We start from the raw sequence: 103,458 nt of genomic DNA, 5'->3' as shown, positions 1-103,458 counted from the left end.
CTGTGTCCTGTTTTTCTAGACTGTTTTTCTTAAGACCACATCAACTATAACGATTTATCTTGTGCCAGTATGTTCTCTAGCTGTACTCTATTTTTTTCTATGTATTATGCACCTCAGTAATTTTCCACTGCTACTGTTACAAAGCCATTGAACTTAACATTGCTTAAAACTAATTCTAAAGGTTTATAAATTCCATTTTGTGATTTTCTGTTCCCCTTGTTTCAATTCCCCCCTTTTTCTGTCCTTTTGCAAATTCTTTTGCAACATCTTATATATTACATTACCATCCAAAGTCCTTTGAAATAATTTCCCATTTCTACTCGGTGCCTGATTTCCTTTTCCAATCTTCATAATTTATCATAGATAGTTTACAACACCAGAGGGAACATTGTATCATACCACAAGTAAACAATATTAAAATAATTAACATCCATATTCTTGCAATCAGTTGCCTCAACCAGGAGAGATTAGGTAACCATGTAGTTTTTCCATATTTCTTCGAAACCACAGGAGGTGTCATCCATGGCCGTCCCATGAAATATCTTAGTTTGTTTCCAAATTTCCTCCAGATATGTTTCAATTCTGCCACTTTGGTCTATGTAGGAACAACAGCTTTCATTGATTATGGAACAAACTCCTCCTTCTGATGCCAATAACATGTCTGGAGCCATTCGGTTTTATACCACTTTAGATAGGCTCGTTATGTTTTGTTGTTCTGCCTGCATTATATCAATATCTTTACTTTCCATTTCCTCTATGGTTGCTGAGATATTTACAATTGCTTTCTCTAATTCACTTACTCCCAAAGATGGAATTAGCCCTCTCACAAAACTATGAAATGCAGTGTGCCATTCAATAATAGGGTTAAACCTTTGCTTAATCCGTTTAACAAAACTTCTAATCCAGGTTCCGGAAGGATAACCTGTTGATAATAGTAAAATTGGGTATTATAGCACCTAAGGTGCATGCCCCCTTCCAGTTGGGGGTAAAGTTTTATAAGCATTTTCTCCACATAAACAATACCATCCTTTCCCTTTAGGAACGGGCCACCACTGAACTACGATACCATCTATATTAATAGTGTAATTGCAATTTGAATGGTGACCTACATCTGTGGCATTTAAGCAAGTATAGTCTCCTACCCTGGTTCCTGGTGTAATACATCTTTGTGCACAGGTGTAATATTTATTGCCTGGATTAGGATTAACTATTCCAAATTTTAACCTTTCATTTGAATACAAATTGCTAGTGTTCACCCACAGATTTGTCCATGAAACAGGGTTAGGAATTGGAACTCCAATTAATGGCAGTTCCAGGCTTTCTCTTGATTTAGGCAACTGTGCACACACCCAACAGTCACTATGATTAAAACTTCAGTAACATTTTGCATTAATTTCAGGTATAAATTCTGGTCTCAAGCTTACGCACCAGTTATCACATGAGTCCAAATTATCACCGACGCAATTTCATACGTAAGAGTACTGAAGGTTCCATCTGCCACATCTCTGGTTCTGGTGCTTTCTTTATTCTTGAATAATGTATCCAAGCAGGTTGTTCCTTTATCTTCACTGCTGTAAAGGTGGTCAGTAATATCTGGTACAGTCCACTCAAGTTGTCCTGTAGAGGATCTCCTGAAAAATTCTTAACATAAGCCCAGTCTCTAGATCTGAAAGGGTGAATCAGATAATCCAAACATCTTGCTCTTGTCCCTGCTACTCTCTTATTTATCTCTTCCAATTCTTTTCCCAGATTGACCAAAAACTGTCAGAGATAGCCTTCCCCCACTTCCTGCAGACTTTCTCCTTTAACTTGGGACTGTTACGGTCTTTCATATAAAATTACAAACGGGCTAACCTCTTCTTTCCACCGAGGTTTAGTTCGAAATCTTAATAGAGCCAGTGGTAAACCTTGGTGCCAATATAATTTCATTTCCTGACATATTTTCCTAATTTGTTGTTTGATCAGATGGTTTATCTTTTCTACATGCCCACTGGCCTGAGGCCTGTATGGAGCATGTACTTGCCAATCAATTTCCAATTTTTTGCTAATTTCTCATAACAATTTTGCACTAAACTGCAAACCTCGGTTGGAAGAAATTGCTGCTGGTACTCCAAAGCAAGGTATTATCTCATTAAATAATGTTTTAATGAGTTGTCTTGCATTATTTATCCTACAAGGGAATGCTTCTGGCTAGCCAGAAAAAGTATCTGTTAACTCCAACAAATATTGATAACCCCCTTTTCTTGATAATTCAAAAAAATCTATTTGCCGCTGCTGTCCCAGGAAACTTCCTCTTACAATTGTCCCAATTTGATTTCTATTTTCAGTTTTATGCTTATTCTTAAGACATAGCTGACATTGTTTTGTCACTGATTGAACTGTGTTGTATAGATTTCTTCCTACAATTTGTTTGTCTAAATATTTATATAAAGAGTTGCTACCCCAATGAGTTTTATTATGTTCTCCCTGAACTAACTTCCAGAGTTGGTTATAGGAAATTACAATTCACCCATCAGGTATCTGAACCCAATCCTCTTTATTTTCCTGTCCTTTTAGATCCTCAATCAATTTTTATCCCCTTTTGAATACCTAGGTTTTAGATTTTTCAATTGTTAGTTTGCCATCACGGATTAAGGACATGATTTGTGATTGTTCAACTGCTTGTTTGGCTTCAGAATTGGCCAAATTATTTCCAATTTCCTGATCAGAGTCACCTTGTTGATGTCCTTTACAGTACATAACAGCTACTTCTTCAGGTAGCTGAACAGCCTCCAGTAATTGTAGAATTTCTGCAGCATGTTTGTTCAAAAGTCCTCATTCTTTTCAGATAGCACCATGTACATAATCAGTCCAAATATTTATCCTTTTGTCTTTAGCCAATTCCAGGGCTCTCATTAATGCTATTATTTCTGCCTTCTGGGCAGAAGTGTTCGAGGGTAAAGGTTTAGCCCCTGTTACCTGTGAAGTGGTGTTAATAGCATATCCTGCCTTTCGTTTACCATTCTTCATGAAGCTACTACCATCAGTAAACCAAGAATCAGCATCTTCCAGAGGTTTTTCTTTCAAGTCCGGTCGGCTCAAATATACAGTCTCTATGGTGGCCAAGCAGTCTTGTGTTAGTGGTTCTGTCGATTGTTCCTGCAAAAGGATGCTGGATTGACAACATTAGTGACCACACTTTCTATATCATCTTGTTCCACAAGGGTGGCCTGGTATTTAAAAAAACATGAAGGAGATAACCAGTGGGCTACTTTCTGTTCCAGGACTGCTGATACAACATGGGACATTAGCACAGTAATTTTTGTCCCAAGGTGAATTTGCGAGCTTCTTCAATATTCATGACAACTGCTGCCACAGCCCTTAGGCATCTGGGCCATCCTTTGCTTGCTTCATCCAGCTGTTTTGAAAAACGTCACTGCCCTTCTGTAGGGTCCTAGATTTCGAGCAAGGACCCCCAAAGCTATTCCCTGTTCTTCATAGGAATATAGCCAAAAGGATTTAGTTACATCCAGAAGTCACAGAGCTGCAGCTCTCATTAGCTCTGTTTTTAAATTTCTAAAATCCCCCTCTGCTGAATTAGTCCATTCTAAAGAGGGAGGATTTCCCTTCAACAGTTCATATAGTGGTCTTACCAGAACACCGTAATCATGGATCCAAAGTCTGCACCATCCAGTCATTCCCAGTAATGTCTGGAGCTCCTTGCCAGTTGATGGTTGTGGAGTCTGACAGATGGCTTCTTTTCTAGAAGCTTCAAGTTCTCTCTGTCCTCCTGTTATTTCATATCCTAGGTAGGAAACTAGGGTTTGGATTAGTTGGGCCTTTTGCCTGGATACCCAATAACCATTCAGTCCCAGAAAAGTTAATAATTCCACTGTCCACTGGATACATTCTTCCTTTATTTCTGTAGCAATTAATAGGTCATCCACATATTGTAACAGAGTCCCCATCTGAGCAGGTGGCTTCCATGATCCTAGTTCTCGTGCTGATTTCCAGAAATTGCTGGACTGTTTTAAATCCTTTAGGTAATACTGTCTAAGTTAACTGAGTTTCCCTTCCTGTGTCAGTATTTTCCCATTTAAAAGCAAATAAATTTTGGCTTTCTTTGGCCAATGGTAAGCAAAAGAAAGCATCCTTTAAATCCAAGATGGCAAAACATTTCTGATTATTATTCAATTTAGTCAATAATTCATACAAATTAGCTACTACTGGACAAACATCCTCTGCAGTTTTGTTGACTGCTTTGAGATCTTGAATCAATCTACAACTTTTATCATCCTATTTCTTTACTGTCCAGAATATTATATTCCAATTCACATTCAATTAATAATGTATATTTTAAAATTTATCAATGACTTTTTTTTTAATTCCCTTTGATCTTCTAATTTTCAGGGATATTTTTTTATTCTAATTGGGCAGGCCCCCCTTTTTATTTCCACTTTAACAGGCAAAGCGTTTTTCACCTTACCTGGAATTTCAGATGCCCATACTCCCAGACATACCTGATTAAGGATTTCTTCTATTTCAGAGAGGTTCTCGTGTTTGCTTTTCTGTTGAATTAAAGATAAACTCAAAACTGCAATTAACTGTTTGTTTTTAACTCTAAATTCCATTCTGCCTTCTTTAAATGTTGCTTCTCACCCTAAGAAATATTTTAGAGAATTTGGCATGCATAAAAATTTATGCATTCCTATTTTTTTCCCCAATTTGTACTTTAAGGGTTTCAGAAAGATGCCTCGGGTTGTTTGTGAGTTGGTTTTTTTTTTCTGTTTTTCTTGGTGGCCAGTAGCTCCCACATCTGTAACAAATTCCTTTCTCTCAGATTTAACACCAAATAAGTTGCTCCTCTATCCACTAGAATTCCACTTTACTTCCTTTAGTTTCTACTTTTAATTTAACGAGTGGATCTGCCAGGGTAGATTCCCCAGGTCCCTGTCAGTCTGGTTCCAATTCAGTCGCTGGAGCCACACTATGGCACTACCCCCCCCAAGGGCAGTCTCGCTTCCAGCGTCCGAACTCTCCCCCCGCAGTTTCAAAGCAACCACCGCAGCCGTGGCTATAGCACGACCCGGCTTTTTCTTTTCTACTCGTTCCTGATTCCTATACGCTCTCCATGCTTCCTCCTGTCCACATTTATTCAACAACCCCTCAGTCCCGTCCGTGCACATATCTGTTCCCACTTGTTTGCCTGCCCCAGCACCCAGCATCCCACGCTCAAACAGAGGAGCTGCGCAACCTCCCCTCCTTTCCCCCTTGGTTTTCCTTTTTTTTTTTCCTCACAGCTGCTCACCCTGCTCTGCAGGGGCTGCAGATGCCTCTGCAACAGCACTGCTGGTTTAACCCTTTCTGAACTGGGAATGTGCATCTGCCGCTTGGTGCCAGTGACAGTGATCTCTCGCTCCTTACGAATATCAGAGAGGAGAGATGCAGAGGGTGCTCCTCTCGGAGGTACCTGTGATAGATAATTTTACAGCCTATCTTCCTGATTACTGCTTTTTAACTTTAAACATCTTTCCCCAGTATCACAGGCTGAACAACATCTCTCCATCTTAACTTTCAGTTTTTCCCTGTCCTTTTCCAAAGCCAAAATTAAGGGATCTGGTGGAGCCATATTAATTTTGCATTGCATCTGTCACTCCACGTGGTCTCTTAAAGTGAAGAACATATCGGCATACATTACTTCATGCCATTTTCCTTGCAGCCTCAAAACAACATTAATTGTAACAATGTATTATAGTTCAGGTTCCATTTTTAGACCATTTTTCCTGATCTTCCAAAGTATACAAAGGCCACCATCAGTTACAAAATTTTTCAAAACAGCTGGACAACATTTTCTTATTTACTGAGCCCCCAGGAGACCCTCCCAGTTCTTTCCAGTGTGCCAAAATGCACCCTAAAGGACTCTTTTGCATGATCTCTTCACTCTGCTGATTTTCCATTATCAATCTCTCACTCACACGCACACGGGATCCCACAGACACACTCCACACAGTTACAACACTTGAAACAGACAGAGACTAAAATTCTATCAAACAAACCACAGTTAATAACACAGTTATAATATCCTGTCACCAATACCAAAATCACAAGACCAAAATCCTTAATGTCACAAGCCACAACAAGATCCAAAACCATTTCCACGAGACATCCCCTGCATCTTGCAGGACCCAAACCACAAGAAGCCCCCTGCTTCTTGAGGGTGTATACCAGTAAAATCCAAAACCTTTTCTACAAGACTCCCACTGCGTCTTGTACAACCCAAACCACAAGAAGCCCCCTGCTTCTTGTGGGTGTATACCATACGGACGCTAGCAGCCGGGTATACGCCTTTACCTACGAGATTTCTTATCTCGATTTATGGAAGGCTTCCAAACCTTGCGTACGCTTACCAAACCAACCCAATTACCAATGCAGTCTTTATGCAAGATGCCCCCTGCACCTTACAGACTATAGAAAAGAAAAGAATACCTTTTCTGAAGATGGTCCTTGTCTGCTCCCGCAGTGATCCGAATGAGTCGAGGGGTCCCTCCGGGAAAAACTCCCGAGGGCCCTAGGGAGCCCTGTCCTCAGCGGGTCCTGCAGCCGAGCAGAGAGGGTCCCATCTGGGGTGCCAAATTGATTCGGAGAAAACTCCAGGAACAAACTTGCCAACAAAGTTTTCAAGCTGACAAGCAGGTATTCTTTATTGCGGCGCCGGGAGACACGGGGGATAGCTCCTCCTAACGTGTGTGTCCCTATTACTACACAAGCCATCCTTATATAGTCCCTGGGCATACATACATATTCATGAGGCTACGTATGGATTACATCATTTTCCAGAAAGCTCCCCGCATGCGTACAGAACTGTGGTGGTGGTGTCTGAGGGTCGTTTACTTCTTCCAACAATCTTCATCACTTCTGGCAGCCTTTGAAGCACGCGCAGTAGATGCTCATACCAGTTTAATTGGTTCACTAGCACCAGAGACATAATAATCCCCCTATCCTCCTACTTATCAGTTAGTTTACCCACAGCCTATCCTGGACACCTGCTATTCCCAGATACTCCTTATCCCTGTGTCCTGTTTTTCTAGACTGTTTTTCTTAAGACCACATCAACTATAACGATTTATCTTGTGCCAGTATGTTCTCTAGCTGTACTCTATTTTTTTCTATGTATTATGCACCTCAGTAATTTTCCACTGCTACTGTTACAAAGCCATTGAACTTAACATTGCTTAAAACTAATTCTAAAGGTTTATAAATTCCATTTTGTGATTTTGTGTTCCCCTTGTTTCAAAACCCATCCTATAAATAGTTATTCTAATGGAAAAAAAAAGTTTCCCAGTATCCACTCTAGTCTAAAGACAAGTTCTCTCAGTGTCAGCTTACCACAAATAAATGATTGAGTTTAGCTCATAAATGCCATCTGAAAGCAAATTTAACATTGCTGACTCCAATTTCCATACTAAAATGGCAAGTTCCATGTTAAAGGCCACAGCCTGACACACAGGAAGAACCTTCTCCCAGTTTCACAACAAAGTTTCAGCACACAGGTACTTCAGTTAACTAGGCAAGGATCTAATTACACTCCTTAGAGAAAAGCTGATGCACAGAGATTTATGTGTTTCATTTTACAGTAACCAAAACTTAAAGCTACCCATACACCTCAGAAACCATCAGTGTTAAATTTTGCTCTCAAACATTTTTCTACCACAGCTTCCTTAACACAGATTTGATTAAGCATCACTGGGAAGTGTTCATGATCTCAGTTTCTGTGACTACTACTACTTGTAGCTTAGAGTTCTGTGCTCTGGTATAAACTGAGTACAGACTCTGGGACAGTGACTGCTCCAACACAAAGCTGGCATGAAAGAAGAGGATTAAGTTTTACAGTAGTGCTGTTGCCATAATGGTGTTGAGAGGTTAAGATTGGTGATAAGTGACAACAGCTTTTATTTAATCATCCACTTTAATGGGGTAAAAGAAGTCAAAAAAGTACTCATGTAAAAATTGAAGACTTTAAGAGCAGAGTAGAACATATTGCCAGGAGAGCACAGATAGAGCATGTTACATCCTAGAAGGCTCATGCATAGAAGCCCTGACCATTACACTGCCCTGACTGGCACCAGTACAGAACATTATTAAACAGGTACCACCCATTAGGTTCTGCTTTTTTCATTCAGCATTTGCACTTCTGTCTCTCCAGCTTCGCTAAATTCTTGTTCCAAGCACACAACCTGCTGTTTCCAGATGAAAACACACCAAACTCAAGCAAGTGTAAAACCCAGCAACAAATTTCCACAATAGCAACAAATACTCCTCTCCTGCAGCAGCCATCAAAATCCATACATCCTACACGTAGGCTTTCTAGAACATACTACACTTCATTGCATTGCCCTATGGGAGAAACTAGACAGCCACTATGCAGACAGCTAATTCACACGTCTATGAAAAGCCATCACCCAACAGTTCCCATGACATCTCACAGAAAAACTAACTCAGCTCTCTAGCTTCAAGGAAGACCTAGAAACATCAAGTGATTAAGAACTCTATAGATATTACATACCCAAAATTGAAAGGAATCAAGAATTTAAAGAGTTCATTCTGTAACCCATTAAAATTTCCCCTCTTTTCACCCTAAGGGAACCTCTCCATGCAGGGAGGAAAATGGCCAAACCCCAGAGATGAGCAAGTCTCTTCAAATGAGATCATGAACTTGTCAAGTGAGATGTGCAGCAGTTAAGTATAAAAATGAAACCCTGTTTATTTTCTATTAGTCTGTGAGTGATTTAAAGGTTTTCTCCTGATGAACAAAAGAGCAGCTCAGAAGCTGAATGCCAACAAAACTGCTCAGCTCCCTCCATGGGTTAGAAAAGGATCAAATACTGAATTAGGTACAAGTCTGACAAGTACTAAATCCAAGAAAACTGCTGTCTGCTTCTGACCATCTTGGCAGTGAAAAATAAAGCTTTTTGTTATTTTTAATTTCTAATGACATGCACAGTTAGAACCAGATGTAACAAGAGCAGCACTTGGGTATTATTCAAAAAGTACAATCGCAACTGGGAATTGTCAGAATTCAAGGAGCATCTGGACGCTGCTCTTAGTCATAAGGTTTAGTTTTAGGTAGAGTTTGACTCAGTGATCCTTATGGATGTCTTCCAACTTGAGATATTCTATGGTTCTAAAAGTTCCCAATTATTTATGGTTATATATATATATACATATATATATATTCTAATTTCAGGGTTTTTTAAAACTTGAGTTTTAAAGTCAGTGGCAAGGAATCATCTCATCTTGATGCCCAAGACAGATCAGTTGACCACCATTACCCTAGCACTGACTATGGTTTTGCAAATGGAGACTAGCATAGTTTACAAGTAGACGGCTCTATATACACGTATCCTGACACATTTGGTCAGGTGAATCAAAAGAAAACCCCACTGTAAACACCACTGAATGTGTAAGCAAATACTTGCCTACTACATAAAGTACCCTAAGGAGAAAGGGGAGATGCCACAGATTGCATTGGGGATGCTGGGAACACTTGTCTCACTGAGTCCTTGAGCTCTCCAGCTCACTTCCACTTGCTGTGTCATTAACCTGGGGTGAACACACATTGATAATGCAAGAAAATGAAAACAGTGGAGTCTTACACTTAAACTTACCCTTGCTTGCAGGTTTTCCAAGGCATGAAAACATCATGACGTATATTATTGGTAGTACACATTAAAGTAGCTGTAAGGGAGCTGGATGGCTGTTCTGTACAGATGTATGCCTGCAGAGCTGTGCAAGAAAGCATAAAAGTTAGACAATGATCAGTCTCTCAGGTAAGAAGATAAATAGTCTTTTTCCTTTCCTAATTGCACTTAGTTTCTGTATTTATTTATCCAGGAATGACTCTGGGAGCTGTTCAACCCCTGTGATAAACAAATGGGATTCTGGTTCCTCTTTTAGAAAGTAACTATGCATTTTGGAAAGCCATGAAACTGCATCTTAAAAGCAAACATGCATAAAGGAGCCAAGAGAGCTCTGTGGAAAGGGCATCCCTAAGAATACTAATGTGAAAGCTATGAAAAATAAAGGGTGACCAAACCATTTTGCATTTCTGCCTGCCCCTGCCTTATATTCGGGCTTGTTGGCCCCTTTGGGGGTTGCTAAGCTTCAAAGCCCAGGACAGGACCCCTCCTTTCAACTTACTATTGTAGGAAGAGAGTTCCTGTGTTTACTCCTTCACTGTCCGGGTATTGGGAACTGCAGAGCATCCGCAGGCAGGCACACACTCCCATGTCCTCCCAGTGATTTTCAGCCTTCTTGGGATCTTGATAATTTCCCTAAGATGGATGACATCTGCTCTTTTCAAAACCAGAATTACTTCATTTACTAAGATTTAGTAAGAAAGAGAAAGACAAATGACTAAAAAGAATTCAATAAGTGGTACTCACAAACCAGGAGCTCATCTTCAAGCAGTCTCCAAAGCCTGTACAATTACTAGTGACTCACTATTCATTAACCTAAACTCCATCCATTTCCACTGCTTCTCCCATCTTAGAGGCTAAGCTGGAAGACAAAACTACTGATACAGATACACATACACATGGGTATTATTCCTTATTAAATATTACAGTGGGTACATACACACATACTTACAAACAGATGACCATTAGCAGGCAGCAGAGCAGAGATGTGACTGATCCTGTGGCAGAGCAGCAAATGAAACCCCAGCAATCCCAGAGCAGTATTTGAAGGCTGCAATCACAGGCTAAGCTCTACCACCTGCACAGCACAGCTGTGTGGAATTGGAGGGACGAGCTTGGGTGTCTGTGGTCTCCAGTGGCTTCCACTGCTGAAGCCTTTCTATTGGTCTTGATCTTTCTAGAAAACAAGCACTTTTCAAACTCAGCCAAGATACCCAAGATGAAGCCAGGTCCTTGGCAGGTGTGAATTGTATCTATTGACTACTGTGTTCCCAATGAATTTCATAACCTCTGAAGACAAAACCTTCTGTTTCTTTGCAATACAAACTAAGTAGTTTCATGAAATTGATGTGTGTGCAGGCATGTGTGCATTGCAGGTAGTACCTGCTGTTCTTAGGAACTGTTTGAATTACTCTAATTCAGCTATTTCAGGCATCTGGATAGTGCCATATAAAGATTTCTGCAGGTGCAAGACATTGGATAGACAGACAGCCCTGTGCCTCAATAAAAGGGGAAAACATTAAGTAAAAATCACTGAATTTGTCAGTCCTCTCCCAAGTTACTTCCACGTCAGAGAAATGGCATTTCTAAGAGAGCTTAAAATAAGGGCTCTTCAGTGATGAATTATTAAAGTGCAGATTGTTAAGCTGGATTTCTAACAATTGTAATTTGAAGCCATGTGTCTGACATAGTTCATCCCATCATTAAGTTCTTTCTAAAAATTGTTAAGTTCTGCAGAAAAACCCCACAGATAAAGTGATGAAGATAATGGGATGGAAGGAATGTATAATGAAATCTGCCCTTCAAATGTACTCAGCCCTAGGGTTGACTAGGTTATATGTATGTAGTAGTCAAGCTAATCAAAACCTGCAGTCAAACCAGTAAGCCACGTGCACAGCACAGCATGTGGATCACTGGTGCAACCATCATTTAAGAAAGGAGACAACAGTCTTTGAAACAGCAAAGGACTTAGAAGCAGGTAAGAAGAAAAATAATGGGAATAAGGAAACCATATTAACTTGTTCAGCAAGCAGAATATAACTAGCAGCTAAGGTGGCATAAAGGATGCAGAGTTCTCAGTATTGCCAAGGGTAGGAAATATTGCCACCTAGTAAAATATTACTGCAGAGATACTACTAATGGATGTTATAAGGAACCAGGAGAGTGACGTCCTTTCTTGTGCCTAGGAGGGGACATTTGACAGCATTCATTAATGCTGAGGCACTACTGCAGTTATATTTCAGAATGAAAATTACCATTAGGACAAGGAATAGTGTGAGTCCAAATGTAGGAATTTATACAGACACACACAGAGGCATGCACACTCCCACACATACCAATATTTCTGTGCACTGGTGTTTAAATACATCCCTCTTCATTCCAGCTGTCAGTCTTGTGGGGATGTGAAGATTTATTCCTCAGGTAATCAAAGAATTCACATGTTCACTCTCACTCTTGAACATGCTATAGCAAAATCATATAGAGCTGCTATGGTCTTCAGAAGTATTTTACCTACATTAAAACATTCTTAAACATGTAAGTCAGAGGAGAGATATAATTCTGAAATCATACACTTTATACAAGTGGAATCCTAAAGCTGAAGACAATTTGTTGGCTGTAAATAATGTCCCTACTTTGTCTGTTGATACATATCACATATGAAAGCAGTCAGAAATGACAAATCAAACACAGAACAAAAGCTTATGGGATAAAACCTCTAAGAGGAAGAGAAGGTCAGTTCCACGCATTGCCTAGTGAAGCACTAAGTCCTTGAGAGATCAGTTTATCAGCTGATGGTGGGGGTAGATCTCCTGCAAAGCTTGTGACACAAGGCTGTCAACAGGTATAGGAACGAACCACAGAGATCTTACCTTATCAAATGTCTCACTTACTGAAAATGTAGAACATCAGAAAGGCTCCTGACCCTCTGGAAAACAGGATCTTTGAATGCCTGAAAACTTACTCTTTACAGAAGGGAGCTAGTTGCACAAGAAATGGAACCAAGTAAATGTACTATCATGTATGTAAAATGGGACACATTGGAGTCAAATGCTTTGAATATGAGAGTGTTGGAAACCTATCAACAGTAGACTTCTAAAGGATTAGTTCAGTGAGAGTTATAAAATCCAGAGGACAATTTGGACTTGGAAATCAAACCAAAATTTAGCAATTCAGATGCCAGATGAATGGCATTTCTAATGTTTATTGCAAATGGGAGAATGAGAAAGTCTTCCCTTTGTGCAGGCTGGGCACAGTGGTTAGGAGCCTATAAATCCACTAAGCCTGCTTCATGAAATGAAGCTCCAAGCAGCAGGTCTGAGCACAAACATCACTTTATCCATGTAAGGGTATCTGTAAAATAACCCTGACTTATTGTCCAAGTTTGATTCTGATTTAAACATCAAGTCCTCTATTTGCATCTGCTGATTCACATGGTTTAGAGAAACCCAGGCACAGTGAATGGTGTCACAGACTGCTTGCCATTCCCTGTTTAACCATGCAAGCATTCCTACCCACATAAAGGCATTAGTGCTTTTCCATGGCACCTAGCACACAGGAAGGTGGGAAACTGAGCATTTTTCAATGCATTAGTTAAGCCTGTCACCTGCCAAGGGTTCAAAGAAGTCAGATGGGCTCACCATTTGACAGTTACATTATTCATTGGCTGTACTGCACAATCCATTGCCTCATGGCTCCCAACTCGGTGGTGTTTAGTTACAGTGCACAGTGTTTGCTATTGATAACTGCCAGGTTAATTGCTCAGGAGAGTCACAAGTTCTACTTGCCAGCACTAACACTGGAAAATGACTGACAAAGCTTAGCACGTGGGCTTGGCTTAGTTTGCAGGTGCAGCCCTGGTGCTTTCTGTGTACTGAGCATAAATGAGCACCGATGCTACAGAAGCCAGGTTGGTGTGAAATACCTGCCAGAAAAAGCAAGGCCTTTTAAGCCAACCTCAAAGGCTGCAGAGAGCTCTGCTGACCCTGACAGGGAACCTTGTACTTCATGGCTTTCAGAAATCAGTGTCATTTGGGCATTGTAGACAAAGTCCTGAATTTCACCATTTTCTCAGACCAGTGTTAAGCACATTTACTGCCCCTGAAATTATGGCTCTTATTACAAAGGGTATCATGGGTTTCCTGTGGAGAAACCACAGCTTTTCCTTTTGACTGCTGCAAAACCTTATTATGGAGAGCTCTGAAGAGAAAACTTCTTATCTTGGTAATTCTGCACTGTTGACATTTCCATTGAAAGCTAACTCTGCACGTTTGTGCAGCTTGAGGTGAGGTTTTTGTGCTCGGTGCTGTGAGATAGCTGAGCAGGCTCTGCATAGCCAGCAGAGAGAAAACTGAACAGATGCCACCTCATCCTAAACCGGCAGGAGTGTGGCCTTTCCATTGACTTCAGTGGATCTCATTTTCTGTTCAGACACATGCTATATCCTGGGAGAGATGTAATCTGCAGTGATAATGCTTTCAGTAGCCACAAGAAGAATGGATGTCCTATTGAAGTTGCTATAATCCATTTACCTGGTTGCAGGAGTATTGTAATTCTGGAACAGATTTAAGCTTCTTCGTAGAAAACTGTAAAGAAAACTCTCATCCTAATTCTGTAATGTTCTTAGAGCTGATATCCAACTGCAGCCCAGACACACAGAATCATTATCCAGAATGCTAATCTTTCATCATGACAGCTATCATGCTGCTTTCCATTGAGGAAGTGTTAGAGGCTTTTATCAATATAAATCAGGAGGTGCCTAAATACCAATCTCTCTGATAATACAGATCCCTGTGATCTTGAGCTTGCCTCGGTTTGTGCATCACCCACCACCTACATTAGTGTTTCTGCAGGTATCGGTTCTGAATAGTAATGTAGATTGGAAAGTTGATTTACATTTTAACACTTTTCAAAGATGTTCACTTCTGCTCTGGAAGCAGAAGAATATTATCTCTACCGACTTAAGGCATTGGATTGTGAACAGCAATTAACCCGTCAGGTAAGCGTTGCTAATCTGACATAACAACCTGGCTATACATGTTACATCCTGAGAGTACAGGGACTGCATGGTAGTCCCTAATGAGCTAGTTCACTTTACTTAGGAAAGAACATGTAACTACCCCTCTGGCTTTATTTCAGTATTAACTGTGAATGACCAAAGAGGGTATCTTGCAAAGCACAAGCTTATTTTGTGACCCAAGAAGTAAATAAACACCATAAATACAGCTATTATTACACATCTGATATATAAAGAACTGGAAACTAGTCACTTGGCAGCTGTGAATTCTTACCCAATTGGCAATGCAAACACCTTAAGGTTGTTCGCTTTAGATTAGCTGTTATACACAGTCATGGTGCCACCTACAGACCACATACAGATACTGAACAGCTTTCAGGTCCTGGAGGAACAGAGAAGTCTTTGCTGTTGTACTTCACGTTTCATACACTGCCCCTTGAGAACACTGCTTTCCCCTGAAACAATGACTTATTTGTGGTCATTATGATACAGTTTTGAACGTGGACCTATCATTTGCCTTTATGGGGGGTTTTAAAAGCAGATTTTTCCTTTTTTCCCCCTGAAACCTGAATATGAGAAAGCAAAGTAGGCTGGGGACTGGTGCAAGCAGGCTTAAACAAAACCAACCTGCCAATCAAACCCTACCCCTGAAGGACTTGCAACCTGAACTGCAGCTGTGGTGTTATTTGTTAAATGTTGTTAAAACGGAATGGTTGGAGAGGGTTTGGGAACACAAGCAATGTATCAGGGGAGTATTTTTCAGGTAGCTTTCATACCTGCTTAGAAAGGTCCTTCTTTAAAATACAAGCATCAGTCAGTTGAGACATGAGTCCATAATTGCCAGATTGTTTTGTTTGAATGCCCAGATCTATCTACTCAACACTGATTTGTGAAGAGGCTCCTAGAAACCCTTACAGCAAGGAGTGTGTTAAGTGCTGTCTGCATCATGACCAAAAGTGATGCTGCTCCTCATGAGCATTGAAGCCTGGAGAGGGTTGGCGTGAGAGGGCAATGACATCACTTGTGAAAGGACCTTGTCCCTCTATCCATGTTCTTAGTATCTCTGCCCATCTGTATGTATATGCTCCCACTTTACCTTTGCAAGTGGACCCCAAGATGCAAACTGGGAACAGACAGGAAATGGGTGGCCCAGATGGCACCGTTGGTCTCAGTGGGTCCTAACTGTCTCCAGCAAACTTTTTTCCCTTCCCCATTCCCTGCTCAGTGGCTTGGGCTCTTGGACAACAGCAACAGGCAATGCTCTGCTGCCTGGGGAACAGGAGGCCAAAGTGGTCCAGATCTGGTTGTGGGTCACTGGGCAGCAGTGATGATTCATGATTGATTGATAGGCTCTGATTTAAATATACCTAATAATAAAGCGAGGCACTGCGAGCCATGTGGGGCAAAAATCCTCCTCCCCCTCACTGCATCTCATCAGCCTCCGATTGTTTGCTCAGCTACGTTTGAGGGCACACTTAGGCTGGCACTTCATTACTTGTCTGAAGGACCCGAGTCTTTAATTAAAAGCCTGATAGTAAAAGCACAAAGAGAAATCCTAAGTGGCCGAGGCACTCATGGATGCAAAACCTCAGCAAAACTGCTCCACCTTTCCTGGGTTTAATTTCTCCTTAGCTAATAATCAAAATGACTTATTTGTCACTGGCAAGTCTCACTCGAGCAAGTTTCAGCAATCCCTGTTTATGCAGATCGAGCTGGGGAAGGAGAAACCAAAGGCAAACATTCTCAGTGCCAACCATCCCTTTGGGAGGGAGATCTCCCTGTGTACCAGCCTGGGGAGAGGGTTTGTCTCCCATGATCTCATGGTTCACCACATGAGGAAGTGGCCTGGCCTGGCCCTGGTTTTGGTGTCTAAGTCTCCAGATAACTGTATAATTGAGTGGCAGCTGGAGTGAGCTTTTTAAAACTGGGTCCTTCAAATGTTAATGGAGAATACTCATATATACTGATGTGTAACACAACTATTCCCTTGGTTTGCATCTTACTGAAAAGGGTGGACCCTTACAATTGCCAGAAAAGTCTGGATTAGCAGCAGGACTGATTCATCATTTGGAGGATCAAGGGTGGTTGATTCATAACTCCAGCTTTAGCCAGGTATTTGGTGTCCTTTCCTTCCCCCCCACAGCTGTCTGCTTCCTGTTGATTGTAACAGGAATGAGGCATGTTCATCCCTCCAAAATGTCTGAGCAATCTCAGCTTCGATGTTTTCCTCCCATAAGCGAGCAGAGCACAGGTATGATGCAAAGGCTCCCAGTCAGCAGCTGCCCCACTGCTGCTTCCCCCCTCCCAGGGCACACAACCACAACCGCTACACATTCCTGATGTGCTTTTCTTCTGAAAGCACAGGGGTGGCTACAGCACCAGTGGCAAAAGTGAGTTAAAGATCAAACTGGCAGTGGGGGAAGATCCCCTGAGGGCAGCTGAGGATGATTCCCCACAGAAATAAGGAAAAGGGAAGGGGAAACTTCCCAGTGGGAGCTGAGCAATCGTGCCAGGTTTATGCCTTCAAAGGCCAGGACTGCAGAGCTGCAATGTGTGTGCATCCTCCCCTTGCAGTTGAAACAAGGGGAACACAAAATCACAAAATGGAATTTATAAACCTTTAGAATTAGTTTTAAGCAATGTTAAGTTCAATGGCTTTGTAACAGTAGCAGTGGAAAATTACTGAGGTGCATAATACATAGAAAAAATAGAGTACAGATAGAGAACATACTGGCACAAGATAAATCCTTAGAGTTGATGTGGTCTTAAGAAAAATAGTCTAGAAAAACAGGACACAGGGATAAGGAGTATCTGGGAATAGCAGGTGTCCAGGATAGGCTGCGGGTAAACTAACTGATAAGTAGGAGGATAGGGGGATTATTATATCTCTGGGGCTAGCGAACCAATTAAACTGGTACAAGCATCTACTGCGCGTGCTTCAAAGGCTGCCAGAAGTGATGAAGATTGTTGAAAAAAGTAAACGACCCTCAGAGACCATCACCACAATTCTGTACGCATGCGGGGAGCTTTCTGGATAGTGATGTAATCCATACGTAGCCTCATGAATATGTATGTATGCCCAGGGACTATATAAGGATGGCTTGTGTAGCAATAGAGAGACACACGTTAGGAGGAGTTATCCCCCGTCTCTCCCGGCGCCGCAATAAAAAATACCTGCTTGTCAGCTTGGAAACTGTGTTGGCAAGTTTGTTCCTGGAGTTGTCTCCCAATCAGCTGCTCCTTCCACACTCGACGGACTCCTCCTCGCGGTCAGGGCCAAGCAGTCCCCGCTGCTTCGCCGGCTGGACAGAGAGCCGCTGGCCCGGCGCCGCAGCACACACTGCCCATCACACTCCCCAACCTCCTCCCCACCCCCCCCTCCCCCCCCCCCCCCCCCCCCCCCCCCCCCCCCCCCCGCAAACACCTCGGCAATCGCCTTTTCTCACCGGAGCGGGGTCCCGAAGCTCCGCCGGCGCTGGAGGCCGCGCTCGCTGACGGCACCCTGGGCACACGCTGCTGGGCGTGCAAAGCAGCGGCTGGAGGGGGCACCCTGGTCCCCAAGGCCCTCGGGGACTCCCTCTCTCTCTCCCATTCAGGGACACCCCAAAGGTGTCGGTGACGCCCTTGTGTGACCCCAGCCCCGCTGACAGGGAGGTCCCTGTGCCCAGAGTGCCTTTCTCTTTCCTCCTCTTCAGCCTCCTGGGCTTTCCCCAACTCCGCTCCGCTCATCTTCAGCCTCCTGGGCTTCTCCTGCTCCGCTCCTCTTCAGCCTCCTGGGCTTCCCCCGCTCGCTCTTGCCTCGCAGCGTCACACGACGGACGCCTCCTCTGTCTGCTCCGCAGGCCGGTGCGAAGGCAGGAGGACGCAGTACGGGCAAGAGGCACCGGGAGATCCCCCCAGCACCACCGGACCCGCCGTCCTCCCGCACCTACTCCCGACCCCCTTCCCTCTGCCCTCCCCCCCGACCACCTCCCAGCCGGTAAAAGCTCACCCATCGGCTTCTCTCACGGGATGGGTGCTCCGGGGATCCCTGCAGGGACGAGGGCGAAGAGCTCTCTGCTGCTCCGGGACGCTCCAGGCGGACACTGGATCCTCCGTGCTCCTGCTGCACCCCCTTCGGCAATGCCTGACCGCTCCTCCCGGGAAGGCGCAGAGCTCGGCCCGGCCAGCGGCGCTCGCCGAGCCCCGACGGCGGTGACCGACCCCAGCCAGCCCGCCCCGCGGCGGACACGGACCCTTCCCTGACGGCACCGACCCCTTCCCCCTCACAGGCAATTACAGACCCTTCCCCGAAGGCACAGACTCCCCCCGCCCTGACGCAAGTACAGACCCTTCTCCACTAAGGCGACGGCACTGGCTCCCTCCCCGCCTGAGGCAAGTACAGACCCTTCCTCGACGGCACCGATTCCCTCCCGCCCTCCCCAAGCTATTACGGCCCCTTCCCCGAAAGCACAGATTCTCCCCCGCCCTGAGGCAATTACTGAGCCCCCCCAGCCCGAGTCCATTGCAGACCTTTCCCCACCAAGACGACGGCACCGGTTCGCTCCTGGCTTAAAGAAATTTTACAAACCCTTCCCCACCAAGAGGACGGCACCAGCTCCCATCCATGCTGTGGCAGTTACAGACCCTTCCCCACCAAAACGACGGCACCGAGCACCCCCTGGCGTGAGGCAATTACAGACCCTTCCCCACCAAGACGACGGCATCGACTCCCATCCATCCTGAGGCAATTATAAACCCTTCCCCATCAAAACGACAGCACCGACTCCCCCCGGCTTGAGGCAATTACAGACCTTTCCCCACCAAACCGACGGCATCGAAACCAAACCGACGGCACCGACACCAAACCGACGGCACCGGCTCCCATCCATCCTGAGGCAATTCCAGACCCTTCCCCACCAAGACAACGGCACCGATTCCCTCCCTTTCCCCTAGGCCCCGGCTCCCGCCCCGTCCCCCGCCGGGTCCCGCTCCCGTCTGCCTCAGCCGCCCCCCTCACACTCCTGAGGTAACCCCTCACGCACCTGCTCTTCCCGCCCAAACGCCCCTGAGGCGAGGGCACGTGCCCGGCGCGTGCAGGCCCCCCCCCTGCGGGGTCCTTGGCACCCCCTGAAGCCCCTCAAGCGCCTGTGAGCGATGGGCGCTGCAGAGCAGCGGGCGGCACAGGCACGGGAGAGCAGCGGAGAGCACAGGCACTGCTCGGGCACCCGCAGGCAGCACGCACCGCTCCGGCCAGTGGCAACACACGAGGGCTGCTTCATCTCTGCATGTCTGCCAGGCCCGGGCTGAGGGCTCAGCCCCTGGCACAGCACTGAAAGGTCAGCCTGGAGCAGCAGCTCCTCCGGCCTGGCTCTGACTGCTGGCACTGGCCATTAACGGCATGGATGGGACCGGGTCACACCACAACCGCATCCAACTGTTCCCCATCGGGAACCCGACATCATGAACACAGGAAGGTGGATAGAGAGAAAAACTCTGGAATAGTCTTAATTGTCCTCTAGGGAACTGATGGTGGAGGAACCAATTGTCCGATGTCCAGAGCATTCGCCAATCACTTCTTCCACAGATCAGCGTGGCCAGAAGGTCAAGATTCAATGAAGCAAAGACAACAACCAGTTCACTGCTTCCTAGTTCATCATGAGCTGTCCTTATAGCTTCTACACAGGAGCCCTTATCATGGGAGTCTGAAGGTTCTGTCTCTACACAGATTAAGTACTGACTTTTACTAAACTGAGATTCAAAAGCAGCAAACTCATTTAGCTCAGTTGTTTCAAAGCTCATTGCTTCCTGCAGGTTTAGGAACTCAGTTTAATGCTGGAAATAGTTTTGTGAAGCGAATGTCCTTGTTCTGTTCTGGGCTGGGGTGGAAGGCGGTGCTTCCTTGGGAGGGGAGCGGTATCCCCCAGAGAAAGGAGTGAATGAAAGACTCATTCATGTATAGGTGACAGAAATGCAGATACACTTGTCTGTTCTTTGCCTAGTGTGAAATACGAATTCACTTCTCTAAACAAGATAACAAGGTTTTATTAAGGGACAAAGTCAATAAAGCAAAAGCAAACAGCGCTGGGCGCGTGACCGTAGCCAGAGGCGCAAATGATCAGTATTTGTTACAGGTTTATATACTTTCACAATTCCATTAGTCACATACATATTCATAATCCCTGCATATAGGCAGGGGTCATTATAATTAAGTCCACTAATTTATTATCATAAGTCTCCTCCTCTTGGCGTCTGCACACTGCTCTTCAATAATTGTGGGCAGGGGTCTTGAGGATGAAGTAAGCAGTCTTCCTCTTGTGAATAGGGGCCTTCAAGATGAAGTAAGCAGTCTTCCTCGCAGTGTGCTTTTCACCTTTGTCCCAGTTGGACGCCCCAGTAATCACACAACTCGCTAAACCCAGCCACATCTGTAATGATTCTGATAACTAGCAAACATTTAAAACAGTGTGACCTTCCTGCACAATTCACAGCAGGATAGGAGTATCCTGCCGGCAGCACCGGCTGCACTTCGTGACAGAGACCCACAGAGCCCTGCCTGTCCGGGGGTTTGTGCTGCCTGGGAGGAGCAGAGCCTCCAGCCTGGGACAGGGACAACAGCACAGAACTTGTTCCCACTGAGGACAAGGAGGCAACAGAGCAGGCTTTGGGGTAAGGACATACAGGCTCTGTCCCTGGAGGTTTTCCAGGCAGCTTGGGCCAAGCCCAGAGCAGCTTCCATGCCTGCCCTCGCATCTGAACTGGATTTTGGGCAAGACATCTCCTGAGGTTCCTCCTTTCCAGAGTTATCCCATGACCTGAGCAAAATTCAGTACAGTCTGCAGCAGGAGGGAGCCTACGAGCAGACCCGTTGTCCTTCGGCAAACCAGGGACCAGGCAGGGTTGACCAGCATCTACTGAAATTGACCCAGCAGTACAGTTGAATGAACCTGAGCCTGTAAGCACTTACCTTCCCTGGAAGAATATAACAAGACAGGGAAGAGCTAGTCATCATCCCTTTTTATCCCTATTTTGTCTTACATAGTCAAAGGCTTCCATGTTTAAAAATGTTAATTTTCTTGCTTTAGAATGTAATAAAAAAATAAATAAATAAAAACTAAGCTTTTTTAAATGCTTGGTCTTTCAATCCTCCCCAACACACGGCTCTCTCTTTGCAGTTCTCTTTCCTACACCTGCAGCAAAGCCATCACTTTGCAGGACCTATAAACTTTGCATTGAGGGGCTGATTTACATCCATGTGATGCTGTGGTTTCAGCACAGCTGTAGGACTGCAGGGAAGGAGCATAAACCCTTAACATTGTGTGTTCCCAATGCACAAGTGCAAAACCAAAAAGGGAGGTTGCAAGAACTTCTTCCTAGCACTCTGGAAGGAAGTAAGACATGGTCACAAAATGACCCAACCCACAACTGGCAACAGAAAGCGTGAGAGTCCCCATGTTATATATGAAACCTGAAAGCCTTCTTGACCTCCTCCTTGGGAACACCTATTCCAAGCTCTTTCCAAAGGGATGAAATCCATGCTGCTGTGCATACAGACGGTGAGCGGGGCAGGTCATGCACAGTGAAATTAAGAGGGAAGCTGCTCAAACCTCCCAGACACTCAGTGACGCTATGGAGACATCACCCTTTTCTTGTCCATCTGCACAGAAAAGGTGTCTCCTGAGTGGTGATGTACAACTGTATTTGCTGGTAGCTGCCTGTTCAATGGGGAGAAGAGGGAAAACTGGGAAGAGGGAGTCAAGAGCAGGGAGGGAAGGAAGGAAGGCAAGAGGCAGCTGTAACTAGATGGAGCTTGAGGAGGGATGGGTAGATGTTTCAGGGAGTGGAGGGGGTTCCAGCAATCACTGACTTCTAGTTCTGGTGACAGCATGGAGATGACAGAAACAGCTAAGCAGAAAGAGGACCGTTCTTTCCTTAAAGAAAGGGCGGTCCTAAAAACCATCTGGGGCCTGTTAAGTCTGGATGGGAAGATGTGAATTGCCATGTGTTTCTCAGCCTAGCCTGAGGAGAGGCCCTACTGAAGTACTGATATCCCTGACACTGGACTGGTGGTGTCTGCTTAGCCCGCAGGGGTGCAGGGAAGGTCTTCTCATCAGCAATGGCCATCGTAGCCTCACCAATCTATCCTGCTTCCACCAGACTAGGCAGGGGGGCAGCATGATTAAGTGTCAAGGACTGTAGAGAGAAGTTTGTCTCCTTGAGCCAAGGAGATCTCTCTACCCAGAAGCTCAGGAGTTCAGTAGCTAGGTTTTTACTAGCTGCTTGATGGATGGTTTCTACTAAAGCCTGTGGTAGTGCAGTGCAGCTTAACAGTTCAGCAGACAGGGAGACATGCAGTATGTATTCATCTGGTGTGGCAAAAACTATGAAATGAAGTACCTTGCTGCTGACCTCTGCAGCATTTCTCTTTTCCTTCTTCTTTCTCCTATTGTTTGTCAAGGTGCCTGGTCAAATCTGGCTTCCAGCTATTTGGAAAACTTTTCCAGGGAGTGAATGCTTATACTTGCATCAACCAAAGGGAGCACCAGGGATCTTGATTTTCTGTGACCATTTTAGCCACTCTGGTCCTGGAAATTAAAGAGCTGGATAGAAGTGTTGCTAAGATTCATTTTTTATTACATTACATGCTTAATTCATCTTAAACAATTAGTGCAACATGATCTGAATCCTGCCTATTAAACCTTTCAAAACCATTGTATTATCCTTAATTACAATCCACTGGACAGAGGGCTGCTGAGGGCCAGCACACATGCAGGGACTCGGGGAAGGCCTAGCAGCAATAAAAAGGTGAAACAGCAGTGACAGGACATTCAGGCCATGGGAAGATGGGCCTGAACAGAACCCTTTCAAGTGTTGGCAGAGATGTATCACCATCACTTCCCTTGTGTAAGGAACAGCCAGTGCTGTCTTCACTCTCAAGAGTTCCCCTGGCTTTCCCCTCTGTCATTGCCCCCACCCACATTGCCCTTCCTGTACCACTTCCCAGTCTCAGATGGTGGAGAGTGAACGGAACACAGTACAGGATCTAGAGCACATCACTGACATCTTGACATATCAATCGTGAGAGCACAATAGGAACTTGGCATCTAGCATGTTGATCTGGAAACACCCCCTCTTTGATCCTAAGTAAGTATTTGGAAGGATGCCTATGGGAATCAGACCTGAAAGAATCCATTCTGGGTTTTAAATAAGGGACTAGAGTAGTTGAAGTGATGTGCCTGTCCAGACAGGATGCATTGAGTAAAATTTAGTTTTTGTTACACAGAGTGAGAACTAACCCAAGACACTGCACAGCATACTTTAGAGCATATTGAAAACTAGGGCAAAACAGTCAGGGTATGGGCTTGAGGTGAAGGTTTAGTTGAACTCTTCTGCTATGTAGGTGACTTGTATTCCTATGTCACATCTTGAAAAGTAATTGTACTCCAGCTACGTACTGTATTTAGGAGGATGTCATTGTAAATAGGCTGTCTTCGGAATTCCTCCGCCTCCATATGGAGATGTGCTCATGTTTCACATCTGACTCTTAAGCATTTGGTTTATTTTTGGTGGGAATAAGGATTCTAAATATGTCCTTGATAAAGTGACAGTAATGATTATTAGATTTACTTAGAAATCATTTTCCTAGATCAATGAGAAGAAAAGCAGAAGAGATCTAGTGTAAATGAACTTGGTGTTCAAAGTTGAGACCCAGCTTGACCACTGATGTAAAAGAAACAGCTTAAGAGTGAATTTTTACATTATTTTGTAACTTTGTGAGTAACAGCTGCAGGGAGTCTAAACGGGTATCTGAATGGAGGCATGTAATATTGCAGCCTGGTTACAAGCAGCTTGCAGCACTGTACAGCATATGTCTTGATGCAGTATTTAAAAGGAGTGAGATGCTGGGATGTGAGCACATAGAATTATGCAGCTGCAATCAGTAGCATCTAAAAAATGGAATGACTCATGTATTTGTAAATACTAATGATTCCTTCCTGCCTGCCAGTTAGCTCCCACAGTTTGTTGTGAATGTTAAACTATTTTCTGCAGTGGAGTTTCACATTTCATAAAACACAATCATGAGAGACTTGAAGAGATTCAAACAAGCCAGATTTGCTACAGACACAGACACCAAAATGGCATGCCACCAAGTAGAATAAAATGGTTAACAGCAGCAACACTTAGGGGGAAAAAAAAGGGCAACTGGAATGTGTGGATTGGAAAAGAAGTGAAATTGCTGCTTAACACCATTTGTTGGAGCCACACAAACACTGCCTGGTTTGCAGCAGAACTGATCAAGGTTAGAAGATTGCATTATGGAGCATTTTATAGAACTACAGTGAAGCATTTTTCTTCAATACACACACAAGTAGATTTGGGTTCTGAATGACATTTCCTCTAATGCATGCACACAGACGTTAGGTGGCATTAGATTTTGCATGGTGACTAATTGGAGATAATCCATGCACGCATTCGGTGCTACATATTAACAGTGGCTCAGCTGTCTGGTTGCTTGGGGTCACATTCTGATCAGTTCTGACAATTCATACAGGGTTATGCAAGTTTGAAAGTCTTACTCCTTCAAGTCATGAGAAGTGAGAATGAAAGAGGGTTCCTGTTTGGAAAGAACTATACAGGCAGCCGTCTTGGTTAACCCTGCAGTTAAAAAAGATAACTGAGGATAGCAAAACTTCCCCCTGTGTGATTAGCATGTATCTTCTTCATGCCTTCATGAACACTTCTAAACCTGGGGCTGCTTTTTTTCTGATTTTTAACTGAAAACAGAGTCAGAGTGCAGTGGAGGGACAGACTGTTACAGATTCATGTCTTTTGGAGAATTAGTGATGTTATTTTCCAAATGCAAGTTAGGATTTTCTGATTCCTGAGTTACTAAGCATAGAGACTGTCAGACAATACACACTTGTCTTCTTCAACCATGCTCTTTTGTTGCGTTGGTAGCACATGCAGCCACTTGAGTACAAACACCTGGTCCTCCCTTCCCACCAGTCTGTGCAATGGGATCTACTCCAGAATGCTTGGATTTTCATGGGTGTTCCCCCCGCAGAAGGGAACAGCTGATCAGCAAGCACTGAAGTAAGCCTGGCCAGGCTTGAAACGTGCATCCAACATCAGCTGCTGCCCATCTGCATTGTGGAAAAGCTGACACATATCCAAAGGCTCAGCTGGTTTTGCCTCCAATGCATGTGGAACAGGCAGGTTACTTTGTGGCAGAGTTCAAAATTCCTTCTTTTGTGGTGTTCCCAGGGAGCTTGCATGCTGAATTTGCAGTGTTGCATGCATGGCAAATCCATCATCTTTACTAGTATGTTTGGATATGCTTTCAGCAGGCAGTGACAGGAAAAGGCATAGCATGAAAGTGTTAGTGGTCATAGTCTTAGCACAAACTGGGGATGTGCAGAAAACAGTGTTTGACTCCACTGTAGAAACCATGGTTTCGGGGCAAAAGCAAGCAATGCAGTTCTTTAAATTAGTTCTGCTAATTTGCTAATTTTGACTAGGCCAAGAGCTTCTGTTCTGCCTGTTGTTGTAAGAGAGTCTTTACTGTGGAAGGCTAGGCCACAGAGTCCTGAGCCCAGCATGAGACCCCAGAAATTTTGAGATGCTGTGGGTCCAGTCCTGCAATGTCAGATGAAGTTCGGGTTCTAAACTGGAAAATGACTGCAATCTTGGAAACTACCTTCCACCTCCAGCCTCTGATGCTGTGAAGATGTGACCAGGTTTCTGGTCTGTTTGCAGTACTAGTTTGTAGGGCATTCAAAGAGACAGAACTGCTTAATAGTAATCTTCATTCTACACTTGTTTCTTTAAGGGTTTGCTTGCCACTATGAAAGGAGACTCTTTCCATACAGCCTTTTGTGGGCTGTCTACCAGGAGGGGATGGTTCAGTCCTGTGGTACAGCATCTCTGCATGCAGTAGTCCTAAAACACAGGAATTTGCTTTGACAGTTAAACACAACATATGGTTGTCTGGGTGGCTGGGGTGGTGGCTGTCTCCTGTTTATACTAAGACCAAACTATATCTCTAGACCAATATTAAACAGTTCATTTTTTTTCAAGTTGATAACAGGTTAGTGGTTCTCAGAATAAGCACTGCATGAAAAAGATATCAGAATAGTTCTGTTTCACCACACAGATTTTCCACAGCTTCATTTACCTTATGTCGTGTATCAGAAGTGTAAGAAATCTGGAAAACCCCAGACTGCTACTGTCAACTGTCAGCGATCGGGGCTTACCCTGCCTAACACTGAATGTATGTATAGTTTTGAGGTTTCTTGAAAAGCATGTCCATTTGAATCTAACAGACAAGTACTTCTTTTTTTGGACACCCGTTCTTTTAGTGGTGTAACTGAAGGCAATGCAATGACTGCAATGCTACTGTGGTTTATACATCATGAGTCACTGGTGGATGTTCTTGAATTCTGATGAAGGCCTGCCCAGAACCCCATGAAACCCATGGCACAGGGCAGTGTAGGTGGTACTCTTCGAACCCTAGAGCTGTAAATGGCCAGTACTATCTGTAGTCTTGTTCTCTCACATGTGGCACCAAGTGGCATGGTAGGTTGAGGGTCTATTTTTCATTATCTCTTACACAGACCAAGATTTTCACTGAATCTCCTTTCCTGGCTACTAGACCTGACAATTTTTCCAGCACAGTAGCCTGCCCTTAGCAATTCCTCTTTCATTGGTAGATAAATCTGTTCATCCTGACACATACTCTGTAATATAATTCTTCTGCCACTGCCAGCAGGCAGAGTACAAACAGAAAACAAAAAGCACCAAGTAGACAATCAAATCCTTAGGCACAAGAATGTGTTTTGTTTGGTCTTGCCCTGGTTTCTACAGGCCAAATAAATGTCATTCAAACTCTCTCTTTGCATAAAAGGTGTTAAATAAAAGATACAGTTCAGTTGCAGTCTTGGGAAACCCCCTTTGAGGATGTTTTTTTACTGCAGACTTTCCCTCAGAGTATGTGTTGCTGTCACTTGCTCTAAGCTGTTGGATAGTGGCAGCAAATGAAGCTTTAGGAAGAAAAGACAAAGCTAGTTAACTTGAAAGAAAAACATGCTTAATATGTTAAAAACCCCCTTGTACCAAGGCACTGTTTTGGAGAGCTGATGTATGCTTTTTATAAGCTCCATCTTGAGGCATATATGCGTGGATGTAGGAAAAGCATATTCTGGTCAGCATATGCAACCTGTACATCTTCCAGTTCATCATGGCCTCACATGCTGAACCAGGAGGCTGTGTGGGCACAGGTTGGTCTGAACAACCCTCTCAGCCAAAGGGAATGGCTGGGGACTGAGCTTTGTGGATAATTACATAGGTGGCTAATTAAATCATTCTCTCTGTCTTGCCTAGGACTCTTGAAAACAATGGAGCTGCTTGAGATTTCCTTCCTTGCAGGGCCCCTTTCTGTCTTTTACCTGACTGGAGTGTTCTGATCCCTAACAGATATTTTGTGTTCCTAAGTTTTGCTGAGACTGAGAGCATGTAACCTGTTTTATAGAAGCTACTGCTTCTATAAAACTCTTTATCACTTCTGTGACTGACAAGTATGGGATCACCTGCCCATGAGGTTTAAAAATCTCAAACTAAAAGTCAGAAATGAATTAAATATCTAACACTTTCTGTCCCTCCAAATGTTCCTGTCAGTGTTCCTTCAATTCTGGATCCCCATAGTTTATGATACAAGGTACCAGTTAGTCTGATTCTTGGCACACCCCATTAAAAGGCACAGCAGCTGCATCCCAGTAGGCATAGTCATTTTCCCTTCCCAGCTCTCAGCAGTGTCACATCCATTTGCTGTGCACAAATGCTGTTACCTGTGTGGCATGTTCCTTTGCTCTGCAACATGCTCGCCAGTCTATAGGTGCATGTGTAACCCTGTCATCCTCAGGGCTGGTTGCAATAGAAGTATAGCAGGCTGCTGCCTTAGGGAGCTGACAGACTGTGGCAAAATAGCCAAGCTTCTCCTATGGAAGCGGGGTGAGAGCGCTGGGCTTGTTCAGCCTGGAGAAGGCTCTGGGGAGACCTTAGAGCAGCTTCCAGTGCCTGAAGGGGCCGACAAGAAATTTGGACAAGGCCTGTAGTGACAGGACAAGGGGAATGGCTTTAAGATGACAAAGGGTACATTTAGTGTGAGAAAAAGCCTCTTCCCTGTGAGGGTGCTGAGGCGCTGGCACAGGGTGCCCAGAGCAGCTGTGGCTGCCCCATCCCTGGCAGTGTTCAAGGCCAGGTTGGACACAGGGGCTTGGAGCAACCTGCTCCAGTGGAAGGTGTCCCTGCCCATGGAAGGGGATTGGAGCTGGATGAGCTTTAAGATCTCTTCCAACACAAACCAGTCTGGGATTCTATATGGCAGAGACCTGGAAGGCAAGACTGGCTGCTGATGCCTGGTTTGGGGCAGACTGCAAAGGGAAAGCAGCTCTGGATCATTTCCCCTATTGCCTACGGCAGGGACCAGCCAGCCCCCAGCCATGAGACAGCAATATTTCATGTTGCTAATGATGATGACTATGAGCATTATTTCTTCATCATATGAGGAAAAAGTTCTTTATAATGAGGGTGGTGAAACCCTAGCACAGGCTGCCCAGAGGCCTGGATGTGGTTCTCAGGTAACCTGATCTAGTTGAAGATGTCCCTGCTTGGATAAACGATCTTTGAAGGTGCCTTCCAACCCAGACTGTTCTGTGACTGTGTGGTACATGCAGTACCTGTATAGCCATGTATCCTTCACTGCCACAGGTCTCCAGGGCACAACTGCAATGAAGAACTGAGCCCATTTCCCCCACTGCTTGAACAGGGGAAAAAGAGCTTTAGGAAGCTGGCTGCTCCGTTCTGATCATGAAGCCTGGCTCTGGCAGAGCTGAAATCCTCTCTGTTGATGCTCCTGCTAACACTGCCGCTGGTGACAGCTCCTCTCCGCTGCCGACGCCATTTTCTACCCTCCTGCCCGCTCCCCCCTTCCCTTTTCTTTCTGTCCGTTAAGTATTCCTGATGAAACTCCTCTTTGGACACCATTTATCCTTACAGAAGTGGGGATCCGTTTGGGTGACACGTTCGGTCTGCCCTCGCTGGGATAACGGACAACACCGCTGCCTGAGGGCCGGCGATGGCGGACTACATCTCCCAGCGTGCCGCGGGGCGCAGGCAGGCCGGGAAGGGGCAGGCCGGGCACCCGGAACCGGCTGAGCCCCCAGGCCGCTGTCTCCGGCTGTCCCCACCGGGAGCCGGTCGCCATGTCGACGGTCGCCGCCGCCAGCTGCGACGCCAAGGGCGCGGGGGAGCCCGGGGCGGAGAAGAAGCCGCTGAAGCCGTGTTGTGCCTGCCCCGAGACCAAGAAAGCGAGGGACGCCTGGTGAGGCTGCAGCCGCCGGGGTGGCCCCGATCCCCCCGGTTACTTCGGGGCCGCGGCCCATAGCCGGGCTGCTTGGAACGGGTGTTTTAGCTTCAACCGGTCCTCAGCCCGCTTCCGCCCGGTGTGCGCCCTCTGGCCCGGTGCATTCCCCTCCCTGCTGCCTTCCAGGGCTTCCTGCTGCCTTCCAGGGCTTCCTGCCCTTGACAGCGTTGCCGGGGTGATGCTGGGAGCTCTCCCCAGCACGGATGGAGGGTGCTGGAGCAGGCAGGTGGGATGGGAGAGGGAGGAGGAGAATATGCTTTAAAGGGATAAATTAGAAATTAAGAGATTAATATTTCATAGCCCTGGTTTAAAACAGGTTTCAGAGATTAGCTTTTAATGCTGCTTGCAAATCTTCCCTACTGTTAACTGACTAAAGCAACAAGTACCAGCAGGTAGTAGCTTTTTTATTGTTTATTTAATTATAAATGCTGTTTTCTTAACTAATACATTGTGGGGTTTAGGTCTCGGGGTGACAGTTCTCATAGAGGTGAAAACTTGACAATTAGGTATATGGCTGCATTTGTAATTTCTTTGGTTTTAACCTGACAGGCTTGTTCGGTAGGTGACGTGATGCTGGACACTGTATTTTGCTGTGTGTCTAGTTACGTGGTAGAGTGAAGGTGAGTCCAGGGCTCCCTCTGGAAACAGTGGTAGGATGCAAGTACTGGATCAGATGGTGCTGTCCAGGGCAGCCAGCAGACCTGGCCCTACTTGGTGTAATTAAGCTTAAAGCCTCTTCCCTGTGAGGGTGCTGAGGCGCTGGCACAGGGTGCCCAGAGAAGCTGTGGCTGCCCCATCCCTGGCAGTGCTCAAGGCCAGGCTGGACACAGGGGCTTGGAACAACCTGCTCTAGTGGAAGGTGTCCCTGCCCATGGTAGGGGCTTGGAACTGGATGAGCTTTAAGGTCCCTTCCAACACAAACCATTCTATGATCAAATGATTTAGAAAATAGGATATTTTAATTATTCACAGTTTGGCACTGTTTTTTTTGGTGGCAAGAATGACATAACATGGTATCTGAGGGTTGATCAGGCCCATTGTGCTTTGCAGAATGTTGGAATCTCCGCCTCTGAGGACAGGAAGCACTTTGGTTCATCAGAGTGAGTCTGAACCACTTTTGTGGTATACATGATACATAAGTGGTGCTAGGTTCTTACCATTATTTGAATATGTGTTAGACACTTGGATGGATGAATAACATCAAAAGTTACCATATATGGTGAATAGTTTTTTTAGCAGTGGCCAGGCAGGTTTTTTCCCTCAGGTTCCCTAAATAACACTGAAGCTGGACTAAAACATCGTTTACTGGTCGCTCTGTTCTGTACTGGTCTCTTACTGGAGAAATTTTTTGGCTTCTGTACCAAATGATTTGAACCTGGTTGCTGGTGAGATCGGCATACTTGAAGTGACGTGATAGCTTTGTGTTGTGTAACAAATCCCTGTCTAGACTGTCTCAGAATAGACACAAGCCAGTTAATAGGAAAGTCTGTTACACATTTCTTCACATTCTTAGGTATGCAGCTCCAGACCATGGCAACTTTCTGAGAGGTATGAAGTTTTTGGCTAGTGTAGTACTGCCCTGAACAGGATAGGCAAAAAGATCTCTGAAGCTGAGTAGAGATGATTGTCTCCAGCAGCTTGTCAGTTCTGTGGCTTTGACACATAGTAAGCAAACATTTTGATGTTGACCCTTGGAAATCACTTTGTTTTGCAGCATCATTGAGAAGGGTGAAGAAAACTGTGGGCACCTAATTGAAGCTCACAAAGAATGTATGAGAGCCCTGGGCTTCAAGATATGAGATGAGCAGGACTGTGAATGTGGTGAGTACAGCCTTCAGGACCTCTGCCTCTGGAGTGCCCTGGTGTCTCAGTTGGTGCCACTGGAAGGCCCTGAGTGTTGTTCATGATGGCAAAAGTGTCTTCCTTGTGAGAGGGAAGGCAAAGTACTCCTTATTGACACCGGAGTGCTCATGAGGGTGGTGAAGCCTCCTGGCAGCATACAGCCTTTGTGAGTAGCTCTTCAGCAGCAGAATATGCCTCTGTTGTCTTCCAGTAGATCCAAACTTCACCTTGGATTTCTAATGCTAGGGTTGGGGGATTGAGTTTTGTGGGTTTGTTGGTGGTTAGTTTGCTTGGGTTTTTTTCTCTTTGAACAGTCCCTCAATATCCATTGGAAATCCATGTTTTGTGAAGCTCTTTCCTCTCTTTTCTAGGTGATGTCTGTGGAGTGATTGTGCTCTGGAAAGCTGCAAAATAAATTATTTCTGCAAGTTACTTCAAAGAACAAATATAAAGAAAGAATCTATTTATAAGAAGTTGTTAATGATAGACTGTGCATCACATCTGTGGCTTTTCCACTGTTAGCTCTTGATCACTGCTATAGAAAATATATTTTTTCCTCTTAATAAAAGTCTGAAAATGACCAGTGTTCCTGACTTCTGTTTCTTTTTAAGTAGAGAAATGACAGTGCTCTCATTGAAAACAGTGTGCAGTAGGAGTGGAGGGAGTGAGAAAAGCCTGCTGACTCATTGACATGAGAACACGGTTCCTCTGGTGTTGTGGTTGAACATATATGCCTTTGGTGGGTTTTCTCACTGATTCAAATTGAGAAATCATGCTAATAACACTGATCTGTTACTGCTTTCAGCAAAGTCATGCTGGAGCTTGTAGTGTGGTTTGTGATGGTAGATATATTTGTACCAAAAGATGACAACAGCCTTATGAAATGATCTTTTCTTAGACTCAAAACTGGATTTGCTTTCCCCTGTTAGAATTCTTCGAACTTCTTTTGAACAGCTTTACCCTAGGATTCAAGCTGCATTATTTCTAATTTTATCAAACTCAAATTCTTGAGCCAGTGGTTCATAAAGGGGAAGGACTACAGATGTATTTACTACAGTAAATTTGCCTGAAAAGCAAGCTTTTTTATGCCAATTCAATGTCTTGTGCTAGACGTGCATGGGCTTGTGTTTTCTAAATGTTTTTTTCCTCACCTGTGTGACATGAGCGTGGGAGGGTGGGTTTGGCCTTTGTTTAGTTTGTTACACTTGTGCAGGGACTTTGGTTTCAGGCTATGTTGTTGTGCAACCCTAGTGGTGGTGATCTTCCTTTGGTGAGTTGCCTTTGCTTAAGACAGCATCACTGATTGCTTCCTTCTCCTGCTGAGTTTGCTTTTCAGAGACTGAAGATACAAAATCTGTGCTTTGTCTTGATTATTCTCTTGGCTTTGATCCAGTTGGAGGGGTGGGTGCAGTCATCATGTTTCTCTGCTGAGTTCTGCATGCTTTGAACAATGAGTAGCAATGAACAGGCTGTGGATGGTTGGAGTGTAGCGCTTGGTACTGTCTCTGCTGAGACTCAAGTTGTGTGAGGAGAGCTTCAACTCTTCTTCCAGGAATGTTTCATAGAGGTCCTGGAGTCTGAGGAAATGCACAAGGACAAGCTTGGCTTTTAATACTTAGTTTTCTGCTGCTTGTCTACTCTCCTGTCTTGAGGTAAGAGTGTGGTTTTCAGCCTATGAGAAAGGATGCATATGGCACTGGCTGGACAGGCCAGTCTGCTCTAGTGGAAGGTGTCCCTGCCTGTGGCAGGAGTTGGAACTGGACGATCTTTAAAGTCCCTTCCAACACAAACCAGTCTGGGATTCTGTGAAGGCCTGTAGCTGTGTGGGAAGCAGAACCTGGTGCTCCTCATGATGTTTATTGTTATCTTGAGATGGAAACTTAAATAATGCTATTTCTTTTTGAATCAGTGCATGCCAGAGCTTGAACTGCAGAGAACGTTAAAGGTGGACGAACGCCAGCTTTGTGGTAGCATGTCCAGTCTGGGTAAACCATAGCAATGGTGTTATAGAGTAAAGAGCGGGGCAGGGGTCGGAGGTCATCAAGTGAGATGTGGTGCTATTGAATTGGGTCAAGAAAAGGAAAAAATGGGTTTACAGACTTTACAAATTCTGTGAACTCAGGAAATGCAACACCTTGGTGTGCCTGAAGGTAAAAGCATGGTAAGATACTATGGAAAGCTTTTGGAAGGAAGATGATGAGTGTGATCCTAGGATACCTATACACAACATGAACAGAAAGGGTACTGGACAGCTCTATACTCAAAACAACAAAACCTTGTCAAATCACATTTCATGCTGAGTGGCTCAGTTTGTTGCTACAGGTTTCCTGGGGGGTGGATTCAAGGCTTGATTTGGGGAATGGGCGTTACTGGCGCTGTGTTACTAGTTACCAAAAGAGCTGGTGAAACACCACCCTGTGCAGGGTATTTGTTGTACCTGTGAGGGTGTGGAACATGGCAGTAGCAGGAAATGGGGCTGAACTGTGTAGCAGTTCAGCTACATACAGTACATGTCCCTTTGTGATTCCCTATGAGGTAGTTTGGACCAGGCTTTAGATCTTTCCCAACAGCTGTAAATCAAATGTGGCTATATGTGTGACTATTTTGAAGGTACAGGGTTTATTAGTGTGTAAGTAACAGCTTTGCAGACTAATGCCAGTGTTGCACTACATAATCAAAAATGTCTGATTATGCCCTCTCTGACTTTAAGCTGTCAAGGTCTTACTGTCCTCAACACAGGTGATCATACTAGTCATCTTCAGCTTATGGGATCAGTAGTGAACCTGTAGACTTCCTGAAGATGGACAAAATAGCCACCTGCTGTGAGATTTGGGACTGATAAAGTCTCAGTGAAGAGCTGCAGGACAGAGGATTTGTTTGACAAACATAGTGCAGCCTGCACCTGGATTGCATCATCTCATGGGGCTAAGTATAATGTGCTACTGGTTGAATTCACTGTAAGTGGGGAAATCAGTGGAGTATCTGTTTACGGACTGCTAGTTTCACTGCTGGAAACCTTGACATGTCTATTTTATTTCTTCACAGACTCATTTTGCTGTAATGTCTATGTGTCTTCTTCCAGGGAAGAGTGTTAATGCTGTTTTCTGTGCACTTGCTCTCTTGATGGCTAATTGTTTTGGGCCTTGGTACCTCCCTTTTAATACTTGTATGACTTTCCCCCTTGAATTGGTACTGGCTTTTGAACGCTCATCTTGGACAAACCCCAGCTTCCCTGGAGGGAAAGCACATGTTGTAACTCAAGGCATGAAAATAGAATCTCTGTTTGGAAAATAAAGAGCTTTTGAACTCATGCTGGGTGGAAAACTGAAAGTGCTGTGGAGACTGTATGGCCACGGTGTGCTCTAGGAAGAAAGGAAGATTTGAGCCTTGGTGGTTCAACCACTTTACAAATCTTCCTCTTTTAAAAGAAAACTGGGCCTCAAAACACCTAAATCAATCTCTAGCATGTGCTCAGACACCTACCTTTTAAAAGGCTATAGCATTCTCTCTGCAACATCACATTGAGCCCCAGAAGAAAGGCTGTATGGTTTCCAGTGAGAGCTTGGTGCTGTTACTGCTGTGAGCTTAGAAAGCTTCCTGTCTGCCTTCTGTAACGAGGTCACAGCAGGCTGTCCTAATCCCTGGCAGCACTCCGACCCCAGCACGTGCCTCTGGGGTTACTGGAGCACCACTCTCTGCCTTCTGAAAGATGCCAGAGGTAGCACCTTTGTCCTAACAAGTTGTTAAAGTTGTGTTCCAGAGTATTTTCTAGTGCAGGAATTTACTCAAGGAGTGAAATTAGTAACTTTCTTTCTGGTCTCTTTCTTTGATGTTGTTGCAAAAGTTTCTTGGTAGTGTGGAAAGGGGGGAGAAATTGCAATGTTGCTTCTCAGCATGCTTCATCTGACATTGTTCTGCACTGCTGTTCACAGCAGTTCAGTTTTGTCTCAGAGGTTTTAGGTGAAGTGTCTTTCTCCTAAGTGTTCTCAGTCTTGATATCCCATATCTCTATTTTATCAACTGACTGCCTATCTCAGAAAGAGGACCCCTTATAATCATAGAATAGTTAGGGTTGGAAAGGACCTTAAGATCATCTGGTTCCAACCCAAAGGTAGACAAGTTGTTGAGATCATCTAGCAAGTACATGGCAATGGTATGGAAAACAGAACTTGCCTCCTAAGGCTTTAATTGTAGTGCTTCAGCTATAAGATCACCCTTCCCTCTTTGCAGAGAAGGTCAAGAGAAATTAGGTTCTTCATTTCCCCATACCTCTTGCAGCTGAGCCTTGCTCTGCTTCAGTCTGTAGGATTGATCTCTTATAAGGGACCACTGGAGAAAAGGTTCCTTGATTCACTTCACCTTTAAGAGAAAGCATCTTTCTGAATGGATTGTACTCCCCTCCCTGTTCAAGGCTTGTCTTCCTTCCTTCACACATGGCAGCCTGTCAAGATGGCACAGCTTTTGCTGTTCCTAGGAGTGGTACCACTCTGTGTTGCATGTGGACTCATCATTGTAAAGGTAGATTGTACTGCCCAAGCTTGTGATGAATTTTTTCAGGCTGCCATAAAGCGTTGCTTCAGCTTTGCCCAGTAGACAGTGTTATATGGAACACTATTAGTAGAAGAGGCGATTAGTGTGTCTTTAAGTGAATGGTGCCAGTGGGAATGGCACGTTAGGCAGGGCAGCTGCAAGCTCGGACTGAAACACGACCACCCTTGAAACCCTATCTCTACTCCACTGACCCATGCAGGCTGACTTCATACTGTTGACTGACTGTGCAGGTTGCGTCAAAGCCTGAAATGTAACTGCTTCCAGGCAACAGGGCAGATCCTGCCTGTACGACTCACAACGTGTTACTTGAAGAAAGGGAGAAATTGCATCTATGCATCTTTTCTGTAGCTGACCATGGAGGACTGGACTCGGCAGATCCCTCGTGCCTGTGTCCTGGGTTACCCAAGTGGAAATTGTTTGCTTTTCACATTGAAAGAAGGTCTGAAATAGTTATGAAGAAAAGAAATGTGAGATGATGTTTCCCGAGGATGCTTCCCTACAGAGCTTGTTATCTGTGGGGTGGGAGAATCCTCCCTCGACTGGGGTTTCCCCATAAAGCATGCTCCCAAGTGTTTGTTACACTCTCAAAGTTGCAGGCAGGATAGTTTCCTCTTTGTGACAGATAAAGCTGGTCCCAATGGCTCATTTACTGTAGCTTTAAACTTGCAGCCACAACTCCCTGCCTGTGCAGAGCTTTACCTTGTGCCCCTCGGCCCAAAACGTAGGAGATGGAGCTCCCTGGGGCAAGGGGAGGCTCTGCTGTTGTGCCTGGACAGCATTTCTTGAGAAGCAGTGGCTCTTGCTAAGTGCTGCAAGGCACAGCAGGAGAAGGGGGTGACCTTTTCCCTTGGTAGTGCTGGGTGGAAGTCACTCTCTTGGAGCACAGAGCGGTGCAGAGCCCCATGTGTGGCTGGAGCTCACTGCGATAAGTTGGTTGTTTTCCCCTCTCCTTTCCCCTCCTCGCACTGCGCTGGGCTTATCTGGCTGCCTGAGTTATGTTAAGTAGCGGGTGCATGCTTGCTCTCTGTTCTCCTCCCTGCTTGTGCTCCTTGGATTTCAATTCCAAACATGGTTATCCATTTGGGGTCTCTCTCCTTTCCGCTGCCAAGTGATACACATTCCACACTCAACACCAGCTCCCTCTGCTGCTCTCTCACGGTCGCTATTTTCATTTGCCGGAGGGCAGGCGAGAGAGCAGCGAGTGCAAGGAGATCTCTGTCCTGTTTGTGAGTTTTCCAGCTAATGGCCTCTACTCTTCCTTTGACTGAGCTCTTTTCGCCTCCTGTTTGCAAGTTTCTTTTCTCAGTGCTGTGGCTAAGGAGGGGACCAGCCAGCGATCAGTGAGACACAAAGCAACGAGCCCGTTTGGGATTGGTTTTGGGTGCAGAAACATTCAGCAGTGTTTTACCATGTCACTCTGAAGCTCGCTGCTGTGGGACCAGCTGGTGCTCAAGAGGAGGAGGAGGAGGAACAGCAGCTCTGGTTTCAGACCTCTGCGGCACCCTTTGTGTATGACAATTCAGCTTGAGCACAGGACAGACGGGGAGGGTGGGGAGTGGGGAAGGATGAGCACAAGCAGCCTTTCTTGGGACCAGGCTCTTCTCCAGCCTCCGGTGTGTGATGCCTGGAAGGACACTATGGAGGGGGCAGCCTATCATCTGGCCAGCTGCATTGTCCTCCTGGGTTACATGGGGGGAAGTGGCATCTTTGGGTCCCTCTATATTTTTGGCCTCCTGGCCCCAGGCTACTTCTGCTATGCCCTATGGGGCTGGCTGAGTGCCTGTGGACTGGATATCTTCATCTGGAACATGCTGCTCGTCCTCGCCTGCTTGCTTCAGCTGGCTCACCTGGCTTACCGGCTCCGCAGAAACACCATCCCTGAAGAGTTTAACCTCCTCTACAAGACCATGTACCTGCCCCTGCAGGTGCCCCTGGATGTCTACAAAGAAATTGTGAAGTGCTGTGAAGAGCAGGTCCAGTCGCTTGTCAGAGACCAGAATTACGCGGTGGAGGGCAAGACGCCCATCGACCGCCTCTCGTTGCTGCTGTCTGGCAGGTAAAGGCTGTCCTTTGTTTCTAAGCAAAGTCTGGCTTATTGTAGTGGTTTCATCCTCAGAGGGGTGAGGATTGCTTCCTTCCTCTGAAAGGGCTTTGAGATACGCATCTGTTTGTTGGGAAGGGGGACAGTGTGGGTATTTCAGGTCCCAGAATCAGGCTGTGTGCAGTGAAGTGCCCAGCTCAGCCATGCTGTGGTATTGTTGGGGAATCTGTACCTCTTTCTCTGTCATTTTAAGGTTGTCTCATTTCTGATGGGAGCAGAGTGGCTGTCAGAGGGTGTTTCTCAAGGCAGTGTGCCTGGACCTGTGGTCTCTGGGGGTATCAGGCACACCTCTGTGATGTGAACGGCTGTGCACTGAGTGTGCTGAGTCCATCTGCTGCCCCAGAGAACAGTGTTCAGGGAGAGGTCCCATCACCTCAACCCTCAGGGCTCTGAAATGTCTCACTTTGAGGGTGATTTCATCCAAAGAGATCACACTTTCCTGTGGTGGATCCCACCTCCTCAGGCCTCTTTCTTTCCCTGTGCTGTCATGCATTCATGATATTCCTTCCTCTGGACTACCAAGGAGGACCTTGAGAACCTCTAGGTAGTCACACTGGGTATTTGATTATTGAGTGAATTGTGCTGAGCAAGTACTGGCATTTATTCCGTGGAGATCCTGTGGCTTGTCTTTACGAGTATTTCTCTTCATGATGTGCAAAACCCAAATGCATACAAATAGGAATGATATTAGGTTCCCAGTGCCAGGCACTTGGCACTGAATGTCAAATGAAAGTGGAAAAGGAAGGAGAACTGTAAATGAGAGCAGTACTGAGCTGTAGGTTTGTTTCATGAGGGTTTTCCTTTAGAAAGATAAACCCAGCATCACCCTAGGACTTGCCTTTTACTGTGGTGATCCATACTCTCTGGTGAGGGGATGTGTAAGGAAGGTTTGTTCTTCCTATTCTTGGTGTTTGTCCCATTTCTAGGATGTGTTAAGAGCATCCTGGGACCACTCACCAGGGCTGAATGGAAAAGTACTGTGAGGAAATGGGGTATGTGTGTTTCCATTAGGTGTCTATCCTCTTACCAAACCTCTGTGCTGAGCAGTATGCTCTGAAGTTTACCTATCTGCAAATAATGTCAGTGGGAAGAGTCTGTGCTGTCTTGCCCTGCACTGGATAATCTGATGCTGCTCTTTGGGCATGGAGGTGCTGCAATGGACAGTAAACTGGTGCTGGTGGGGTAGCTGTTCTGTTCTTTTGCAGTGGTAAGTGTGTATCTTGGCTGGTATAGGATGCTCTATGGAGATGAGATTGGATTTGTACTTCCTGGTATCCGCTCTGTTGCCTTGTGTGGTCTTTGCAGACCCAGCAGAGGATTGCTGCTATTAAGGTGCCCCTTCTTAAACTGAACAATAGCAAGACAAGGGGGGCTTGGGAATGCAGAATGTGCCTGGATCAAGAAATGTGCCTTTTGATCCCTGACCCTTCCAGGCTGGAAGCCAGCAGTGAACTGAGCCTTGTAACTCCTGAATTGCTCTTGCTGAGTTGCCTTTGCGCACTGTACAACAGGGGCATGTGGTGACAGGAAGGAAAGAGGCCCCAAATCTGGTGGTGCAGAGCTATGAATAGAGCTCCAGAATGCCCTGCCATTGCCCCAGGCCTGCACAGCTCCTCCTCTGCTCCCATAGCAAGGCTGGGTGCAGGTTTGACCTTGATATTGGTCGGCAATTGTAGCAAAAGTAGGGGAAAGGGATACTTGGGACTCCAAGAGAGGTTGAATGGTGATGTGCAACTAACTGTGAGCTGGCAGTGTGATGTGTCAGGAACGATGGCCAATGTGATTTTTGGGGGTTCTGGATGTAACAGCTTCCCAGCATCAAGTCAGGGAATGTCTTCTTGCAACCCTGGGGACAGGAAGAAGATGCAAGCACAAAGAGTTGGCTTACAAGTGCTTGAAAAGCAGCAGCAGTCTTGCAGGGTGAGAAGGGCTGGTTTAGGACCAAGCATTGCAGCTGGGAGGGCTGGCTTTGTACTAGGAAATGGAAAAAGAAGGAATATGGGGAAGTGGCAGCAAATATCCTTTCCTATGGGAAAGGAGCAACAGTCCCATAGACTGGAGCATCTGCAGCTGTCCTGGAGAGGGTATGAGACATGCATGAGATAAGGAGAAGTCTTTTCCTCCCTGGTAGGGCTGGCTGCCTGCATATTGTGTGAGCGGCTGAGGTTTGTGTGACATCTCTGTTGTGGCCTAAGCGTGTCCTCTCTGCAGGGTCCGAGTGAGCCAGGATGGACAATTCCTTCACTATGTCTTTCCATACCAGTTCCTGGACTCTCCAGAATGGGAATCACTGCGACCCTCTGAGGAAGGAACTTTCCAGGTAACCCAGCTTTGCTCCTTGCTGCTTCATTGCATGTCTGAGAAGGGGATGGAAGGGGCTCATGATGCCATTCAAAGCTAACAGCGAATGCTTTCCTCCCCTTCCTCATGGGTTAGCCAGCACAGGATGGTGCGATCAGTTGTGTTACCTTTATTCCTACCTTCCTCTGAAGAGCTCAGTGCATGCTCCTATCAGCTGACAGCAGGGATGGGGGAGCATGGCGCTCCTTCCAGTTCAGCAGGCAGATGAGGTGCTGGATTGCTGGCTCTCTTCCATTACAGCATTCCGTAGTACCTGTGTTGATGCATCTTCCCTGGGCACTACTAGCAGGGTACATCTTTCCAGCATCAGATGGCAGTCATTGCAACATGCAGCAGTGATGTAAACCTATAAATATCCTCTTCCTCACAGAAGTTTCTGATGGTTATGCGTTTTGGGTAGAGGCAGAAAGCATGATTCACACCCGAATATGGTTCTTTCTGAGCAGAAGAATCCTGTGCTGAGAGGTCAGACTAATTCTTACTTGAGCAATTGAAAGGATTTTGCTCTTGCTGTCAACACCCCACAGTATTTGTTTGTCTTTCCTTCTGGAGGAGGTTACTTAAGCCCACATCCCCCTGCCTTTAACTCACATTCCAGGACAGGCTGATCCCTGTCAGGAGGTTTATCTAGAATCTATTAGTTAAGGCATATGAGGAGTGGTTTTCCTAATCCCTTGGGATCATGGCACAGTCATGAGAGAACAATGAGGCTTTCTCATGAGAGCAGCCATGTTCTGACCTGGTTAAACCAAGGCAGCTCTCTGAACCTGCTTTCCTCAGGTCTGAATTTGTCCCATGTACAAAAGGGTCATGGTAGTTGCTTCTGAAAGCTTCACCATCACCAGTGGTGATGGTCTTGCAAGGGGAGCAGCTTCTGGTGCGACTGTGCCACAGGACTACAGCTTATGAGCAGAAATAGTGATGTCAAGCTAAGATAATGGGGTAGAGAGGGCAACAACAGCATGGCTGTCCTAGGGGTGAGGGTATCTCATGTTTTGCACAGGGTTTAAATCCAGCAGCAGATTGCTGCTAGATCCTGGACTGTATCTGCCTCAGAGTCGGGCAGAGAGTCCAATGGTGCCCATGGTAGAGAGATGGCTGTCTCATGGCTTGCGACCTGCAAAGGCCTCGGCAGCATTTTCTGAGCTAATTTCTGTGGAATTGAATGTTCCCAAACCTCATGAGTGTCTTGATCAGTGGTGCATGAGACAGCTCAGGACCAAGCCCTGCCAGCACCATGATTTTGGCCCTTCTCGTGCTCTGTGAGACAGGGTTGGACAGGGAGGTCGGCTCTGCCTGGCACCAGGATGGGGAGGCAGAGCCCTAGTGGGGGGAGGCTGCATCCATGTGCAGGAATTGCCCCGAACCCACAGCTGCTCACTGAGGAACATTACTGAGAACAAGGGGAATGGCTTTAAACTGCCAGAGGGGAGACTGAGGTAAGATCTTAGGCAGAAGCTCTTCCCTGTGAGGGTGCTGAGGCGCTGGCACAGGGTGCCCAGAGAAGCTGTGGCTGCCCCATCCCTGGCAGTGTTCAAGGCCAGGTTGGACACAGGAGCTTGAAGCAAGCTGCTCCAGTGGAAGGTGTCCCTGTCCATGGCACAGGTTTGGAACTGGGTAAGCCTTAAGGCCCTTCAACCAAACCAGGCTGGGATTCTATGAAGAAGCAGCAGCCTGTGTGAGACCAACATTCAGCACGTGAGACTTGACAGGTCCGTGTTCCTGGCAGGACATTACTTTTGATGGCCATGCTTAGCCATGGTGATGTGGTGCTTTTGACATCTGTTTAACCCGTTAGTCTGTCTTACCTGACTAAGTAGTAATACTCTGTGATATATCTCAACCCTTATTCCTAGCATCACAACTATTTGGTTACAAAAGTGCACATTTGACTCTGGGACTTTGCTGGAGAATTGCATGGGAGGTTTTTCTTGCCCAAGTTTACCCCATGGCTGTGTGCATTGAGAAGTTTCAATCCTGAACACATAAAACAAATGGCAGAAACTGGATGTGGTCTGCAAGGAGAGCTGGTTTCCTTGAGCTTTCTGTTCTGGCTATGTCTTCTTCCCACAGGACTGCTGGCTCCCAGAGCCTGGGCCAGCACTTTTCCCTAGAAAACTGAATTATGGGCTCTGCCAATGCCAGAGCACTTGTGTCGAGGGGATTCATGAGTTGAATATGCCCTGCTGTCCTGGTTAGGAAGCAGGTTTTCTTATTACATCTCACTTAATCCCTCATGAGAAGCAGAGGCTTTCGACTGCTGTGCCAGAAGTTAGTTAGGAAAATGAGAATCTGGTCACTTCAGTTTCCGTGTGACCCTTCCTCTTACTCACCTCAAGCCCGGGCAAGTTCTCAGGTTTTATCTCCTATATTTCTTTCATAAGGCAGCTGCTTGCATGGCAGTGGCATTAAATATCAAACCCAAGGACACACACACGCACCCAGGCCATGTTCAGCTTCCCAGTGGCACTCTGCCATGGTGGCTGGCCAAGGAGACCCCTGATACAGGGTGAAAGGGAGCCCCCGGGATATTTTGGCTCCTGCACTTGTTCACATGTTGGTGTCTTCATTACACTCGGATGTTCTTCTCCAGCCCAAGGCAGTTTGACCCTCCCTGTCTTTCTTATCTATTATTGTTATTATATAATCATTGTATTTATATATTGCAATATACACTCATGTAATCTATAACGGGTTTTATTACTAATAGTCTGCTTCTTACAGCTATGGGGGAAAATGGCTCTGTTTGCATTTAGCAAAACCCAAAGCAAAATGAAATATTCTCTAACATCAACCCAACAAAGCCTCAGGTGAGCTCCCTACCTAAACACACAGTAAACCCCTCTCACTGAGCTGTGCTACACATCCTTCAAAGCCACTCAGCCCTACAGCGCCCAACAAAACTGGTGATGACAGGTTGTCCCTCCTGTGCAGGGTGACCAGGCAAGCCTTCCAGGTGGCTCTTCCCACTCCCAGGGCCTTCCTTGGCACAGGGGTTGTGCAATCCAGCAGCAGGATGGGCTGGCAGCCTGCCGCAGGGCTGGCTGGGCATGCAGAACACCCCATCTGCAGCCTGTCTGCAGAGGGATGAGGACATCGTAGACTCATAGAATCAACCAGGTTGGAAAAGACCTTTAAGATCACCAAGTCCAACCATTCCCCAGCACTGCCAAGGCCACCACTGAATCATGTCACTGAGGGCCCCATCTACATGGTTTGTGAACACTTCCAGGGATGGTGACTCCAGCACTGCCCTGGGCAGCCTGTTCCAATGCCTGAGCATCCTTTGGAAAAGGAAGTCCTAATCTCTAGCCTAACCCTCCCCTGGTGCAGCTTGAGTCCTTTTCCTCTTGTCCCATCATTTGTTTCTTGGGAGAAGAGACCGACCCCACCTCATTCCATCCTCCTGTCAGGAAGTTGTAGAGAGCGATAAGGTCCCCCTGAGCCTTCTCTTCTCCAGACAAACCCCCAGGTTCCTCATCACACTTGTGCTCCGGACCCAGTCTGTGCTGCCCTGCTCACTTCAGTTGTATCACTCAGGTGTCAGTAGGGAGCATCATTTGAAAGCAAGAGAGTGATATTTAGCCAGCCACTTGGCTAGGTTAAGCAAGGTCATGCCATTAATTGCATAAGAAAACCTGGCCTCAGGCTTCCTGGGGATGGAAACAGGTAGGTAAGGATGTATCTGCCCAGCTTGGATGATCTGGCTCCAAGGAGAGCATGCATTGAAGGGGCTGGGGGCTTTCACTGGAGAGAAGCATGCAGCCCTAAGGTGAGTTACTCCCCCACCAGGCAACAGGGCTTACTCTGCTCTCTCCCTCAGGTCACACTGACGGCTGAGACCGACTGCAGCTTCATCACCTGGCCGAGGAAGAAGCTGTATCTCCTCCTGCGGAAGGACCGATACATAGCCCGGCTCTTCTCCTCCCACCTGGGCTACGACATCTCGGAGAAGCTCTACTCCCTCAATGAGAAGCTCTTTGCCAAGTTCGGCCTCCACTTCGACATCCGCTTGCCCAGCCTGTACCACGTCCTCGGGCCAGCCTCCTCCGAGGGGGAGTCAGAGGACTGCGAGGAGTCACCGCCTGCCTCTGGCCAGGCTGATGGCTCTGACACCCATCCGCAGCCACAGCCACCACCGGCTCCTCGGCCCCGAGCATCCCGGCCCGACAGTGACCTGCTGGGTGAGGATTCCACCAGTCTTGTCTTGGAAGATTTTGCTGAGTTGCCGGGGTCTTATATGGACTATGTGAGCGAAGGGGAGTATATGAAATGAGGGCACTCCCGGCACGGGCACGCCTCACCCTGTGTGGGACCCCCGCGTAAGTACCTGCTTGTGGAAGCAAGTCCTTCCCGGGATGCCCGGGCAGAGGGGTAGTCTCCACCTCTTGCCCTTTTTTGCCATGGGTTTGCTGGTCCATAGCCCTTTTTTGCCTGCTGTCCCAGGGAATCCCGGGAGGTGGGCTCAAGTGCTGTGATTGTCTCAAGGAAAAGCAGCAGGGTAGGGGCTTGACTCCAGGCACCAGCTGCACCGTGGGGTGGAAGGGCCCTTAACCTGGCCATAGGAAGCTCTTCCCTTCCATCAGAGAAAGGAGAGGCAGAGAAACTGCAGTGGTGCTCAGGCTGCTGAGTGGTACATGAGTGTCTGCAGAACCCCCGCAGGGATTGAACTGGCTTGCCATGAGGTAGAGCTGTGCTAGAGACATGCCAGTATTGAGCTGAGCAAGATGTCTACAGGTAGAAGAGCAAACAACCCAGAAGGTGCTGACAGGGGTAGAAACAGCTCCAGGGTTTACAGGGAGTAAATAGCAAGGAGCTGCTGTTCACCCTCCAAGTGCTCAGTTTGGGCAAGCGGAGAAAGCTCAGTCCTTCCTCCTCCTGCCTGCCACAACTCATCCCCACGTTTACTCTGTCCTTGTTTCTGCTGAGCCTCATCTCAGCCACATCAGTAAGGTGTTGAAAAGTCTGCCCTGTCTCTTCAGGGTGCTGAGCTCTACCACTGCCTAGTGGCACAGCTCTTGCCTCCACTCTCCCTGGGTGGACTGACAGGCTAAAAAACACATGCTGAGTGGGATTGAGATACACTCTTCCAAAATGCCAGCTCCTTACTCTGCAAGGGAAAGATTCCCAGGCCTATGTGGATGTGAGGGCAGAGGAGCAATGCAGGCAAACAGAAATAGACAGGAGGGTGGCTTGTGCTTGAAATCCAGGTCCAAGTGGCCCAGAGAAAAATTCCACACTCCATCACTTTCAGCCAGCCGCTGCAGGCCAGCTGCAGACCTACCACTACCCCATCATAGCTGCTCTCTGGCATCCAGCAGCCAGACACCAAGCCTGGGATGGGGATTTCTGCCCTAGAAGTGACCACTATATATGTCCCAGTTGGACCTGCATGCAGGTCTGGGTGCAGGTACCTATGAATATGGTTCACCATCACACCCTGGTGCTACCCTGGGTCTACTTCTGACCCAGGACCTACTGACTCCCTGCAGTCCTCTTCCCTACCCCGTGGTGCTTGTGCACAAGCCTTGCTGCTGTGACAGCAAAGGGACAGTCTCTCCTCGGTGCTCTGTGTGGTGAGGCTGCCTGGGCATTTCTCCCTGTTCCATCAGTTTCTATTCTTTTGAAAGCAGAACTAGAAGATGTTTTGTACAATTCTGCTTTGAGTTGAGCCATGTGCCTGTTCCTGCACTGCTTCCATGCCTCCCAACTAAATATCTGGGATACAAAAAACAGCCGGGATAAAAAAAGGGGAAAAAGCAAGTTTGGTTTTGCTTGAATTAGACAGGAGAGAGAGGGATTTGCAGGTTAGCTTTTTTACAGTCCTTACTTGGCAAGGCAAGAACACTGAGACAAGCATCCCCTTTGTCAGGCAGTGTTGGTTGGATACATGCAAGTAAAAAATGAAGGCAGGTTGTGTTGTAAACGTGGGGAGGTCACTTTGTGCATTGCTCAGATTTCCTCAGCAGAAGGGTATCCATTCTCAGGTCACTGGCAGAATTCTCCTAGCTGATCCAGCTCAGTGAAAACTGGAATGTGAAATGCAGTTTAAGAAGGAAGGAAGCAGGGAACACCACAGCTAATTTTGGTTCTTGATCTTTTGTTTCCACTCATTTTTAGTCATGAGGCAAACCTGTGAACATACACACAAGGTGTGTGTGTATGTGTATGTTGGGGCAAGCTTGTGCCACACAGCAGAAAGCTCTTCTTCCTTTCACACAACTCTTTAAACCACATTGGAAGCTGGAAGCATTTCGTCTTTCTAGATCTTGTGTGTGAGGTGACATCAAGGTGTGCTGATACTTGCAGTAGTCCTGTGATAAGAGCCCATATGTTTCAGAGGCCAGTGTTTGGGGTGGGAGAGGAGGATGATCTTCCTTGGAGACAAGAGCCAGTGTGGTATTTTAATTTCAAAGGTAATTAGGCAAGGAAACACAAACTGTTCAGTGTGTCTGTAACAGTGGAACAAGCACTTCCTTGTTACTCTGCTTGGGTATGCTAATCACATCACATAGAATCACAGAATGGTTTGGGTTGGAAAGGACCTTAGGATCATCCAGTTCCAACCCCCTGCCATGGGCAGGGACACCTCACACTAGGCCATGTCTCCCAAGGCTCTGTCCAACCTGGCCTTGAACATTGCCAGGGATGGGGCATTTACCAGTTCTCTGGACAACCCTGTGCCAGCGCCTCACCATCCTCACAGTAAAGAACTTCTTCCTTATCTCTAACATGAACTTCCCCTGTTGCAGTTTGAACCCATCACCCCTTGTCCTATGGCTACAGTCCCTGATGAATAGTTCCTCTCCAGCATCCTCTTAGGTCCCCAGCAATACAAAAGCAGTTCTCACATCCAGAGAGTATTCCACAGTGGACTTGGGTACATAACCCCAAAAGTCAGTGGTACAGAAGGAGCTGAAGTTTCCTCTTCTGGCCAGGCACTTGCCACAGCTCAGAAGATGATCTGAGCAGGTCTGCCATGGCCCAGGGAAAGCACTTTCATAACTTTTCCCTTGGAAGTAGGTGAAAATGTCCATAACGAACAGGTATGTTCCCTGCAGTGTCATTGTTTAAAGTAAGTCATAGCTGCAGCCCCAGAGATCAGAGCTCCCCTGCGGCTTTCTCCCTGGTCTATTGCCCTCATCTCCTTCCCCAACAGCTTCCAACCTGGGTAATCAACTTCCAGCTCTCAAAATTCCTTGTGCTTAAGTGCTTCTATAGATCACATTCCTTTCCATTTTCTGGCTCTACACTGGCCATCTTGCAATACCACACGCAGGAGGGCAATTCTTGAAAGCTCAAAGTGCTGCAGAAGTATTGCAGAAGACAATATTCCTGGGACATATATTGGCCTATTATTCTTATAATCCAGGTTCTCAGAACGAGTTTCTAGTCTGCTTACGAGCAAGACAGGCTGTGATACTGAGCAAGACACACTGATGAGTGCATGGTTTCTCTGAGGAAGAGAGATTTCAATAACTTACAGGCTGCCTCTTGAAGAGGGGCAGGTAAAGGTTCTGTTCCAGATTTGCTTCAGCCGTGTATTGCTGTACAGCTCAGTGCTCCATAGCAAACTAAGCTTTATTCCTTGCATAAAACTTCAACCAAGCAAAAGCCACCTGCTTTTTATTCCTTTTCATATTGCGTTTGTTGTAGTTTGCTGCTGTCAAGTGCTTCCAAGATGTGAAGCTGTTGCTGCCTAGGTTTGCAGGGATGTATCATAGGGCTGGCATTCTATCTAGGGGGTGAGGTGGATGGAGGGAGGGATGCTTGATGGGCTGTAGTTTGTTAACTCTAAATTAGCATGAATTGTTTTACACTTGCTCTGAGAGCAAAATCAAGGACTTGTGGGGTTTGTTTCACCCATACCACAGAAAATGCTTTGGAGGAAGCTGGTTTTGCTGTCTCAGGATGCTCCATTTTCTGATCTATCACATGTTGAAGAGTTGTTTTGAATGGCAATTTAGGAGGTAAAAGGAGAAAGACAAGTAATGGTGGGCTCCATGAGGTTTGTGTCTTGGGAAAATGTGGAAGTAAGATTTATTCCTGTGATAATAATGGTGTGCTCTTTGCCTCTCTGTCTTCCCTCTCCTCCCTGTCCTTTTCCCCTCTCCTGCCTTCCTTCTCTCTGCAGCATCTGGAAACCTTCTCCGGAGTTCTCCCCACCCTCTCTGCAAAGGACGAGCCCCTCTGGCTCCCACTCAGACGCCCGAACTCTAGGGAACAACAAGCTGTTTTGATCCCGAAGCCCCTCCAAAGGAGCGTATGCTCACACAGGTTTCTGACCAGAGACACTCTTTAGCAAGCACAGAGACGTCTGCCTGCAGACGTGTACACTCAGGAGCACGTGAATTACACACATGAGACTGCAGTGTGACACTCCAGCACTTCCCACCCCATGGATGTTCACCAGAGCTGCCTGCCCCAGTTTGCTTCCACAGTTTGTTTTCTAGTCCTGCATCTCTGAGGTGTGTTGGCAGCTCTGATACCAAGGTACACTGGTATTGCTGCAAGCAGTACCAGCCTGCTCACAGATTCTGTGTTCCCTTTGATTTAATGATTCTCATTAAAGTCAGAGATTAAACTACTGGTGTTTGAGGATTTGGAGAGGGAGGTGACACTGTTTGAAAGGCTTGGGCTGATCTTAAGGCATGGAGGGAGAGGAGGGGAAAATGGGTTGCCTGATGGCATTGGTAATAGGCTTGCAATGGAGAGCATGATACGGAGATTTGATATCCTGCACCTCAGTGGGCATCCACTCTAATAAGACCAGAAATTCCTTTTCCAGGGGTTAGGATTTCTCATTTATGACAACCACCACTTCTCAAAGAAGTTATCGACTTCTGGTGAATGGTCAGTTGTTTGAGTTGATTTATGTGAAGTAACAAAGGGGAGGAATTGGGACTGGGGGCAGGTGTAGACAAGAAGGAGAGCCTGAACCCGTGTGTGTCTGTCCACCTCCCATTATTTGCGTGTGTGTGCTCAGCAGGGGATGTCCTCAGGATGCACCCACTGAGTGAAGAAGTGAGTGAGTACATAACATCTCTGGTGAGAGCAGCCACTGGCAGGAAGAAGTGCAATATCTTAGATGAAAATAGCATGGAGAAATATCGTCTTCAGGTCCAGCTGCAATGGGCTTTGGCTGATGAGCTTCCCCAGCCATCTCTTCTGTCAGGGATTTGGAGATGACAGTGCTGGTGGAGGAATCCACTGTCTCACAGAGCCTGGTGCAGCCAAGCTGGGTGGTGAGAGCAGGAGCAGATATCCAGGTAAGGAGTGAGGACCATCAATCCCTTCATCAGCATGCTCAGGGCAGGGTGTTCTCTGTGTCTCTTGGCAGAGAGGCATTTCTCTGTGTGTGGGGCTGGCTTTATGTCAGCCCTGGACTGGTGGAGGCAGCCCTACCTGCCTTGTGCTGCTCGCACAGGGGCTGTGGCCTGGAGACTGGTTTGCAAGACCTCTGCTCCTGCTGAGGTCTGGAGAGGGTTCTGAAGTGGTGCATATGTGGGACCCATGGTGTAAATGGGCTGAACTTCTTTCACCCAGTGAAGCCAGTCCAGAGAACCAGAGAAAATGACCTATAGAAGATGTGATTTGTGGGCAGAGGTGATAAAAGACTCGTCTCCTTTTTAATTTGTGTATTCATCAAGCTGGTGGAAAAAGTGTGGATGGGTAATGGCTATTTCTATGTATATGTGCCTCATATTTGTAATCATATTGGAATCTCATATTGTAATTGTAATATTGTAATCACCAATTCCTTCCAGACCTCAGCTATTTTTCCAGGTCTGAAAGGCTGTGCTGAGTTCCTAGGAGTAATTTGTGTTAGGTGGCTCCATCCTCCTACTATTACCTTCTGTTCTGGGCAGTTGGTTGAAGCAGTGTAAAAGTGGTTGCAAGAGCATTGCCACGTTCCTGGTGTCTGTTTAACTTAATGTGAGCTTCAAAGAGAACAAGCCAACAGTCAGAAGAGCTGCTCCAGGCTTGTCAGGGAACGGGATCTATTCTGATTACTTAGCATGAGCATTAACATGAAATCAATAGGGTCTCACTCTGAAAGTGTCTTATAGATGGGCCTACTAAATTTCCCATTGGAGCATTGGCTAAGAATAACTCCCTGAACCACATCATTTCCCCTTGCTGAGGAAAAACAATATCTCTCATCTTTAACATGAAGAGCTCTGGCACTTTAATATAAACCACAAGTGAATCATTCCAAAACTCCTGTTGTAGGAAGAATGATATTATCTCTTCTTTCATATAGATCCAAATCTTCAGATTAAATTACTTGCTCTTCTCACTCACTCAGTACTCACTTAGCACATTTCTGCTAATCAACACAGCTCCTGGGAGTGGGCTGATAGTTGCACTCAGAGCTGGGTACAGAACCCATGAGATAGAAGTCCAAATCCAGCCTTTTAACTGAGAGGTCTTGCTGTAGGCAGTCAACCTTGTACTCACCAATCTGCCGCTTTTCCTTGCCCTTATGCAGGAAGTAAATAACCCATGCAGTTTTACGGTGAAAGCATCATCTGTGAGCAAACAGCAGCAATAGGTGTAGGGATCCTTTCCGTTTTGGGGTATGCATGCATGCTCCAAATGTAGTGGCTAGGCACAAGTAGTGTGCAGCTCATAGGAGATGTCTGTGTTGCTGGGGAGGGTGAGGTTCCAGGGCAGGCATGACATTATCCTGCTGTGGGAAGAGCACAGGGAAATCAAGCTGGTCATTAGCAGGTGGTGGCTGCTATTCTAATACAGGAGCAAGCAAAATGTTGATGGCCCTTGTGCTGCTTTGCAAGGGCATGATGAACATGGTGCTGTGCCCTTGCCAGGATCAATAGGCTGGAGGGTGAATTGGGATGAATTGTATGGGGTTGTGCTCTTCACCTTTCCATCACCACCCCCCTGGCCCCCCAACAGTACTATTGCTGCTCTGAGTGTTCTCAGTTTAGTGGTAAGAGCATAGCTGTGAACCTGTGCAACTCTACAGCACTCTATCTCCATTGCAGCCAGGTCCAGGGTTTCCAGCAGTGCAGGTTAGCACCCCTTTAAAGCAATGGGCCGTGGTGTGCCATTCATAAGTAATAAAAGGCCATGCATCTGCACATCCATCCTAACTTTAGAGTCCTTTGCTCTGCAAAGCATGCTAGGAAGGAACAGACCTTATGCTCAAGGGAGTGCCTGGTATTTACATAGGAATGCCTCTATTTTTCCCCTATCTGGGTCTATTGGATCTATTTTTACTGCCTTGTGTTTGAGTCTCCTTCCTGCTCCTGAGAACAGAATTTGAATGTGAGCCCATTTTGCCTTCTGCTTCTGTTTTTCCCTGCTTTGAAGTACCCGGTAGCTTGCTTCAGCTGGACACAGCATAAAAGTCAACTCAGAAGCAACACGGACAGAGTTTCATGTGTCAGTATAGACCCAGCTACATTGCCCTGCCTGCAGGAACTCTGGATCTGCAACACTCCCGGCAAGAATATTATACTATTGAGAAGACCTTTATGTCTCTCAGGATGAGGACTTGGTTGCTTCTACTCTAGGTAAGGTAATCATGGCTGAAGGCATATACTCTACAATGGCCTAAAAAATCCCTGAATAATTATCTTTAGCCTTAGCACTTTATAAAGCTGTGCAGTATGGGAAGCAGAAATATATTACTGGTCTTCTGTTGTCTCATCCTGAAAGATGTTTGTAATGTTTCAGATGGGGGCCCATTGTTGACAGAGGAGAGATGGAGAGAGTAATCAGGGACAAAAGGAATAAATTCCAGTTAGTACAAGATTTTACTGTGGTTTGTGACTTAAGCATCTTCAAGGTGATGTAAGTCACAGCCACTTTCCTTCCACAGTGCAATGCTTTTATCCTTAAGGAATAAGTGTAGAAAACTCCTAGAAAACTACCTTGGTAATTTTTCTCCCTCACAGGTAGAAAATGATTTACATAGGGACATAGAGGTGATGGGAGAGACCTCTTTATGTGTTTATCTAAACAGGGAGAGGATGCATTGCTTCAAACCACAGGCTGCATGCACAGCCTCAGTGGGTCCCAGTAAGTTATTCCAGTGACTCACTTGCTATCCAGAGGCAGTGGGGCTGCACAGAAGTTGCCGTCAATGGATGCCTCGTCCTTCCTCCAAAACTGGTTCTTGGGGAGATACTTGAGTGTGACGCTGTTTATCTGGCAGAGGGGAACTTGGTGGGCCAGCAGCCTTTTGCCCACCTCCTGCTGCTTCGGTCTGCAAGGCAGGGTGAGAGATGTGAGGGAGAGCATTCAGTCAACCTCCAGATGCAAGTATTATGCAGAGCTGTTGAAACACTGGGGGAAACTGGGGTATTATTGGGAAGGTCTCACATAATACAGTGGAGTGAGAAGACTCATCTGTCTGTCTCTCCATGATTCACCTCTGTAGTCAAGACTATTTATAGATAAACACCCTTCCTTCCATTACACAATTACAAGAACTGGTTTTGCTGTTGCACATAGACTGAAACGTTGCTGCAATGGCCACAGAGAGGGAAGTGATCAACATCTGTGAAATCATGAACAGCACAGATGGGGATTGGTTGTTCACCATGTTTTCCAGTACACAAACTAGGGCTGATCAAAGAAGGTTAGGAGGTGGCAGGCTCAGAAAGATTGCACACTGCAGAGCACCATTCCTTTTAAGCTGTTAAAATCCTTGCTATGGGATGTTGTGGATGCTAGAAAGTTTATGTATCCATACAAATCAAGGGAAGGGGACTGGACAAGCTCATGGAAGAGAAAAGCTGATAAGGACAAAGATCCACCTTTGGCTCCTGAAGTCCCTGAGATACAATTACTCAGACACTGGGAAACTATTTGAGGAAGTACTGCTACATGCTTACATTCCCTTTTTTTTATGTTTTCCCTAGGTATTTGCTTTTGACCATGTTGAAGGTGTGATGCTTGGATAGAGGGATGTTTGTCCCTGTACTCTTACCCAGATAACATGAACAGAGAAATACCAGAGGTTTGGTAAGCAGTGATTAGAGCCCAGTCAGTTGTGTGCTAAGAAGGGGTACAGGCCAGCCATTCTATGTAGGTGGGCCACCCCCTTCATGTGAAGTCCATTCAAGGGGCTTATGCTTGATCTTCTTGGCACCTCTAAGAGCCTGGAGAGCATGGACTTCTTTGTGCCTATGAAGAATATGTGTGTAACTGACTCCGCACAATACCAGCAGCACCTGGGTGACTGCCTGAGTGGAAATGTGATGGTAGGGAAAGGAGAGAGCTGACAAAAGGGTCAGGAAGAGCCAACATTTCTGTTAACTAACACAGCTCCTGGGAGTGAGCTGATAGTTGCACTCAGCATCCTCCTAGGCCAGAGTGGCCAACCCAGAGCAGCACAACAAGTCCCTCCCTTAAACCACAGTGGTAGGTGTTGGAGGTTTTGTGTGTCAGGTTGGGTCTGGCTTGAAGCTGCCAAAAATAGGAACCATCATGAAATTGTGGTTATAAAAGTGAATAATAGATAACAAATGGAAAACAAACAGAGGGGAGGACATCTCTCTACTGCGTGTTCTCCGTGGGCATGGGCAGGATGCAGCCCTGCCTTAGGACAGAGGAACATGGTAAGGTTAAGCAGGTTAAAGAAAGTCACTCCTGGGACTGACATTTGCTCCAACCCACACAAACTTTGGATGGATGTAGGACTCTTGGCTGGCTCCGGTCCCATGGCAGGGGGTTGGAACTGGATGATCTCAAGCTCCTTTCCAACCCAAACCAGATTCTGTGATTCTTGGATACGGGGGTTGATGCTGTGTGATGTGTAAGCAATGTCAGTGCAGCTGAGAAGTGTGCTGTGTAACAAGTTCCTTACTCTGCCAGACCCACAGCAGCTATGGGCATGAGGCCATGTTTCTTGGGGCACTCCAAGCAACTCAGTGAGGAATGAGACCTCAAGGAGTGAGAATTGGTGTTTGGAAGAGAAGGGCAACATGACGCAAGACACAACCACATGAGTCACTTGCTGAAACTATGACACTGGCTGAACACTCCCCAGTCCCTTCTGGGGAGCCGCGGGATGACATGCATAGCAGATGACCTGAAATGAGCCCATGATTCATCAGTCCCTGAGCTGCTATCTGAAAACCTATGCCCATTATGCACTGAGCTTGACTGCACTGGAGGGCAGAGCTTTGCCTGGAGTGGGGAAATCTGTTTGCTACAGTGTAGGTTAGAAGGGATATCCTCAATTTTATACTCTCTAACCTGTAGGTTTATTGCTGTAAGCCCATTTTCCAGTTTAGCCTTGTGCTCCTTAGGAAGGCACTTAAATGAGTTAACTGCTGCTCTCTCAGGGTGAGGGTGTCTCTGGATAGGTTACCCTGCTGTAACTCTGGTGTCTCATTAAAACCCGAGGGTACAGCAAAGCCTGGGGATTGCCTGCCTGTCCCACTTCTCTAGTGCTCACATGCTTCCTGCAGGACACCAAACCCTGTGTGCCGCAGCTGCAGATGGAAGCACTGCACGGGGCCTGACTTGACCTGGGTGTTACTATTTCCTCCCTTTCTTCGTCTTTGGGAAAGGCGGATTTGGCTTCCAAGATAGGGAGGGGTCCAACAGACTGAACTGCACCAGGCAGGAGTTCTAATCCAGATGGCAGTGACTGGTTGGAAATGTGTCACCAGTCAGCTATGTCAACTTGGATAGCACCCTGGAGCATGGCTTCCCTTTCCCTGGTTCTCATCCCTAGCTCCTGGTGGCGGGGATGAAGCACCAACACAGTTAGCTTCAGCTGACAGTGCTTTGGTTTAGCACTAAGGACTGTGTGGAAGCCAGTGCTGGAACCCCTCTGATCCTATGAGAGCTGGCTGGTGCTCTATAGCAGCCAGTTTTCCTGCTTCCTGAGGCAGCCAGCAGTGTGTGCTAGCTGCATGTCCACCTTGGGGTTCCCAGCCCACAGCACTGGGAAAGAAGGGATAGGAAGAAGTGAGAAAGACTTCTGTGGTGGAGAAATACCCTGTAGTGAGGGCTGTGGAACAGGAGCTGAGTCTGGTCCTTTAATTCAGATGCAGTTTGGTGCTTTCAAGAGAGATCTGTCTGTCTGCACACATGGTCTTCATCCTCTGCCCCCTGGATGATTCCCTATGGTGAGAGCCTGAGAGCTTTGCTGCATTGCTGCATTGGCACCAAGCTACTGAACACGTTCCTGGCTGTTCAGAGATGCACTTGTCACCTCTTTGTAACTGCTGTCCTGTCAGGCATCAAGAGAGCTGTCTAAGCCTGGAACCTCTAATGCATGGGGTTTTGCTGTAGCCATCTCTGACTGGCAGAGCAGTAATAACTATCTGGCTGTGGTTAGAGCTGGCACCAGGCATGTGTATGGTGTAGAAAACGAAGTAGTGTAACAGATCTGGGGATCCCATAGTATCCCTGCACTTAGGGAGGAGATAGGCCTAGCTAGGGTTAGTGAGTAATGGTAGCACATGCCTGATTCTCGAGGTAAATGTGGAGAGGCTCCAGAAGTAGGGTTGTGGTTCATCACACAGTGGCTGCCCCATAGGGAGATTTGCTGCTGTTGTGCTTTTCCTGGACTGGGATAAACGCCTTAAACAGTGTTCAAGGCCAGGTTGGATGAAGCCTTGGGTGATATAGTTTAGTGTGAGGTGTCCCTGCCCATGGCAGGGGGGTTGGAACTGGATGATCTTAAGGTCCTTTCCAACCCTAACTGTTCTATCATTCTATGGAGCTGGAAAATAAAGCCAAACCAAAGGCATGCAGTATGACTCACATGGTGATCTTCACTGTGTCCTTGGTGCTGTTGCTCCAGAAAGTGACCTCAATGCTGGTGACTACGTTTCTTTTCTTCTGCAAACGGAACTCAACCACGCTGTGATGGACTGAGCAAGAGGCAAAGTTAGGTGGGAGTGAGGGACCTACCCCTGCCAAGAGAAGTCTTCCAGCACTGGTTCCCTGGCCCCACCAGCAGTAAGAAACAAATGGAGAGGCACAGTGGCCAGGTCTGCACAGCCCAGTATAAACAGGTATTTTCACCCCCCCCCTCAGTCCTGAAGCCATGTGGCTGTGTTAACCCAAGCTTCTGCCCACAGTGATAAATCCACTGGGAAGGGCTTTAAAGGGGAGATGTGCAGGGTTAGGGGTCTTCAGCTGTGTGGCCTGGGCCACAAGAGCTGATTCTCATAGGGATGGTAGGTTATAACTACCTGGATCTACCTCATGTGGTCAACACCCTTCTGACTAATTCTTTGTTCTCATACTACTTACCACAGTACGGAGCCGAAGGACTGGTCATTAAATACACTTTTACTTCCTTGGGAAGCTTTGTCATGTTGACACCTGCCTGCTCCAGCAGACCTGCAGGAGGAGATAGAGCCAGTGCAGGGAAAGCCATGAGTGACCCAGAACAGAAACAGAATTGTTCCCAATTCTGCTCCACTCACCCCACCCAACTCCAGTGTCTTGGGGGACAGACCCTGCTTAATACCAGTGCAAATCAGAGCAAGTGCAGGTTTGCAGTTTCTGCTTGGTGGGTTAATGTTCCCTCACAAAGCTTATTCTGGCTACAGCAGGTAATCATCATCAGAATACCTCTTGGTGGTATTTCATTCCTCTGCTGATAGACTGTTCTGTTTTGGGCAATATATGAGCTTTTAGAGCTTCTCTATAGAAGCCTGAAACTGAAACAGTTTCTTACTATCCCCAAAGACATTCAAGGCAAACCCTGCTCAGTGTAACCTGAACTGCATACTGTACTCTGCACTGGCACCCGTCAGGAATGTATTGTCATCCGCTCCAGGAAGGTCTCATGCTGGTACTGTACCTATTCTGGGACAGGAGAACAGGAAGGGGTCCACACAGTCCAGGCAATGACCACTTAAAAAATCTTCATTGCTTGCACAAGGGAAAGCCATGAAGGGACAGGAATTTTTCAAGGCACTGACATAGAGATCTACTGCCCTCATGTGATCACAGGTCAGGTATTTATAGCCTGCAAGACAAAATACTCCCAGAGAAAAGCATCCATGAGCCTTCCTGTTGGCTTCAGCCTTTTTGCCTCTTCCCAAGAAACATTCTTACTGATTCTGCAGCAATCCCCTTCCCATTAATAACGTTTTGCAGAGCATCTCTGTGACAAGCCCAGATCCCCACTGCAACAGAGGTTATGGAGGAAGATGGAAGTGCATTTCCTGAGCTAATGGAGTCCCTGAGAAGAGGGGGACTGCTGGGCTGCCATATCTCCATCAGCGTGCCATCGATGAGGCCCCAAGTGCTCTGCAAGGGGGTACAATAGCTTTGGCTCCCATCTGCACTGGGACCCCAGCTCTGGAAGTGAGGTGCCATAGGTGTCCCCTGTAACCTGGCCCCTCCATGCAGAACATAGTTGAATACTTATGCACCCTATTTACTGTGTAAAGTCCCATTCTCAAAGGGCTGTACATACAAGCTGTGTTTCTAAGTATAGACACAGCTTGCAGGATGAACTATAAAAAGAAGCTTTTGCAGTAGTACCCAAGAGCCTTTCTAGCAAAAATGCTTTCTTTGTTATACAAACTCTACTGACTCTAGGGCTTTGGCTCATACAGAAGTGTCACTAAAATCATGTCTTGACAGCAGAGTTGCTAGGACACTTGACCTGCATGGCCTTAATTTCAGCTGCTTAATGTACTGCTGAGAGGAGATGTGGGCTATGAATCCTACCACCATATATCTTTACAAATACATGGTGTATCACTTTGATGTGACTAGACTGCAGCAGGAGCTGGTTGCCAAATAGCATTTTCACAGCTGAATGGCCAAGAAAGCCCTCTTCTTGGCCACAGAGTGTTCTCACCTGCAGAGAGGAATCGGGGGCATCCTGGCTGATCTTTGCCTCCATTGACGAAGTAATCGATGTGGCCTACAGGGATCCGGATCCCAAAACCTGAAAGGAGGTGAAACGCTAGTTCATTCTTACGCTTGGTCTTCTGTAGGCTTTACCCTATATGGTGCATGACAGGCCCCAATAACTGGATCATTAGTAATGCTGGACCCAGCTCCAGTGCTGGAGACACTGAGGACAGATTTCCTGTTCCTACACACCTGAATGCTCCATCCCTGGCAGTGTTCAAGGCCAGGTTGGATGAAGCCTTGTGTGCCATGGTTTAGTGTGAGGTGTCCCTGCCCATGGCAGGGGGGTTGGAACTGGATGATCTTAAGGTCCTTTCCAACCCCAACTCTTCTACGATTCATAGGATTCTATGTTTGCTGCATGAAGCAGAAAGTGCCCCAGGCCCTGCCATCAAAATGACAGGGAACTGCAGCTTAATCACCACCTCTGTGACTCAGGTTCTTGATCCTGTATAAAGGAGAACAAAACTGACCACAACCTTAACATGGTTGAGAGTTACGCTGGTAGAGGTTTTCATGATCTCCAGGCAAGAGGTGTGACTCAAGGGCAGGGTATTATTCTTCAGTACATGTTCTGCCTACATAGACCCCAAGTGCTTTAGTAAAGTCACCCTGTTGTTGAAGGAGCTGTTGGTTTGACTCTGTTACTTTCCCCCAGGGCTAGCAAGAGCACCTTTCTTACATTAGGTGGGAAAAAGCAAAGTGAGACCAGACATGTAAATTCCTTCCATATGGCAAAAGCCATGCTGAGCTGATTCTGCATAACTCACTTTGCTGAGTGAAAAACCCTCACTGAAGGATTGCCCTCTGTTTGATCTCCACCTGGCTGCTGCTTGAAGTGCTCTCTGTATGGATACATGCCAATGTATTAATCATTAAAGCCTATCTCACCAAGAAACTTCCTCAGAGTGAGCCTGAATTTATGGTAATCTGGCAGAAAAAAGGGACAATGACATAGAGGCTCCTCAGGAATAATGATGGCAGGATGAACAGAAGCATGGGCCGACGCAGATGGAAGACAGCTTACTGTCAGCATCAGTATGAATGGCTTCCACAAAGAGGGCATCCCCAGGATCCAGGCGTTCCTCAGGGCTGGCTTTGGTGTACTTAGGGCCTGCAGGATCCAGGGCTGTAACAAAACCAAACACCAAACAAGCAGTGCTCTTCAGCCTCTCTTCCTTATTTCTGGGCCAGTTATTTTGTCAAACCTTTTAAACTGTTGCTAGGCAGAAGTGATGAATTATTCCCAATTTGCATTGATTGTGCTCCAGGATGGTTTCTGTCCCCCCTGACTTCCACTACAGCATCCTTACCTTGTCCTCCACTGTTCCACTCCCCCTTAGTAGTTTTGTACCTCAAGTTTCTAGGCTGTAAAGCCATGACTGAACTTCAAAGAGCTCTGACAGGGTGGGTACAGAGTGTCCTGGCTTTCAGTGAAAGAGGGTAAAACTCATAACACCTTCTCTAACTGTACTATAATTTGTGTTAACACTACAGTCTGAGAAATGTCACTGCAGATCATTGGTTGGGTGATGAATCTGGCATCCCAGGTGTTAACTAATCCACTCATTACAAAGCTTTGATATTATCAAACATCCTTTAGAAAGAGCCTTTTGAGGTATCTCTCACAGAGTCCTTAAGCATCTACATTTTTGCCCAAAACTTGCTCCTGGAGCAACTTCTGGGGAGTCAGAGGAATACAGAGGAAATTATCCCTGTTAAAGAGATTTGTTTGTTTGTTTCTAGCTGAGGTTTATCCTATTCACTTTTCATAGGAAAGTAATCTTACAAGATGTTTTATACACCAGGTAACATCAATAGGTTAGGAAACAGCTCTGCTTCACATGCCAGTTTCCAGCTGGCCAAGTTTCACTGCCCTGGACTCAGTCCCATTAATTCTCTATGGAGAAGTCAATTACCAACAATGTACAAGCTGACATGTCTGCTTTGTTGAGAGGGTTTCCTTCTTGGTGACATTTTTGCTCCTATCAAAGTGAATCTCCATCCCTGGGAATTCCCAGAACTTGGAAAGACCATCAACCACCTGAGCTAACTGAGAAGGCAGCCCTGGGTTGTGGTTTTTTAGGGGTGGTGGGAGGTTGTCTAGAAATCCTCTAAGGCCCCTTCTCATCTAAATCATTCTGTGGCTCTATTCACTCTCCATACCAAACAGCTGAGTTGAACAAAAAAGCTCTAAATGCCATGATCAGACTCTAACCATCTTTCTCTGCAATTTGCCCACTGCAACCTCTTCCCCACACCCAGGGAACTGGCTCTCTTTAATGTCACCTCTGATTTGGTACAGCTAGGTGGCCTTAGCTCGGTCTATTGTGAAAACAGCTGATTTGTGGGAGACAACAGCAATAAGCTTTATCTGGGGCTTCCCAACACTGGCTCAGGCTCTTCCGTTGGTCCTTGTGGAGCTGTGTTGTAGGGATGCTATGCCCAGCCTGGTGTCCTGCCTTTATTGTGACGGGATTTCTTGGCTGAACTGCAGGTTTGCCTGGTGATCACTCAGCTGTGGATGACCCTGGTTCCTGTCCCTGCTCTTCTTGCCCACATACGGTAGGACTGTATCACGCTGCCCCTGCCTACCTATGGTTGTCCCCTTGGCTCCCAGCTCCTATTTTTCCTGCAGAGAAGCTGACCCTTTCTGCTGCACACAATGACACACTGAGCTTTAGCTTTGAACCACACAGGTATAAAGCAGAAACAAAGGATGTGGGTGTTTGTGGGTTTTCATTACTCATGAGGCTTTGCATTCTTTTTATGCTGACAACCAATTTGAAGAGTGGAGCAGGGGTGGAAGGACTCTTTTGCAAGTACATGCATCGTTTTGGCAGTGTGGAGTGGACTGATGGCTGGAAAGGGATTGTTAGGCTCTTCTGAAGTGAGGAAAGCCCATAAACTTAGAACGAATGAGCCCTTATGCAATTAAAAGACCACTGTGGATAACTCCCCTTCCTTGGTCTTTCAGTCTCTCCCTTGAAGAGCAGACAAGGACCCAAAACTCAGTTCTATGATACCTGTTATGCGTCCCAGCTGACCGCCATGGAAGTGCCCCACCAGGCCCCCAACATGCGCCCCAAGGCTTACCCCAATGATGTGGATGGACGTCCCTGAGACTCCCAAGGCCTGTAGATTGATGATAATTCAAATTAATGTTTCTGTAGCAGCAAGGTGAAACACCCAATCTCAGTCCATGCAGCAGCTCTATAACACTTCTAACACAGGGTTGCTTTTGAGGTGGATGGTGGAGAACTAAACAGCTGTGGGAATGATGGGTATTGCCCTTTCTGTTTTTCAGAGTCTTTATTCAGGCCTACAGATGCAAACCCAACTCCAACCAAGTTGATTGTGCCAGATGTTCTGTTTATAACTACATATCCTGTAGCTTCTCTTCCCACAGCTTGTTTCAGGCTGAATTTTCCTTTCTCAGCTGAGTGATCCATGTTCACCATGGGAATAATCTTTTACTCAGTAAAGCTGAGAAAATTTTGTTACTTTTATACCACCATTGTGCCAATATACTGATTAGTACTTTCAGATTATATTTGCAGAGAATAAGGATTTATCCATGAGCTGAACTGCCAGGTGAAGCACGGCCACTTAGATCTGATGTGAGATGACTTCATCCATAGGAATTCAGCTGCCAGCAGGCTGGCCTGCATGATGCAGCACCATGCAGTGGGAGAGCATATGGTGCATGACAGCATGAGGGAAAGGCAAAACATCCTGACTTTTGAATGAGACCATATCCTTGAGCAGTAATGAGACTTAGGAGAATACAACCTTCTGTGGTGTAGTGTTGCTGAAAAAGTCCTTAAGTAACTAGAATACAGCTCAGCACAGATGTGGAATGAGAAGTGAGGACATTGTCCAGCTTAGTCATTTGTTCAGTCTGTGACCTAATCAGTAATGAGGTGTGACAGTCCTCTCCCCCCATCCTTCTGATGACACAGTGCATCCAAGGGTAGTCACAGAGCAACAGGTTAGAAACGTGTGACTGTGCACAGTAAGGTGTAGATACACAGGAACTCCTATGCTGGGCAGCCTGGGTCTACAGTGCAAGTGTTATGCAGGAAGTTTATGCATAGCTGGTTAGCACAAAGATGAACCACATTCACTGTGTAAGGGGCGTTCAGCTGTGCAGTGCACAAACCAACTGTGACACATCTGGGGCTTTCCAGCTACTGGGAAGTGTATCTGAAGCCCAAAGCAAATATATATAAAATATTATATCTATATAATGACATATTATAAAATGACAACAGGAGTGTGTTTGCAGAAAATGTCAAAACTCAAGAGAAAGATGAAAACCCAGTGGCATGCCCAAGTCTGCACTGAGGGGAGGAAAAAGTGATCTCGAGTCATGCAGTGCTCACGCTGGAACAAAGTTCCTGGAGACAGCAGGTTGGGAGCATCTCTGAATCTTTTGCATGAATGACGTTCTTTGGCCATGCTCCCCCACACACTAGGATGCACAGTAGCTTACCAGGAGCCTGCTGATGAATTGTGAGATGGAGAGAGCCAGCTCTGTGACATTGTCCACTGCAGAGGGATAGGCTCCTGTAGACCCATAAACCCAGTCTACTGCAATCACGTTCACCGGGCTTGTGTTCAGTATGGCACGGACAAGCCCTTCAATCCAGGAAGGTTTAGTACCCAAAGCCCTGTGGAGTCATCAGAAACGAGTATGTTAGGTGCCTTTCAAAGTAGGGCATATGTTGTTCACTGGGGCTTCACATGTCTTAGAGGAGGCTGCCAGACAGCTGTTGAAAGGTGGGTCCAGACAACAATAGCTGGTATCTGCAGTGGTGTAGTAACACCTTCCAGAACACACCAATTCAGAATGGAACCAGATATTTTAATGAATGAGGTAACATTTGCAGGGCTCAGGCTGAGATCTCAGTCTTGTGGTGCCACCACAGAGCTCACCTCAAGTACGTGAGCTGAGCAAGAACATTTGGATCCTGCTCTGCTACTGACTGGCAGGAAACCCTTGCCCAAATCACCTGGTTTCACTGCTGCATTTTCTCACCTGTAGACAACTAAAAAACCCCAAACCCCCATAAAATCTATGCACACGAATTCAATGAAAACAGAGGGGGCTATGTTCTACCCACTTCCCTTGTTACCACCTGGTGAGGGGCACGCTATGTCACATGAGGGCAAAAGCTGGTTTTCTGAAAAGACCCAGCAACATCTTCTGTGTTTTCATCCTGGTCTTCTATGCACTTTCTATTCAGGCTTTTGCACATCAAAATAGTGTTATATGGTCACACCTGGCTGAAAAATTGGGAAGTAATTGCAGAATGGTGACAGCTTAAGAGAACCCAGCTCAAATCACAGCCCTCTCAAGAATGGTTATTGTGTCTGGCAGGGCTCCTAAACTTCTGACTAAGCCAGGCTGTTCATAAGGAAGGACATGACCTCCAAGAAGACAATTTTAAGGGGCTACAATCTTGAAGAAAAGACTTAAATGAAAAGGTTGAAAGAAAGAAAAGGGAAGAGGTAAATAAGGAGAAAGAGAGAACATGTGGGAAAGTTAAGAGAATGAGTCACAGAAATAGAGATTTCTGTTTGCAAACTTTTTTTAGGCTGCAAAAAATGTGAAACACACAAAAAAAGGCAGCTGGCCACAAACTAAAGGACTTCAGCACCAATTCCCATGCCTCTGCCCTGGCCCACCAACAGTCCCCAGGTCCAGTTTTGAGTAGAGCATTCCAGACTCTGTCTTTAGGTGTTCATACTGCCACTCTGCTGAGAGACTAAGGAAGTCCCAGGAGCAGGAAGCTTCCCTCCCAGCCACACCCAGCACATATTTAATTGAGCAACATTTAATTGAGCAGTGAAAGCTTAGTCAGGATGCTCTTCTTTCTCTCACCTGAAGCCATGGATTATAATCTTGGTGTCCAAGCTGTTGTTGAAGCTGCAGTTCTTGATGCCATCATCAGCTAAAATCAGCTCCCCACAGCTGGGGTTTGAGGAGGTGAACAGAAGAAACTGGACCTTAAGTTTACTGCCCCGAAGGAAATTGGCTGTCTGGAAGTCAGTACAGTGATGCCCTGAGAGTTTGTCTGTATTCCCTACAATGAAAGGCAGTGAACAGCCTATTCAGTCTGCATCTCTGCAATGGGAAAAATAAAAGCTCATTCTAATCCATTAGGAAAAAGAAAGCAGCATTCTCACTTCTATTGATAAAAAGGATAGAATATAAATTATATAGCCTATTCTGGAATATACATATTTATCTATACAGCCTATTCTGGAAACTTAGTCTGACCAAGTTATTTCTGTCTTTCAATGGAATTCCAGCACTGTGTGGGGAAGATAACTGTGGTTATGATAGCTTTGATTTGGGAGTGGTTTTACTGAGATGTGAATGACATTCTGTTGGTTTTGGTTGGGTTTGTTTTTCAGATCAGCCACACACACTAACTACTACATACATTTATGAGCTGGCTACTAGATCTTTGAAAAAGAAATGGTTGCCAACAGATAGTCACCACTGAATGGGGATATTTGTATTCAAATACTGGTAGGTTTAGTAATGCAGTGAAATTTATTGTTCTGCAATGAACAGGAAGCTAAATAACTAAATGATCCCTTCTGGCCTAAAAAGTGTTATTGTATGAACTGGTATATTTGTATCCTGCTGTGATGACAATGCATCCACTTTCCCTTTTTTGGACTGGAAGAAGCGAAACAGCCTTGAATCCTCATGTACAATGATGTAATAGATAAATAATCCGACAACCATGTTCCAAACTGCTGGCTGTTCCTATAGAACATACTTACACTAGATAAGGCAGAACATGGCCTAAGGGTCAGCACAGTCTCACAGGAATGAGATGCAATATTCAGATTCCCCTTTGTGGGAAGTGATAATCCCTTGTTGTGGTTTATTTTGGCCTTCCTGTGTACTGAAGCTAAGAGAAAAAAATGTGTTCTCTGAGATCAATTTGGAGAAAAGGCAGCTCCTGAGCCAGCTTAAAGAGGAAGGGTGGGTTCAGTGCAGGCACTGTGTGGTCAGAAACAGTGTAAAATAAGAGGCATCGTGAGTAAAGATATGGCACACTGAAGCAGTGTGATGCAGGTGATGTGGAGCTGCAGTGATGAGAGCAGAGTCATTGAAAGCACAACGGAAGAAAGAAATAGAAGCGTGGAGCCTGTTTATTTTCTCTCAGCTACTGCAGATTACACTTGCTACACTTGCTTTCAAAGCATGAGGTGCCAGAAGTCAAGTAGTCCCTTTTTCGCTTCCTTATTCTTCAGAGTAAATCTGAATCATTCTTCTACATCAGGTTAGTGGAATTCAATCACTGAGACTGAATCAAAGCATGGGAGAAGAAAGTACCATTCTTGTACCACCCTTTCTCCTGGCACCTAACTAGTTTATAGCAAGGATCTTTTGACACACAGGTTGTCTGGGGAGACTTGAATTCAAATCCTTCTATGTAAAACCTTCAATCCCTTTGGCAGGCACTCCTGTTTTACTTACCTGCTTGTGCTGAGTTGAGCAGCAAGAGGACAGCAAGAACAGTGAGCAGCTTTCTCTTTGGATCCTCAACCATCTTCCTGCTAGTCCACTCCAAGTACCAGGCAAAAACAGCTGTCATGGGTTGCTTGATCAGGTTCACTGTGTTAATGATCAACCAGCCTGTGGTCTTTTGGGAAGAAAGGGTAGGGGCCATTACCTCTGCTCTTATTTGGCCATTTGCCGCAGTCTGTGTCAACAGAAACATGAAAACCATGCTGACGCTTCTTTCCTCCCTACCTCCATTTCTTCAAGGCAAGCTTCCTATTTCAGAGATCAGCCAGTGAGACCAGCCCCAACAAATGACAGAGTTACAGGGCTTTATCCTTGCCATCTAGACCTGTCTGCTAAATTCTGACTAGGGACACTGATTCGTCCAAGCCTTCACAGTAAGTCTGTGCTGGGAAGATTCATATCAGTTTCACATCTGTGTACTTTCCTACTGCATTGTTGTCTCTCTCCTGTATTTCTAACTTTAGCAGTAACTGCTAAAAGACCACAAAGCAATAGATTACTTCTGAAAAGTGAGGGGAAAGACAGGCTAAAATGTAACTGGTGGCCATAACACTGTAATACACTCAGACGGTACATTTCTTGGAGCGGGGACACTCTTCACTTTTCCTTTGGAGACTGCGTTTTCAGATACTACAGGAAATAAAAGCATGGTCTCAGTGATGCACCACTTTCATAAGCATGCAAAGACTTCAAACAGATCTCAGAATAAAAAACTTCACTGCTTTAATGTAAACAGATGGAGAAGCATAAGTGAAGAACCAAATATGTAACCAGGAGTCAGTCACACAACAGTCATGAGGTGGTGGTACCACCTCCTTGGCTGTGTTGAAACTGTCAGGTAAGAGCATGCCTGTTTCCTAAGTCTCATTGGTGTGTGTTGGTCCTTCCTGCATAAGACCAGGGAAGATTTGCCCTGGGCTGTGTTAAATGGCAAGAATGTCAGGCATTGGAACAGGCTGCCAGGGCACTGATGGAATCACCATCCCCGGAAGTGTTCTAAAATCATGTAGATGAGGTCCTCAGTGCCATGGGTTAGTAGTAGACTTGGAAGTACTGGGGCAATGGTTGGACTTGATGATCTTAAAGGTGTTTTCCAATCCTAGGTGATTCTGTGAGTGAAGGAGCAGTAACCTGTGCAGGCACTGTCCTACAGCTGCTTTAGTTGAACAATAAAATGAGGAAATTGGTTCAGTCTGACCAGAAAGATGACCAAAGATCTTTCCAAAAGCATCAAACATTACCTTCCTTTGCAATTATTTGCAATAGCAGTCATTTCCTTGCCCTAGTTTTCTCCAGCCAAAGGCTTTAGGGCTGTTTTAGGCAGAACAGCTTTTTTATTTCCAAGTCACTCCTAAGAGAAAATTATCCAGTTCTCACAGGGAAGTTAGGCAGCATCAGCTGCCTGGCCTGGAGGCACATCTGTGTATGCCATCCTAGAGACACATATATAGACACATCCTGATCCTGAAATACCTGGCTCCATAATCAAGCTGGCTTATTGTCAGAGAAGTAGGTTCTTAGTGTCTCTTCAAATATGCAATTGAGTTTGTCAGCCCTGTCAGTTCTCCAAGAATGAAAGATGTAATACAAATAGCCAAATCCTGGTTTCCAGCCTGCTCTTTATCTTTCTGATCCCAGCACTAGATTCAAAATGATTCACATACTGTAAACTAAAAGCCCATAATGGGCCCACTCCTTTATTACATCTGCAAATTCCAGTGATCTGGATAATCCCTCAATTGAAAAAGAAGGAAATAAACTTGTGAAATACCAACAGACAGTGATATGTCCATACGAGGCTTCAGGGCAACAGGATAATTGTGTAAATTACTGATTTCTTAAGGTAAAACAAATTGGAGCACCTAAAGAAAACCAGCAAATGCTTCTTTCCATTTTTTAGTGAGAATTCTGGCAATAAGCACCATTCCCTGTAGCAGGATGCGACAGCCAAGTTCTGTGGACATTCTGAAATGCCATGTAATATAAGGCACAGCTTAGATAAGAACAAACCTGCAGCCAAGATGTGCACATCTGATTTATACCCATAGCATGCACACTGCTATGTGTATGTGCAGAGTTTTCAATGACATCCTGGAATGCTAAAAAAATCCCCCAAATGAAGCAACAACTCCCCAACATTTTCATGACATTGAGAATCCTGTTTCCTGTGCAGTTTTGTGTTGTGGTTTCCATTTGGGTTTCCTTTTGCTTCTGTAATCTCAGGTTTAGTCATTCCAAGAAATTATGCATTGCACCAGCACGTGCAAACAGCAAAAGGCACTCGCTTCCTCTGTGCTAAAAATGCTCTTGTCTCCAAAACCTGTTTTGGTAAGAAGGGGTTTCTTTTTATTCGTGAGCTTATTTACTCAGTAACTACAGTTATATTAGTTCAGAAATCTGACCCTGGTGTCGCTCATGTCACCCCCCTATGGAACTGATGATAATGGCATTGCTGCAAAGGCACTGTGTCTGATTACTTCCAACAGCTCCTCACTGTGTGATTCACTTGTGAATGCATCCGGGATAGTGAAAGCAAACGAACTCCATTTTACATGATTCCTTTTCATGGAAAACATTGAAAACAAATTGCACTGTCTGCATATGCAAGCAAATGCTTGAACTCAACTGGGAATGTCATTCAGCTGGCAGAGGCATACAAGCACTGCAAGCGCCCAGTTGGCAAGTGGAAACCTGATCACAGGAATATTTACTTATCCTGGAAAACCACTCATTGATACCAGAAACAATGCCATCAGGGAGGAAACCAACTGTGAATTATGGAAATGATGACTATTTAAAACTACTTCCTGTGGTCTTTGTATACAAGGGAGGGCATGAAATACATGCAGAGCTTGGGATTACATTAACGCCTGGATCCACTCTGCTGCCAGAACAGTTGGTATCACAGCTCTGGTAATTCTTGCCCTTTGCCTATGGAGTAGAAACCATGGATTAGCAGCATGGAGGCTCCAGTGTGTTGTTTCCAGAACTGACAGAGGAATAGGGTTTAGTTCTCATGTCAACAAAAAGCCATTCAAACTCCTGACCTTCAGAAGTGTCCGAACTATGAGATAGTAGGAACAAAGCGTTAAAAACTGACTCAGCAACTGAGGAAGGGAAAACATGGGCAAGGCTCATTGGTACTCAGTAAGGAAAGGAGGAAAACCTGTCATTTTCTCACGTCTTTCATGAGTACTTTAGGGACATGCTACCTAGTATGACTATATATATATGCACATGAGGGAAGAATGTATCCTTGCCATGTATCCTTATAGTTCCCAAAACCAGAGGAGCCTAGGTGAGGGCACCAGCCACCAGGCTCAAGTTTCTCTCTTGCTTCACTCTCTTTGCCCTGTGAAGCCCTTGTCACACTCTACAATATGGGAGTTCTTCAGTAGGAAAAACTTAGTCCTGCTGTGGATGCATGTGGGTGAGCTCCTGTGGATGCATGTGGGTGAGCTGCTGTGGTTCCTTCCACTCTAACATAACCTGTTTCTAAGTGAAAGTGTCAGTCCCTACTTCAGATTTCTCTCTGCTAACCCCAAAGATCTCATAAGCTACAAGAAAGTTGACCTGTGCAAGGTGGGAAGTGGCATCCTCCCAGCAACCAGCTCCCATTTGGTCTCTCTCAGCCAAGACATAAAACTATGGTGAGAGCCTCCCTGTCCTGTATTAGTGCTGTGCTGGTGTTCACTGGGGCAGGCAGCTGAGCATGAACAGCATGCTTTGAAGCTGCAAGCTGGACCTGCTGGTAGCTGGGATCTTCTCATCCAGGACAACTGACTGTACCTCGAGACCAGCCTTCAGAAGGGGATACTGCTGGGGTGTCCCTCAAAGTGAACAGCAGGCTTTTGTGGACCATCGGTGTCAAACACCAGGCTGCAGGGAGTACCAGGTTTGGATGACCATTGTTTTGTGAGGCAGCGAGCTGCACATTACCTGCTGAGATTTGTTCTCCCCCTAACCTGTGTGGCTCCCAAACCCGCCTGGACGCGTTCCTGCATAACCTGCTCTAGATGTCCCTGCCTGGGCAGGGGGGTTGGACCAGATGCTCTCCGGAGGTCCCTTCCAACCCGAATGGTTCTATGTGATTTCATGTCAGCTTTCCAGCCAGCAGGGCGGATGCTCCCCGTGTTGTACGGCAGCACAACAACTTGTACTGCCCACGTTCGCTGCAGTTGCACCCCACAAAGCATAGCCCCCCCCACCCTTAGCAGCACCACCTACCCCCCCAGCTCCTCTCTGCCAGCGCAACCCACCAAGACACCGGCACGGTCCGCAACGTGTGTGAAAACCCCTTTGCTGACCTTGGCCCGGCGGCTCCGCAGGCGGACCCAGCTCCTGGGGCGAGTCGCCTGAGGAAGAGAGAGGAAGAGGGGACCAGAGAGTGCGAGAGGGAGATGGAGAGAGGGAGGTAAAGAGGGGGAGAGAGAAGGTGGAAGAAGAGGGAGGGAATAGGGAGAGAAGGAGAAAGGGAGATGAAGACGGGAAGAGAGGAGGAGGAGGAGAAAGAAGAGGGAGGGGATAGGGAGAGAAGGAGAAAGGGAGATGAAGACGGGGGAGAGAGGAGGAGGAGGAGAAAGAAGAGGGAGGGGATAAGGAGAGAAGGGGCGGGGCGAGGATGCCGGGATATTCTCGCTCTCTCTGTGATTTACATTCGTGCGGCGCTTGGGAGGGTGAGCAGCATTTGCAAGTGAGGCGGCGAGAGAGAGGAGGGTGAGCAGCGCTAGTGAGTGAGGCAACGAGGGAGAGGAGCGTGATTCTGCCTGGGACTGTTATGTGGAAACTGCATCCCTTTGTGGTGCCTGGCACACGATTGTACAGAAGGGCCAGGTTTGAGTAATACTTAACTGATGCATGCCTTATTTATCAACATTGTGATGTGCTTCTAACCTAAATTTGAATGGATCTGGTAGTGCAGACAGTATTAGTCAAGCAATAGTGTATAAAACGATTATTAAAGTAATATTTTTCCCTTTTTTTCCCTGTAGCAGGCATCTGCTGCTAGGACCTGTTTGGCATCGTGGGAGAAAATTTTACTTTTCCAGTGAATATAGAAAAAAACCCCAGAGGAAATAGTTTGGACAAAAAACAAGGATAAAGTGGCGGAATGGGAAGAACAAAACACGACATATTTTTCTTCTTTCCGTGACAGAAGCTTCCTTAATGAGGAGAATGGCTGCTTGACTATATTTAACTTGCAGAACAGTGATGCTGGCGTATATGAATTGGATTACTTCATTACTCAGAAAGAAAGTTCTTCCTTAACCTTCATGCTTCATGTGCTACGTAAGTAGTAGAAGAACTGCATGAAGAACTTGCATCACTTTATTCACTTTAGGAAGGCTAGAAAGGGGTTGTTTGTTTGTCAGGGAAGCAAACGGAAACAGTGGGAGGCTGTTCTTTTGCTCTATTAAGTTGCTTTGGCACTTTAAACAAATTTCCAAAGGTGGCATCTAATTCATGTGCCTGTCATTGCTCACCTTGGAATGATTTCTAGAATGAGTGTGGATGGCACTGGGTAGATAACCAAACTCTTTGAGCAAGCTGACCCAAGTTATCCCAGGCATTAGATGTCTACTGAAGATGTTCCTTCAGGCACACTATACATAGTTAAATATCTTTGGTATTACCTGTGCAGATCTGTACAGCTTTACTTGTAGTCTTTGAGAAATATACTTGGCCAGTGTATTAATCCTCTTGACAGTGAACCATGAGGAGTCTTGAAGTAGGCACAAAACCACCACAAACAGGGATGCTTTTAGAAACAGATTTCTCACAGATGTGCATGGCCATGGACAAACACGTGTATTTATCCATGCACCCTCCTGCTGCTTTTGTTGTCTGCTAAAATTCAAGGCGGTTTATAACCAAAGTAATATAGAATGGTTTTTGGCTTTTTTTCCCTTCTTTCTAGCTCCCCCTTCAGAACCTGAGATAAGTTGTAATGACAGCGGGGATACCTTTGTGTTGAAATTCCCAAAGCCTCTGTATTACACATGGAAGTTGAATGGCATACCACCAATTGTTCATCACATCCCAGAAGTTTTCATCCCGAAGGAGGATGTTGGTGCTTCCACAAAAGCTGTGTACTTCATTAAGTTCTCTCAAACAGAAAAGAGCTCTGAAATCTCTTTGACCCAGTGCTTATCAGGTAAAAAATGTAATGAACCCTCCATGGGCTACAGGTGAATATCTGCTCCACTGTGAATCTCTGTGGGCTGCAGGGGGATATCTGCTCCACCATGGACCTCCATAGGCTGCAGAGGAGTCTTTGCTCTGGTGCCTGGAGCACCTCCTCTCCTTCTTGCTTCTTCACTGATCTTGGTGCCTGCAGAGCTTTTTCTCTTGCACCTTCTCACTCCTCTCTCTGCTGTTGCATGTCAGTTTTTACCCTTTCTTAAATAGATTATTGCAGAAGTGCTACCACTGTTGCTGATGGGCTTGGCCTTGGCCAGTGGTGGGTCCATCTTGGAGCCAGCTGGCATTGGCTGTCTTCTGGCACCTTCTTACAGATGCCACCTGTGAAGTCTCCTTGCTACCAAAACCTTGTTTGCAACCCAATAGACAATGTTTGATGAAACTTTATTTGTCTGATTTCTGGCTCAGCCTTTCATAGGCCAAAAATCGCTGCTTGGGTTGCGCTGGGTGTTGGTCAATGGGTGCTGAGCAATTTTATTGTGCATCAACGGTGTTTACGGATGTTTTCCCTTTCCCCTCTTAGTTTCGTATTCTCTCCCCTTGTTATTTATTAAACTATTCTTATCTCAACCCATGCGGTTTATGTTCCTTCATTTTTCCTGCCAGGAGGAGGGGGGAAGTGGAGGATTGAGCTGTGTGGTGCTGATTTACCAGCTGCCTTAAACTGCAACTCACAACATCTGTGTGTGAGAAACTTCTACCCACTGGTACAAGTACAGGTGTTCACAGAACCATGGAATCAGACAGGTTGGAAAAGACCTTTAAGCTCATCCAGTCCAGCCTTGACTCCAGCACTGCCAAGGCCACCACTAACCCATGGAACTGAGAGCCTCGTCTACACAGTGTGTGAACACTTCCAGGGACGGTGCCTGCAGCCCTGCCCTGGGCAGCCTGTTCCAATGCCTGAGCACCCTCTGGGGAAGGAATTGTTCCTCATTTCCATCTAAACCTGCTGCAGCTTAAGGCTGTTCCCTCTTGTCCTTAGCAGTTTTTAAAGCAGAAGTGAAGCTTAGAGTTCCTTTTGGCATTGTTGTTTCTTTGGGTTTTCTGAGGGGTAGATTGGGTTTTTTCCCCCATAGGGATATGAAGGCAGACATTTGGGAGAATAACCTGATGTGACTTCCTGCCAGCTCTGGCAGCAGCATTTGCAGGGCCATTCTTATGTCCCTCTCTCCAGATGTCCACTGCACAGTAACTAAAGAAGAATAAACACTTTCTGTGAGAAGTGTGTGTCTGGATAGGCAGTTTTCAATAGCAAAGAGCAGAGCCTCACCTGAAATGCAAACAGCTACTTGTGTGCAACTTAAGTCCAGAAAATGCTGACTGTATTCCAGAAGTGAGCCTGCCCTCTGACACTCCAGAGTCCCAACTCCTACTGATGGTGAGACCTGATTGCTGGAAATGACAAACTGAAAAGGAGGAGGAGCTGCTGCTGAGTACTTACCATCACAAGAGACACCCCAATTGATTCCTTACTCTCCTTTTAATACTGTATTTAGCCTCCAGCAGAGGTTTCGATGCCATATGAGGAATAAATTCTTTACTGTTAGAGTGGTGAGGTACTGGAATGGGCTGCCCAGGGAAGTTGTGAATGCTCCATCCCTGGCAGTGTTCAAGGCCAGGCTGGATGAAGCCTTGGGTGATATGGTTTAGTGTGAGGTGTCTCTGCCCATGGCAGGGGGGTTGGAAATGGATGATCTTAAGGTCCTTTCCAACCCTAACTATTCTATGATTCTATGTTAAGTCATATTGTTGGAGGTGGGGGTGGGAGACAATGAGGAGCATTTGTGTTGCTGCTCATGGGTTTCTACAGTAGGTTTACGCTGCTTGTGTTATTCAGGGTGCTCTCTCACTGGTTTTTGTCAACTTTATAGCCCTGAGATGTGCTGCCAAGCAGAAAAGATGTTCTGCTCCAGAAGCAGCTGCATGTAACTGTCTGAAACTCCTGAAGCTGAGTCTGCAAACTGTTCCCAGGTCATGCTACTTATCATGGTACTTATCAGAGTGCCATTCCCTGCGCCTGTCCCCATCTCACAGTAATGCTGCACAAAGAAAACGTGCCTGAAACTCTTTATTTTTTTCATCAATTTTGTATGCCCAGTCCCAAAACAGAAGAAAAAGGTGAGAAGAAAAAGCAGATCACGTAGAACAGGAGGGTCTCAGTTGGCTGCAATAGTCTCTCGGATCCAGGACACGTAATTGCAGACCTTAGTGTAAACCCCGGGGTAGCCTTCCAGTGCGCATCCAAGACCCCAGGAAACAATGCCCTGGAGCTGCCCATTGCAGACTACTGGACCACCGGAATCCCCCTGTGCATAAGAAGGATATGAGTGGTCAGCAAGTGGTACCAGTGTAAGTGATGAGCCAGAAATCACTGACATCTGAGGAGCTCCATCTGGGTTTTCTCTACAGAGGTTCTCCAGATGTCATTTCTGATTAGCGCTCTACATCTGATGCTACTGTGCCTGCTTTAGCTGCAAGCACAGCACGGATAAGGATGAGTAAGCTGCCTATTTTTGACAGATGATTAGTCTGTGTGTGTCTTAGACATTATTGTGCCCAGTATTTCCAGGGAGCTTGGCCCATGTCAAGTGCAGAGCGATTGTCAGGTATGGCCATTTGCCAGACTGCCTGGCATATTGGCTAGTTCATCTTGGTAAGTGCAAACCCAGCGTTTGTGTCCTAAGCTCTCAAGTCCCAGCGATTACTGTTCACTCAGATACTTTACCTGGCAAGAGTCTCTTCCTCCCTCCAGGAATCCTACACATATCATGTTACTTGTAATATCCCCAGGGTAGGCATTCCTGCATGCACTTGCGGAGAGTACAGGAGCATTCAGGCACTGCAAGGTATCTGGATACGCACCTACAGGAAAATAGGGATAGAAGATTGATTAATCTCTGAGTTAATTTCAGAGCCCAGAAATGAGCTGTCTGAGCAGAAAAGTAACCACCGAACATCCTGGTTCTGCAGTTGTCACTTCTGCTATGAACAGTAATCACAGCATGGATGGAACAGGTTGTAGCCGAATATCCACCATTCTACGTTGCAGCCACACTGATTTTTCTGGTACTGTATTGGGTTTTCATGGTAAAGTTTTGTTAACGGGGGGACTACAGGAGTGGCTTCTGTGAGAAGCTGCTTGAAGCTTCTACTGTGTCCACCAGAGCCAATGCCAGCTGACTCACCACTGGCTGAGCCCGAGCCCATCCACAGCAGTGATACCCTGCCCGTGATGACATATAAGAGGTGGGGGAAGAACCCTGCACAATTGCAGTGGGAGAGTGGAGGGAGAATATGTGAGAGAAGCAGCTGTGCAGGCACCAGGGTGAGTGAGGAAGGAAGGGGAGGAGGTGCTCCAGGTACCAGAGCAAAGATGCCTCAGCATCCTGCGGTGGAGGCTGCGGTAGGGCAGTCTGTGCCCCTGCAGCCCATGGGGGTTAATGGTGGAGCAGATACCCCCCTGCAGCATGTGGAGGACCCCGCGCTGGAGCAGGTTTGCTACAGGACTTGTGACCCTGTGGGAGAGCCACACTGGAGCCACCTGTTCCTGAAGGATGCACCCCATGGAAAGGACGTGGTTACTGTCCTAACAGGGACTTCTCACTCAAAAGTGCCTGCCCCACAGCAGTTCCCTCTTCTTTACCCTGCACTGGTAACTGAGTTAAATGTCTCCCAGGCCCTCCCTCCTCCAGGATGCTATACATTCCCACAGGATACTCACTGCCACTGCTGCGTGTGTTTCCCCAGCCAGAGATGATACATTCGGTGCCTGTGGACGGACAGCGGGTAGGCAGAGAAACTGTTTGTACAGCTTCATTGAGCTGTGCTGGTGTGGCAAGCTTGATGAGCATAATGTCATTGTCCAGCGTGTTGGAATTGAAACCAGGGTGGCGGATCATTCTAGATGCTCTGATCACCTGCTGTGTTGATTCTGTGACGGCCAGGTTATGCTTCCCAAGCTGCACTTGCATGGAACTGGAAAAGGGAAGAAATGGCATATACTTTATGGCTACCAACAAGTTACAAGGAACCTCCCTGTCACCTTATGCACTCACTTCAACACAGCGGTCGTAATACCTGTTTTTGTGCAAGGTAACCTCTGTTGTCCTAGGAATCCACACTGAGATCTTACCCATTCCCAGTTCAGATGGTGAATTTCTGCAGGTTTATTTTGTTGAGCTAAGTTGCATACATAGCACTGCTTTATACAAGCATTTTGGGGAAAGACAAACTGTCACCCTGAACTCGTTCCTCTCCCTCTTCTCCAGGGCCTGAGTTTTAGCAAGATTAATGGGATTCATTAATTCATTAATGGGATTGTCACACTGTCATTTCAGAAAGTGCTCTGCATTCACAGAAACATTTGCAGAAGTGGAAAACCCCTTATGGAGCTTCAGCCAAGCTTTCTGAATGAGATGCCCATTCCTTGAACGGCATCACTTACATACGTGGATCTTACAGCTCAGAATTCCTGCTGGAAGTGAACTGGAAGAAAGAAGTAGGCTACAGAAGATGATGTTTTTTCCACTTACTACTTGTAGCAGTGAGCTGCTGTCAGGACCCACTGGCTGCTGATAAGGGAGCCTCCACAGAAGTGATACCCAGAGTTCAGGGACACCTGGAATGGGACAGAGTTCCGTGCACAGGTGTAGCCTCCAACAATCTTGTCATCATCATCATTGTTGACGGGGAAGGCAACTGGGAGATAAGAAATGGCACATGTCAACGTCTAGCATCAGGAATCTTGTGCCCCTGACTGGAGCATCTCACTTGCCCATTGTCCAATGATTTACTGCAACTTTAGGACTTCATGGGCCAGAAGTTGTATCTTTGTACTTCATAGACCTTAATAGAGAGACAGGCCATTTTGAAAGCTGTGGGCACATTTCAATACTGCTGGACCAAGAACCCCTATGAAGTCATTTCATTCCCCATTGTGAGATGCAAGCAGTGATGATCAGAGGCAGCAGACAAAGGAAATTGCAATGCTCTCCCTTCAGAGTTTTGCAGGTTGAAACTGGGCTGCACTCTCCCCCAGTCAAATACCTCACACACTTGCTCAGGAAATGAGCTTCCTTAGCCATTACAAACAGAGAAGTAAAAAGCATACTCACCCGCCACGCCAAGCAAGGCTACAAGCAGTATGTATTTCATGGTGGTGACACAGCCCCGCAGACAGACTGGTGGACTGGAAGCAGGAGCTGCTAGAAATACGCTTTTCAAAATGCCCTTATCTCTTGTCCAAGGTTTCCTCCAGGTAAAAATTACACAGTGGAAAATTTGAAGATCCAAATGTGGAGATTAAGAGGCATTGGCAGAAGGTACGAGCCATAGATCAGTTAATCATAAACCTTTCCCAATAGGGAGCTATTGTAAACTATTGCAGAGGGTGCCCTTCAATGTAAAAATACATCAGGGCTTTGGAAGATGTGCAGTTCTTTGTCCCTTTCGTCTTCGCAGCAGCTCTCGCCTCATGCCCAGGGCCCTCTCTGGAAGCTCTGCTCTGCTCTGGCTGCCCTGATGGTGGGTGGCATAGGTACCAAGACAGAGCCGATGAGAGGGGAGGCTGCAGCGCAGAGCTCGGGTTGTAGCGAGTGCCTGCACTGGTCTGTGAGGGGAGCATGCACAATGGGCAGGGATGCTCTCAGTCCACACTGATAGAGGTCCTCCTGCAGCAGGGGCTCAGCTGTGGCACGCTGTCAGTAAGCTGAAAGATGTGAGGGAAGCTGGACTGCTCGCTCCAGGCCCAAAGTTTGCAGGGGCCTCAGCGTCCATCATAGTGCATACAGGAAAGGAGGGCGGTAATCCATGGAGCTGGGAGCTAGTAACAAAACCAAAAACCAAACCAAAACAAAAACAGGAGGAGGACAATTAAAAGCAAGGGGCTTTCTCCTAAATGTGATGTCCCTGCCTGGAAATGCTTCACAGCTCTGTAGGGAGCTAAGGAGGAAACACACCCCTTGCCACATGAATAATAGGCACCATTAAAGAGGATCACTACTGGTGCCTCTGGCAAAAAGCAGTGGGTTATAAGAGCAGGTGACTCAATGCTGAAAGGCACCTCCCATATGAAGACAGGCTGAGAAAGTTGGGGCTGTTCAGCCTGGAGAAGAGAAGCTGTGTGGAGACCTCATAGCAGCCTTCCAGTATCTGAAGTTCTTTACTGTAAGGGTGGTGAGGCACTGGAATGGGTTGCCCAAGGAAACTGTGAATGCTCCATCTGTGGCAGAGTTCAAGGCCAGGTTGGACAGAGCCTTGGCTGACATGGTTTAGTGTGAGGTGTCCCTGCCCATGGCAGGGGCGTTGGAACTGGATGATCTTCAGGTCCTTTCCAATCCAAACTATTCTATGATTCTATGATGTAAGTTTCTACTTTGTTGAGTTTTATATAACTCAAATATAAAACTTGGGTGGAAACTTGTGTTTAATGCACCTTCTGCTTTTATCCCTGTTGAATATCTGAGGATGGGCCCAAAAGTTGTCTTTTTTTCCCCTTAGCAGTTAGAGAGACAAACTGTGCCTCTCTGCTTAGAAAAAATTAATTCCTAGCCTTATAAGTCTCAAGTTTCTTTCCTATTTAAGGTGTGTTTTCTTCTTTTGTCATATCTGGTTGTGCTTGTTTGCCATTTCTCTTCACTGGGGGACTCAGTGCTCTTCAAGAATACTTTTTTGATCCCTTTTTGGTTCCATAGCGAAGAGAAAGGAAAAGAACCAAGAAGATGGAACTGAGGGGAACTGAGCAATGAATGGTAGCTGGAGGTAAGTGCAAATAAGGTCCAGATATTCTGTGTACAGTGCTGCAAAACAGACTGGGTTCTTAGGCTCCAAGCAGAAGTTAATTCCAGAACCACCTCTTGAAACACTAGCCTTTTGCTGCACTAGGCTGTATCTTGCGGTCCTGGCAAAAAGGCAGCCATGCCTTTCCACTGATGCTAATTTCCCTGCTAATTTTGGTTGAGAATTACATAGTCAGAGGTTTCACTTCCAGCTGCAATTGCTCAGTTCGGAGTGACTGTTAAGCTAACCTAATAACCTATTCAACCAGACTAGTCAAGGAAAGTCCCTGGTGGTGGTGGTGTCTGTCACTCAAGCCAGAGGACTGGTACAGGACGACTATGTTTGAAAAGGAAGCGAGCAGGTCTTGGTAAGCAGAGTGGCAGTCTGAAGCTTTGTGTGTCTGGGTGGTGTTGCTCTGCTGGGTACTCTTTCCTTTGGATCTGTCATGGCTAGCTTAGGTATCTTTAAAGGCCCATGTGTGCCTTAATGATGCTGAATTAGTATGTGTTCGCACACACTTGCTGAGATGGCACATGTGCTTTGTTTACCCCCTCCACCATTTTCACAGCACTGCTAGGATTGCTCATGGGTTGAACGACTTCTCCTTCACCCATTTTATGCCCTGTTCCGTGGGCACAACTCTTTGTATCCCAGGGAAGGGAATGAGAAACATAGATTAAGTTGAAACATTTAGCATTAAGGCATAGGACTGCAGAATGCAAGACACTGAAGGTGATTTCAGGCGCCCCTTCAGTACCCTCTCTTCTACAGCAGCAAAACTGTGTGCTTAAGTGACTACTCATACCAATGACTGCAGACATTTGTGTTTGTTTCAATTGACTTAGTTTTAGAAATACATTTACAATTGTATTTGTCTGTCTATACCTAAATAATAACAGTGAGATATTATTTGCTGGCCTTGGTCTTAGTCTGCCTCTGATCTCAGCACTGTTTATTTAGGGTCTAAGACCATTCTACTACAATTCACTGATGATGATTGTGTCTCGTTCTCCAGTCTACAGCCCAGTGTCCTCACTGTCTCCAACAGCCTCTCTTCCCTATGGTGCCTTTCATTTAAAAACAAGAGAATCACCCCAATACTGGTTTCGAAGGAGTGTTTCGATGTGCTGCTGTCGCCTCCTCAGGCCATGTTCATAAGGCCATTCCCAAGAACAGCCAGCAGAAAGCAGTCTTGTCCCACGTTAACGTTCATCTGCAACCTGCCGGAAGGAAAAGCCTTTTAGGGCATGAATTCAAATGGGTGGGAGGAGAGATGACAGATAGTTCCTTGATTTTCATTTCCATGTCTCTCTTCATGGGTCAAGCTGTATGAAGTTTCAGACAATAAGGAAGGGCTAGCGTATGGCAAAGCCCACATGAAGATGCGAAGGAAAATAGATTGATTCTCTACTTCCTATCAGCAGGTGATGTTCAGCCACTTCTTGGGAAGTAGGGCATCAGAGCACCTTAGAAGGCATTTAAGCATTTGAAAGAGAAATGCCTCAGTAATGAATATCCTCTCTCCTCCTCTTTTGTCTTAGCTTTTTATTGATAGCATGATGCCATAAGGTATGGAATATACCTTTGGTCAGGTTGGGTCAGCCTTCCTGGCTATGTCCCCTCCCAGCCTCTTGCCCAAACCCAGCATACTGACCTTTGGAGTAGGAGAGGGGGCAGGAAAGTGGTGACTTTGGAGAACAAAGCCTTGATGCTTTTTGAGCAATGCTCAGCAATAGCCAAAACACTGGTGTGTTATCAGCACCTTTCTAGATACAAATACAAGCAAAGCACTATGAGGGAAAATTGACTCCATCCCTGCCAGACCCAATACACATTCGCTGTGCAGACAGTGATGCTATGTATATTTCCTTTATTTCCCTTTGCCTCCCAAGTGCAAGGTCCTGCATGTGGGTCAGGGTAGTCAAAAGATGGGTGGAGACTGGACTGAGAGCAGCCCTGAGAAGAAGGACAACCAATGCCACATGCAGCACCTGCAGAAGCCAAGGGACAAGGCAGACACTGGAATCCTGCCTGAAACAGTGGGCTGTCCACACCGCTTTCATCTCCCACTTCTTTACCTTGTCTGCTACCTGTCCCGTGTCTGCCAATAGCAGGTTGCCTGCTGCATTGCTCATTGCTTCATACCATCAGAATAATACAATACATTCAAAGTAGTTATTGTCAAAACGAAGGGGCAGATGCGCAGGAAGCCTGGCATCAAGACCTAGGAATGAAAGGGTGTGAGGCAGAAGTCCCCATCGGTGAGACTGAATGGCCAGGGAGCTGAGCTCCTGACTCAGCCTGGAATGACAGCGTTAGACAAGGATCATCGAGTACCACTGGAGATGTGAGACTGCTCCATGCTCAAAGCAGCACATCAAGAGCAGCGCCCGGTAGGTGCTTTGCCAATGAGTGCAGGCACTCGAGGTCCTGGATATGTGCGTTCGTGCTCACAGAGCACTGTGGACATCGAGACCAAGGCAAGAGCTGGGACACAGCCGACAGGCAAAGTGACAGCCACAGCCTGGCTGCAGCTGCCCTGGAGCCGCTCCGGACACCCCTCTTCCCTGTGCTGAATTCAAACCCCTTCCTGCGTTTCACACCTTGGTCTCTTCTCCAGCCCCTCCACTTCACTTTCAGAGGGATGGGGTCTGCAGCCACCACCAGCAGAAGACCCATGTCAGCCGCTAGCATCTTCTGGCCTTCAGCTGCAGAACTTCTTGTAAGAGTTTCATCATTTGTGATCCATGTTTTATTGGAGTCCCCTGTGAATGTAACAATGTCCTTTCCTTCCAAATTGTCCCAGGGGCATGCATCACTCCAAATGCATGCTTTGGACCAGTATAAATGGTGACCCTTTATCCATGGCTTAACACTAAGGCTCAAGTCAAAGCTATTAACTCTGCCTTTTGAGCAGTATTACTAGGCAGTGCTTTAGTTTCTAATATTTGGGTATTTGTTACCATTACATATCCAGCTCTTTGGTTTTCTTCCACTGCGTAGCTGCTGCCATCAGTGAGAATCTCCACAATCTGCATCATTATGAGAGCATCAGCACAAGTTTAATTTGCTGGAGTGTGATCAAAAGGGGAAGGAAACCCTGGCAGTCAAGAAATGAATGACAACATGAAGGCTCTGCAGAGCTGGCAGAGGATGTCATAGCAGAATGTAAGAAAGAACATGTAAGGTACTTGTTGAAATTACTAGAACAGTGGTCTCCAAACAGTTCTGATTGCACACCCCTATCAAGGAAACTATTTCTGAGCACCCACCCCAAATATAGCTATTAGTAGTTGAAATTATATGCATATAATGCTGAATTATAGGCATATAATACTGAAGTTCTAATGCTTTCTGTGTAATAGCGAAGCTGCAATGTTTTCTTCCCACACCCCAGTGGAATGTCTAGTACACCCCCATGGGCGTACAAGTGGGTTTGCACCCCACTTTGGAGACCACTGCACTGGAACATCCTAAGCCAGGAGCCTGTCTCTGACCATCCATTACAGATACAAAGAGCAAAAGATACAAACCCCTTCCCCAGACACCCTGCTGGCCTCCAGCAACCAGGGACCTGATGTTCCTGGGTCAGGTGGATGTCTTTCAATCAGCTCCTCCTGTGTGGCAGAGATCTGGGAGGAGAGAATTAGCTGTGCCTCTGTCATCAAGGTCTGTGAGATGTACATGGACTGGCCTCACAAACTCCTTTGCTTCATGCTCCTGGGAAGCTTTATCTCTATCAGCCCATGGTCTCGCCATGTGCCTCTTTCCCAGGACCTTACATCAGCCTGGGCTAATGTGTTTAGATTATCTGAGTCCAGTGACGATATGTCTGAATGGAATACTTGAACTGGGAACACAGCTTTGTAGAAATTCAACCTGCCATTGCTTATCCATTGATAATATCTAACACAGCTGCCTTCCATTTGCCAATCCTCCTCCTTTCTGTGCCCCTGGAGCTGCCAGTGTTCTGCTGCAGCATCACTGCATTCAATGAGAGACTTGTTTGCAGCAGGAGGTGTACATCCTGAAGTGTATATTTTGAAAGTCCATGGAAAAGTCTTTACAATGTATCTGTGGAATGTTCAGCATCATTGAGCAGAAGACCATATTTACATTTCTTTAGCAATATGTCATCATAAAGAAAGGACAGTGGGACAGGAATAGGTGTTCCAATTTCAGCCTGAATGCAAACGGGTCTGTTCATCTTTCTCACTGAAAGGCCTGAAGGGCTGTTCTGAAGCAGTCTGAGTGCTAGGTGACCTCTGAGCTGTGAATCACGAATGTCCCATTTACCTTCATTTGAGATCAGTCTTCTCCATGAGCTGCTCTGCTGGCACACACCCTGGAGTTCTGGGATTCATGTGGTCCTGAGAGGCAGACAGGAGAATGAGAGGGACTTGGATGAGGTATGTTCACTAGATGTCTGCCATCAAGAACTTAGGCACACCAGCACCACAGGAACTGGGACCCAAAGCTTTTGCTGTGAGCTCTGGCAGAGGCTTGGGAAGAGATTCTCTTGTTGATTTAAGGAAGTAGCATAAAAGGACCCAGGGAGACCTTTGTCTTCAAGGATGTTACCAGACATCCCTATATGATGTCTTTCATGCCCTTAAGAATAACTGATAATTAAAGATCAGAGTAGATTAAATAAGTAACAATGGAAAACAAACAACAAGTGCCAAGATAAAGGCAGGTATGGTCGATCTTCCCAATTTGTACTCTGAATTACTGAATTTTCCTGAAATTTGGGTGGATGCTTAAAAAATATTCAAGTCTCTGAAAAGAAGGAAAATGAAGCTGCCCTTCATAGCATATATATTATACAATAGGTTAAAGCTGTATCTCAGTTTAAAGGCTAAAGCAACAGGTTAAAACATAGGTTAAAGCAATATCATTGCCAACAGCATGTTATGATCAAAGGAATTATAAATGCACAGGGAGATCAAATTAAATACTACTGCAGATCAAGAATTGTCTATGTTCTGCATAGGTATGGTGGGATTAGATAGCTTTGGTAATTTTTTCCATGCTTAGTCCTATTACAGGTTTTTCCCTTTTCCACAGAAAGCTTCTAATCTTTATTTGCTCCCCAGGATAAAGCATGTTTGTAACAGAACTGTGCACTGATATCAGTGTAAAGCCCAAGATAAAGTGGAGACACTGGCCTTAGGCTTGTACTTTAATGTGAAGGAAAATTCCCATCTGGGCAGTAGCACTGTGCACGCATCCTCAGAGCTCTCAGGAAGAAAAACTAAGAAACATAGGAACATAGAATAGTTAGGGTTGGAAAGGACCTGATGATCATCCATATCCAACTACTCCTTACTTTCTCACACCAAGCCAGCACCTCAAAACATCCGACTTCTATTTACAGCCACTTGGGTACCCCATGTTTCCCAGTAGCTAACACAATGAAGTTAGCAGCTGCTTTGAAGAAGGATTATCCATCAAATGCATTAGGCTTTAGCAAATTCAGCATCATGGCAGGAATTATCACTCCGTCAGAGAAGGATTTTGGCACATCTCATTATTTATGCTCACAGTATTTTTGTTCATAGACTTTACATAGATAAACATCAATGTTACACTGAAATCCTTCTGTGGAAAAACCACTCCAAAGCTAAATGAAAACATGGTTTGGTACTTAGGCTTCTATTATCCTATAGATGAGATGAGAGTAGTGCTTTCAAAGCTATATGGTGCACATTCCTACATTTGAACTATTTAACCTGGGAGGTGTGAGGGGCACAGAATAGGATGTTTGTATTCACATATTGAAATTAATTTTGAATTATTTTATTTGGGAAAACATTGTGCCCTATGGGATAAACACACACCCGTTACTCCAGAATAGGAAATTCCTACAACAAACGTAACAGACTTAACACTGGGAGGTTTTGTGGGTTTCTTTTGTTTGTTTGCTTGCTTTTCCCAAACAAATGTGAGGTATGTTGCTGTCTGTCATGGTTTAAGTTCTCAACAGTTGCTGCAAGGAAGAATGAGACAAAGAACTGCACATCTTCCAAAGCCCTGATGTATTTTTACATTGAAGGGCACCCTCTGCAATAGTTTACAATAGCTCCCTATTGGGAAAGGTTTATGATTAACTGATCTATGGCTCGTACCTTCTGCCAATGACTCTTAATCTCCACATTTGGATCTTCAAATTTTCCACTGTGTAATTTTCACCTGGAGGAAACCTTGGACAAGAGATAAGGGCATTTTGAAAAGCGTATTTCTAGCAGCTCCTGCTTCCAGTCCACCAGTCTGTCTGCGGGGCTGTGTCACCACCATGAAATACATACTGCTTGTAGCCTTGGTTGGCGTGGCGGGTGAGTATACTTCTTACTTCTCTGTTTGTAATTGCTAAGGAAGCTCATTTCCTGAGCAAGTTTGTGAGGTATTTGACTGGGGGAGAGTGGAGCTCAGTTTCAACTTGCAAAACTTTGAAGGGAGAGCATTGCAACTTCTTTTGTCTGCTGCCTCTGATCATCACTGCTTGCATCTCACAATGGGGAATGAAATGACTTCATAGGGGTTCTTGGTCCAGCAGTATTGAAATGTGCCCACAGCTTTCAAAATGGCCTGTCTCTCTATTAAGGACTATGAAGTACAAAGATACAACCTCTGGCTCATGAAGTCCTAAAGTTGCAGTAAATCATTGGACAATGGACAAGTGAGATGCTCCAGTCACAGGGGCACAAGATTCCTGATGCTAGACACTGACATGTGCCATTTCTTATCTCCCAGTTGCCTTCCCCGTCAACAATGATGATGATGACAAGATTGTTGGAGGCTACACCTGTGCGCAGAACTCTGTCCCATTCCAGGTGTCCCTGAACTCTGGGTATCACTTCTGTGGAGGCTCCCTTATCAGCAACCAGTGGGTCCTGACAGCAGCTCACTGCTACAAGTCGTAAGTAGAAAAAACATCTTCTGTAAGCTCCTTCTTTCTTCCAGTTCACTTCCAGCAGGAATTCTGAGCTGTGAGATCCACGTATATAAGTGATGCCGTTCAGGGAATGGGCATCTCATTCAGAAAGCTTGGCTGAAGCTTCATAAGGGGTTTTCCACTTCTGCAAATGTTTCTGTGAATGCAGAGCACTTTCTGAAATGACAGTGTGACAATCCCATTAACGAATGAATGAATCCCATTAATCTTGCTAAAACTCAGGCTCTGGAGAAGAGGGAGAGGAACGAGTTCAGGGTGACAGTTTGTCTTTCCCCAAAATGCTTGTATAAAGCAGTGCTATGTATGCAACTTAGCTCAACAAAATAAAGCTGCAGAAATTCACCATCTGAACTGGGAATGGGTAAGATCTCAGTGTGGATTCCTAGGACAAGAGAGGTTACCTTGCACGAAAACAGCTATTACGACCACTGTGTTGAAGTGAGTGCATAAGGTGACAGGGAGGTTCCTTGTAACTTGTTGGTAGCCATAAAGTATATGCCATTTCTTCCCTTTTCCAGTTCCATGCAAGTGCAGCTTGGGAAGCATAACCTGGCCGTCACAGAATCAACACAACAGGTGATCAGAGCATCTAAAATCATCCGCCACCCTGGTTTCAACAGAAACACAATGGACAATGACATTATGCTCATCAAACTTGCCACACCAGCACAGCTCAACAAAGCTGTACAAACAATTCCTCTGCCTACCAGCTGTCCAGCCACAGGCACCAACTGCATCATCTCTGGCTGGGGAAACACACACAGCAGTGGCAGTGAGTATCCTGTGGGAATGTATAGCATCCTGGAGGAGGGAGGGCCTGGGAGACATTTAACTCACAGTTACCAGTGCAGGGTAAAGAAGAGGGAACTGCTGTGGGGCAGGTACTTTTGAGTGAGAAGTCCCTGTAGGAGACATGAACTCCTCCAATGTGAGTCTTTCCTACAAGCTACAGTTCCACATGAACTCCTTCAATGTGGGTCTTTTCCATGGGGTGCATCCTTGAGGAACAGATGACTCCAGTGTGGCTCTCCCACAGGGTCACAAGTCCTGTAGCAAACCTGCTCCAGCATGGGGTCCTCCACATGCTGCAGGGGGGTATCTGCTCCACCATTAACCCCCATGGGCTGCAGGGGCACAGACTGCCCTACTGCAGCCTCCACCGCAGGATGCTGAGGCATCTTTGCTCTGGTGCTTGGAGCACCTCCTCCCCTTCCTTCCTCACTGACCCTGCTGCCTGCACAGCTGCTTCTCTCACATATTCTCCCTCCACTCTCCCACTGCAATTGTGCAGGGTTCTTCCCCCACTTCTTATATGTCATCACGGGTAGGGTACCACTGCTGTGGATGGGCTCGGGCTCAGCCAGTGGTGACTCAGCTGGCATTGGCTCTGGTGGACACAGTAGAAGCTTCAAGCAGCTTCTCACAGAAGCCACTCCTGTAGTCCCCCCATTACCAAAACTTTACCATGAAAACCCAATACAGTACCAGAAAAATCAGTGTGGCTGCAACGTAGAATGGTGGATCCTTGGCTACAACCTGTTCCATCCATGCTGTGATTACTGTTCATAGCAGAAGTGACAACTGCAGAACGAGGATGTTCGGTGGTTACGTTTCTGCTCAGACAGCTCATTTCTGGGCTCTGGAATTAACTCAGAGATGTTATTAATCTTCTATCCCTATTTTCTTGTAGCTGCGTACCCAGATACCTTGCAGTGCCTGAATGCTCCTGTACTCTCCGCAAGTGCATGCAGGAATGCCTACCCTGGGGATATTACAAGTAACATGATCTGTGTAGGATTCCTGGAGGGAGGAAGAGACTCTTGCCAGGTAAAGTTTCTGCCTCTCCTTTTCCCTGTGTTATTCTCCTGCCTTTTTCCAGTAGAAGAGGCTTTTGTATTAGAGAATTACTAAATCACTGCATTGTCATGTCTGGAGGTTATTGGTGTTCTTAACAACAGTGGAGGCATAGGGAGGAAGTCCCTTAGTGTGTGAGGCTGTGTTTCTAACACTCAGTCTTTGCCTCTTTCTGAGGCAGCACTAACCCTGCACTAAATTTATAGAAGCAGCCTTCTGCGCTTCAGGCTATTGAAAACGGAGGAGCACTGCACCAGAGAGTGAACAGAATCACTGGGACTTGAGAGCTTAGGACACAAACGTTGGGTTTGGACTTACCAAGATGAACTAGCCAATATGCCAGGCAGTCTGGCAAATGGCCATACCTGACAATTGCTCTGCACTTGACATGGGCCAAGCTCCCTGGAAATACTGGGCACAATAATGTCTAAGACACACACAGCCTAATCATCTGTCAAAAATAGGCAGCTTACTCATCCTTATCCGTGCTGTGCTTGCAGCTAAAGCAGGCACAGTCGCATCAGATGTAGAGCGCTAATCAGAAATGACATCTGGAGAACTTCTGTAGAGAAAACCCAGATGGAGCTCCTCAGATGTCAGTGATTTCTGGGATCTCTGGCTCATCACTTACACTGGTACCACTTGCTGACCACTCATATCCTTCTTATGCACAGGGGGATTCCGGTGGTCCATTAGTCTGCAACGGGCAGCTCCAGGGTGTTGTTTCCTGGGGTCTTGGATGCGCACAGAGAGGCTACCCCGGGGTTTACACTAAGGTCTGCAATTACGTGTCCTGGATCAGACAGACCATTGCAGCCAACTGAGACCCTCCTGTTCTACGTGACCTGCTTTTTCTCCTCACCTTTTTCTTCTGTTTTGGGTCTGGGCATACAAAATTGATGAAAAAATAAAGAGTTTCAGGCACACTTTCTTTGTGCAGCATTTCTGTGAGATGGGGACAGGCGCAGGGAATGGCACTCTGATAAGATATTTAATCTCTGCAATGCCTCTCAAGTGAGAGAGCACTCTGAATAACACAGGCAGCATAAACCTACTGTAGGAACCCACGGGCAGCAACACAAATGCTCCCCATTGTCTCCCCCTCCCACCTCCAACAATATGACTTAACATTCCCTAACGGAACTTCCCTGAAAGCCCTAATTGGGGAATGAAACAATCCCTGACTAGGACTTGTTCTCCTCATGGTCAGTGCTGCTGCAGCCGCTGGTTATGCTTTTCTTGTCAGTTAGTTTCTCATACTGGGCTTGCTTAAATTTCCTGGAAGTTTCAAAAGGATGGAGATATTCCTGGGTTCTGTTTTTAACTCCCACTAATCCCAACTGGCACTGGAATTGAAAGTCCATGAAAAAGCTGCCAAAGTTTCCAATGGGATGTGTAGCTGTCTCCTCAAAAGGAAAAAGGAAATAGTTTGAGTAAAATGAAAGGGTAGAAAAAGCAGAGTATACATCAAATATGGGGAAACTCAAAGGAAATCTGACACTGAAGGAAAAGGAGAGAAGAAAAGCAATGTATGAAGGAACAGCTATTATTTGCCTACAGGGAGGTTTGTGCCCAGCTTCCTCAAATGCTCTTTCACTGGGACACATCCTAGGAAGGTCATTGCATTAGGCACAATACACAAAGGGGATCAGATTGTAGTTTTGTGTCACATTGCTGTTCAGCCTGGAGAAGAGCAGCTGCATGGAGACATCATAAAATCCTTCCCAATATATTGAATAAGAACATTAAATAAGTCTCCATTTACTAGTAGAAGAAAACCTCCAGGTTAGAAGGTATAAAGCATCAGCTTACCCCAAAAAACTTAGATGTGAATACAGTCCTGGGGTACACCTCCTGCTGCAAACAAGTCTCTCATTGAATGCAGTGATGCTGCAGCAGAACACTGGCAGCTCCAGGGGCACAGGAAGGAGGAGGATTGGCAGATGGAAGGCAGCTGTGTTAGATATTATCAATGGATAAACAGTTGCAGATTGCGTTTCCAGAAAGCTGTGTTCCCAGTTCAAGTATTCCAGTCAGCCATATCTTCATTGGACTCAGATAATCTAAACACATTAGCCCAGGCTAATGTGGGGTGGGCGGCATGTGGAAGAGAGGGGGCAGGCAGTGCTGAAAATGTTGATATGCTTAGACTGTCCTAAACCTTTGTTCATATAACTATCTTTCCTTGTGTTGCCTCAGTGTGTATTGGTATGCACAGCTTCACTGGCACCGATCTTGCCCTCCTGGGATGAAGAATATGACTTTTTATCTTCATTTGGTTACATGTAAGTTAGAGAGGTAAAAGCATCTGTTACCTGTCACCATCAGTCCATACTCCCTGTGGTCAGTCTCCAAACTGAAAGCACACTCTTAGATGAAGCATTTTCATAGCTAGGGTCACAGACACCTGGGAGAAGCTTCCTATAAGACTACAGTCTGAGGAATACAAAATTAAGAGCTCAGCATCCTACTTCCCTGCTTTTCAGAGCAACTGTGACGAGCACAGCAGAGACCAATGTGGATCTTCACAACCAGACCAGGCTACAAACAGGAACACTGGTCTGTAGTAAGTTGCTCTCAGTGCAAAGGAGTTACTTGTGGGCTTAAGGTTTGTTTATCATTCTGGGGCAGGAGAAAAATAGTTGGGAGGAAAGCAGCATTGAACATGAAGTTACCAAGAGCAAAATAACTGCATTTAAAACCAGCTCATAAAAAAGTATATTTTTTTTCTATAGGAGAAAGATGTCGGAATTAAAATCCAAGGATAATGTCTACACTCAGAGGTAATTTGACTGTCACACGCAAACAGGCAAAGGAAGGATGTGGCCTGTGGTTCCTATGGCAATCGTTCACGGTGACAAAAATGGGAGGGCGGAGCCATGGGTGGGATTGTTTTTGTAGGAGGCTGTATCATTGTGGGGACAGGTTACCACAATGATATATTTTCCAGGAAGCCTTTACAAAAACCCCTTTGTGCCTTGTGGGAGGGTTAACCTCTGTTAAGACAGCTACAGAGAACTCTGCGGCTCAGCAGGTATGTTCTGCCTTGGTTTCTCTTGACAGACCTGGTATATGAGGACTTCCTTTCATCATCTGAGAACCATCCCTGCCCTCTCTGGAAAACAGGATTCTGAGACATTGAAATCATTTTCAGTAAGGCAGATGATTGGCTGCAGATGCACCTAAAGCCTATCCGAGTATGTGAAGCAGAGAATTAGGTTGGTTTGGTTGTTTATTGGTGTTTGTGTTTTTACTTTTATGACATGATAATGTTTGCAATAGACAATGGTTCTTTATTAATGTGATGAGAGTGTTAGAAAACAAATTCTGACATATAGCAGGCATCTCTCAGAGGCACTATGCAAAATAAGCTGTATCTTTCTCAAGTAAGTCCAGTGCCCACTGACCATGCCTGTGAGCACAAAGGTCTTCTCTAAACCTTCTCCACAGTCTCACTGGAGTTCCTCCTAATGGATATCAAGGGTTTGTCTGAGACCAGCCAACTTATTCTTCTGGACTGCCCTTGTATGGATTAATTTTAACCTATGAGAAAATTGAATGGGATTGTAAAAGACTATTCAGGATGGCTCACCTGCCATTGAAAGGGAAAATAAATGGATTTTAGTTCAGTGCAACAAGGGTGAACAACCTATATGAAAAAGCATGTGACTGTGGCAGCCACAAAGAAAATATTACTTGATTTTTAACTCCTCAGGGTGCAGAATGGAAGGCTTCACAATGCTTAGCTTACAAGATAGACATCTAGCCTCTTCCACTTTAGGCACATCTGTATGGTTTCTACACCTGCAAAGTGAAAATAGCAGGTTCACAACAGTTACTGGTTGAGCAGCGAAGTGATTCAGAGCAGTCTGCAGAGGAGGACTTAAGGGTGTTGGTTGATGAGAAACTTAACATGAGCCTCTTCAGTGCGTGCTTGAACCCAGGAACCACCTGGAGAAGAGAAGGCTGCATGGAGACCTCAGGGCAGCCTTCCAGTATCTGAAGAGGGGCTACAAGGATGCTGCAGAGGAACTTTTCATTAGGGACTGTAGTGATAGGACAAGGGGTAATAAAGAAGTTAAACAAGGGAAGTTCAGTTAGATATAAGGGAGAATGTTCTTCCCTGTGAGGGTTGTGAGGCTCTGCTACAGATTGCCTGGAGGTGTTGTGGCTGCCCCATCCCTGGCAGTGTTCAAGGCCAGGTTGGAGCCTTGGTTAACGTGGTCTAGCGTGAGGTGTTCCTACCTATGGCAGGAGGTTGCAACTAGATGATCTTAAGGTCGGTTTTGACCCAAACCAGTCTATGATTCTATATCAATGAGATAACATGGAGAATATAGAAAGGCTGTAAAACAACTTCAGATGAAATGTAGCCAGCAAAAGTAATTATCAAAAAACCCTGGAAATTCTTTTATAAATTATTATACAGATTGTATAACAGTATCTCAAGCTGGTTTTCAGCCAAATCCCTTCAGACAGAGGTTAAGGCATCTTGGGAATCTTTGGGATTTCAGATACAGTAAACACTGCTTAAACTTCTGCTTACTGAAGTCAGCTGCAGTGCTTTTCTTAGCTTATAGCACAGCACTTTGTCACTGTGACAATAGTTTGACTTTTGGTGCTGGCACAAAACTTACAGTAATAGGTAAGATATTTTTCTTTTCTCTTTTAAATCACTTCAAATCCCACATCTTTTCTTTAGAGAGCTTCACTTGAACCTTATTGTCCCTTTCATTATAAAACTGGTGGGTTTGTGATGTGCTAGTAACCCACTCTACTTTGAAGAATAGACTAAATTTAGTACTCTAGGTAGGGACGCACTTTTCGCTTTGGGGAACTGAATGAATGCCTTTTCAGTGAATAAAAGTTGACCATTGAAAGAATTAGAATGAGGAATGGGTTAAAAAATACATGCATTTCATAAGTATATTGTCTTAATCTGCAAAAATCACTATTTCACACAAATATAGCTATTTTCCATAATGTTAGTTCTTCTGGTGCTATAAATGATAAAGGACAAGTCAATGAAAGATTATCAGTCTGGAAAGAGCTGAATTACAGTCAGACTTTGGACAAGTCTAGAAAAAAAAGACTCTACAAACTTAAATGACTTTGGGTCTTTCCAGGGTAAACTAAAGCATGTGTTAAGTCAGGTAACCAAGAAAGACAAGTAAGTGTACTAGCATTTCCAGCTGATAAAACAGAAGCCACCCAAGTTCATAATAAGCATAAACAGCTGTTTAATTCCAAGTCTCCACAGAAAACTTAGCAAGTTTTTCCAGAAAACAGACTCATCAGGGTGGTGGAAAAAGATCATTCAGGACAATGATCTTCTTATTTCAGGAGATGCCAAAAGTGAATATGTCATTCATTTCAAATAAAAATAGCTCTTGGGGAATGTTTCTTTCTGGGAAGAATTTGTTCTGAGACAACAAGTCTGCTTCTGATAAGTGATAGTGATCTCTTCTCATTGTATTGCTCCTGGAGTCAGAAGTATTGGTGTCTCAGGCTTTCGTATCATAGCATTCCACTGCAGAGTATAACAACTGCAAGTGATAAAATTCAACCTCTACAAAGTCAGTGATCATCACATTATTTGAAATCCAGTGTGAATCTGAGGTCCCTGAGCTGACAAAAATCAATACACTGATCCCTCACTGACCACAGTCAATTATGCAGCTAATGTTAATAATCATAGATAAGAGAACAAGGAGAATTCCTTTCAGTGAATGAGAAAGGGAGGGATGTTCAGGAACCAACCAAATGGGGACAGTAACTAGGATTCTGTGTATTGAAAGTTATTTTGTGAGGAAAAAAATAAAAGGCAATTTTTTTATAGGAGAAGAATATTCTTGATGCTGAAAGAAAATGAGGAAATTAATCTGAAAATAAGCAAATTATTGCCTCTGAATATGGGAAGTATTTTCTAATAGTACAGCTAGATAAATAGATAAATATCCTCTAAACTGTAATAATCAATTCATCTAAGCCTGAAGCAAAAGGGCTGTGAAAGAGGTACTGAACTCACCTGGTCAGACACACAGATGTGGTAGCATTCCCCTACAGACATCTCCCTTTTTTAGGGAACCTTAAATGTACTTTGTATTTCTTCATTTGCTGGTACTACATGAGGGGAGGGTTTAGTCCCCAGGCTTGGCTCAAACTGACAGTAGAGGAGAGGTTTTCCTGCAGCTGCAAAGCAGTGTGAATAATGCAAGACTGACCTTTGGCAGAGGGACAAAGCTCACAGTCATAGGTAAGACAGAATTCAGATCTCTGTGATATATGCAATACTGGTTTAGGGGACAAGAGCTTTCTTAATCAGCAGCAGAATAATGATCATTTTTCATAGAAGCATGAGGACAGGATTAATGCTTTACTGGTTGCGTGTTAAAATGAGATGTGCTGATGTGAAAGTGTAAGAATTGCAGGCACAGATTTTGAGTTCTTTACTGGGAACATCATGGAGGAGAAAGGTAGAAATAATTCTATTTCCTCCAGTTCTCCAAGAAAACATGGAGGTTGGGATGAAAGATTCTCCTTCACTGTAAGTTTTCCAGTTCATCTATGTAAGAAATGCAACTTTTCAGAGGTAGAGTGTGGATTCTTGTGTCTGCTATATCAGACTGGAAAAGGTGGTACTTTGCCCCCTTCTCCATAGATGGTGGGCAGGCTGCCTGGAGTTGCTTTTGGGCACTGGCTTCTTCTAACAGTCCTTTTCGTGGCTTCTAATGCTCAAAAAGCATCATATTCTTTTTCTCTCAGTGCACTTTTCTCCCCTATACTTTCTCCTTTTCAGTATTTGCTTTCTCTGTCTTATCCCCTCCTAGGAAAGGATTTAACATCCCCTATATCAAGGCACTTTGGAATCAGTGGGCAAAAAACCTCTTCCATCTGCTACTGTCACTGTATACGTTATGTGAACTGTATGTTATATATATGTGTTATAGCAAACTGTAGAAATACACACACGTGCCTCCTCCTTTAAACAGCACCATTTGAAAGAACTAAGTGGCTGGCAAGAAGAGGGTAACACACTGTAAGTTATAGTCCGACTGTGTCTAGCTCTGCTTGTTATCTTTGGAGTCGGTGCCATGCTCAGAGTTACAGGTAAGTAGCTGTGATGAACCCAAGTGCTCAATGTGGAGAACACTTCCAAATTTCCCTTGTATTAATGTCAGGCAGCATATCTGCAGAGGACCTTAAAATGAGACCAGGAGTGAAAACTAACAGGAAACTGACCTTGCATGATGAGAATGGAAGAACTGTGGTATTTTTTCTCTTGGGTGGGTGAAGAATGTGTGACAGAGAATGTATGAGTTTATGCATGGAAATGATTAAGCCTTATAACAGCATCTGCCATGATCAGAACAGAATGGGCTGTCAATAGCACATTTTTTTCCTGATTGTCACTGCTCTTGCTTGTACTAGTCTCATTATTCCATTTCAGGCAAGCTCATTTTCTGGATTTCTTTGTATTTCCAGTAGTTTTATCATTCTTTCTGTCTGACCTTTTGAACATAGAAGTCTGTTGTCTTAAGTCTTATAGGTAGGTTTTGAAGGTATTAAAGACTTTAGGACAGGAGACAGCTTTTGGTTTGTGAGTGTATAAAATCTTGCATCAGTTTGGGAAGATGTGTAGTCCAGGGCTTCTCATGCCTAAATAATAAATAACATAAATTGTAAGTTATACATTTTATATTCTTAAGAAGGATGGCAAGTTAAGACAGAAAGCAAAACTTGTCCCAGGCAGATTCAGGTTTCCTACTTTGAGTGTTCTTCGCTTCAGACAGTGAGAAAGATTAACTCCTTCCTTTCAAATGTCCTCTCAAAAGGCGGTATGTGTGTGTCTGTCCCAGTAGGGTATCACGTAGCAGTGTAATTCTGAATGCTTCAATAATCATCATGTCTTAATACATCTCCAGGAATGTAATTCAATCAGTTGAAGATGCTTGTGCCGCTTAACACAGATTCTGAGCTACGGGCACTATGTTACAAATAGGGGCCTTATAGCACTGCTGGGTACTTTTCTGTTTGCTCAGGTTCTTTTAGCTTTCTATTCTTCTGACAGAGATCATTTAAACACTCATGTATTTCTGTAGCCAGACCTTTTCTTTTTCTCCATAATGAGAGAAGACAAATGCTTTCAGTTTCCTGGTGTCTATATGTATCTAACAGATACAAATGGTCTAATAGGCAGCTGTTAAAAAGCTGGATATATCAGGAGCCACAAGGCACAAATTTTAAGCAGTTTCACACTGAAGACAGTGATGGAAGCCCTGGGCCATATCGCTTTCTGTTTCAGGGAAGAACGATGAAACCATACCTCCAGCAGTGGCCATCTTTTCCCCTTCAAAGGCAGAGATCCAACAGAAGAGCAAGGCCACACTGGTATGCCTGGCCTCTGGTTTCTACCCTGACCACCTGGATCTGGTCTGGAAGGTGAACGGTGCTACAAGGACAGAAGGGGTGGGGACAGATGAGTTTTCCACACGCAATGGGAGTACCTACTCATTGACCAGCAGACTGAGGATCTCAGCCCAGGAATGGTTCAACCCTTCAAATAACTTTGAGTGTATTGCCAACTTTTTTAAGAATGAAACACTGGAATCAATACACAAATTAATCTCTGGTGATGCTGGTGAGTAACAAAAACATGTATCACAAGATAGAAATCACAAATCAAAAGGGTGTGGGTTACAATGTGAAACATATCTTTATACAACTTCAACACAGGGTGTGGTTAGGGCACAAATACTTATGTAAATATGTAGGTATTAGCATATGTCACTTCATATTCCGGGGACTCTGTATCTACATTACTATTGTATAGCTATAGTTTTACAAAGTTTTCTTCATATTTTCCCTGAGAAATTCATGTATTATAATAAAATGTGCAGTATTATAAAATCTATAGTAAAATGAATCAGCTGGTATATTCTAGACTGATCTTCAAAAATAGCTGCTGTGTGTATTGAAGAGAAACATGACTCTCAGTTCCTTTCTCTCTTTCAGGCTGTGCACTCACGGAAGGTATGTGTGTCTTCTCACAGGCAAATATCTGTATGTATTTTAATCCCAGTTTTGCTGATGTGAAGTACAAGGTTTGTGAGACTTCAACTAGAATAATAGCTTTTACTTCCCCATCCAAGTGATCTGTACTCCAGAATAAAAGAACCCATGCTTCAAGAGGTTTGTATGTGCCTGCCATATGTAGCTGTGGTTTGGAGGGGTTTAGCTCTTCTTTATGCTTCTCTTGGTATAACAGAAGAAATTGTTGCATCTCCCTATAATTTGTTCTTTTTAACATCTCCTTCAGTCCTTAACCCTGCCTTCTGTTGGGAAGCTTTTTGCTCAGCCATGAAAGCAAAAATTCATACTCAGCCAAGTGATTATCACCTTAAGATTCAGAATCCTGAATATTTCTTAGTATCAGATTCAGAATATTTCTCATTACAAGTCACATTCCCCTCCAGACTGCAAGGATATCCTTATCTATGTGTGCACCTTTACACAGTCCTAGTTTTCACCAACTTCTATGCTTCAGGAATCTTAAGGTTGAACCAAGACCAGGTTCAACTGCAATTCCTTGTGAAAAACCCACAAGAATTAAAGTTCTAGAGACTATGTTACTGTGGGCTGTGTAAAACTTTCCTGATACAGCAGCAGCACTCACAAGGCCACAGACAATAATGCATGAAAACAAAGTGTGTACCTTGTGGTTCAGCTTAAGCAGAGTTCCTAAGAGGGATTCACATGAACAGCCTAGTTTTTCCGTAGGTATGGCAACACAATGGTTAAACATTCCCAATCAGGAAATACTTTCTTAGCCATTCTCTCTCTTTCCTAGACTTGCTTTCTCTTGGTTGGCTGAATCACAGTGTTCCATCTCATCCGCTACTATGTCGTATCAACAGAGCCATTTCATTTGGCTCTAGTTCCTGTGTCACCCGGCTAAAGATTTCAAGGGGTTTTATTTGATTAGAGCTACATTAAATCTAGTCTCTTGTGATGATGATTCAATGCACAAATGATGTTTGATTTGCAGAGTCCTACTTGCGGTATGGAAATTCTCTGAAGCTCACTTACCTCATTCTCTGTGGCAAAGCCGTGCTCTACGCAGTTTTGGTGAGCGGTCTGGTGTGGACAGTCAAGGTAGGAGATATGTGGGATAAATCTGAATGAAGATTTACAAAGAACAATGGGCTAAATCTGAACAAATGGGATATATTTATCACTATTTACATACTGATAAACTTAGTGTCTTAGAGACTTACAGTCTGATGGACCTTGAATATTTGTGCTGATTTGGGCTGGTATAAATGAGGCTAGAATGGGGCTATATTTTGGGTTTATTCTGAAAACAGTGTTGATAATTGAGGGATGTTTTCACTATTGCTGAGCTGTGGTTACTCAGAGCCAAGGCCCTTTCTGCCTATCACACCATCTCACCAGCAAACAGGCCCAAATGGGATGGAGAAGTATGGGAGAGGTGTAGGTGAGGCACTTTGTGACATGGTTTAGGGGTGGTCATGGCAGTAATGGTTGAACTTGATGACCTTAAGGGTCTTTTTCAACCTAGCTGATTCTATAATTCTATGTTGAACTAACTAGAGGAAATATTTTTAATTGCTAAGTCTCTCATATGGCTGAAAGATATTCCTGGTGAGAGTAATGGAAGCATCAGCATTTGTTCTTTTAGAAGCAGGATTGGGAGAGGTATTTCAGAAGTTAGAGATAAGTAAATAATCTGTACAGGTTAAGACACTGCTTGGAGTCAAAGGGGAGAAAGCATGGACATTCAACATGGTTATTTCTGTTGATGCTCTCAGGAGACACAACAGTTGGGACATTGATAAATATGATCTGTTATTTCCTATATTGTTTATTTGTTCCTTTTGCCTTTTTTTAATTATGTATTTATGCTGTTTTGTTTTCAATTAGGTTGGTGGCAAGTTTTATAGAGAATAAGTGAAGAACTGTTGTAATGAATGAATGAAGATGTGACCATCAGCAGGAACATAGCAAATTAGAATTTCTACTTTTCTATAGCAAAAGATCTGTTCTTCTGCCTAAGAACTTCTGAATATTATTTCTTGGTGATTCACTGTCCATCTCCTGTTCTTTCCACTTTGTTGTAATCACTTTTGGGTTTTCCTTGTACATCTATACCATATTGTATCACATCGTGTCACATGTATCTTGTAGTATTATATCTTTAAAATTAACACCTTGTTAATGCTCAGAGGCTGAAAATCCATCCTTGCATTGGGAATAAAGTTTTAGCTTCTTTTCCATTCAAGTGTGAGTTACTGGTTTTTATTTCGGTGTTTCTTAGCAATAATATCCTACAACACAACTTCCTGTGAGTGTTGCCAATTGTTTTTAAGAATGGAATACTGGAATTGATACACAGATTAAACCTCTGGTGATGCTGATGAGTAAAATACATGTGCACGTGGAGGTCATTCTCTGTAGATTCCTACATATAGAGTAAGCACTCATTACTGGGGGCATACTTCTTGCCAGGCTACTATAGAACTCAGATCTGTCAGTCCCCAGGAAACTGAGACCAAGAACAAGAATCCCATCCTGTTTTTCTCCAAACTTGCTACAAGCCAGGTAATTCTGATCCCCACTCCCACCCTCTGTTATACAAGTGACTGCACAAACAGAGCACTTTAAAAGAGCTGATGATATGTGGGCTCAAATAACATCTCCTATTTATTTTCTTATGGTTTTGATTGCAGTGTCTTCAAAGGTAAGTTAAACACTTCATGTTTTCCTCTCTTGACAGTGTGTTTGTTTATCTATACATACGGTGGTGTACACAAAGAGAGATGTGTTTTGTGTGTGAATGTCTCAATCTGTCTTGTGTTTGCTTTTGCTGGCAGGCACAGCTACTCATGCCTGGATGCAGGATTGTATATGTGGACACATCCATTCATGTTCGTGCTGAATACACGTGCATGGATGTGAGCATCCATATTCCATTTACTGTCATGAAATCTTCCATGAAACTGACTACTAGAACTCAACATTTCAGTATAAAAAATACCACTTAGAGCAGTAGACCTACCTGCAGCACAAAGATACATTGATATTTCAGTGAGCAGTATGGTAAATACATTCTACAGTATGTTATCTCCTTGAATATATTGCAGAGTTATTATAAATCATATTCCCATGAGAAAACTCAAAATCCAGTTTCATTTGATGCCTCCAACTTTTAATTCTTCAAATCAATTCTTTATCAGTCACGCCAATGTGAATGTGAAAATTCAATCACTAGTTACATACAGTTGAATACAATCAGTAGTTAACATGATATTTCTGCTAAGGGCATCCAAGTTATAGCTTGTGCAAAAGAGCACTGAACAAGTTACCCTAAGCACTATGAAAAAACCCCTGTCCTTGTCAGGTCAAGTTTTCTGAATAAATGTTTGTTTTCTCTGTCATTTTTTATTGCTTTCTCTCTTCCCTTTCAGCAAATGATCAGAGAAGTGCTCCAGCTGGGAAATCTCTGTCCATCATGCTCATTTTCAAGCGTGTTTTGAATGGGATGTTTGTGATGGGGCTGATGTTTAGGTCCAAGAAGAGGAACAGATTCTACTCAGTACACAGTTGTCCTAACTCATTCTAGGTTTACAGGAGACTGTGGTGGTGCTTTGCTTCCCCTGTTTCCTGAGCTCATCTGCTTCCCCAAGAATTCCCGTTAGCCTTTGCAACAACGCAAGGAGTTGGATGGCTGGCACCATCCACATCTAAATGTGTGGTCTTTTTAAAGTAAAGCTTAGAAAATAAAATTAGGGAGTACAGAAAAATGAGAAAGACCAAGAAAAACAAAGAAGGAAAGAAAGAAAAAAGGATGCGACTCAGAAAAAGGGAAGGGCATCAAATCTGTGGGGGAGGAGAATGGGGAAACAGTGTGGTTCCTTAAATCTGTGTTTGTGGGCATCATATCTGTGCAGCATAGACTGCAAAAGTGAGGGACTGCTAAACCTGCAGAGTGTTTCTGGAGATCTTTTATCCATGTTGCATCTCATTAAGCTATTAGCTTATGGTGCAAGTTAAACAATTGGTAATTCAGAGGTAGAGCACTCTGAAATAAATGGAGAATCATACTTAGAATTGTACCTTTTACATATAGATGTATCCTCAACAGAGACAGGATTAATGCAGGCCAAGATAGAGGAGTACGTGTGGAGCTTTGGAACCAGATTTGTTGGGAATACAATAGCAAGACACAAGGAATACAAGACATAGAGTGAAGACCCTGATGGGAGCTTATGTTGAGCATAACCAAGGTCTTCAGCAGAAGGTGGAAGATATCTCTGAAGGGCTCAGCAGAAAATAGTACCCCAGAATCAGAGCAGGTGACTGCCAAAATGTGCTTGAAAAGGTCTCTTAAGGGAACAGCAGTTGAATTTGAGCAAAACAGGATGTGGTTTGACATTCACTCAAAAAGAAGCATTCTGATAATGCACCGGCCTCTCACCACACACCCCACACCCCCTATTCTTTCAGGATGAGGCTGAAGGTAGAGCTCTTTGTTCACCATGTTACAGTTGGACAGAAATAGTGACACATATGGGCCTTATGAAATCTGGTGGGGGTTTTGTCTCATGTTATCAAATGATCTTGTTACTGGAGTCTGCGGATGGGTTTTGCACCTGCAGCTGCTGTTTCTGTTGAGCAACAGAGAGCAAAGGAAAGACTTGTGGGTTTGGGGGAGTTACTGACCTGCTTTGACAAAGTGAGGGGAAAAATAATCACAAAATACTTTTTGCTTTGTCTAATCAGAGCCTAATGTAGACTGTGTTGTTGTTATTGAGCTTTGAGACAGGTAAAAGTATGAGGCATAAAGAGAGAGATGTGACACACACATCTGCATATGCTTTGCTATATAGCCAGAGGTAAATTGGACAGTCAAAGCAATTTCTATATAAATGGCAATCTACATATTATTCCTTGAATGTGAATTCATTCTAAGTTGCATTCTGTTTTGTGCTATCTCCCTTTCCTCTTTACAGCCTCCATACACATGGAACTTTTCAGGACTGTGCTGATGCACTTGCAGACCAAGGTCATGGCTTCTCTTTTGTCATTTTAAGCTTATTTGTGGCACGTTTGCTTGCTTTGCTTCTATTCTTGTATCTTTGCAGTTTCTATCTCCTTCATGTTATGTCTGCTTTTGGTTAACAATCTCTATTGATTGCTGGGATGAGATAGAGAACACACAGTGATTAGGACAGGTGAGATCAGCAATTATCCTGCACTTCCAAGAACTGAGCTCCCTCTCTTGCTCCAATGCCCTGGCAACATCTGGTTTGTGACCAGGCTGTTGGCCTGCAGACCCTCTTCCTGTGCTGAGAGCAGCTGCCTTCTGACAGAAAGTGCTGGTAAGGAGACGTTTATGTAAAGAAAGGAAGTGACTTTGAAGTGCTGTGTTCACACTGCTGGCACAGAAATAGACAGCGGAATAGTTCATCTTCACTGATAAAATACCCAAGGAGAAGTCAGAGAGGTTTGGCCGTTGAGCTTTGTATCCAGTGTGAAAGTCACCATCAAATACCTGATTTGGACCAGTGGAATAATAGATCAGTTGCAGCCCCTTCCCTGGCTGCTGCAGAAACCAGTACATGCCATACTGATTATCATTTTGACTGCATGTCAGAGTAGCTTTGTCATCTTCTTTCAGCACAAGACTGGAGGTTTGGGTGATTGCAGCTCCTATGAGACAAAGCAGAACAGAAATATTAAAACAAGGAAGCTACATTCTCCCAGCAGCAGAGCAGCTCTCATGGCTTTACTGATCCCTTACTTGCTCCAAAGAAGCACAAGAACACACACCAAGCTGTCCACATCCTCATGTCTGCCCCAATAGTCAGTGTGCTTGCCCCTGGAAGGGCCTTATATAGGTCCATTTCACATGCTTCTCCTAAACCAATAGCATCCATCTCTGTAACAGCTGAATCTCTCTTGAAAACCAAGCTCCTTCCTGCTACAGATTTCAAGAACTTTGAATTCTTTGTGTGTTGAAAAAAACAGAGAGTGTTTCAAACTGGCTCTGACTTCAGTTCCATCAGAGTATCAGTATACGTGAATAACAGGATGGGTTAAATGTTCAAGGAGAACATCTGGATGCAAATCCCACGTTGTCATTGTTTCAGGCCAGGATTTGAATCCACATGAACCAACCTCTAGTATACCATGGTGTTGTGTATCACAAAGTGACCTCATGGCTCTCTACAGCTTCCAAAAGAAGAGATAAGGGAGAGGGAGGTGCTGATCTCCCT

The 103,458-nt window shown here is 45.4% G+C and overlaps 6 protein-coding genes and 2 gene segments (V, D, J or C); 5 read left to right on the top strand and 3 right to left on the bottom strand.

Annotated features, from left to right (window-relative positions):
- The first annotated feature begins 29,850 nt into the window (after window positions 1–29,850).
- Window positions 29,851–32,513, top strand: LOC101876045 (cytochrome c oxidase copper chaperone). Its single transcript, XM_005144787.3, has 3 exons — window positions 29,851–30,046; window positions 31,803–31,909; window positions 32,302–32,513. The coding sequence occupies exons 1-2, from the start codon at window positions 29,928–29,930 to the stop codon at window positions 31,885–31,887; spliced, it is 204 nt and encodes a 67-aa protein (XP_005144844.2). The 5' UTR covers window positions 29,851–29,927; the 3' UTR covers window positions 31,888–31,909; window positions 32,302–32,513.
- Window positions 32,514–37,992: 5,479 nt separating this feature from the next.
- On the top strand, window positions 37,993–49,471 carry LOC117435877 (popeye domain-containing protein 2-like). Of its 3 annotated transcripts, none has more exons than XM_034059974.1 (4): window positions 37,993–38,537; window positions 40,794–40,902; window positions 44,767–45,127; window positions 49,078–49,471. In XM_034059974.1, the coding sequence occupies exons 1-4, from the start codon at window positions 37,993–37,995 to the stop codon at window positions 49,161–49,163; spliced, it is 1,101 nt and encodes a 366-aa protein (XP_033915865.1). In that variant the 3' UTR covers window positions 49,164–49,471. The 3 variants fall into 3 exon arrangements, with proteins under 3 accessions (XP_033915865.1, XP_033915864.1, XP_033915866.1); XM_034059973.1 differs by having other exon boundaries at window positions 44,767–45,265; window positions 49,078–49,140; XM_034059975.1 differs by having other exon boundaries at window positions 38,047–38,537; window positions 44,767–45,200; window positions 49,076–49,471.
- A 1,637-nt stretch (window positions 49,472–51,108) lies between these two features.
- On the bottom strand, window positions 51,109–70,806 carry PLA1A (phospholipase A1 member A). 3 transcript variants are annotated; one of them, XM_031045223.2, is made up of 12 exons: window positions 70,677–70,806; window positions 66,319–66,484; window positions 64,702–64,903; window positions 63,310–63,487; window positions 61,841–61,949; window positions 59,842–59,943; window positions 58,759–58,848; window positions 57,748–57,930; window positions 57,192–57,281; window positions 56,698–56,806; window positions 53,014–53,178; window positions 51,109–51,636 (listed from the first exon to the last, which is right to left on the bottom strand). In XM_031045223.2, exons 2-12 carry the CDS (start codon window positions 66,434–66,436, stop codon window positions 51,552–51,554), a joined length of 1,431 nt encoding a protein of 476 aa, XP_030901083.2. In that variant the 5' UTR covers window positions 66,437–66,484; window positions 70,677–70,806; the 3' UTR covers window positions 51,109–51,551. The 3 variants fall into 3 exon arrangements, with proteins under 3 accessions (XP_030901083.2, XP_030901084.2, XP_005144846.3); XM_031045224.2 differs by having other exon boundaries at window positions 51,109–51,633; XM_005144789.4 differs by having other exon boundaries at window positions 57,748–57,915.
- Window positions 70,807–70,990: 184 nt separating this feature from the next.
- Window positions 70,991–73,102, top strand: CD58 (CD58 molecule). The gene is given in 4 exon segments (XM_034059928.1): window positions 70,991–71,062; window positions 71,378–71,434; window positions 71,436–71,658; window positions 72,287–73,102. Coding segments are annotated over 4 exon segments (627 nt in total). The 3' UTR covers window positions 72,562–73,102.
- Window positions 73,103–74,729: 1,627 nt separating this feature from the next.
- On the bottom strand, window positions 74,730–77,727 carry LOC101876547 (trypsin I-P38-like). The gene is made up of 5 exons (XM_034060004.1): window positions 77,688–77,727; window positions 77,106–77,271; window positions 76,295–76,548; window positions 75,299–75,435; window positions 74,730–74,879 (listed from the first exon to the last, which is right to left on the bottom strand). The coding sequence occupies exons 1-5, from the start codon at window positions 77,725–77,727 to the stop codon at window positions 74,730–74,732; spliced, it is 747 nt and encodes a 248-aa protein (XP_033915895.1).
- Window positions 77,728–85,645: 7,918 nt separating this feature from the next.
- Window positions 85,646–88,983, top strand: LOC101878611 (trypsin I-P1-like). The gene is made up of 5 exons (XM_034060005.1): window positions 85,646–85,685; window positions 86,104–86,269; window positions 86,824–87,077; window positions 87,996–88,132; window positions 88,834–88,983. Exons 1-5 carry the CDS (start codon window positions 85,646–85,648, stop codon window positions 88,981–88,983), a joined length of 747 nt encoding a protein of 248 aa, XP_033915896.1.
- A 1,918-nt stretch (window positions 88,984–90,901) lies between these two features.
- On the top strand, window positions 90,902–99,369 carry LOC101878781 (M1-specific T cell receptor beta chain-like). The segment is given in 6 exon segments: window positions 90,902–90,942; window positions 92,767–92,804; window positions 96,465–96,800; window positions 97,175–97,192; window positions 98,208–98,314; window positions 99,104–99,369. Coding segments are annotated over 6 exon segments (567 nt in total).
- A 2,972-nt stretch (window positions 99,370–102,341) lies between these two features.
- LOC117435870 (T cell receptor beta variable 19-like) lies at window positions 102,342–103,032 on the bottom strand. The segment is given in 2 exon segments: window positions 102,342–102,892; window positions 102,984–103,032. Coding segments are annotated over 2 exon segments (600 nt in total).
- Window positions 103,033–103,458: the final 426 nt, after the last annotated feature.

This window comes from Melopsittacus undulatus, chromosome 2 (genome assembly GCF_012275295.1).
Source record: "Melopsittacus undulatus isolate bMelUnd1 chromosome 2, bMelUnd1.mat.Z, whole genome shotgun sequence".
Taxonomy (NCBI): Eukaryota; Metazoa; Chordata; class Aves; order Psittaciformes; family Psittaculidae; genus Melopsittacus; species Melopsittacus undulatus.
This window is presented reverse-complemented; position numbering and strand designations above follow the sequence as displayed.

What these genes read in the sequence shown, in the direction of transcription:
- LOC101876045 (XM_005144787.3), top strand. Translation starts at nt 29,928, where the DNA reads ATGTCGACGGTCGCCGCCGCCAGCTGCGACGCCAAGGGCGCGGGGGAG. An exon ending in AAGAAAGCGAGGGACGCCTG is followed by an intron (nt 30,047 to 31,802) that starts GTGAGGCTGCAG and finishes TTTGTTTTGCAG; the next exon opens with CATCATTGAGAAGGGTGAAG.
- LOC117435877 (XM_034059975.1), top strand. Translation starts at nt 38,047, where the DNA reads ATGAGCACAAGCAGCCTTTCTTGGGACCAGGCTCTTCTCCAGCCTCCG. An exon ending in CTGAGGAAGGAACTTTCCAG is followed by an intron (nt 40,903 to 44,766) that starts GTAACCCAGCTT and finishes TCTCTCCCTCAG; the next exon opens with GTCACACTGACGGCTGAGAC. An exon ending in TATATGGACTATGTGAGCGA is followed by an intron (nt 45,201 to 49,075) that starts AGGGGAGTATAT and finishes CCTTCTCTCTGC; the next exon opens with AGCATCTGGAAACCTTCTCC.
- PLA1A (XM_031045223.2), bottom strand. Translation starts at nt 66,436, where the DNA reads ATGACAGCTGTTTTTGCCTGGTACTTGGAGTGGACTAGCAGGAAGATG. An exon ending in GCTCAACTCAGCACAAGCAG is followed by an intron (nt 64,904 to 66,318) that starts GTAAGTAAAACA and finishes CTTTCATTGTAG; the next exon opens with GGAATACAGACAAACTCTCA. An exon ending in ATTATAATCCATGGCTTCAG is followed by an intron (nt 63,488 to 64,701) that starts GTGAGAGAAAGA and finishes ATGACTCCACAG; the next exon opens with GGCTTTGGGTACTAAACCTT.
- LOC101876547 (XM_034060004.1), bottom strand. Translation starts at nt 77,727, where the DNA reads ATGAAATACATACTGCTTGTAGCCTTGCTTGGCGTGGCGG. An exon ending in AGCCTTGCTTGGCGTGGCGG is followed by an intron (nt 77,272 to 77,687) that starts GTGAGTATGCTT and finishes CTTATCTCCCAG; the next exon opens with TTGCCTTCCCCGTCAACAAT. An exon ending in GAGGAAGAGACTCTTGCCAG is followed by an intron (nt 74,880 to 75,298) that starts GTAAAGTATCTG and finishes TCTTATGCACAG; the next exon opens with GGGGATTCCGGTGGTCCAGT.
- LOC101878611 (XM_034060005.1), top strand. Translation starts at nt 85,646, where the DNA reads ATGAAATACATACTGCTTGTAGCCTTGGTTGGCGTGGCGG. An exon ending in GCAGCTCACTGCTACAAGTC is followed by an intron (nt 86,270 to 86,823) that starts GTAAGTAGAAAA and finishes TCCCTTTTCCAG; the next exon opens with TTCCATGCAAGTGCAGCTTG. An exon ending in GAGGAAGAGACTCTTGCCAG is followed by an intron (nt 88,133 to 88,833) that starts GTAAAGTTTCTG and finishes TCTTATGCACAG; the next exon opens with GGGGATTCCGGTGGTCCATT.